This window comes from Thunnus thynnus, chromosome 16, assembly GCF_963924715.1.
Source record: "Thunnus thynnus chromosome 16, fThuThy2.1, whole genome shotgun sequence".
NCBI classification, from domain to species: domain Eukaryota; kingdom Metazoa; phylum Chordata; class Actinopteri; order Scombriformes; family Scombridae; genus Thunnus; species Thunnus thynnus.
In genome coordinates, this window is record NC_089532.1 from 30853840 (window position 1) to 30998018 (window position 144179).

Genomic DNA, 144179 nt, shown 5'->3' on the forward strand with positions numbered 1-144179 from the left:
TGCTGGTGTATGCAAGTCACCACAGTAAATAATCAACACACTGTATATTGGAAGAGAGTTAATGACCTCTTATGAATTCTGTTCAGTCTGCTGAGATTACTGCTGCACTGGCTGGTTCGAGAAATAACGTTATCAGCGAGCGCAGTGAGGCACAGATCTGCTTTTATGTGTCACTATGACAGGCAGGATGTGTGTTTTTCTCACCACATTGCATCTAACATAGCGCTCATGGATGTGCTCAGTGCTAAGCTTTTTTTGGCTAGCACCGTCTGCAGCTGAATAAAGCCTCCTGTCGTCTGCTTCTCTGACAGAGAGAAGAGAGGCAGGGGCACCAGCAGAGCAAGTGCTTTCTGCATTACGCAGCCTCTGAATGTAACATGTTTTTATTAAAACATTTTTAACATGTGAACAGACACACAATGGACTTGAACAGTGGTGGGAAGGGGCGGTGAACTCAGCTGGCACATGGTGGGGGGGGGCGCAGTTGAATGTAGCCCACGCTGATGTGATGCTCCCTTCCGTTGACGGTTGTTTTGGTGCCGCTGACTTTCCCCAAGCATAACCCAGCTTCAGCAGGGGTCTGTCTGTGCTCCTTGCTGCAGCTTGGGCCGCTCTGTGGTCCCAGGTGTGTCGTTACTGTGGTGTCTCCATCGAGGTGGTGTGGGAGGTGGCTGAAGCAGTGGGGGCAGACAGTGCTCTGCCCTGCCTGCGCACTCTCCTCCTTGCCATGGCATTGTGGCAGTGCGCCTTGTCTTCTCTCTGGTTCGAAGAAGGCACAAGTGACAGATGACACCTCAGCTGCACCTTCTCTCCTTCCAGCCTCTTGAAGTGCTGAGTCACAGAGGAGATGGATCTGAGAAGAACATTCGGAGAAATGGGAGCTCTCAGAAGGTCCTCTCTGTCCTTCCTTTGTAGAGCGCTGAGTCCCAGCCACACACGACGTAAGCCTGCTGTGGCAAGCAACATCACTCACCCTGTGGCAGTTGCAACACCCAGAATGAGGTTGTTAATCTGACCGATGGCGCGACCCAGTAATTCAACCTATTCAGCCGTGGAGGAGGCGTGCAGTGATGTATTTGCCACTGCAATGTCCAACACACCCAGATTGTTCACTACCGCACCCAACACTACTTTCTCAGAATATTCTAGCGTGTCTCTGTCCTGCATCAGTGGAGGCTGCAACCTTCTGGCTGCTGCCCAGCCAGCTGAGTGGGGAATCAGGAGGGCTGCAAGGGCCTCTTCCAGGGAGGGCACACTAGGACAGCCTGTCTACATGTGGCCCTGCACTCTCAGGAAGGAAACCAGTCCCACCACTGGTGACTTTGTTTTCAGCAGCTCCTTCCATGATGATTGGGTGCACTGCCAGATGTCCAGGAGAGGAGGCAAAACAAAGGCAGGCTGTTAAATCCTTCATAGAGCTGGCTGACTGGTTTTGGCGGGATTTAGCAAACTGAAGTTGGCGGTCAGTTTCAACTTAATACAGAGAAAATTTAGTTTTTTTTAAAGAAAGGTGGAAGGATACCAATATTTTTGGACACATTTGTATATATTACTCTTGGTGAGAATGATAGGGGGATTTTTATATACTGAAGTGTGTGTGTTTCCTGATGCTTTTACGTACTTCTTGTTTTCTTGTCATCCATGGGGAGTTTTTTGAGGTCATCATGCAGATGATTGAGGTGGGTGCCATCATTAGGGTGCAGGCTTGGGGGGTTGGTGATGGTGGGCTGTGTGGTGGCTTTTTGGTTGATGGGGTCATGTATGAGAGATAGACTGGACAAGTCTTGGAGGTGTTCACCAGCACAGTTGACACACTTGGCTTCTTGCTTTTCCTTTGTGCAGGTTTTGTGGTGGTGATTTTCTCCTGTGAGTAATGTGAGCAGAGCCAATTTGGGTTAAAATACTCATTTTGGGTTTTTTTTTTTTTTATTTTTTTTAGTCACACTTTTTCTGTTGCACCAGTCCTCAGAGGTTGTTGCTGTTGCTTGAAAATTATATTTGAACTTGCTGAAGATGAAGAGAGGCTATAAAAATCCTGTCCAAACATGCCTGTTATACACTGACTTCTCACCATTTATATTGCAAGACAGTAATTCTTACTACTTGTCCCAGAGAAATCCAAGCCCAGCTGTTTAAATGACTATCGCCCAATAGCCCTGACCTCTGTGGTGAAGAAGGGCTGATGAAAGGCTTCATCACCTCCTCCTTATCTTTCACCCTGGACCCTCTGCAATTCACATATCACCCCAACAGATCCACAGAGCCTACATGTTCCCCACAGCCCTAGGCCACTTGGGCACCAGGAGGGATAAATTATGTTAGAATGCTGTTTGTTGATTACGGTTCCGTATTTAACACAATAATCCCCTCCAGACAGGTCACTAAACTGAGAGACCTAGGATTACACTCCTCCCTGTGCAGGTGGGTCTTCAACTTCCTGACCAGCAGACCACAGGTTGAAAAGTGGGCCACCATGTGTCATCTCTTCTCACCCTCAACAACGGATCCCCCGAGGCTACGTGCTGAGCCCCACATAGGACTGTGTAGCCACTTCAGACTCTAACACCATTGTCAAGTTAGCTGACAACACAGCTGTGGTGAGCCTGATCTCCAATAATGATGAGAAGGCCTACCTGATGGAGATTAACCACCTGAATAACTGTGCCAAAAGAATAACCTCATGCTGAATGTCAGTAAAACTGAGGGACTGATACTGAACTTTGGCAGGAAGCAAACTACCACCCACTAAGGATCAACGGAGCTCAGGTGGAGAGGGTGGACAGCTTTAAATATCTTGGTGTCCACATCACACAGGACCTGTTATGGTCCTGCCACATCAACACCCTGATGAAGAAAGCCCGTCAGCATCCCTACCACCTTAGACACCTGAGGGACTTTAAGCTCCCCTCAGGGTGCTTAGGAACTTTCACACTTGAACCACAGAGAACATCCTGTCTCAGAGAGGATGAGGAGGAGCTTCTCAATGAGAACTGTTAGTTTGCATTATTATTTGCACAGTTCTGTGTATAGTACATGTGTGTAAATAGTCTACATTTTTATTCTTATTTTATTTATTTAATTGTAACTTACACATTAAATTTAGTGTATGTCTCAAATTTTAATCACTCTTTTAAATTTTTGTTTTAATCACTCATCTGAGCCAGACACAAGGCATTTCACTGCACATCATATTGTGTATGACTGTATGTGATAAATAAAATTTGAATCGACCATTTATAGCAAATGAGTATACAGTTAAATTTGGTGGAAAACACTATACTGCATGAAGGTGTTGTCAAAAAATCAGAGTAGCAATGTGGATTCTGCTGTTAGAACAACCCCCTAATAAGCACATACAATCCAGACAGTAAGTATTTGGACAGCTACACATTTTTTGTTCTTGAGGCTCTGTGCTTCAGTACGTTCAATTATAAATAAAATATTGTTTACTGCATTGAAGTGCCAAGTCTCAGCTTTATTTTCAGTAGATATAGAAAGGGCTGTGTTGAAGATAGGAGCACTTTTAACACATAGTGCCCAAAGTTTAGGGTTTCAAATGTAGTTGGACAGATACACAACAAAAGAAGACACACAAAATCATTATATTTAATATTTTATGGAAAATCCTTTGCAGTCAATGACTAGCTTAAGTCTTGCTTCACCAGGGAAGATACTGTGTCTGCTGATGTCTATGGCTCAGACATAAGCTTTTGCTTGTAGTTGGCTCTCTCTGTCTCCAGACTGGTCTTCAGCAGGTAGAATGCAGCTCAGTGGGATTGAGATCAGGTGATTGACTCGGCCAGTGGAGGATATTCCACCTCTTCACTCTGAGAAGCTTCTTGGTTGTTTTGGCCATGTGTTCGCGATGGTTGTCCTGCTGAATGATGAAGTGTGCTCCGATGAGTTTTGATGCATTTGTCTGAATGCGAGCACATACAATGCTCCTGTATATTATTGTATATCATCAGTGTGTGCCAGTGTGCCACCTCCATTGGCAGTCATAAATGCCCAAGCCATAACAGGAGCACCACCATGTTTGACAGATGAAGTGCTATGCTTTGGCTCCTGAGCTGTTCATTTTTTTTCCCCATACTTTCCTCTTTCCATCATTTTTTATTTTTTTATTTCCCCAGAGTCCCATCACCATACAGCTGTAAAACATGTATTTTTGAAAAGAAAAAATTTATTTAAAATAAATACAAAATGCAACCATTTAAAATTGTATCTCCCTTCCCTAAGCCAAAACAAAAACACAAGTCCTTTCTCAGTGCTTAAATACTTATTTGACGTGCTTCCCCCGTTTTGCACCATCCCCTCCCTATCATAAATAACAAACAGTCCCATAGGTATTTTTGCTGAGCAGCTCCTCTCCTCCACTGATAGAAACTTTGATGGCCTCAGCATAGCAACCATTGGTTATACACAGATCCACAGCTCCCTCAGAGTTACCGACCAGCAGTGCCTGGCTTATCAAACCATCAGTATCTTCAAAAGAACAAAGTGATAAGCCCTTAATCCAGAAATACACACTACAGTTACATTTGCAATCATGACAAATTCAGTTGGAAGCTACAAAAGTAATGGCTTTTAAAAACATCTTTCTCTCATCTCCAACACAGACGTCTTGAGTCTCGCAACACAGCTTGTTTTAGGGGGAGAAGTGGGGAGAAGAGGGGTCATCACTTCTGCCTGGAGTCAGGTCGGGCGCTCGCCTCCGGAGATGGCCAATCTTGGGCACAACTCCGCGGAGTAAAACCATATGGAAACGTGGCATGGTTTGAGTCAGTGTAGCCAAAAGTGCCAATGGAAAAACCCTATATTTTGGGTTTTTTTGTGATCAAATTTGTATTTTATTACACAATAAAGTACAGAAAGGCATATGCACGTTACAGAATAATTAAAAAAATATACATCATATACCTGTACATACAGCAATATTCAAATACACATGAGTAATCAACTAAAATAAAGTAAAAATAGATAAATAAATAAATGAATTAAATTAATTAAATAAAAAAGTAAATGAATAAATAAAAAAAAAGTATCAAAACCCCAGATATGACCCACCCCCTCCCTGGACCCAGGACTCCATCCCTCAATCGCAAATTACACCTGAAATCCATGGGGGGTAGTTAGAAGTGTATACCAAGCGTTAATGGCCAACTCTTTAGCACCCTGGACTCTAGCTGTTGACAACTCCAGATAAACAATGTCCAGATACATCAAAACCCAAGAAAGTGAGTGTGGAGGTTTCCAGCGTGTGGCCACTAGTTTTTTCCCGGTGGTGAGTCCAGCCAACAGTGCTCTTTTCTTGTCCAGAGACAAACCCAGATCCGACAGATCATTCAAAATAAGTGTAGCAGGCAAGCAGGGCAACCTGATCTTGAACAGCTTGGAAAGGTTAGAAGCAACCATCCTCCAAAATTCAGCCACTGGGGCACACTCCCAAAACATATGAAAAAAACTGCCAATCACTTTGGAAGAGCAAAAAGTACATATAGGGTCATTTATAATCTTCATCAAATGAAGCTTACTAGGGGTTAAGTATACCCTATGTATAAAGTTATAACGTATTTGCTGATGATCAGGATTTCTGGATGCTAAGCGCATAGTAACCCACACTTTATCCCAATCAAATGCGGGCTTCAGATCTGGAACATCTCTCCTCCACATTTCATCAAGTGCCAGGGGTCTGTAAGAGTGCTGCAACAAGAACCAATAGAGTCTTGAGACAAAACCACTTGTGCTTCTAGCAGAGTGAAACAATTTATGAAGTGGGTGTGGTATGAGAGTGCCCTGTAAAGGAACACCATTGTTTTTTAAAGACGATCTCAGCTGTAGGTAAAAGAAAAAGGATGTACGAGGTGTACCATACTTATTACATATGTCCTGCAAAGTGAGTAACCCCCCCTCCCCATAGATATCACTAAGTGTGCAAATGTTTTTTCTTTCCCAGTCAGGAAAACAAGTAGGACAACTGCCAATCCACAATTTATCATTATTAAATATTGGAGAATGTGGGCCTCACCCAGAAGAGCAACCAGCTAATTTCTCCACCCTCCTCCACATGAATAGCAAATATGCAATTATAGGACCGAATCTCAAACTGCATTGGTTGACTGAAGTTAGACTGCAAGATATTAACAAAAGAATATGGGGCTAACGTCCGCTTCTCCATAGCTCGCCATGACACCTGTGCATCAGGTTGAAACCAGGTTAAAAGAGGACTCAGTGTAAAGGCCCAGTTATAAAATTTGAAGTTTGGGAGAGAGCCAGCCTGCCTTTCTCGCTGCATTGTGGTAAGTTTAATACGGGGTCATTTACCACGCCAAAGAAATTTGGTTATTGCTGATTGTAATTTGCACCAATATTAAGGAGGCGGGGGATGAGGGAGCACTGAGCTAACAAAATTGACTCTGTGCAGGATATTCATTTTAATTATAGCTATCCTACCGCAAAGTGAATTTGGGAGGCTAGACCACCTGTCGAGATCTGCCGCAGCTTTGTTGAGTGTATTACAAAATTTTTTTTGTTACTGTCTGTATAGAAGAATAAATATCCCCAGATAAGTAAAGTTTTTAGTGACTGGAATATATGCAGGGATGGAAGCATTACACATGGCCTGATTTAAAGGCGGCAAAGCAGATTTCTGCCAATTTATTTTAAAACCAGCTTGCCATAGTGTTCAAAAGTTGACAGAACGTGGGATACATTGGGCTGGGTTGTTTAAGTACAATAAAACATCATCAGCATATAGCGAGATGTGATGGTGTGTACCGCTGATAGAAATTGGAGAGATTGTAGGTGAGCTGTGAATGGCTTGTGCCAGTGGTTCAAGAGAGAGGGTGAATAACAAAGGGCTGAGAGGACAACCTTGTCTTAAGCCTCTAGAGATAGCGAAGGGAAGTGAGCTAGTTTTGTCTGTGAGCACTACGGCTGTTGGATTATTATACAGCACTTTAATCATATTAATGAACGGCAAGCCGAACCCCATAAAGTCAAGCACTGACCACAAAAAAGGCTACTCCAGGCGGTCAAAGGCCTTCATTGCATCTAGTGAGAGGACGGCAGCAGGGGAACTTAAGATTTGAGCGCCATCTATAACATGCAATAATCTTCTAACATTATCTATAGCCAGTCTAGATTTTATGAACCCTGTCTGGTCACTATGAACCAACTCTGTCATATGACTTTGAAGCCGTCAAGCTAATGGTTTCGAGTAAATCTTTAAATCAGCATTTTATACTGAGAGCGGCCTGGAGCACTCTGTTGGATCCTTTCCTTTCTTAAGAAGTAGTGAGATTAGTGCTGAATTAACATCCCTAGAAAATGAACCCTCCTTGATTGAATATTGGATCATGTCCACTAACAGCGGGCCGATCAAAGGCCAAAATGTGATATAAAATTCGGGTGGTATACCATCTGGCCCTGGAGATTTACACATGTCCTTAACAACTGCCTCACATTCCTGTAATGTGACAGGACCATCTAGTTCTGCGGAGTCATCGCTACTAAGGGAAGATAGTTCAATGCTATTTAAGAAATTATTGCATTTTTTATTGTCATTTTTATCGAAATTACTTTCCGACTCATATAATTCCTGATAAAAGGAGGCAAAGGAAGCATTTACTTTTTTTGGGTCAGACTGTATAATGCCATCTTTGTCTTTAATGCAGAAAATAACAGCAAAATGCTCGTCTGTCCGAAGCTTCATTGCTAGTAGATGACTGGGTTTTGAGGAATTAAAGTAATAAGTTTGCCTTGTTTTCTGCATAAGAAATTCTGAGCGGCGCTTCAGAAGAGAGTTAATCTCTTTTTTAACCAGTTCCTTCTGTAAGGCTGTATGGATGTTAAAGTTATGTTGCAGGATAGCATCAAGGGTTGCATATTTTAATTCTAAAGCTTCTAATTTGGCTGCACGTTCCCTCTTTCGTGTTGAGACGTATAAAGTGGTATTACTTCTTATAAAGAAAGCCCTTCGCTTCCTCCCAAAGTATCCTTGGATCAGAAACAGAGCCAGCATTAAACTCCAAAAACTCTCTGAAATTACTTTCAAACTGAGTCTTGAATATTTCATCTCGTAATAAAGATGAGTTAAACTGCTACCTAGGAGCTCTAGTGGGAGATGGGCGAACAGTGACTGAACAATGTATTGGCTTATGATCAGACCAGGTAACCGGAATATACTGCGCATCTTGAATATTCTGAAATAAATCTTTTGAAGCAAAGATAAAATCTAGTCTCGAAAAGGATTTATGTCTCCCTGAGTAAAATGAAAAATCTTTCAAAGAGGGGTTTAACATATGCCAAATGTCAACCACACCCGTATTAGATGCCCACTGGCGCAGCGCCTCAGATGCAAGACATTGGTCTCTAGATTCAATGCCACCTGTTTTGTCCATGCTGCTATCTCACACTGCGTTGAAGTCCGCCCCTAGAACTAAATGAAATCCTGTTAGATCAAGCAGAGTTTTGGTTAATAAATGGTAGAAAGCAACATAAACGCATTGGGAGCATAAGCAGAAATAAGTGCAATATTTTTCCCATCCATACGGATCTTAGCAATGGCTATCCGACCAGCATCAGCCGACCAAGAGTCAGTAAAGTCAAATTTTAGTTTGCGTTTGCATAGTACCATTACCCCTCTACACTTTCTAGCTGCAGATGAAGTTGCAATGGGATGATAAAGTTTATTGAAGGAATAAATGTGATTCCTGAATCAAAGCAAAATCTATATTTTTCCTGCTCCTGCGTGGCTTTGGAGAAGTCTTGATAGAAGCTTATCTTGTGATTGTGCCAGCGGACAGCCCCGATATCTTTAGCAAGTTGTCTCACCTGCTCCTTCTGCTGGTACCTCAGGAAACGCACGATGAAGGGTCTAGGGGGGGCTCCGGGCTTAGCTGGTAGTAGCGATGAGCATGCTCCAAATCCAGGCCCCCCTGGAAATCAGCCTGGAGGATCTCGGGGAGAGTGGTCCTCAAAAACGATATAGCATCTTTATTTTCAGCAAATTCTGGAAAACCATAAAAGCGTAGATTCACTCACCTTTCCCGGTCCTCGTATTCTGTCAGCTTGGCGTTCAGCTTATCAACCTCAGAAGCCAGAGCCAAGGGCGAGTCACACCGCTGCCTCTTGGCCTCCTCCAGCATGTCCAGACGGACCTCCATGCTGGTCATCCTAGTTAGCATGTCGGCTAGTTTGGCCTCAATCGCTTCAACGGCTATTTTCATTTCAGACACATCCTTACGGATGTCCGCAAAGTGTTTGGCTTGGTCAGTCAAGATTTTCGTCATCTGATAGTTTCTGAAGAAGCACATATATTTTAGCAGTGGGGGTGGGTTCATCCACGGCCTCCTGAGCTGGCAATCCAGGGGAGGCCTGTTTAGCTTGAGGGCTAGTGGTAGCCTTGGTGCCTGGCTGTTGTTTAGGCACATTTGCCTCGTTTTTCCGGGAATTTGGCATATCGGTAGCAGGAGAAACTTACATTCGGCAACTTGTGGAGGAACTGCAAAAAAAATTGCAAATGCCAGTATATTCACGCAAAATGTGAACTGATGGCACTGCAGCCCTCAGCCTAAGCAGCCATCTTGCTCTGCGTCATCATGTGACCCCAAGCCTATATTTTGCTGTATATCAAATGTACACCACACACTTTAAATTTCATGTAAATCAAAGGAACTTTGTCACATAAGGCTTGTTTCCTGTTGCCAGCAGACAGTAGTAGTAGTGAAGGTCGCCTGACATGCATATGCAGTTTGATGAATATCTGATGTTGCACAAAGTAGTTAAATACCACTTCCTGTGTCCACTATGTGATATTAGAGAGCACTAATTATATGTCAATTTGCCTGAGATATCATGTGTAGACCACACCTTGTAAATTCCATGTAGATCAGATGTTGTTTGTTATAACGCTGACTTCCTGTTCTCTGTAGGTGGTGCTATGACTATAACTCGATATTGACATGTAGTCCAGTGGAGTTACAACAATTTCCTGTTTCATGGCAAGACATGCATATTGACCGGCATGCCACATCAGGGGTGTTCCACGAAAACTCGTGATTTTGATAACTTTTCATCATAAGGTCTTAAGATGAAGTAGGTTGGTTGAAATCTCTGGGAGGAGTTCGTTAAAATATAGCGCCTGCAAATGGCAAAAACGGAGCGAAAATTGTAAATGAATTCAAGATGGATGACTTCCTGTTGGAATTAGGATATGGTTCCAAGAGGCTTTTTTTGTGCGTTTGGACATGATTCATGTGTCTGCCAAATTTCAGATGGATCTGTTCATCCTGCTTGGTACAGCTCATAAAAGTACAGAACATGTAACTTCCTGACGCTAGTAGGTGGCGATATGATTATGTCTCAATATTGACACATGGATGTATTAATCCTGTCTGTCTAATAAACTCAAAGAAAACTACTGCTCCACCCACTTGGCACGTTCATTTAAGTCTTAATGCTGAACTCCAGTCTTCCTAAGTTCTTCTCTTATATATTTTCTTTCTTGATCATTAGTACAATCTATGATTGCATGTGTAATAGTCTCCTCAGCCAGGTGGAAAAAAATATGTGTGTATATCGGCATTGGCAATCGGCAAAAATGAGAGTCAAAAAGTAATTGTGTTAAATAATCGTGATCTCAATATTGACCAAAATAATTGTGATTATGATCTTTGCCATAATATCTCATTTTGTGGCCTTATTTATTTTGTGCAGTTTTGATATTTATTTTAGTGTACATGCAGTTGTCATGGTCCTCTTCAGTTTCTTAATAATGTGCTCTGAAATGCACTTTGCACATGTAAATATATGTATTTATGTTTAAAAAAAAAGGTGACATACGTGTGTTTTCAAAGGATATTTTTGAAAAATAAATTTGCTTGCTTTGAATTCTATAAAAGTGGGTTCCGACTTAATGACCATGGGAAAATATGGGTCCCAGAGTGAGACCAGTTGAAACCCCTGGTCTAGATGATACACACAAATTTTGAAGTCAATCTGATTAAATCTGTACAAAATAATAAATAAAAAATAAAAAAATACAAAGCATGCAAATCGCCAAACATGATTGCTTAATTCAAAATGGCCGGCTGTGGCTCAGGAGGTAGAGTGGATCGTCCACTAATCGGAATATCGGTGGCCAGTCCACATGGCGATGTGTCCTTGGGCAAGATACTTAACCCCAAATTGCTCCCGATGGCTGTGCCATCAGTGTGAGAATGTGTGTGAATGATTAGATTTCCTCTGATGGGCAGGTTGGGACCTTGCATGGTAGCCCCTGTACCCATTCAGTGTATGAATGCGTGTGAAAGGGTGAATGTGATTTGTAGTGTAAAAGCGCTGTGAGTGTTCGGAAGACTAGAAAGGCGTTATACAAGTACAGTCCATTTACCATTTACATGTGGTAAATGTGAATTTCATTTTTCTATGTTAATCTGGAAGGCAGGGCTTCAATTTTGAAATTTTCAAGGGGGCGCTGTTGAGCCATTTTGTCACGTCCATGTCAATGACCTATACAGGATTTTAATTGGTGTTACTCCAGACACAACCCAACCGGTCAAAGCAGATGGCCGCCCACCAAGAGCCGGGGTCTGCTTGAGGTTTCTACCCGTTAAAGGGGAGTTTTTCCTTACCGCTGTCGCCAAGTGCTTGCTCATGGGGGAATTGTTGGGTCTCTGTATATTAAAGAGTACGGTCTTGACCTGCTCTATGTGAAAAGTGCCTTGAGATGACTTCTGTTGTGATATGGCGCTATATAAATAAAAATTGATTGATTGATTGATTGATTGATTGACATGTGTGTCATGTTTTGTAACTGTACAACCATCCCTCAAAAACAGCATTGTATTTCATGGCAAAGAATGTTTCGCCATGGCAACGGCGTTTGATTATGGGTCATGACCTGCCGAATGTAGCATCACCAAGGTCTTAGGCAAAGTAAATAGTAATTAGACAAAGTATGATGCATGTTACTTCATGTCGACAGTAGGTGGTGCTATGACTGTCACTAAATATGGGCCTGTACATGTCTTCAGACCGGGACTCTTAACAAGCATATGAAATTTGGAAAAGATCAGACCATGTGGAGTTAAGTTATAAGGCTTTCAAATTTCATGGCGAGACATCAAATTCGCCACGTCGTCATGGCAACACCTTTCAACAAACAGTCAGCAACTTCAGAATATACAATCTCCAAGGTCTTGAGGCTATTCTGAGTAAATTTGAGGTGGATCCAATCACCATGCTACTCACAGGACTTCAAAGTGTAAAACATGTAACTTCCTGTTGCCAGTAGGTGGCGCTATTATTCAGATCCAGTATTGACACATGGATCTGTTCAGGGCGGGACTCTTTACAAGCACAAAAGGTTTGGGTCTCATAGGATCATGTATGCCGGAGTTATGGCCATTTCAATTTTCATGGCGAAGGATCGGAATTCATCGCCCAACCACGCCCCCCTGAGAAGGTCAAAAACTCACCGTTTTGATAACTTTTCATCTCCAAGGTCTGTAGATGATACTGACTGAATTTAAATTTGCTGAGGTGAAATCTCTAGGAGGAGTTTGTTAAAGTATGCAAGCTGGAAATGGCAAAATCAGCGTCAAAATCGCAACTTTGATCCAAAATGGCTGACTTCCTGTTGGACCTAGGGTATAGCTCCAAGAAAGTTTTTGGTGTGTCTGGACATGATACATATGCCCTGTAAATTTCATTTTTCTACGTTAAACTGGAAGGCGGGGCTTCAATTTTGAAATTTTCAAGGGGGCGCTGTTGAGCCATTTTGCCATGCCCAACCCCAAGTCCCATATCAGATATCATATTTTCCTACTTCAGACACATGCCAAGTTTCGTGAGTTTTTAAGCATCTCTAGCCACTTAAAAACAGCTTCCTGTTTCATGGAGAACAATGCATCGCTACGGCAACAGCTTTTGGTGAAAACTCAAGAGCTTCAGGAGTTATCATCTTATATCTTAGCTGAGTCAATTTCAGGTGCATTGGCCAAATTTACTTGGAGTAATTATACAAAGTATGACGCATGTTACTTCATGTCGACAGTAGGTGGCGCTATGACTGTCACTAAATATGGGCCTGTACATATCTTCAGAACAGAACAAGAATAAGAGTTTTGGAAAAAATCGGACCATGTGGAGTCAAGTTATAAGGTTTTGAAATTTCATGGCGAGACATCGACATTCGCCATATCGTCATGGCAACATCTTTCCACATAGAGTCACCAACTTCAGAATCTCCAAGGTCTTGAGGCTATTCTGAGTAAATTTGAGGTGGATCCAATCACCTTGCTACCCACAGGGCGTCAAAGTGTAAAACATGTAACTTCCTGTTGTCAGTAGGTGGCGCTATGACTCAGATCCAGTATTGACACATGGATCTGTTCAGGGCAGGACTCTTTTTAAGCACAAAAGGTTTGGGTCTCTTAGGATCATGTATGCTGGAGTTATGGCCATTTCAATTTTCATGGCGAAGGATCGAAATTCGCCGCCTGGCCTTAAAATATCAAATTTTTAGCCAGAACTGATGTGCCCGTCAACTTTGGTGAGTTTTGGGGTATGTGTGTCTGAGATATAGGCACTCAAAGAGTTGTGATAATTAAAGCTGCAAGCAGTGTTGAACGGGCCGTCGCACCTCCGCGCATGTCGGGCTGCAGCGCAATCGAAAGGCTTCTGTCACGGGCATGTAGATGTCTTCAGACCCGGGCTTCCTAATAAAGGAAAAACTGCAGTACAGAGCTATAAATTTTAGTTTTGATTTTATTTTTCTACAGCACTTTATCACCTGTCACCCTCACTCCATTTTTTCCTTCCCCTCATAGGTCATCGCCACTACTGAATTATACATGTAAGACCTATAATTATTGTAAAATAAATTAGAATAACACCAAACTTCATACAAAGTTTGTATGTAATGTATATCATAATATCAGATCAACTTGTGTGCTGGAGCATTTTGCAATCCTAGTTGAGCCTTTTCCTAGTTGTTCTAGTTGGAATTTCTCTGTGATCATTTTTAGTTTTTTCCTCTTAGTTTTATCCTTCCAGTTCACATTAAAATCACCCATAGGTAATGATTCTTTGTTAAGATTGCACTCTTTCAAGACTTCTGTGATTTGATCATAGAAAGTGTCATCTGCAGAAGGGGGCCTACAGACACCTATGATGTTAAAAGACATTTGTTGGGATAATATTATCTTTATCCCAACATATTCTAACGTGTTACTCACATTATAAACCACACATTGACATTTGATGTTGTCTCTCACATAAAAAAGCACCCCTGCTCCTCTTCCATCAGGTCTGTCTCTTCTGAAACATTGGTATCCGGGCACTGTGAACACACTTGCAGGAGTTGTTTGTTTCAACCATGTTTCAGTCAGACAGAGAAAGTCCAGATTTGAGTCAGACACAAGATGAGAGAGCTGATTGCTCTTTGCAGTAATGCTTCTGATGTTAAAATGTCCATCGAATAGCGCCCTCGGTTTCAGCTTCGGGTCCCATAAGACTTTTGCATGATTGACAGTTTGGAAGGTTTTGAATAACCTCTGCCTCTTCACTGCAGCGTTTCGACACACAGTGGTGTCAGCAGCAGGTTTTGTGAGAGAGACACTGGACCTATCAAGGTTTCCACAGCCCAGTAGCGAAAAGTTATTCATTGAGACATCATGCCTTGTGTTAACAAAGTTTAGTCTGTTAAGGAAGAAGCCCGGCTCAGAAAGTTGCTGCTCATTCGTCACTGGCACCAGAGGAGTCCCAGATACACTCAGGCACAAATCAGCATCGAAGTTCTGCAGCACTCCAGGGGTCACTTGTCCAAGATTTAGCTGAACATCTCCGGAGAGCAGGATCAGCATGAAGAGGAGACCTGCTATTCTCCGAAATGGGGTGGCAGATGACCGGTCCACTGGATCAGTGATTCGCTCTGGTACCTGGGCTCGCCTGTGCCGCAGGACAGAGGAATAGATTGTAAAATATCCCAGTAAGTTATGATGAAAACTCACTTTAGGAGTGTCAGCTGGCCATGAGCCAGCATTTGTCCCAAGCTCAATCACTCATTGTACCAGTTGTTTTCCATCGTGTTGATTGCTCTGGCCAGACAGACACATACAGGAAATACAGCAATGAGTACCAACAGTAGTCCAAAGAGTACACCATGAAACACAGCCCAGGTGTTTTTGCTGATGAAACACTGCTTTGAACTTGACGCAGGTTTTGACAGGCATGCTCTGTGTTATGATGAACTGCCTCAGAGGACAGTCCTATATAGCAATCTCATCCAGGATCCCGGTGGCCAGAGGGTAGAAGCTCCTCTTGAGCCTCTCAGCTCCAGCCCAGAAGATCCATGTGGCCAGGACCGTTTCCTGCGATGTTGAGATGGATGTACAGATGGTCTTACTTGATGTTTAATCTGATGTTTATGTTTGAAAACCTGGACTGGCCTGGTAGCAGAGTCGGCAGGGGGATGAGCTGACCATCTCCCCATCCCGATGAATGACCCCCAGTCATATGCCATCACTTCTTGAGTCCAGGGTGCACAGAGAGGCTCCAGCATGTGTGGATTACATTACCAGAAAGGATCCTTTTGTATAATGTTGTATATGTTTTCATTTCTTCACTACAGTGGTTCCATACATTAACTTTGTTGTGATACAATGAAGTTTTGCATTAGTCCTCATTAATTGTTTTTTGAGCATACATATTCCTCTGCGCATTTGGAAACAAATTAGATCACATTATGACCCATATTTTATGCTTTACCTATCGCTGGAAACCCTACTTTTGCCCCATCTAATCTAGATAATACTTTTAAACTCTGGAAAAAGGCAGGAATCCATACAATAGGAGACTTGTACTGTAACAGCCCTTGGCTTAATTGAGCAAGACACAGAGAGTCCCCAAACTGATGCTTCACGGTTTGTTTTATTTCTCATTATCAGTCATCATCTCATGCACCATGGAAAGCACCTTCGGACTTATAGACTGTATGAATAAGCGGTCAGTTATATGTACATTGAGGGCACCTTTGCTTCTTTTACACAAATACAGAGTAAATACAAATGACCAGGAAGCAACTTCTTTAGATATCTGCAAATAAGAGATTATGTAAGACCACACCTGCAAAATCTTACGACTTTTAGAGGCTACAGTCTCGATGGATGTGTCTGACCTTCATCATTCTCAGAAAAACAAACTATCAGCTCAGTTGATTTTACCTTAATAAAAGCAAAATGGGAGGAAGAAATGAGCATAGAGATCTTGGACACTCTGTGGTAAAGAAGCTTGGAGCACACCCATTGGTGTTCTAATAATGAAAGGTACTGTTTAATCCACTTTAAAATTATACACCATCTTCATTATTCTAAAGAGAGGTCACATAGAATATACCTCAAGATTTCCCCAACATGTGACAGATGCCTTTCAGCAGATGACACACTGCTCCACAGCTTTGCTCTGTGCCCCAGAGTTATGATCAGTATTTTTAATATCTAAGATACTTCAAAACCAGTTAGAACCAGATCCACTCACTATTATTTTAGGAACTTCTGATGACGCTATAAAATCAAGCACCACCCAGCAATGTTTCCTATCCTATAGTCTTATCATTGCAAAGAAGTTGCTTCTCACACATTGGAAAAAGAAAGAAGTGTCCACTACAAAGATGTGGTGTAGCAACCTCACAAACACACTCCATTTAGAAAGAACAAGGTACACTCTTATAGACAAGCTACCACATTTTGACAAGGTTTGGTCACCTCTCACTCATTATCTTTCACCCGTGATGTAAAAATGGCATTCTCCCCTTTACACCAACAAAGTAGTGTACAGATGGAAGGGTAGGGCTGGGGGGCAGGGATAGAGTTTAGGGGACGGCATTCTATTTATTTTCCTTCTCTCTTGTACTTTGTACTTTGTATTTTATTATATAGATATATTGTTTTTTGCTTTTGTTCTTGTTTTCTTTTTTTAAAAAATATCTTCAGCTATCACCATTACTTTACATACATTTGTTCAAAGACAATGAAAAAGAGCAAAGTGTCATCTAATTGCATGTTTATTTGTGCGGATATATGTGCTCATGTATATGTATATATGTCAACATGCTCAAATATAAACATTTCAAATTAAAAAAACAAGATTTCAAGATAGAATTGTGACAGAGATCCCATTGTAACAAGGCCCTTTTCCAGCCAATCCTTCCAACAAAAACAGGATTTATCAATACATAACTTTAGATTCAGCCAAATACTCGAAGAGACATTTAGACACAGATCCAAATCAAACATTCAGGCAACTTAAGTCCACATTAATTTTAGGTGAGCAATTATTGGATGTGCTTTTGCTTCTCTAACCAATTTGATAGACAGACTTTGCAAAGGTGACAATGGGGCAAGAACAGATTGCTTAATACAATACCAGGGAGGGACCCTCTCAGGAGGAAGTGACCAGTGGGCCAGGTGTCTTAGATTAAAAAGCATAGTAGTAAAATGACATCTTGGGTAGTCCCAAACCTCCTCTGTCTGTCCTTTGTAGTTTACTGAAGTGTAATCAGGGTAGTTTACGATTCAAAATAAATGTCTTTGTTATCCTGTCAAACCATCTGAAATATGAAAGGGGAACCTCCAGTGGAAGAGAGTACATGAGGAAATTGAGTTTGGGAATGCACTTCATATTTACAACATTAATCTTCCCAGCCTTAGACAAATTAAGAGCTGCCCATCTATTAACATTTCAAGAGATTTTATGTATCAAAATAACTTTAACCAGGTCTTTAAACTGAGGGGGGAATAGGATGCCTAGGTATCTGTTACTTTGCTTGTGCCACTGAAATGCATCTGGTTGGATAATGCATCCAGAGCTGTATCATCTCTGGGTGTGGCATGGGAGGCCCTTAAGGCCACAGAGGACCAATTAGTCTCTAAATAATCTTTTAGCTCTGTCCACAACCACTCTATATTTATGGTTCCTGTAAAAGAGATTAATTAAGATGCCATCTACAAGAACGTCTTCTTTCACACTGAGGCAACAATCTTAGCACACCTGGGCATGATCTGAAATTATGATATTCCCTTTTAAACATCCCTTAGTGGAGGAAATGAGCGTGAAAGGGACACTCCAGTTTCAGTGGACAATTTTCAGCCGTGCAAGGAATATAAGAACAGTGATATCTGAAGTAGTGTCAGGATATGTACATATTGCTGAAGTGCAGGACCTCCCTTTTGCTAGCATTAACCTTGTGATGGGACATACAGTATATACCTCCAATCCCTGGAAAGACGAGTCTTATGTTGTCTTAGTATGCCTGTGTCTGAATGTCTAAAATCCTTCTGAGTATTTTGGGTTTTAGAGTTTGTGTTGTGGATCTTTCAGGCCAGGATAACAGGATATGCAGATCCAGTGGAAGTAAAGAAAAACGCCTCATTATCCTCCAAAAAAATAGGCTGTAGGCTGCATAAAGCTGATAGCTTATAAAAGCAACATGTTTTACTTAAATTATTGTGATAATTGTATTGATGCTGCATGTGTGCTGTTTTTAAAATAAATAAAGAAAAAATTACTAATGTATGTAAGCATGTGTGTTGTATGATCTCAACATCATGGAGTCAGTCTGAGATTACATGAAGAGACAGAAGCAACTGAGATGCCTAAATCCACAGAAGAACTGTGGCAACTTTTCCAAGATGCTGGAACAACCGACTTGCCAAGTACCTGAAAAACTGTGCAGGTGTACCAAGGAGAACTGCTGCTGTTTTAAAGGCAAAGTGTGCTCACACCAAATGTTGATTAATTTAGGTTTCTCCTCTTTGCTGAACTTTGTTTGAAGTTAATTGAAAATAAAAACTTTTCATGGCATTATTTAGAAAGCATCCTCACTTTATTTTAGTGCTTAAAACTTTTCCACAGTACTGTGTATATACAGTGCGTATGTATATGTGTGTGTGTGTGTGTGTGTGTGTGTGTGTGTATGTATGTATATATCTGATGTTCTTTTACATTTACATACCTGTTACATATACACACACATATATATATATATATATATATATATATATATATATATATATATATATATATATATATATATATATATATATATATATATATATATACACACACACACACACACACACATACATAGGATGTGGTCCTTGTTTTTTGTTTAGATTTGACTTCCTCTATTTATACTTCCTCCTCCTGCTTTCTTCAGCTGGGACAACATACATTTTTGGCAAAGGAGGTGGCCTCATCACATTCAAGTGGCCAGCCAATGAGAGACCAAGCACGAGGACAGACAGGCTGACCGTTGGCTTCAGTACCTCCCTGAAAGATGGTATCCTTGTCAGGATTGACAGTGCTCCTGGTCTGGGGGACTATCTCATGCTGCACATAGTAAGTTGTCACACACATCCTGCTTGTCTCATATATGTTTGGTAGTGTCTCAGCTTTCCTTTGTTTGGTTTTCTTACTACTGTACCTTTACCATATGGTGTGCCTGGTGTGTGCTTCAGGTGAATTGACACAACACAAAGCGGTCAGTGTATGTTAGACTAATAGGAGAAAGTTCCACTGCCAGCCACTCTAAAGTGCAGCAGAAAGACATGGTCAAGAAAGTGGCGAGAAAGAAGCACTTGAAATCCTCGTTTAGGCCAAAAAGGTTGGGGATATACTACTGTCACATTCTTCTGGCATTTATACCATGGTTGGCAGCTATAATTTAAAAAAAAAAAAAAAAAAAACCCATAATATTTATGTTCTCTATCTGTTTTCATCTCAGGGTGCACCTGAATTCTTCGTTTACATGTTACATGTATAAAAATATTAACTTTTTTCATCCTGTTTGAATTTGCAAGGTTTTAGTTGCAGAGGATGCATATGCCCTTGCAGACTGCAGCAATTTAACATATTTAAAGGTTTATATTGTGCTTCTTTATGCTAACCTGTTTGTAGTTCAGCATCCTTAATAACAAGTTTTCCTACAGCATCTTCACTATCTTCCACTGTTTGATTATCAACTGATAGAGATTAAGTCACACATGGTATCTCATTCTTTGCCTGCACCCACATATATTTTGGTGAAACAGAACAATTGTTGGACAAAACATTATCAATATACTTCATAGACATATAGTCACCATTCTGTACCAGTATGTCACTAATTACGACAATACCTCTTCTTTAATGTAGCAAAAAGCTATTTACAGACAAAAAGACTCATGAAAACAAGAATGTTTTCAGTAGTCCTGACTATTGAGCTCAAGTTTGGCCTTTTATGTACACATTGTTATTTTTGTTTTCTTTTTATGTATTTTTATGTGTGCATCTACTGTGTCATAATTAAATGAAAAACATATATTAAGTGACAAATGTTTAACCTTGGTCTTTAATAATTGAATTATTTGTTTTTCACTGTGACATGAATTTTCAGTGCCATATTGAAATCAAATCCCAACACAAACAAAGTGAATAGGAGTATTGCATTTCAGTGTTCAAGAGAGAGCAGCATAGACCTGTCAACACTAAATTATTCACTAAAGTGCTGGGAGCTTTTTCTTTTTTGAGAGGGGGATGCATTGCAATGCCAAAATGAAAAAAGAATACAACTGTTCAGTTACAGCTTTGGGGTCATTACCATGGACCAAGCTTATCGGCATCAGACGAGAGTTGATAGCAGGCATGACAGACAAACTTTCACATTAAAGTGGTTTCCTGTGGGCCAATGCTGGAGGGACACTTCTATTGACTATACATCCACTTACACTTATGATTAACTGTCTGCTGTTTTAATTGACGGATTGTGCCGCAGGAAGTTGTATCGACACTTAGAGGGATCTTCTTGGTACAGTTGTTAGTAAGCGTTATCTAATTAGCTAACCCTAACCCTCACCCCATGAGGTAATGGTGAATGTGAGACTACAGGATGGATGAATTTTGCTGTGCACTGTGTTACTATTACTGATAAAAGCAGAGAGTCTAGAAGGCTAACTTTTAGCAAGTTAAATAAATAACTTACAGCTACAAAAAGGCACTCACAGTGGCCCTCATTTATCAAATGAACGTACAACAGAATAGGGGCGTACGGTCATTTCCATGCAAAGCTCGGCATTTATCAATTTGGACATGAGTGGAGGCTACGATCAAATCTCATGTCAAGTCTCCACTCATGTTTGCAAGTTTTTAAGTCAGCATGGACTTGCAGTGCAGCATAATAAATCTGGCTGTGTCGGATAATGGTTATTAGACCATGCTAGTGCAGTGTCCGTTCAGACAGACAGAGGTTCCCAGATTAGATATTACATCTAAAATGTTAAATTTTATGAATGATATGTATTCTATTATTATTATTATAATTACTATTATTATTGGTATTATTATTATTATTATTATTATTATTATCATCTAACCATATGCGGCCACATATTCATCACTTAAAAATATGTAGCCTATGGCAAAATATTCTATTTTGTAAAGGCATACATTAACTATGTGTCATATGCCATTTTGAGATAACCTACTTGGTAGGCCAGGTTACAGGTGACATAATTACACACAACTAAAATTAATTGACAGCAATGGGTAGCCTAACTGATTTGCATTGTGATAGGTTAGATGCTTATTCACCTACTTAAACAAGAGCCTTGACAGTCATCAAATCTCAGCCATGGCAGATCTGGCTCTGTTATAAGACCTCTACACGCCCATAAGATGCAACAGGGTATTTCGGGACTGCAATGATCTTTTCATGGAGACTAACGAGTGGCCATTAAGTCGCTTTTATCTCCCAAGGCATCTCCTTCTGGAATTATGCCACAATTTGGAACCTCAGTGAAGGAGAGAAACCTGATGTTTGAATGCCATACCTGTGCCAGTGCAGGTGCTCTCCACATTGGGGTTTTTATCCAACAGGACCTTTCAGTGAGAGATCGGGGATAGGTTTGGTATGTCACAGCCCATCATTAGCAGAACAATGCCAGCAGTGTTGGCTGCTATCAAGTCCCTCTCTCGTCAATACATCACATTTCCATACAATGATGCTCAGCAAACCATGATTAAGAGAGGATTTTATGAGATTTCTGGGTTTCCTAATGTGATTGGTGCAATTTATTGTACCCATGTGCATCTGAAGCCACCTTCCATGAATGATTACATATTCATCAATCGTAAAAACTATCACTACATAAATGTTCAGGTCATTTGTGATGCCAGGCTCTCTCTCCTAATCGTGGTAACTTGGTGGCCTGGGGGACACAGGACTCCTTCATTTTTCAAAAGAGCAGCATAGGGACACGGCTACAGGAGGGCACACTGCAGGGCCAGAGTCATCTCCTTGGTGAGTAACTACTGTGTTAAAGTAATATTCTAAAAGTATTTGAATGACTAACATTTTGGTGTGATTTGTGTATTAGATTACAAAGGCTTTCCCCTCATGGAATACCTGGTAACACCACTGGCCAACCCTGCAACAGAACAGGAGCACCGATTCAATAATGAGCAAATACGCACACGGGCCACGGTGGAGTGCTGCATCGGGTTGCTTAAGGGCAGATGGCTCTGTCTAGGATCAGCAGGGGGAACTCTACTGTATATGCCAGAGAAAGTTTATGACATCATTTTGGCCTGTGGGATTCTGCACAATATTGCACAGGATAACAGGATGCCATTTGATGTTCTAATGCAGCCAGATGAGCCTATGCCCAGAGAGCTGTTGCCAGCACAGCCCCATCAGGGGGCTATACGGAGGAGACAGGACCTCATTCATCGCCTCTTAAATGTAAAGTATTAAATACTTATGTTTGCCAAGTAGGTTACTCAATACAACAGAAACTGCACAACATTTAGTCAGACATTTTATTTGTGTGATGCATGTTTAGTCAAACATTTTATGTATGTCATGCATGTTTCAGGTTTCTGTTTATGTCTAAGTTTTGTTGATGGCCAGAAGTGAGCAATTTATCTCCGCCACTGATCGACAAATTTCGGTTTGTTTTCCCAGGACCTCTGCTGTCAGAATCCAGGACCGTGGTGGTGGGCCAGCACGGGGAGCAGAGGACACACGCCCTCTCTCACAGCTGGCGGTTGCCTGGCTCAGTGGGGCTGGCTCCAGACTGGTTTGTGTAGCCTAGGGCTGAACAACTCCACTGGTGCCTGGCTCTGATTGATCTGAAACATCATTAAAATGAGGAAATAAATAAACTCTGCAACTGTGTAATTCTCTTTCTTTCTTTGATATGGACAGAGCAAATTTGAATATAGGCTACAAAAATACTAGTTGCCTAGGCTATTAAATATTTACAATTATCTGGCTCGGACACAGGTGGTGCATCTTTGTCTCCTCTGCCACTTATGCCTGAAATTGAAGCAAATCTGATGAGCGCAGCCACACGCTCCTCAGTCTGCGTCAATGCAAGGATGGGATCTGGCTGGCCTCCTCCTTTCTGCATGGTGCTGCACCCATGGGCAGCAACACTCTTTTTGGTGGCAATTTTGAGGGCTGACCATTTTTTCTTCACCTAAATGTACAGAATTGCGATATAAGCAAATATATATACACATATATACATATAGATACATATACATATACACACATATATATGTGTGTGTCTGTGTATGTGTGTATAAAAAACAAAAATCCCCCTCTCAGTCCATTTCTAACTGCACTCCATGAAAGCCTGGTGAATGATTTCATCCAACTACTGGCCAATAACCTGCCTCTGTACAACATGGAAGCTCCAGTCAGACATCTTAGCAGCTAAGATGAATAGGTACATGGCCCAATACATGAGCAGGGCCCAGAAAGAAATTCGTAGTAATACCAGGGGAGCCAAGCACCAGCTACCAGTCAACAGAGCAGTCACCCAAGACTGCAAGACCAGGCAGACCAACCTGTGCACCTCCTGGATTGAGTGCAGGAAAGCCTACAACTCAATATCACACACATGGATACTGGAATGTTTGGAAATGTACAACATCAACAGGACGCTAAGAGCCTTCATCACGAACTCAATGGGGCTGTGGAAAACAACTCTAAAGGCCAACTCAAAGCCAGTTGCACAAGTTACCATCAAGTGCGGTATATACCAAGGTGATGCATTATCCCCGCTGCTGTTCTGCATAGGCCTGAACCCCCTCAACCAGATCATCTCGAAGAGTGGCTATGAATACCTGTTCTGAAGTGGAACAACCATCAGTCACCTCCTCTACATGGATGACATCAAGCTGTATGCCAGAAATGAGAGAGACATCGACTCACTGATCCACATCACCAGGATTTACAGCAACGACATCAGAATGTCATTCGGACTAGATAAGTGTGGTTGGATGGTATCGAATAGAGGGAAGATGATCAGAACCAAGGGGGTTGAACTACCAGAATGCAGCATTGCAGGTGTTCAGGACAGCTACAAATACCTTGCACAGGCAAATGGGAACCATGAGGTGGCCACAAGGAGGTCAGCCACAGCCAAATACCTACACAGAGTAAGGCAGGTCCTGAAAAGTCGGCTGAATGGGAAGAACAAGATACGAGCCATTAACACGTACGCCCTGCCAGTCATCAGATAACCCACTAGTATAATAAGCTGGCCAAAGGAGGAGATAGAGGCCAATGATATCAAGGCAAGGTAGCTCCCCGCAATGCATGGAGGGTTTCATCCCAAGTCAAGCACCCTGAGACTGTGCACTAAGCAGAACGAGGGAGGCTTAGGACTGGTGAGCATCAGAGCCACTGTCCAGGATGAAACAACCAAGGTCCAGGAATACATCAGGAAGATGGCCCCCAAAGATGAGCTGCTAAGTGAATACCTCAGGCAGCAGAAACCCACTACACGGCATGTACCACCGATAGATAGAAGAAGTGGCTGATATCAAGAAATCCTACCAGTGGCTAGAAAAGGCTGGACTGAAAGACAACACAGAAGCACTAATCATGGAAGCACAAGAACAGGCACTTAATACAAGATCAATAGAGGCAGGGATCTACCACACCAGACAAGACCCTAGGTGCAGGCTGTGCAAAGATGCTCCTGAGACAGTTCAGCACATAATAGCAGGGTGTAAGATGCAGGTAGGAACAGTGTACATGGAATGCCATAACCAAGTGGCTGGCATAGTGTACAGGAACATCTGCACTGAGTATGGGCTGGAAGTCCCAAGGTCAAAATGGAAGACACCTCCTAAGGTGGTTGAGAATGACCAAGGCAAGATCCTGTGGGACTTCCAGATCCAGACTGACAAGCTGGTGATGGCTAACCAAACGGACATCGTGTTGATCGACAAACAGAAGAAGGCAGTGGTGATAGACGTAGCAATCCCAAGCGACAGCAACATCATGAAGAAGGAACACGAGAAGCTCGAAAAATACCAAGGGCTGAAGAGGAGCTAGAAAAGATGTGAAGAGTAAAGGCAACAGTGGTGCCGGTGGTAATGGGAGCACTGGGGGCTGTGACCCACAAACTGGGAGAGTGGCTCCAGCAGATCCCAGTTACAACATCTGAGGTCTCTGTCCAGAAGAGCACAGTCCTAGGAAGTAGAGGACCCAAGCTTGAGGAAGACACACCACCACCACCACCACCACCACCCCCCATGAGAGAGGGGTGAGAGGAGGATTATATATATATATATATATATATATATATATATATATATATATATATATATATATATATATATATATATCACGGATTAATTAATTAGATATTCAAACCTCAGCTGGAGTTCAGTTGTCGATACCAGTGCTATTTCTTTCTATACTGCATTTTTCTGACTTCCTTTGATGCCACTTTTCAGGCTGCAAGATAGAACTAACTTGTTCAGTTGCACTGCAATGTTATGGATTCTATTTCAAGGTCTGAGAAGTTTCTCTTCTTGGCCGTATTCCGCATCTCCATGTCGTAAAATCTAGGGGTGAGGCCTCTAAACTGAGAATATAAAGGGGCTTTAAATTACGATTGTTTTCAGCCGTCACATTTATCAACGCCCGATCATTCTTATACTGTGACTGGCGAGATATGAACCTTTCATGAATCACATGTGAACCCTATTGTAAGATGGTTTCAGTGCTCAGATCTGCACTGGTTTATATGTTAGATTGATAAATTATGTTTCCCCTTAAAGCTATTTTCTGGAATTCAGCACTTTGTTGTGTTGTAAGAGCAAATTACAGTTGTTTCTGCTGTCAGTGTAACTATTTCATATGTCAAGCATACCTGATATGCCACCCCAAATCTATGTTTTTAGTATCTCTTTAGTAAGTGATTTGCTTTGTCACATGTTATCAGATAGAATGCCTCAGTCTGTGATATTTAATCAGTGCAAACATGCAGAAATTTCTGTACCATGAATATTCCTAACTGGGTTATGGCATAACCCTACTTTTGGCTCTTGGGAACCTCTTTGCCAGGATCCTGCTGCAGAGGTCTCTGGCCACCACTGGATCTAGATGCAGACAGGAGCAGGCAAGGATTAGACAACTGGTAGAGAGGACCAAGGAGTCTGACAGGACTGTCTACATTGCTTTTTTGGATTTCAAGGCAGCATTTGACAGCGCATTCAGGGTGCCACCCAGGCCTCCGGAGTCCCACACAAGCAGTGCCAACTCTTCAAGCAGCTTTAGCTTTATGAAAGCCGTGTCCATCTGAGGGACAGAGTTGGACAGATTTTCGTTGTCTCTGGTGTACAACAAATTTGTGTCATAGCCCAAGATCTTTTCAACTGTGTGATATCATGTTACCCCTTGCTGCCAAGGCGGGACCCTTGCTGGGCATGCCCCTGGGTGACAGCACACTCATGGACATGGACTATGTGGACAACATTACTCTTGCAGCCCCTACTGTTAGAGACCTTGCCAAAGTCCTTGAGATCCTGAATATCAAGGCTTGCAAAGATGGTATTAAGATCAGGTGGTCCAAGACCAAGGCCATGCTCATCAGCCCTAGCAACACCATCCCAGAGACTCTGGTCATTCATAGTGAGCCAGCCAAGTTTATCACCGACTTCACCTACCCAGGCTGTATTATCATAGCTGATGACAGGGTTGATGCCGACATCATAGCCAGGATATCCAAAGCAGCTGGACCTATAGAATGTGTTGTAATATGACTTCAGTGATGATTTAAAAAAAACAAGTATGTTTTTACATTTATTTAAATAGTAAATGTAACTACTACTAAAAATTGTCAATTGTCAATGCATGTGCAACATGCTTCACAATTCTGTTTTAATATTTCCCACATTTCCCACACTATTTACATAAATTATGTATACAGTAGGTTATATCATCAGTTTGTGCAAGTAGTTACAGTGTAACAGTTACACATTCTGCTCAATCAATTGCTTTTCTAGAAGAAAGCAGCGGTCAGAAAAAGAAAAAAGCAGAAAAAAGATGCTGATGCTGTGAGATACATTTCCAAATTAATATAAAAAAAATCTAAATCCAACATCATCCCTATTGGAATTGAATTATCAGGCACTGTTAAATATCATTAAAAATGAAGTTTCCATAAGTGCAAACTGGCTCTGTTTTAGATTTGATTGCCAGACGTCATAAAGGAATAGTGTACAATGCTACTATCAGTGCAAACACAGGTAGCCACCACACTGTTCACCCACTTTTATGTTTGGTCAGTCTCCTCTGTATAGGCAGACAGCATGGTATTTCAATATGGTGACTGAAGAGAAGAGGAAGTTCATCTGAGGAAACTGCTGGTGGAGGTCCTGCAGCGTCTGCTTCATTCTATGCAACAAGCTTATTATTCAGGTGCCCCAGGTTTTTGTTTCTGCTGTAGCTGAGAGAGAAGGGGAGAACTTTCTCACAATATCTTTGAACTTGATGGTCACAATTGCTCACTTTTCCAACATCTAGATTTTCCACCCACTTGACTGAAAGAGCATGTTTTATTAAATCATATTTGAAATTATCCGCCAAATTATGTTTTTTAAATTAGCTTTCATCTTTTATGTAGACAGGGCTGGGCTAATTGTACATTAGTGTAGTTATCAGTATTTCAATAAAACTGCTGAATACACCTTCTGTTGATATGCATAGGTCTATGCTTGATTCACATAATTCATTTCTTGAATGCTCAGTATATTTTTACCTGAATATCACTAAATGACTACAAGTTTAAATGGAAATTTAGATTCTTGTTCTGCTTTGAAAAACTGGACACTTGGGATTCATCGTTAGTGAATCCAAACTGACTACAGTTGCTTTTGTTTGAAAAGTAAAAATTTACCTTTACAGCTACCTTTAAATCTAGAGAGACAGACTGATACTAAAAAGATTTTGGAATTTTGAACTATTACTTTTGTTCTTACAACACAACAAAGTGCTGAATTCCAGAAAATTGCTTTAAGGGGAGACATACTGTGAGTGTCCTTTCGCTGTAAGTTATTTATTTAGCTGTCTAAAAGTTAGCCTTCTAGATTCTATGCTTTCATCATTAATAAACATAGCACAAAAAGTAAGGAAATGGGTGTTTGGTAGATTATTTCTTTGTTGTAACAATGTTTCTTGGCAATAAATCTTATACCGTTGGAAAGCCTGTTTATTTCCCTTTTAATGGTGCCACATTTGTAAGGAACATGCATTTATGAGATGAGCAGCAGAGCTGAGCATGTGGCTTGCGCCTATGAAAAATTCACCGAATCTTCTCTGCCAATGCCAAACAGCTTATTCTGCCATTGACATTGTTTGGTGTTTGGTAGATTGGATGATTGAAGTTTGAAGAAACAAGACATATTGGCAATTTAACAATTTATGCATATAACAAACAGGAGCCTCAGTAGCATGTGGAAGAACCATACACAGCCACAACAGCCTGGCACCTCCTCCTCATGCTGGTTACCAGCCTGGTCGCACACTGCTGTGGGATAGCATCCCATTCTTCAACCAGTATTTGTCGCAAGTCAGCCAACGTGGTTGTGTTGGTCACTCTGGCATGACCAGTATGCCCAAGGTGATCCCACAAGTGTTCAATGGGGTTGATGTCAGGACTGCTGGCAGGCCATTCCATCCTCTCCACTTCCAAATTCTGGAGGTAGTCTCTGATAAACCCCGCCCTGTGGGGGCGAGTGGTGTCATCTTGGAGGATAGAGTTCGGTCCCAGACTGTGGAGATATGGAATTGCCAGTGGTTGCAGAATCTCATTTCGATATCTCTCTGCATCGAGATTGCCTCCAATGATGACAAGCCTCGTTTTTCCAGTGAGGGAGATGCCACCCCACAGCATCACACTGCCTCCACCAAAAGATGTTACTCTATTGGTGCAGCAATCAGCATAGCGTTGTCCGTGTCTTCTCCATACTTTGACCCTATGATCCAACTGCCGTAGGCAGAATCTGGACTCATCGCTGAACATAACGTTCCTCCACATATTCAGGTTCCAGTGCACGTTTTGCCGACACCAGGGCAAATGGGCCTAATGGTAAAGGGCATTCATGGCAGGCCTCCTGGCAGCCCTATGCAGCACTTGGGGGTACCAGAAGCTCAAAACAAGAGTTAACAGCAACAGCAAAATAAGCTGTTTTGCATTGGCAGAGAAGATTTGGCAAATTTTTCATGGGCACAAGTCACATACTCAGCTCTGCTGCTCATCCCACAAGTGCATGTTCCTTACAAATGTGGCACCATTTAAAAGGGAAATAAACAGGCTTTCCAGTGGTATAAGATTTATTGCCAAGAAGCATTGTTAGAACAAAGAAATAATCTACCAGACACAAATTTCCTTACTTTTTGTGCTATGTTTAGTAACATTATGCACTGCAAAATTCATCCATCCTATAGTGTCACATTCAGCCCTTCAGGCAACTCTAGATCTCTACCTTGTAGACATCTGTTAGCATTAGCTATTCGTCCTCCAATAAACCAGCCGTTTACTGTAAGCTAATCCTAGCTAACTAACACTAATTAGCTCAGCTGTCAACAATTACCAAGAATTGTGCCAAGATGATCCCTCTAGGTGTCTGTACAACTTCTTGCAGCACAATTCATCAGTTAAAATGGCATACAGTTAATCACAAGTGTAACTGAATGTACCAACAAATCATTCATATTAAACAACCATATAGTTCATTTGCACCATGCACTACAAAATTAGCAGTAATCAGCAGGACAATGTCATTTGTCTGTGCTTTCCAAAACCATTACACATGACTGTTAAACAGAAATGATGTTTTCTGATGTAACAATACTGTGGTTAAGGTTAGGGAAATATCATGGTTTGGGTTCAAATGATCCCTTTTTCAAGATTGGAGAAATATGGTTTCGTCATGGCGAAAGTAAACACCACGGGGTTAAGGTCGTAGATATGGTTTTTAAAAAACTGTCCCGACTCGAGTTTGGAAACGTGACATTTGCGGTTGGACACGGGAAACAAACAACGGTCTCCTGCAGTCCAAAGTCCACTTTTTGCAAGTTAGGCTTAATCTATCCTCTCAACCTGCCACCTCCAAATGAGGAAATTTGTCACCTTATATCAGCGTCATCTGAACTGTACTATTTCTCTGGGTCATAATTACTACAGCTGCTAGATGGCGTCTGTCACTCAAACATAACTGTTGGTCATTTTTGGCTGGCTGATATTACGACTTGTTGTGTCATTCTTGGGAGGACAGGCTTGAATATACAGTCAACAGTAGCATCCCTCCAGCATTGGTCCACAGGAAACTGTTATCATGTGAAAGGTTGTCTGTCATGGCTGCTATCGTCAGTGCCACTAAACTCCGCCCATGGCCCCACCCCCCAAACCTGTGATTGGACATTTGATTGTTTTTTATTTTGGCATGTCCAGTGCTTCTCCAGCTCCCCTCCACCTCCTATTGCAAACTAATGACAGTGTTTTGTATTTAGTGTTGGCAGGTCTGTGCTGCTCTCTGCTGAACACTGAAATGCAGCACCCCTCTTCACTTTGTTTTCTGTGTTGTGATTTGATTTCAATATGGCACAGACAATTCACAATGAAAAACAATCAATTAGGTTATTAAAGACCTAAAACGTTAGATAATTTTCATTTAACATATGCTTTTAATTTAATTATATGAAAGTAAATGTAGACATATTGAAATATGAATAACAATGTGTATTTCTTTCTTTGATTTCTTTTCATTTAGGCATTTAAAATCTTCCATACTTATCACACAGTCTGTGTTCATTAAATATTACATGAAGACATTTATCACTGTAGTTTAAATTTGTGACATATTTTAAAACTTACACTATTTTTATGTACAGGTTTTAGAAGCATCCAAACTCATCCTTTTAGAGCTGCTGGAGTTTAATATGATTGTTTGAAACTGATTTTACTTTGTCTTAAAAAATAAAATGATGAATGTTGTCATAGTCTACAGGTTGAAGCAAAATATTTTCACATATATTGCAAAATTATTGAATTGTCAAGGAGAAGGGCACGTCTTTGTTTTTGACATGTATCAAATATTGACACATCATTCACCAGCCACTTAAAAGGTTCATAAATGTGCATAGAAACATCATTCAAGGTTCAAAGAAATCTTTATTATCCCCAAGGGGCAATTTGTTGTACAGTCAGCAGTACCACACAACCATCACACCAAACAATAAATACAACATAACATACAACATGATAATTACAATGTGTTATTTAAAAGGCCATTAGCAGCCTGAACAAAATAATTCTTAAGCCTATTGATCCTGCATGTAGGCAGACTGTATCTGTGGCCAGACGGGAGCAACTTAAACTTACTGGGCAGGGCATGGCTAGATTCAGCCAGGACTGACTGGGCCTTCGTCAAGGTCCTAACCTGATACAATAGAGTCAAATCATTAAGAGTTGTGCCTGCAATTTTGCTGCACACTTTGACTATACCATGCAGCCTGTTTCTGTTTTTTAGGGTAAGTGACCCATAAAAGCTGATGAGAGAATCAAGACAGATTTCATAAAACAAGAATAAAGCTTTTTCATAAAAGTGTTGTCCACCTTAAAACTATGAAGTTATTGATAAAAATACATCCACTGGTGGGCTTTTTTGCGTACAGCATCTACCTGTAGCTCGAAGGTCAGCTCATTATCAAATACAGTGCCAAGATATTTGTACTGCTGCACAAACTCAACAGCCTGATCATTAATTAACAAAGGGAGGATGACGGTAGGATTATTCCTGAAATCTATTGTCATCTTTTTAGTTTTGGACACATTGATGTTTAAGAAGGATGTCCCGCACCAGTCTGTGAATTCTGCCACTACATGGCCATGATCAGGGTCATCACTGCTGAGGAGAGACACGATCACCAAATTATCAGAGAACTTGAGGATATAACGCCTTAAATACTGGCTTTGGCAATTGTTTGTGTACAACACTAATAAAAGAGGTGAAAGGACGCACCCCTGGGGCGATCTAGTGGAGGAAAAAAGAACATCAGATGAAACACTGTTAACTTTCACATGTTGCAACCTCTCAGTTAAAAAGTCCATCAACCAACATATCAGGTCAGGATTAATGCTCTGGATGCTCCTTAACCTTTCTGCTAAAATATGTGGTTGGATACAATTAAAAGCTGTGAGGAAATCAATAAAAACTAGCCATACAAAAGTTTTTGCACCCTCAAGGTGTGACAGAATCATGTTCAGTAGGGTGCTCATGGCATCATCAGCACCCCTGCCAGACCTATAGGCAAACTGAAGCGGATCCAAATTTTCCTGCACTGTGTTTGAGAAGGTCATCCTTCACAATCTTCTCAAGTAATTTCATAATCAAAGATGTCAGCGTCACAGGCCTGTAGTCATTCAGTGACTCTGGAGAATTGTTTTGTGGCGCAGGTACAATAATTGAATACTTCCAAACACAAGGAACCCTATGGAGTTGGAGAGACAACTTAAAAATAAAACAGAATATATCTGCCAACCGTTTGGCACAACTTATAAGAATATGACCTCCAATACCATCAGGGCCAGGACTTTTCCTTTCCTTTACAGCTCAGAAAAGTTTCAGGACCCTACCCCTGTGAAAGAGCACACTGTTCTGCTCGGAAACAGCATTTTGGACATTAAAACGATTATAAAAAATGTCCAGTTCATTTGAAAGGTCACAATTAGGCTTGCCATTAAGGGAGATGAGACACTTCTTGGACTGCATCCCCATCATGGTTTTCACTCCATCCCAAGTAGGGTGTGAATTTCAATTGCTTAGCAACCTCTCTACCTTATCTTTGTAATTATACTCTCGCGATCTTAGGTTCCTTCTTGACAGAAGTTCCCTGTACTGAAACACATCACCCTGGTTAAAACTAATATTCCACTGGATAATTGTGTTTGATAAATGGAAATTGATTTCTGGGGAATGACCAAGCCCTCACAAAAAGTAATATATGAAGACGTAGTCTCTGTCAGTTCATCCAAATCAACAAAAACATTCTTAAACAAGTCCCAGTTGGTATAGCTGTAACAGTCCTAGAGGCATTGATAGACTCCTCAGACCAGACCGGAACTAAACGCCATTCTGGCTTGTTTCTCTTCAGGACCAGTTTGTAGGACAGAACTAAATAAATAACCTTGTGATCTGACATACCGAGTGGAGCTCTACGACGGGATTTGTAAACTCCCTTCACAGATCCATAACAGAGGTCTAAGCATTTCATGAGTCGTGTCGTACAAGTAACATACTGGTAAAAATTCTGGTACTGGTAAAAGGGACGTAGTAACACAGACAAAAATTCAATGTCGGAGGTGCAAAATGTCTTCTTAACAACCACAGTGTTACACCAGTTTTTGTTAACATAGGGACACAAGCCTCCACCAAGTGATTTACTGGTCACTGCGGTGTCTCTGTCAAGGTGAAATGGTACTCCAAAGCCCTCAATTCCCAAATCGGACTGTGAGGCTTGTTCTTTGAGCCATGTTTCTGTTTGCCCGAAGCTCATCAACTTTGTTGCGGAGTAACTGGACATTGGCAAGGATCACTGTGGAAAGGGGTATCCGACAGTGGCCTTGTCTCTTGAGCCTCTGGTGCAAGCCACCACGTCTCTCCCTTTTCCTCACATCCGTCGGCTTGAATGCCCAGCTCCGGTGCCCCACAGCAGGATCCAGCCGGATGATCTCTGTGGGAAGGGCTGCTGAGGGACTTGCGGAGAAGCAGGAGGAACTCAGGGCTATACTGGAGAGGCTCCTGGTTTTCACAAAATCGTCACAAAAAGTGGCATAAAAGAATTAAAATGAGGGGAAAGCCTATCAAACTAAGGTGAGTCATTGTTGCTCCTGTCCCACGCAGATCAGTTAAAAAATAAATTAGTAGTAATGACAAGACAAGTCAAACAAGTTAAAAACCACAGCACACACAGCACACCACACAACTGCTGTTGCATTTTGCCATTACCAGCACCATTACCAGCCACATTGTATAAAATATAGTATGAGAGAAATAAAGAAAACTTGAGAAAAAATGAAAAATATATTACATTGTCTTATGTGAGTCACAACAGCTCTTCATAATAGTTAGAAACTTCCTGATTTTTGTTGATTACACAGATATTACTTCCTTTTTTAAAATAATACTTTTATACGCTACTTATATATGCTTATATACTTTTATATCATTAATACACGTTATCAATCAATCAATCAATCAATCAATTTTTATTCATATAGCGCCATATCACAACAAAAGTAATCTCAAGGCACTTTTCACATAGAGCAGGTCAAGACTGTACTCTTTAATTTACGGAGACCCAACAATTCCCCCATGAGCAAGCACTTGGCGACAGCGGTAAGGAAAAACTCCCCTTTAACGGGTAGAAACCTCAAGCAGAACCCGGCTCTTGGTGGGCGGCCATCTGCTTTGACCGGTTGGGTTGAGAGAGAGAGAGAGAAAGAGAGAGGGAAAGGGAGAGGTGGGACAGAAGAACAACAATCATAACAATAACAATAAGCACATCGTAGTGTAATGTTACAGTTACACTACAGTCTTGCTCACCTACAGAACACACTCATGTTTTAATGTCTTTACTGGCATGATGTACGTTGCAAAAACATCAGAGTTCAACACAGTCAAAATTTGTCCTAATCATAGTTCAATAATAAAGTCATAACACAGTTAAACCAGTGCAAAATTGGACACAAAAAGGCATAGTGTGGTGCACTTGGCTTTCAAGTGCAAACAATAGGGTTCAGTCTAAAAAAGCCACAATGTCATGCATTGTATCAATATTTCATTACAGAATGGGACAAGTCACCGCCACCAAAGAAAACAAATTGTTGTCATGCCATACAGTTAGCGTCTCTGTATGGTTGTCTCTATGAGAGTACAGCTATTATTATAGGTATTATTCCACAAGAACAAAAACCAAACAAACAAATGGCTCAGTGTTTATAATGAATGAAAAATTCTGTTTTCTCATTTCAGCAACAAGGCAAAATTGGAGTGACATTCAACATTGGCACAGTGGATATCAGTGTGCAGGAGAGCAGTATCCCAGTGAATGATGGGAAGTATCATGTGGTCCGCTTCACCAGGAATGGTGGTAATGCTACACTGCAAGTGGATAACTGGTCCATCAATGAACACTTCCCTACAGGTACAACACAAATTAATCAATCGAATCTAAAACTAATTAGTCTTTCAGACAACCGTCTTTATTGTACAGACATGTTGACAATCATAATTGTTAGCAAATCTGACATTATCAGTTATCAATGAACAACTACTGCTCATTGTAAGGAAAAGTATAACAATTAGTATCAACAAGCTGCAATAAGGCAACGGGATTACGTCAATATGACAAAGTTGAAAAGGTCACTGGGCAGCATTTGCTTCCAACAGAAGAGTAGCATTATTAAATCGTCTGCTCAACTCTTGTGTTTGTTCTCACATTCTATATGTGACTATTGCTTTTAAGCTTTTAAACATTCTGCACATACTTTGAGTTAGCTCATGATGGAGTATATCTGTCAGTGCAGTATCAGATTGAGGGAGTAACAAGCCAAAAACCCTGTCAGTACAAGGTATTTACTACTGTTTTCTTGTACTCTTTGTTTTCCTGAGCTATTCTAGTGGCATAGCTCCCCATGACTTTGGTGGTCAAAGCCAACTACCTTATTAGAGCAGAGATCTAAAAAACACACTGATATGTCACGTTCATTGAAATAGCAGCAAATGATTATTAAAATACATAGATAGTTATATTACATGCAGTTCTAATATTAAGGGTGGTTGTTTATCAGTGAGAAAAACAGAGTTATTTCACTTTTGTTCAAGAAGCATGCCTTAAATGCTTGGTGAAACATAAAGCAGGTGCATCTAATAAATACAGGGCTGCCTTAGCTCTAAGCAGACGTTTATTTTGGGAACCCCCCACTTTTAATCTACAATTTAACAATCTTTCACCTTCATCAACAAAAATAAAGCTATTATCTGGTTGCATTAAATATAATGAATAAAATTACAACTGAAGCATAGTAATTAAGATATATCATGTTAACTTTAAGATCATTGTGTCAGATCTGCATGTAAATTCTAAATTTACTCATTTGGAGTGATGAGGTCTGGAATAAACATTTCATCAAACAGCATGTCCTTCAGTTTTGCTGTTTGTAGAAAGTGCCAAGGGTCACTACATACCTAAAACCGCCAACGGGCTACCGCGTTTCTAATGCTAAAAAATGTACTCTGTCGTTATTTTAAAGCGTTCTCTTCACAAAGGAATGTCTAAGGTCAAAAAATGAGTTTGTTTAATCATCAGCTGTGTTTTGGTCCTCTTGTTTTATAATCCAAGTACCTTTAAGAACACTAATTGCTTTGCATGGCCGTCAGTATACCTCAGTCTAAAATGACACTGAAAATGGGTATTAAAAGGAAATATTTGCATATTTGGGTGGTGTGATATTATTATAAAATGACATTCATCACATAATGAGATAACCCATGGTATTTAAATTACCAAGTAGCCTAAATACCCCAAATAGAAAATAATGATCTGTAATAATAACAATAAACAACCTCCACGCTTATAGGTGATTTAAGGTCAAAGTCATTAGTTGACAAAGTCTTTATTTGGCAAAGTGAAGCACACAATTTCACCTAATCAGTTATTAATCTAGGCATTTCAACAATGTGTGAATAAGAGAACATCACCAAGAAAGTTGAGGTAACCATTAGAGCTTTTTTAAATTTATAATATCATAATGCAAATATATATTTTTCTTTTGGTGTTCCATTCATGAAAACAGAGAAAGACAATTGGCAAATTAGGCTATATAGTCTATAAACAATAAGGGATAATGTGGCAAAACAAAAATGAATGAATAATACATTAAGTAAAAATAAGTTTCACACACAATGAACGTTTGTGAGTAGGCTAAATCATCCTCATTTGAACATATCTGATTATACGTGTCCCTCAAACACTCTGAGCAGACATTCAACACCTTGACTCTGCATTTTCCACAAATAGCTTTCCTGCACTTCAGGCACTTGACAAAGGTTTTTCAGCGGGTCATTCTTCTCTGCTCTTTTTATAATTTAATTATGACTTGACATAGTTATTAGATCATACACTCCAACAAATGCCGTTGCTTAGCATTTTAGAATGTTTAAACATAAATCATGTGGAAACAAATGCAATTCATTTATGGGTAATTTTTACCCGGTGGCGGTTATAGGTATAAATGCCTGTGTTTTTAATCATCTTCACTATTTTTAACAATAGGGGGTGCTACACAACTTTATTTTAGGAAATAAATGTCCCCCAAAAACTGGGGGACACGAATATTTTATTAAAAGCATACAATTGGAAAAACACCCCTAGTAAATTTTACCCTGTGGTGGTTCTATTGTTAATAATCCATCAAGTAACCATTGTTAGAACACTTTCAAAAACTAATTAAATAAACAAATAAATGGTTTGTGTACTTATATCTCTATTACCAACCATGCAAAAAGAAAAAACCTCTTTACTGTTTTTGTGAAGATTGCTTGCAGCCATTTTGACATTTTTGACTCTCTAAAACAAACTGTAAAAGCTGCACCAAGAGCTGAACGTATATCTCTATTATTGACCGTGCAAAATTAAAAAACCTCTTTACTGTTTTTGTGAGGATTGCCTGCAGCCATTTTGACATTTTTAATTGTCTAAAACAAACTGCAAAAGCTGCACCAAGAGCCGAACCAGATGGCCAAAATGGCATATTATCATTTTACAGAAAGGCTTGCAGAGGTGTTTCCTTTGTCCAGAATATTTAGAAATCTACTGCAGCACAAAAGCAACCTTCAACTTGTGCTAAAAATGTACATACTTAGTTCAATTTTGCTGTGCAATAGAGACTTTATTTTGTTGTTGTTGTTGCTTGTGTGTTTGTTTTTGACCTGCAGCCTTGGGCTACAAATTTGAATACAACAAACACATGCATAGTTTTTTATGATGGAAAATTAATAAAATGTTGGTCTTATAAATACACATAGTGTCAAGTGACATTACTGCGTGATCAAATAGCCCAGAATGTGAAAAAAAAAAAATCAATTACTTGCGAGTACCTTACAGTCATGAATTTATACAAACATACATAGTAAGAGATCTGAGGCAGCACTAATAAAGTAAAAGGGTCAAGACCTTACAGGGTAATAAAAGCTCTTATTATACCCATGTGCTCAAGACCTCATCACTCCAGATTCTGATGTAATGTTCTCTCTGTTGAGGCACCAGTTTGATCTCCAAGGTAACTGATAGGTGGAGCTCATCTCATTCATACATTTACTCATCTAAAGTAAGCTATCAGATCATTATCAGAGCATTGTGTTATCCAACTAGCCATGTAGGTTACAGTGAAGCATTTTCAAAGAAACAGAAGCGCAAACTTTAATTTATAGGCCACTTATAGGCCAAACTTTAATTTCCTTTGAGAGAGGTTGAAATTCAGATTCAGATATTCCTCTACAACAATTAATGTTAGAAGTTGGTATGCTGAAGATGATGACATACTGGCTGACCAGTGTCCCATGACTGAATCTTGAGTAACAACTTGACAACTGATGTCTGATGTGTTTTGAACATGGGTCCTTAGAGGAAGAGTATGTGTGGGAAAAGGAAAAGGTTTCTGCAAATTGCCTATGAAACACCAGAACTCATCCTTATCAGAAGTAGCATTAAGCACAACTTGTCATTGGATGTCAAACCTGTCCATCTCACTTCATGCCCATATTGCCATTATTAAAATGGATGTATTACTTCATGCTAACTTTTATTCTTAAGTGCTACCTCTGTCTCCAACTTTAGATTATTGGGACAAAGGTCACTCATTGGTCTCAAATTTTATATGGAAGGGGAAGCAAACCTGTACCAAATTTTCAAATATGCAGTATAATAAGGCCTCTCACTACCTAATTTCAAATTATACTATTGGGCTTTCATTTTACAAACACTTTATCTGTGGCTTAATCCAAATACAGCTGCATCCAGCAGGACAATAGAGGAAAAGTTTGCATCTCCTCACAGATTACAGAATTTAATTTACTCTAATTTCTCTGTGGAAAAAAAGTTTGGTTGTGTCCCTATTATTTCCCCTCTCTGTTCTATTTGTTGAGCTGTTGAGAAACACACTCAGGCAAACCTCAAAGGACAATATGCCTTTTACATTCTCACACTGGATGGGTGATTGGGGGATAGTCTGCTCTGATCTTTGGAAATTTAGTAAGAAGTTTTCAGGTCTGACAGCTAGATTGCAGTGGCATAGGCATACATAAACTGAAAGCATTCAAAGTAGTTTGAGATGATGGGTAGAAATGACGAAAATATTTTACTCAAGTAAAAGTACTGTTACTTCAAAGAGATTTTAGTTTACATTAGATAAGCAAGACTTTATTGATCCCCAGAGGAGAAATTTACATGTTACAGCAGTGCAGAAAACAAGATAACAGATAAGTAGTAACTAGGAGTAGTTAACACAACAAAATAAAATGTCAAGTAAATGGAATTCAATCTATATACATTGTAAACATTATTCACATTACAATACTCAGGCTTCATGACCTGACTTGTGGGTTCTAAAAATAGAAAAATTATGCAAAATATGTGCAGAAGTAATTGTGGTAGATGTAGCTATAGATATTCTGTATATGTATATATGTTATATAGGTGAAGTATAGGGGAAATAATGAATACAAAATAAATTAATAAAAGTAATATTAATTCTATTATTAAAAGTAATAGTATTATGTTTTTACAGTATTTATAGTGTGTGTGTGAGAGAGAGAGAGAGAGATAGAGAGAGAGAAAGAGAGAGCATATGTGGTGGCAAACATAATTGGAGGCAAACGATATGTTTTTCAAAAATGTTGATATTGTGTGTGTAAATAGTCACTGATATTTCAGAGAGCTTTTTAATCCTTTTTATGGGTATATTTGAGGCACTCAAAGCTGCAAAGGCAGCAAAATTATTTATATTTGTATTTGAATAAAAGTGCAAAGAGGCTTAAAAATTCTGTTTTTGTTTTTATTGCGCTTTTAATTTTAGAAAATTAAAGTGTTACATTAAATTGTTAAGTGTTCATGAATACATCCCCACAATGGGTCTCAAACTGGAGTCTCCCAGATCATAGACAACTGTGCTGCCTACTGAGCTAAAACTTTACTCATCGCCTCATTGCAGACAGATCTCTACCTATTTATATACCCATAACACAGACAGCACAGAGTGTAATGTGGAACTTCAAAGGCAATTCTAGCTTTGCACTTTTCATTTATTGTCTATTTTTTACAACCTAACTTTGTGAAAAGGAGAAAGGGAACATAAGGTCATGGAGCACTTGGGAGCACTTTGCGTGTGTCAGTAGCTTAGCTTTATTTCTCGGAAACATCCCTAACTCCGGAAATGATGTCTAAATTACGAAATGTGCATCATGTAGCAGGTAGATGTGACTCCCCTCATTGAGACCTGCTGATAGATATGAACAGTGGAGCAGAGGAGAGAGACTGAGATAGCGATGTAACCGACCTGTGTGCTGGTATTTTACACGTTTGTTTTTTTTCTTCACAAAAACAAATAATTTTTAAAATATTTGTATGAAACAAATATTCATTAAAAAAAACAACTATTTGTGCTTTGCCAAATAACATATTTGTATTCGGGCACATCCCTAATGTTGACGTTTAACCCAAACCTCAGTCTTGCCCTAAGGACTGATGCTAGCCACGGTGCTAGACGTGCCTCTGGCGATAGTGGGCTCCCCGAGACCATGCCTGATATGGAGAAGTTTTTGTTCGGCATGGAAGAGTGAATCATTTCCAAACTTTTGGACCAACTCTCTGCTGACCATACCATGAAAGAAGAACATGGCCATGCAATTCAACAAATGGAAACATTGCTTAATGATATGCAAAACAAGCTAATAAATTTGGAATCCACCCATGCCACTCTCACCAGAGATAGCGTGGCAATGTGTCTCTGGTTAGAGTGGCATGGGTGGATTCATAATTTATTAGCTTGGCTTGCATATCGTTAAGCAAACACAACTGAAGACAGATGATTTGGAAAACAGGACGAGGCAGAATAACCTTTGCATAACTGGCATACCCGAGAAAGCTGAAGGTCTGCATCCCACCATAATTACAGAGATATACTTGAAGGTAATCTTGAACACCATGCCCATTCCTCTGGTGGTGGATAGGGCACACAGATGGGCCACCAAAAGATGCAGACAGGGTGACCACACTCATCTGTTCATCACACAAATCCATCACTACTAGAATAAGGAGTGCATCCTGAAGCATGCAAGAGAAGCAGCTCCCCCTCATCTTCCGTGGGTCAGAAATGAAATGTTTCTCCAACACCCCAATAGAGGTGTGCTAGCAGAGAGCTGCATTCTCTGCTGCTAAGTCTCAGATGAGAAACGCCAGATTGTCCTGCCAGATGTTTTTCTCTGCCAAGCTTCACTGACAAGAACAGCCAGAAACAAACCTGTCTTTCTCCATGAGAGGTGTCCTCATGTCTTTAAGACATGGGCCCAAAAAGTAATCTTGGAACTCATTAACAGGTTGCATGGGCCAAACAAATCACCATGAAGTTGGTGAGTACTGCTATTTTCTACTCCTGACGGACCAACCTCTTTTGAGGCACAGTGGCATCTGCATTGTACAGAATTACTCTCCAAAGACCGAAAACATGGTTGCTGTTTGTTTCTTTGTAATGAAGGAACATATCACCTAGTGTGGCTCATTGACAATAATAGTTTCTGGACAACAATTGAGGTCTACTGCACAGAGGAATAAGATATAACAGGTTTTGGATACACACACAATACTTGTTGGTGGATCAGTTCATTGTTGGTTTGGAACATGAGAACATGAGATTTGTTGACAATAAGAAAAATATAGAAAATTGCTAATCATATTCATTAAGATTGTTTAGGCAAGGCAAGACTGCCAGAAATGTATCCTGATGTAGACCACTCATGCCCTCAATGTAAAGGGCAACATGCAGACCATACATAGAACATATGTTTTGGTCCTGCCCTAACCGTGTCATATTCTGGTCTGCTATATTTGATGCTTACACAAGGATATTTCATAGAACAATCCCTCCCAACCCTTTATGTGCTATATTTGGTTAAAATACTGATTAATAATTTATGAGGATCTAGACCTGCTTTATTGTATACTATGAGAGCCTACATAATCCTCTCTTCCTATGTCTTTCAAGATTTGGATGTTTTTCTACCAATTTTTATTATTATCACTATCACATATTTTTTGTCATTTATGTTGTGGTATAGACTACATCTGCTATTATATTACTATGCAACTTTGTGGACTCTTTTGGGATAGCTGATGAGCCAGGTGGTGGGCTTGTTGTTGGAAGGATGGGACAATTACATAGTTCCTAAATTGTTTATTATTATACAGTCTAACCCTAACCCTAACACCCCCTGGTTGAGGAATAATGTATATAATTCACCGAATGGCACAACTGAAGTGGCTGACAAGGGCAAGTAGCTAGCATTTGGTGCATCTATCTGCTTGGAGATAGTTTGACAGAGGCACAGTGATGCAATGTATTTTCTCTCAAAGGGTTGAGGGGTGGGATGAAGGTGAGTCAAGGGGTAGGAGAAATTGGGGTCAAGGGGCGGGATGAAAGAGGGTAGGGATGAAGCAGAGTTGAAGGCTGGGATGAAGGAGGATCAAGGGGTGGGATATAGCAGGATTGAGGGGTGGGATGAAGGAGGGTGAGGGCAAGGGTGAGGGCAAGGGGTCGTGTGGAGGGCAATAAGCAGTGAATGATGAATGGTTCTTCAGAACTAATTTTAGGGTGCTTATTGTAATTGGTGCTATTGGATATGGCATGAACCATGCTTCAAATTTGATTTAATAAAAGGCAGTGGCAAACAGAAAAGTCTTCAGCTGCAATGTAAAAGAACTGAGAGTTGCAGCAGACCTGCAGTTTTCTGGGAGTTTGTTCCAGATATGTGGAGCATAAAAACTGAACGCTGCTTCTCCATATTTAGTTTTGACTCTGGTGACAGAAAGCAGACTTGTCCCAGATGACCTGAGAGGTCTAGATGGTTGTATAACATAGCAGCAGATCAGAAATGTATTTTGGCCCTATACTAGGGTTGCACGATATTATCGGCACGTCATTGGTATTGGCCGTTAAAAGCTCTAAAACAAAATATTGGCATCGGCCAATTCTGCTGATTATGAGAGGCCGATATGTCGCCTTCTCCTCCGCCGCCTGACTGTGCTTCCCTCGACGGACTGTGTCATCCCGACAGTCCCGGTGCTTCCTCCACAGGCTCCACTTCACTCAGCTGCCCATCAGACCCGCTGCTTCTTCCCACTTTAACCTGAATAACAGTGTAGGGAACTGACAACTAGAGTGATGTGATCCACTTAGTGAGGGCTCAAGCAGCAGGATTCTGATTCAGCTGCAACTGTCTGGTCGATTTTTTAGGAAGACCTGTAAAGACACCGTCACAGTAGTTGAGTCTACTGAATATAAATGCATGGACAAGTTTTTCCAAATCCTGCTGAAACAAGTCCTTTAATTCTTGATATAACTAACTCTTCAGGTGATAGTAGGCTGACTTTGTAATTGTCTAATGTGGCTGTTGAAATTCAGGTCTGAGTCCACAAAGATTTCTGGCTTGGTTTGTGGTTTTTAACATTATTGATTGAAGCTGGGCACTGACTTTTAATCATTCTTCCTTGGCTCCAAAAACAATTACTTTAGTTCTATCTTTGTTTGATTGAAGAAAATTTTGGCACATCCAATCATTGATTTGTTCAGTGCACTTAATCAATGCTTGTAATGGTCCATAGTCCCCTGGTGATATGGTTATGTAAATTTGTATGTCGTCTGCATAATTATGGTAACATATTTGTTTGTGGTTTTCCATAATCTGAGCCGGTGGAGGCATGTAGATGTTGAACAGAAGAGGCCTGGGGGAACTCTGCATGTGATTTTTGTCCACTCAGATGTATAATTACCTATAGACACAAAGTAGTCCCTGTCCTTTAAATAGGATTCAAACCAGTTTAGTGCTGTGCCAGAAAGTCCCACCCAGTTTTCCAGTCTGTCTAGTAATATGTTGTGGTCGACCATGTCAAATGCAGCACTGATATCCAGTAATACTATTACTGAAATTTTGACACTGTCTGTATTGTCATTGAAGACCTTAGCAAGAGCAGTCTCAGCTGTGGCGTGGTCGAAATCCTGACTGAAAGACATCAAAACAGTTGTTAAGTGTCAAGTTGAAAAAGCTGTTGAAAACAGCTTTTTCAATTATTTTACTTAAAAATGGGAGGTTTGATATGGGCCTATAATTGTTCATTAGTTGTCTAGATTGTTTTTTTTAAGAGTGGCTTGATGACGGGTGTTTTCAGGGCCTGTGAAAAGACACCTGAGACAAGAGACACGTTGAAAATTTGTGGAAGATCTGAGGCCATGCAATTTGAAACAATTTTGAAAAAGCTTGTTGGAAGAATATCGAGGCAGCAGGAGGAGGATTTCAGATGTTGTATAATGTCCTCCAAGCTTTTATAGTTGTTTGGATAAAATTGTCATACTACTTGAACTGATTTTAAGTGGACACAGAAACAACACATATCCTGTACCTGATATAGAGGCACTTACTGCTTGTCTAATTTTCTGAATTTTGTCAGTAAAGAATAAGGCAAATTCACCCTGGTGGATAGAGGTTAAGGGGCTACTGACACAGGAGGGTTTGTTAGCCTGTCAACAGAGGCAAACAATGCACATGCATTATTATTGTATTTGGTGATGATGTCAGAGAAGAAGGACCACGTTGCATTTCTCAGTTCCAAATTATAAATGCAAAGTCTCTCTTTATAGATGTCGTAATGAACCTGGAGATTTGTTTCTGTTCCTATCAGCGTGGCATTTCTCACGCTGAAAAAGAGAGGGCAGATGTGGAAGAAAAAGCCCAAATCGATATTTAACTAGCGTTTTCAGTGATATACCATTTTGTGATTACTTCTGTTACTTCTCAAAGAGAACACATGAATGATCAGAGAGCAACATCAGTCATCACAACATTAGAAATGTTCAGACCCTTGGAGATGGTTAAGTCCAGAGTGTGCCCTTTGTTGTTGTGTGTGGGCTCCGTCACATGCTGAGTCTGTCCATAGTTATCAAGAACACAACACAGTTCTTTAGTGCTGCTGTCATGGGGGTTGTCAACATGGATGTTAAAAACACCAATAATAACTACACAAAGTCAATACACATTATAGACAGCATCTCAGCAAAATTTGCACAGTATTTATGTGGCCTGTAGATATTTAGAAATATACCTCAAGAAGAGGAATTCAACTGAAGAGCCACATATTCAAAAGAAGCAAAATTTCCACAAGACATCTGCTTGCATTGGAGGGAACCATTAATCAAAATGCCAACTCCACCTTTTTTCTTATGCACTCTAGCTTCACTCATAAAACTGAAGGGATTGACTTGATAGGAACAGCTGCACTGTTATCTTGGTCTAACCAACTTTCAGTTAAAAACATAAAATCAAGATTGTGCTTGACAAGAAAGTCATTGATTAAAAATGTTTTTCCTGCCAAAGACCTGCCTTTTAATAAAGCTAAATATATTGTTAAAAGCATTACCTGCCCATTTTTTTCAGACAGGCTGTGGATGATGAAGAACAGATGCTAAATTTGATAAATATGCAGAACCGGAACCATTCTTTTTCCTATTCTATTAAGACAGGAAATGAGCAAGCTACCTGCACACTAGGCCCCAGCTTTTCCTGGGAAGAGTCATGAGTGCCATCAGCCTTGCAGCCTGGACCCAGCATTTATCAGTTAGAGCTTGCTGTATTTTGTACACAAATAACTAGACGTGCTGTGCTTTTATCAGGCTGGGGAGACAGAGGATGATTCTGAAACCGTCATGGAGGGGGAGGAGGGGCCAGATGCTGTAACTGTGATTAATTTGTCAATAATTTAATCACTGGCTTATCAGATCAGAACCTATGTGCGAGAAAACTGACTAAAAGTAGATTGTTATGTTATGTTATATTGCTTGATGTACTGTCCTCTGATAATCTGGACTATGGCTATGATACTTTTACTCGCAGAATCTACTCTGTGAGGGAAAGATTTAATGTGAGGATACAGACCAAACCTAAAAATAAAAACAATTTATCGTGGTTTAATGAAAATTTCTGGGAACTAATGAAATCTAGAGATGCTGCACTAAGTAAGGCAATTAAAACTAGAAGAGACTCTGACATACTGATTTATAGCTATCCAAGAGCTAAGAGAAGCTAAATCTCATTTTTATCTCAATATGTTGAATGAGGCAAAAGGCAACAGTAAATTGATCTGGAAAATCATCGATAATCTCACAAGGAGGGATCCAAAATCTTTAGGAGAATTTAAACTCAAAGTGCAGGGAAAGTTAATTGAAGATCATCTTACGGTGGCTTCTGTCTTTAATCATTTTTTTCTTGAGTCTCGAGAAAAAAAAATATGAAAAGGAAACTGGATATTGTTCTTACAGGTGCTACAGGACTATAGGAAGACTAATGAGTTACACGTAAACAAAATCATCAGCTCCTTAAAAAGCTCCAAAAGTAGAGGTGCTTTCCAATTTGACACCATGTTTGTCAAATCACACAAAGATATTTTAACTCCCCCCATTGCTCATTTAATTAACTTGTTTTTTAAACTCAGCTCCTTTCCTGATGACTGAAAATGTGCCTTTGTCATGCCTATTTTTAAATATGGAGACTGCCTTGAAGCCAGTAACTACAGACCAATAAATATACTGCCAATACTCTCAAAGGTTGCTGAGAAAGTTATCATTAAACAACTGACAACATTTCTTAATACAAGCAATTTTGGTCTATATTGTATGCAATTTGGCTTTCATTCCACCAAAGCTCCTACCTTGCACTTAATAGAGCAAGTTAAATCAAAACTTGACAAAGGAGGAGTAGTTGGTGCTGTATTTTTAGATCTGCGTAAAGCATTTGATACAGTCAATCATGATGTTTTAATATTGAAACTCTCTAAATTTAACTTCTCATCTAGAGCACTGGCATGGATGTCTTCATATTTATCTAATAGGATACAGTGTGTTAAAGTTGGTGACATATTGTCCAGTAACTTGTGCACAATGGATGTTCCACAAGGGTCAGTGTTAGGTCCCTTATTATTTAGCCTATATATTAATGATCTCCCTCAATAGTGTCATGATGTATAACTACAAATGTATGCAGATGAAACCGCTGTGTACAAACATGCAAAAACATCTGAGTTAGCTGCTGCTAAGCTAATAATTGCATTGGAAAGGATCACACATTGGCTTGATCAATCATGTCTGAGTCTAAATGTAAACAAGACAAAAGGTATGTTTTTCTCTAAAACTATGGTACAACCTCCTAACGCTGATATTTTCATCAAAGTTGAAAAAATTGACATAGTTACTGATTTTAAATATCTTGGTGACACTGGATGCAAATTTGAAGTTTAAGAAACATGTTTAAAAAAACAGTTAAAACCATAAAGTACAACTTAGCAAATTTTAGACATATTAGAAACTATCTCTCTTTGGACGCAGCCAAGATATTTATGCATGCTATGATTCTTTCCCATATGTCTTATTACATCACATGTTGGGTGCAGGCTGGAGAAGCAGCCATAAAACCTCTTGAGTCCTTATACAAACAAACTCTAAAAACTCTGGACAAAAAGCCAATGCATTTCCATCACTGTAGGGTACTAGAGAAATACAATTTACTGAGCTTTGAGAATTTTAGATTATTCTCAAATTTGTGCCTAGTTTATACAATTTTAAATGGTTTGGCCCCTCTTCCACTATGGGACTTTGTGTGCACTTGCTCACAAAGTTCTATTATCCTCTATACAAGATTGTACCATACCATTTCGTCGCACTGCATTTGGGCAGTCAGCTTTCTCTGTGAAAGCCATAACTCAGCGGAGTGCCCTACCTGATGATATGAAGAATTGTAGTTCAATCAATACATTCAAGGCCAAATTAAAAAGTCTACTAAAGACCCATCAGCTGTGTGAGTACTGAGTCTAACCTCCATCTATGGTCTTCCCATTAGCACAGGTAGTCTTGCTTTTAATTTGACAAGTTTACATTATTAATTTCTAATTGAAATTGTGGATGTGCTGTTGTGTGTAGCTTTGTATTTTGTATGGTGTGTTCTGTGTGGGTTTCTTTTGCTTTGTACTGTTTGTTGTTGTGCTGTTTTATGTTTTGATTGTGGGGGACTACGGATGTAAATTAGCTAATTAAATTAGCTAAATAAGCTAATTCCGGTGCAGTGCATCTTAATGTTTAAAACTGCACACTGTCCCAATCAATAAATCAAATCAATCAATCAAAACTGGCAGAAGACTTAAAGCCATTGGTGGATGTGGAGAGAAAATGGGAGTAAGGCAGGTTATAAGTTTGGGCCAAGCAGCAACCAGCTCTTTCATCTGGTCAGTAAACTCCAAGAAGGGTGAGTGGGATTTGGAGGGGGGTGGGGGGGGTGGGGGGGGGGGGGGTGGGGGGGGGGTTAAGGGGGTGAATCCTCAAAGGTGGAAGTTGGTGAGGGGGTTGGAGACTCTTCCTTTTGGCTCTGATGACTGTCATGTTTTGTTATGTCTTCTTATTGTTTTGATTCCTCCTCTCTTGTCCTTGGCAGAGGGAAGTAAAATAGGTATATGCAGTTGAAAGCCATATGTTCAGTGCAAACAATCTGCTGAATCTCTCAGCTCCTCAGGACCACTGATAAACACCTCAGCATTCAGAGAGCTGATTGTGTTAAACAGATTAATAAAGTCTCATTTCAGTACTTCAGACTGTTGTTTCACCACATCATTGGTCCCTATGTGCACTGTGATATTTTTCACAGTTGGATGTACAGCCACAATATGCAGGATCCTTTCAGTCATGTCAGAAACCATATCCTTGGGAAAACAGAATATTTGGGTGTTTTTACTGCACATGCTTTTTAAATCTTTTACAGCATAGTCACCCACAATCAGAGTTTGAGGCCTGGTTGTTAGATTTTCCTGTAGCCTTTATTTTCTGATTTACTCTCAGTTCTTACCCTGCTGTGGGAAGATGAGAGGTTATCCAGATCATCAGACAGAGATCCAGGGTCCTACAACAGTGGAGCAAATCTGTTTTCCAGTTGCACACTTGGTTGCTGGGGAAGCTTGTTGTTCTCCATTTTGCAGCTGTCCACGGCTGTGTCCTACTAAGAACAGGGGTTGATAAGGCGCTCTGCCTGGATGATAATGCAGGCCATCCAGTCGCATCACAAATCCCAGGGCACTGGGCTCTGCCTGTTACTTGTCCTCCCATTTCCCAGGGAAATGATTTACTCTTAGGCTTTGCGCCAAGGAGAACTACTACTTGTAGATTTATTATCTGGTACACAGCCCTCCTGTTTCTTGGTAGTCTTGTTGGTGCTAATTAGCCATGTGTTAGCATGCTCTTGTTCACTGTTTTGAGTCCATGGTAAAGCGCCGTCATTCCCACGTAGTCCATTCACTTCCATGTTCACTTCTAACCTCTGAATTTTGGTTTCCAGCACTGCAGTCTTCTGTAGAAGTTTGTGGTAGTTGTCCACGGAGAAGGGGGGTATCTTGCTGCTAATTAGCTTAGCTAAGTGCCATTTCAAGTCACTGCAGTACAGGCTTGTGCTGTTGGTAGGCCACACTCACATAGTGCTGAGGAGGTCATAAAAATGTTGCAATATGGCAATAGCCTACTATATCTACAAAAATTACAGTCACGGTGATTTATAAGTATCTAGGAGCTGCTGCTCATAATTTATCACAGAAGAAAAACAAGAATATCAGCAGAAAAATGACCTGTTGTTCCCCTTCTCCTTTCCACAAGGCGACTAGGTTGTAAAAAATAGGCAATAAATGAAATGTGCATAGCAAGAATTCCCTTTGAAGTTCCTCCCTACATGCTGTGCTGTCTCTGTGTTATGGGTATATAAATAGGTCGAGGTCTGTCTGCATTGAGGCACTAGGTAAAGTTTTAGCTCAGTAGTCAGCACAGTCATCTATGATCTGGAAGACTCCAGTTCGAGACCCAGTGTGGGGACCTCCTTTGTAAGGTAGTTTATTCATGAACACTTATTGTAACACTTCAATTTTCTAAAATTAAAAGTGTATTAAAAACAAAAACAAAAACAGGATTTTTGAGCCTCTTTCCACTTTTATTGAAATAGAAATACAAATAATTTTGCTGCCTCAACAAATATACAAATACTGGGCTTTTTGCACATTCCTAATATATACAGATGGTTGACAAATTATAGGACAAACCTGAAGAAACAAACAAACATGAAGTGTCTTAGGATGTAGTCAGGCTGCCACAAGCCTCCAGAACAGCTTCAGTGGTCCTTGCCACATCTGTGGAACTCTATTGGAGGGAGGAACACCATTCCTCAATCATATATACAATTTTTATTTAATCAGGTAATCTCATTAAGATCAAAATCTCTTTTGCAAGAGACACCTGAGCGCAGCAGATAGAAAGAAAAACAAACATCCGGACATAACAAAAGGACATACAGCATCAGAGACAATCACAGACATCACAAATAGATTTGAAAATGAAAGTTTATATTATATCATTTGGTCTTATGGAGATGGTGGTGGAGAGCAAATCTTCCATAGGTGTTCAACTGGGTTGAGATCTGGTGACTGTAAAAGCCCTAATTTTATTCACATCATTTTCATACACAGCAAACCATTCAGTGAGCCCTGGTGCACAGACACATCTGCATTTTAAATGTTTTTCCATTCTTTTATTCAGATTTTTCCTTTAATTTGTCCCCCCGGCAAGGTGGCGGCTGTGGCTCAGGAGGTAGAGCAGGTCATGCACTAATTGGGAGATCAGCGGTTCGATTCCCGGCTCCTCCATTCCGCATGTCAAGGGCAAGATACTGAACCCCAAATTGCTCCTGATGGCTGTGCCATCAGTGTGTGCATGATTAGATTCCCTCTGATGGGCAGGTTGGGACCATGCATGGTAGCTCCTGTACCCATTCAGCGTATGAATATGGGTGAATGTGACTCATAGTGTAAAAAGCGCTTTAAGTGGTCAGAGGACTAGAAAGGCATATCATTTACCATTTCTGTATTTGTATATATCGGTCAGCTGATATTATCAGCCGATATTGGCCTATCACAGATATATGGGTATCGGCGTATATGTTGTCCAATATGCACCGATATATTTTTTTATTTTTTATATATATAGTTATATAGGCAGCATTTCATGTATATTTGATTAATTCAAGTTTAGCATATACATATGTTTTTTTGTTCTGTTTTTTTATTTATAGTAATTTATAATTATTATATTCCTAGTGAAGTTTACTGTTTCAGTGCGCTTATGTCATTTTGGGCAATAAAGTTAATGCTAAACTGTAAAATATCCTGCCTCCATTACATATCTTCATCACAAGTGTTTGACATTTGAGGGATCATTGCAAAATATGCATTTTTATGTATATATACGATTGTCGGCCAATATATTGATATCGGAATTTTTTTTACTCCCTAATATTGGTATCAGCCTCAAAAATCCAGTATCAATCCAGCCCTGATATATACTACATATGTGTGCATATATATATATATATATATATATATATATATATATATATAACAAACAAAAACTGGTTCATATTTTCATATTTTAGATTCCTCAAAGTAGCCACCGTCTGCATTGGTGAGAGCTTTGCACACTATTGGCAATGTCTTAACCAGCTTCATGAGGTAGTCACCTGAAATGGTTTTCAGTTAACAGATGTGCCTTGTCAAAAGTTAACTGGTGAAATTTCTTGCCTTCTTAATGCATTTGAGACCATCATTTGTGTCCTGCTGAGGTAGTATTGGTATACAGCAAATAGTCCTATTAAACTACTGTAGTAATCCATATTATGGTGTTGGGCCTTGACTACAAATTTGGCTATCAGCAATAATTAATGATTATCAAAGACAATTACTGAATCAAATCAATAGAAATTATTAATAAGAATTAATAATTTCAATTCAGGAAGGAGATAAACATCACTTCCTTTGTCCACTATTTTGCCCGCTGTTGGGGCTGCTTTACTGAAATTTCGTAGGGGGCACTATTCAGCCAGTTTGCATCACTGATGGAATATTGTCATGTACACATGTTCAGGCCGGGAGTCTTATCAAACATGTAAAGTTTGGTGCAGACTGGAGCATTTACAATAAAGTTCTAGCAACTTCCTCTGTCATGGCAAAACATTAAATCTCAACAGTGTGAGAATGAGAATTTTCTGCAGGGTGGGACATGGCTGCCTTGCTCACACCTGTGTCATCAAAATCATGCAAGTTTTGCGCCCATTCACTTGAATTTCAATTAGTAAATTGAAAACCCTCGATGAGTTTGTGTGTAAAACAAATTAATTTCATCAAGTCTATTTCTAGGAAAGTAAATATTTTTAACTAGGGATGCACAACATTGGATTTTTGCCGATATCCGATATGCTGATATTTCCAACTCATTGTGGCCAATTGCCGATGCCGATATATGCACATATTTTTACCATCTGGCTGAGGAGGCTATTATGCATGCACGCATAGATTATACTATGACCAAGAAAGACAAAATATGAAGGAAGAACCTAGGAAGACTGAAGTTCAGTAGCTCAGCATTAAAACTTCCTGCCAAGTGAGTGGAGCAGTAGAGTTTTCTTTCAGTTTATTAGACAGACAGGATAAATGTGTAGGATTTAATCTCTGGTCCACACTCCGGAGCAGAAGGTGGCGTTAATGCACCTAATACGCTGGTTGCCAACCGCCAGCATAAACCAAAAAGGAGAAGTTTTTTTTTTTTCCAAACAGAGTGGTACATCCTGGCAGCCAAAGTATTCCCTAACTGTGCAGCTGAACACAGCAGCTCGTCCGCGGACTGTTTCACGCCGATGGTCCCGGTGTTTCCTCCGCAGGCTCCACTTCACTCAGCTGCCCGACAGACCCGCTGCTTCTTCCCACTTTAACCTGAATAACTAACTTGGGTTCGGTGCTCCGGTTGGATCCACCTGGAGAGCCAGGGCTAACCTTAGCTGGGAGGCTAGCGGAGCGTTGGCTGCAGCGGGTCTGTCGGCCAGCTGAGTTAAGTGAAACCTGCAGAAGGAACACCGGGACCATCACGGAGAAACAGTCTGTAGAGGAGCTGCTGTGTTCAGCTGCACAGATAGGAAATCCCTCGGCTGACAGGATTTACCATTCTGTTTGGAAACCCATTTTACTCTCCTCTTTTTTGTTTATAGCAGCGGTTGGCAACCAACATATTAGGTGCATTACTGCCACCCTCCGCTTCAGATTAATAACCAATGATTAAATCCTACACATTATTCCTGTCTGTCTAATAAACTACAGAACAAAACTGCTGCTCCACCCTCTTGGCAGGTCCATTAAAGTTTTAATGTTGTGCTCCGGAACTCCAGTCTTCCTGGGTTCTTCCCTCATATAGGCTATAGTCTTTCTTGATCATTAGTACAATATATGATTGCATGTGTAATAGTCTCCTCAGCCAAGTGGGAAAAAATATGTGCATATATCAACATCGGCAACTGGCAAAAATGTCAAAAAGTGATCATGTTAAATAATCATGATCTCAATATTGAACAAAAATAATCGTGATTATGATTTCAGATTTCAGTGTGCTCCTAAAGTTATATGTGTGCTCCTAATTTTTTTCATTTAGGAGCACATGTACTCCTTGAAAAAAAGTAAGGATTAAACACTGCTGTCAGATGTGTAGAAACACTAAGTAACTGGAGTGTGGCGCAGTCCAAGGGCTTCTGTCATGGGCATATAGATGTTTTCAGACCTGGGCTGACAGGTCTTTCTTTACTCATCCCCCCCTCCCATTCTCTCTCTCTCCCTCTCAGTTGGAGAGGAGAATGTCACTCTTCTTGTGAAATATCCTCATAAATCCCATGACTTTGGCCAAATCCTACATTAAAAATCACATTTTTTTGTAGGAAATTTCGTCTCTAATCCATTGATACAGGTTTCAAAGTGGTCGGACTTATATTTTAGACATCAGAACCATTTGTTTGACGCAAAGTCCATGCCTAGAGATTGCCTCTCCATTGGTTTACATTGTAAGGTGTGATGTGGCACTACAACTTTCAGGGCTTATTATACCTAAACCGTTCGAGTTATTACAAAGTTTTTAATAATTTTTGTTCAGCACAGTGTGATAAGTCATGTATCAAAGTTTGAAGCTGATACCATTAACACCCTAGGAGGAGATAGCGTTTCTTGGGGGTCCAAAATAGGCGCAAAGTCGTACTTTAAAGAGCATATTGCGGACTTCCTTGTTGGATTTAGGTCAGGGGTGTCAGTGTATGATTTGTAGGTCTTGATGAGACAAATAATTGAGTTTTGGTTCTATCTCTCTAGAACATTCCTACGGGCCGTGGCAGCCATATTAGATACATAGGTGGCGCTATAGAGCACATTTTGGCACTTTGGGGGATAATTTTTACATTTTATCAGATTTTTCACCAGACCTGATGTGCGTGCCAAATTTGGTAAGTTTTTGAGCATGTTTAGGGGGTCAAATTAAGGGTTGAAGTGGCTTGAGCCCCTTTGAGGCTCAGGCCCTAATTAAAGCTGCAAGCAGCGTTGAACGGGCCCTCGCGCCTTTGCGCACGTTGGGCCGCGGCGCAGTCGAAGGGTTTCTGTCACGGGCATGTAGATGTCTTCAGACCCGGGCTGTTTTCAGACAGTGCAAGAAGGAGATAAACATCACTTCCTTTGTCCACTATCTTACCTGCTGCTGGGGCTGCTTTGCTGCAATTTTGTAGGGGGTGCTATTCAGTCAGTTTGATTGCACTTCTATGTGGCATACGTTTAAATGTACATTGTTACGAGTACTTGCTGGACAAAGACATGTAACTTTAGTTTTTCACTGTTATCTAACATTGCATGAAGGAGTTAAATATCACTTCCTGAGTCCACTATATGGTGCAAGAAAACATCCATTAAGTGAACTTCATGTTGCTGTATAACAACTGTAGAGCACACCTTGAAAATTTCATGTGAATCAGATGATGTTTGTCATATAAGGCTGAGTTGCTCACACCTGTGTCATCAAAACTGTGCAAGTTTTGAGCCCGATCATGTGAATTTCAATTAGTAAATTGAAAAGTCTTGATGAGTTTGTGTGTAAAACAAATTAATTTCCTATATTTCATCGTCTATTTTTAGAAAAGTAAACACTTTTAACCCACAGAGTTTGATTGAAATGTGTACTGTCACTGGGCTCTACAGTGTGAGTATTTCACTCGCATTTGCCCCTAAAAATAGATATGAGTGAAGTGGAGAAATAAGTTACTCGCACACTGTGCGACTACAAATTACAACCATAACACTATATGAAACGCTAGAGGGATTTAAAGTTGAAACAACAGATACAGAAAGTGGTGACGCTCCTAAGGCTATTGGAGCGTAAGCTGCAGCATGTCCGGAAAGAAGCACAACCAGTTAGCCTCCGCTCGGCTCTCAGCTAGCCCCGGCTCTCTGTTTTGATGCAACCGGACCACCGAGCCCCAGTTAGTTATTCAGGTTAAAGTGGGAAAAACCAGCGGGTCTGTCAGCCAGCTGAGTGAAGTGAAACCTGCGGAAGAAACACCGGGACCATCATGGAGAAACAGTCAGTAGAGGAGCTGCTGTGTTAAACTGCACAGATAAGAAATCCCGCAGCTGACAGGTTGTACCACTCTGTTTGGAAAAATATTTTACTCTCCTCTTTTTGGTTTATAACAGCAGTTGGCAATGTTGGGACGGGCAGTAGTGCGTTTGGTTATTAGCAATAATTCATAATTATCATATATAAGATATTGTTAACCTTAATCAATAATTCGGGCACCAACTGTTGGATCTGTGAGGAACACAGTTGATTATTTGCAATAATTATCAATTATCAAAGATAATTAACTAATTATAACAATTAATAGAACTATTAATATGAATTAACAAATACAGGGCACCACCCAGAAACCGGGACCAATAACCAAACAAGTTAGTCTCATAAATGGGAGTTCACCTAGAATGTTAATATCTGAGAGATAAACATTCAAGGGTGAACAAAGGGTTGAACTCGAGCTCTGACTCCTTCAATCAGTCACTTTTCACAATATGTTACACATAATAATGACAAAAGACCTTCTCTTTAATAGATATAACAGTGTTTATTAAACTTAGCAAAATTAACAAAATTAACAAATGCTCCATTCAATAAACAACTTTTCTGAACTCTAATTCTACCAAACAAAACACAACAACTATGTACAGGGTTGGACACATGAAGGGGAATGCAAGTGTGTGTGTGTGTGTGTGTGTGTGTGTGTGTGTGTGTGTGTGTGTGTGTGTGTGTGCGCGCGACAAGATGGCGACTGGGCCTGACATGATGACGTCGTTGGTCTGCGACGTGGACATGACTATGGGAGGAAGTCACGTCACGCTAAACCCAAATGGCAGAAGTACGGCGGTGTCTTGGCTAGACAAAAGCAAGATGGCGCCGCCTGGTGGTCGGCGTCTTGCACTCACCCAGTTCCGTGAAAAACACGTGTCTGATGACGGATAAGGAAAGACAAAGCAAAGCTTTTTCCAACGTTATCTGACCATCAGATGTGCAAAAAGATGTCAGTGCGTGTATCTGTGCGTACGCGCTTGTTTGTGTTAGTTGCAAGAGAGGGAGGAGGGAAAGCGATTGTGAGAGGGAGAGAAGCGGTTCCTTTGTCCACAGAGAGCGCACGTACGGACGGCAGTCTGTGACGCATGTTGTCTGGTTTCTGATCAACAAAGCAGTGTACTTTCTCACTCACTGTGGCACAAACACAGCAGTAGTCCCGAGCCGGACAAACCCAAAACAGTCTAGCGTGCTGAACACAACTAACAGGCAGCAAACTTAAAATACTCCTACGAGTAAGCAGAGAAAAATGGACTTGGCGGTCCGTCAACTCACACAACAAGAACAATAGAATTAAAGCTAAAAAGCTAAATGCTAAACAACAGCAACTGATGCTGAAAAGAACACACAACTAACACTGCCTCTGCCCTGACTTATGCCTCTTACTTGGTCACTTCAGAAACGAGCAGGGTGTGTGTAGTCCATCTTAATGTCCAACTTTGTCCTTGGCTCAGATGCAGACGGTGGCCGTTCTCGCACGGTCGCCGAAAATCACGGCAGCTGGCTCTGAGTGGCGTGGCGGAGAGAACAGCAGAGTCGACTCGGTGAAGACGAGCGGGGCAGAGAAGTTCCACGTTTTCCTGAAGTAACTTTGTTTCTTCCTTCTCGAGGGAATTTGAGGACGCTGGTTGCAGCAGCGGTCTCTCTCGGATCCAGGAATGTGTTCGGGTGCACATGGGCAAAGTCTCGTCTCGTCCAGCGAGGGGAGACTTCGATGAGGGGAAAACATGTGTAACCTCTGTTCCTCTGTGAGTCGGCTTGACTCACAGAGGAACAGAGGTTACCCCTAGCTCAGTGACATGGGAAAGGCGTGTGTTTCAGGGCGTGCTCAGTTTTTAACGGGGCGGTGATGTCATGGCTGCGTCATCAGGACGTTCCGCTGCGCAGGAGCGTCCCCGCCAATGAGGGACTGTATGTTGACTGTTTCCTGCTGAGTGTGAAAATCGCAAAGCATCCTTGGAAATGGAGTTTGCAATGGACTCCCATTGTCTGTAAGCAGCATTTTGGCGCTATTCCTTTGTCTAGGGGGAAACAAAAGAAAAAGCATCTCATGGTCAGGCCTCACAGGTTACATGTAGGCCTTCTCTATGTGACCTCGTGGTTTGAGGCCCAACAGCAACCAGCATATTAGGTGCATTACTGCCACCCTCCGCTTCAGACTAATAACCAATGATTAAATCCTACACATTAATCCTGTCTGTCTAATAAACTAAAAAAAAAAACTGCTCCACCCTCATGGCAGGTCCATTAAAGTTTTAATGCTGAGCTCCGGAACTCAAGTCTTCCTAGGTTCTTCCCTATAAAGGCTAAAGTCTTTCTTGATCCTTAGTACAATATATGATTACATGTGTAATAGTCTCCTCAGCCAAGTGGGAAAAAATATGTGCATATATCAACATCGGCAACTGGCAAAAATGTCAAAAAGTGATTATGTTAAATAATCATGATCTCAATATTGAACAAAAATAATCGTGATTATGATTTCAGATTTCAGTGTGCTCCTAAAGTTATATGTGTGCTCCTAATTTTTTTCATTTAGGAGCACATGTACTCCTTGAAAAAAAAGTAAGGATTGAACACTGCTGTCAGATGTGTAGAAACACTAAGTAACTGGAGTGTGGCGCAGTCCAAGGGCTTCTGTCACAGGCATGTAGATGTCTTCAGACCTGGGCTGACAGGTCTTACTTTACCCACCCCCCCCTCCCATTCTCTCTCTCTCCCTCTCAGCTGGAGAGAAGGATTTCAGAGTACTCTTCTTGTGAAATATCCTCATAAATCCCATGACTTTGGCCAAATCGTACATTAAAAATCACATTTTTTTGTAGGAATTTTCGTCGTGAATCCCTTGATACAGGTTTGAAAGTGGTCGGACTTATAGTTTAGACGTCAGACGCCCCAGTTTGGCACAAAGTCCATGCCCAGAGATTGCCTCCCCATTGGTTTACATTGTAAGGTGTGATGTCGCACTCCAACTTTCAGGGCTTACTAGATCTAAACCATTCCAGTCATTACAAAGTTTTTAATAACTTTTGTTCAGCACCGTGTGATAAGTCATGTATTAAAGTTTGAAGCCGATACCATTAACGCCCTAGGAGGAGATAGCATTTATTTAAGGTCCAAAATTGGCACAAAGTCGTACTTTGATGAGCACACTGCGGACTTCCTGTTGGATTTAGGTCAGGGGTGCCAGCATATGATTTGTAGGTCTTGATGAGACGAATAATTGAGTTTTGGTTCGATCTTTCTACAACATTCTTACAGGCCGTGGCGGCCGTTTTAGATACATAGGTGGCACTCTCAAGCACATTTTGGCACTTTGGGGGTTAATTTTTATGTTTTATCAAATTTTCACCAGCCCTGATGTGTGTGCCAAATTTGGTGAGTTTTTGAGCATGTTTAGGGGGTCAAATTTAGGGTTGAAGTGGCCACACAAGTATGCTGACTGGTTTAACAAGTACAGGAGCCACGAAACAGAGTTAACTTGCCACTAACTCTACACAAAGGACTGGACCTGGGCCCTCTGACCTGCAGACTGGAGCACCAGACCTACATAGCAAATCCTGCATCCTTTCAGCTTTGGAGCCAAACCCTTCACAGCCTTTCTCTTCCACGGATTCACTCGCTAAGAAGCAGCGCACCACAAAGCATCTCTTTCTTCATGGACTGGTAACAACTGGGCAAAGTGTGCAAAGCTAGTTTTAAAACTCTTAACTGTGTAGTTCTCTGTTTAAGGCCAGTTGGTGTAGGCTAAAGGTGCCAGGTTAGGAAGAGGTTAGTTGCATGCAAGGCCTAGTTACTGGATGTAACGTGTGTTAAGCATGCTAACATTAACTTGGCAGTTTGACAATGCAATAACCTGACCATCACAACAAGGACATCACAACAACAGTTCAATGAATAACCTTAGGCAAATCAATACATGTACAGTACATTGATTGAGTTAAATGCTCTTGCTTAGCCATGCTATGCTACACTATATGTTGCTAGGCTATGCCCAGTTGTTACTGAGTCCATGGAGGGAGAGAGATGCTTTGTGGTGTGCTGCTTCTTAGCTGGCGAATCCGTGGATGAGTCAGGCTGATAAGAGTTTGGCTCCAAGACTGAAGGATGCAGGGCTTGCTGGGAGGTTGGTGCTCCAGTTGTGCAGGTCAGAGGGCCCAGGTCACTCCTTTGTCCAGTCCTTACAGACTTAGTGGCAAGCTAACTCTGCTTTGTGGCTCCTGTGCTTGTTAAACCAGCCAGCAGACTTGTGTAGTAGCTGCTGACACTAGATAACTTAGTTACTGAGTCTTAGGCAGGCTCTCACGTCTTCTGCTGTAAAGAAAAGACTTCTGTGTGTGTCTGCTGTGAGCAGACTTAGGTGCGAACAACCACAGACTCTGGAGAGATTGAGTTTCTAGAGGATTGAGTTTCTTGAGGACACCGTTTGTTTCTTAGAGTCTTGAAACATGTGGTCGGCCAGTGAGACCCAATAATGGCAGGAAGTGCTCAGCTAAGTAAACAGAAATGACAGTCCATCATTACTTTAAGACATGAAGGTCAGCTGTTACATACACGTAGTCCAGGTTCATACAGTGAAACTCTTTGGAGTAAAGCAGCCGTCCTCCTGATAAATCCTGAGCTCATTATGTCAAGCAGCGCAGCAAAACTAAAAACTATTTCAACTAGTTATCAACTTGACAAGACACAGGAAACTATCCAGCAACGTTTAGCTTCTGAAATATTTTTTTAGACAAGCAAAAAACTTTGAAGATGAAAAAGGGGTAGGGGAACGGGGAAAACAGGTGGTGCCTGGTCTGCAGGAAAACAGAGGACGTCAGTTTAGTAGGCGGTCCTTCAGTGTGGCCCAGGATGCATTGCGTTTGCACTGCTAAATGAATGTGGCCACATGCGGCCCAGACCACCTCCAAATGTGGTCTGAGTGATCGGATCTCATGTGTCTTGAGTGCATTCACTCCTGTACTTAGAGCTGTCCACTTGTGATCAGATCACTTAAGACAGATGTTAAGACAGGGCCCAAGAATGCAGTTCATTAGAGTTACCAGCCACAGAAATTGCCAATTAACAGCACTGGCAATTTATTCAGAATTCAAGGCGCACTTAACCAATATGGCTACCACAACATCCTGCAGCGACATGCCATCCAATCTGGTTTGTGTTTAGTGGGACCTTCATTTGTTTTTCAACAGGACAATGACCCAAAACATACCTCCAGGTTATGTAAGGGCAATTTGACCAAAAAAGAGAGTGATGGAGTGCTGCATCAGATGGCCTAGCCTCCATAATCACCAGACCTAAACCCAAATGAGGTGGTTTGGGGTGAATTGGACCAAAGAGTGAAGGGAAAGTAGCCAACAAGTGCTCAGCATATGTGGGAACTCATCAAGACTGTTGGAAAACCATTCCAGATGACTACCCCATGAAGCTGGTTGAGACATTGCAAATAGTGTGTAAAGCTGTCATCAAAGTAAAAGGTGGCTACTTTGAGAAATCTAAAATATGAAAGATATTTTGGTTTAACACTTTTTTGTAAACTACATGAGTCTATATGTGTTATTTTATAGATTTGGTACCTTCAGTGAGTGAGTAAGTGAGTAGGTGTGTCCAAACTTTTGACTGGTACTGCATAAACATAGCACAAAAAGTAAGGAAATTTGTGTTTGGTAGATTATTTCTTTGTTGTAACAATGCATCGTGGTAATAAATCTTATACCGTTGAAAAGCCTGTTTATTTTCCTTTTAAATGGTGCCACATTTGTAAGGAACATGCATTTCCTTACAAATGTGGCACCATTTAAAAGGGAAATAAACAGGCTTTCCAACAGTATAAGATTTATTGCCAAGAAGCATTGTTACAACAAAGAAATAATCTACCAAACAAATTCCCTTACTTTTTGTGCTATGTTTATATGTGTGTATATTTTGTATGTGTGTTTTGTTCAAGTACTTCTGAACACAGTTGGTAACATGAAGGTGAACTTTTCACCAAAAAAAAATCACCATTTCCCCTACCATTGCCTCGGAGGGGCAGCCGAACCCCCCAACTGGACTCCCCAGCCCCCTCTGAAAGACAGGATGAGACAATACCATTTGTATCAATTAGTTTGATGTTGCATCAAAATACATAGCCCGTCTTTTCTGTAAAGCCGTGCCAGTGTTTGCATCTCTCCTCTCTTCACACTCTCCGCGCAACCCCACCCCCTCACAACTTCTCCTGTAATAGGAGAGAGACACCTGCCAGTGTCAGACAGCGAGGCTATCAGGTTCAGCGACAACAGTGAATAAAGTGTCAAAACGAATCAGCAGCAACGTGTTAAGCACAAGGCACGAGTTCACATGCGGATAGATAGGTTATGATAAACAGTGGCGTTACTTGTGAATGGAGCCACACTAGCTAACTAGCTTGTAGCCAGCTAGACTGGGTCCGCTCATAAACACCGGCAGCCAAGTCAAACACAGAAAGGTGTTTAACTGTTTTACCAGACTGTTTCTCTTCACACTCACTTCCTGTCTTAAGTATGTAGTATAAGCACAAAACCTGTAAGAGATGTTCTGTCATGGAGTGGAGCAGGTGGACCCAAACACAGAAGATGGCAGGCAGGATCAGAAGTGGAATATTTATTGAATAACACAAGACTGAGACACAGGAACAAGGAACACTGACCAGATACGCAGACGCTTCAACAAAAACTAGAGAACAGGACTTAAATACACAGGGTCTGGTTACAAACTGAACACAGGTGAGTGAAACAAGACACAGGTGAAACACATGAGGCAATCAACAAAAGCAGGCAAACACAGGAAGTAAAGGTAACAAAACACAAGGAGAAAACATATCAAAATAAAACAGGAACTAAAGTAATCAGACAACAAGGAACAGGTGACACAACACAAGGGCAGACTGGGAGCTGATAGAGTGGGGAAGACACTAGGAACAGGAAGGACTAACAAGGGTAATGCCGGGCAGGTGAGAGGAGGAGCACATGAACACAGGAGGAGTGAAGGAACACACAAGGGAAACACAAAGGGTGCATCCACGTTTCCCTCACTTGCGTCTTTTCCTTGCGTCTTAGTTCCTCCCACCATGGATGCAAGGAGAGACACAAGGAAACCAAGCGAGGAGAGAGGAAACGAGGAAATTTGTTTTAAGAGACATGAGACGTCCTCTCCTCTGAAGCGTCATGTGAAGCGACGTCCGTTTCTGATGACGGCGACAGCTGATCACAGCTGGATCAGCTGTCAGTCAGCTTTAACAGCTGTAGAAACCATTTCTACTCGCAGAATGCGTTTATACTATTTATTGATCATTTCCATCTGTATTTTTTGATAACCCTGATAGTGAATTCATCATTCAATAACCCAGAATATGACCAGGGTGTCTTCTGAACACTGGAAAATATGTATTTGGCTAAATGTTTCAGGGCAAATGGAAATGATATAACTCATATCAAACCCGACACTCAGGAATTTTCAGCCTCACATGTGACTGAATGGAAATGACGATAAATGATGTAAAATATAAATGTGTTAAACTGTTATTATGGATAAAGTTAAAGTCAGGAAGAGTCTGTCTGTCAGCAAGAAACAGTTTAATGGAGAAAATAACATCATGAAAAAAAAAATCTTTCTAATAAATGAAGAAAGTTGTTTATGGTTCTTTTGTTGGTCAGACCGACAATTAACAGACTATAGGATGAATATATAAATAAACATAAAACTTGGGAATGATACACTTAAATTTAATCTGTAATTTGTCTCCACTTCGGCATGAAACTGCAGTGATGTGTCAGATCAGTCTGATCAGCTGCAGCGTCCAATCAATAACTGATATCCAATAAGGGGGCGTGTCGGCCAGTAAAAGACTTCTGTGAAGTCTGCTCTCATGTTTCCTCACTCCTTGCCCCTCCGAGCAAAATAAGAGACTTGGGATGCCTGTCAAAATGGCGCATCAGGAACAACTTCCGGTTCAGGCAAGGAGCGAGGAGCCATAAAATAAGAGACTTGAGACGTACCCACAGAAAACCAAATCCCAGAACACACAACACAATCCAACCAAAAATGCAAGAAAGTCCCCCAAAGTAAAATAATATAAATGACCTCAACCAAATGACCAAGCAACTTAAGTGTAACACAGAAAACCCAAAACCCATGTGACATGTACAGAGCTACGTAGGAGGAAATACTTTGTCCAATAAAGAACTGTCTACCTCAGTCGAAAACTTTGTCAAAGCAAGTAGGCCTGTTGTTATTTTTGTTCTGTTTATATTTTAATTGTTAACTACAAAGCTGTATATTTTGTTTAGTAGGAGAGGAGTATCTGTAATTGTACTCTATTTTAATCAATCTGTTGATTGATTAAATTGTTGTTGAAAACAACTGAAGGAGCATTGTCATGCGTCCCACATTTCCAACTGTGAGTCAGGACAGTTTTTTAAAAATTGTTACTATGATCATCCCCTAAACTTAACTGCGTAGTTATTATTCTTGCCATGATGAAGAAGATTGTCTAAGTTTAACCCACACCACATGCTCTAACCTTAACAAAGTGGTCATTTTAACCCAGACCAAGATCTTTCCCTAAACCTTACCAAATGGCTTTTATGCCTAAACCTAACCAGACCTTAACCATAGCATTATCACATCATAAAACATCATTATTTTTTAACAGTGATTTGTAAAATTTTTGAAACAGTGGTCATTGCATACCAGTTTGCTATTATGTGTGAGCTATGAGCCCTCACTGACATCAGCTATATTTACTCTGGAGAATCCTCATTTCAAATCCTGATTTGTACCTCTGTATAGTTTAAAAAGTCAGTTCCATAAATGCACATGCTGCCCATTGAACTTCAAATTATGTTAAGCTATGCCCTTACATGCTGTGACTTATGTGGGACCATGTCCTGTTATGCCTCTGTTATGCCTCTGTCATATTAAAATAACCAAAGCCCAGAAAAATGTAGCTGATAATCCATTGTGATATCATGGAAACTACGGCACAGTAAAAAATGCTATTTTCAATGTATGTTTTTACCATTTTTATAACCTTTCAGTTATGATCAGGGCTCATCCTTTTAATTTTTTTCTGATTTTACCTAGATTTAATTACACCACACTTTCAGGAGGACATTCCCCTCTTCTCATTTCTCAGTTTGTACATCCTTGGTTCCTTTCCTCGCCTCCTCTCCCCGCATTTTAGTCCCTCCTACCTGAGATGCGAGCGGAGGAGGCGAGGAAGAGACACGAGAAGAGAGGAGTCGAAACAACAGGCATTTAACAAAATGAGACATCCTTGCTTCGGAGCCGTCATGTAAAATTAAATATAATGTGCAGCAGAGCTGCATCATCTGTCCATTGTTTTGTTACAGCCTACCGCTGTATTTTATGATCTCTGACAGATGAGCAGAACAGTGTTCAGGGCAACTTATATATTTACTTTTAATTCAAATCACAACGTGATAATATATATATGATATAACAAGAATGTACGGATGACATACATTGTTATATTTTACTTAACGCGTGTACACACACACACACACACACCACACACACACACACACACGCATACATATATATATATCCTAGCACTACAAATGGTTTACAAACCAGCTATGTGTCACGGCTCTTTTATACGTCACGGGTGCCAAAAAGACTTCCGCAAAGGATACACTTGTGTATCCTCGCTCATAGCTCCTCCGGCAAGCATCCTCTCTCCTTGCTCCTCTCTCCTCCAGATGCAGTTTAGGAATTGAGACATCCCTAAACATGACATGCTGAGATCAATTTCCGGGACGGGGGAGAGAGGAGACAAGGAGGCACAAAATAGAGAATTGAGAAGAGCCCATAGTTTACCATTGATTACAGTAAATAAGGTTTATCCATTAACAGAGAGTGTGCATGTGATGTTACCGCATGTGTAGTCACCAGTCACTACCCAGGGGTGGAAAACACTCAGCAATCAGTATCTTCCTTTGTGCATTCACATGGAAATAAACATGAAAACCAAACATTTCAGGCAAATGGCCTAATGGACTGCCAAAGGTTAAACAGAATAGAAGAACTGTGAAAAGATATTTTCTAAAGGAATGTGAAAACCTTAAATTGTTCAAAATGAAAGACCCCCCTCCGCAAATAAAACTGCAACAACAAACAATGAATACATTTGACACAAAACTACACAATTTTAGTTTCAAAATGCATTTCATTGTCCTCATACTGACAGAAAAAAACTGCAGTGGTTTCAGACAACAGAGGACAAATGCATAAAACTCTGTGTAGATGTATGACTACGAGGTCCCAGAGTGGCTGTCATTACACACGGCTGTGGCTCTGTATAGCATCCATCTCATTAATTCATCACATGGACCTGTAAACCATCATCATCAGTGATATTGCATCATCATTTTTAAACATCAGAAATGTAACCAATGATTAACTTATTTCTCCATTTCCACCTTATTATATAACCCATTGCTGGCTCTTGATAAACATGTGTATGGCTGATCTGAAGTATGCATGAGGTGTGCACATTTTCACTGTATATTATGTTTTTATAAATGCCAGTTCATCTATGAGAAATGGCGTGTGCATGGTTTTTGTGCGTACACATCATTTATACATCTGGCCCCTGGAATATTTACACCTGTAATTTGTGCATTAACAATCAAAGAGCAATTGTACTGTGGGTATCTTATATATATGTTTTACATGTGTGTTTTACACATAGTATAACAGCCCCACCAATTATAGCAGCTGTAGGGAGTTTGTTTTGCCACTCAGTGGTGAGCCAGGTAGTATCTCACAAAACGTGATGTCAGTGCATACTCTATACAAAGTGAAAAGGAAAGATCGGCTGAATACACAGACAAGCCCCAAAGATGATGAGCCTCAGATATACTGTAACTAAAACAAGTTTAATAAGAATGTAATCTTCAGCTAAAATAATTTAAACATATTGTAAATGTTAGAGGGAAAGTGATATTTCCTACTGATGACATGATGCTGATAATCAATAAATGTCTTTATAAATGTCTTCTTAAACTTTAAAGGGAACAGTGACATTGAACGCTATCAAATGGCCAATAAGAAAATTCCTTTCAAATACGCCAGACCAGTAGAGGAGTGGCTACAAGAAAAAGGTAATTTCAAACAAACATGTTTCTATGCTTATGTGTGTTCACTATACTGATATAATGTGAAAAGACTCATCTGCATTTCTCTGATGAGAACATGAAATCTATGTGCATGGTCTCTATTTAAAGCTTAAATGGATTGTGTGAGTTTAGAGATTCAAAAACAATGAAAAATGTCATTTGATTTTTTTTTTCAGTGATAGTCAACCCTTAAGGTATTTTAATGCATATCATAATTTCTTTGTTATTAGGCCAAAATGATACTTTCCTATTTCTAACAAAGTACCATTAAACGTAGTGTCAATAGAATGAACATGAATGTAAACCCATGCATGTAGTAATTGTATATGGAATTTCATGTGGGCTAAAAATGATAAATCCATAACTAATTAATTAACTAAATAAATGTAAATAAATGAACCAATAAACTGTAAATAATTCAATATATAGTCAAAATTAATGAGTAATAGTAATGAGTTGAGAAAAAAATCCCAGCTCATTTTTTAAAAATGTTATTACACATATTCACTGAGCAGCTGGCGTGGCTGTAGACTTTCCTGTTTTGATCGTGCAAGTGCAACAACCAGCGCAAAGTGGTAGGGCTTGGGTGCAAAGACTAAGTGCAAAAGGGCTGGGTGTGGTCATTGATAATTAAACTCTCAGCCAGTCACATCCCTGGTCTTATAGCTCTGACACAGCTGAGCCAATCACAGTAAGGCAATATCTCATCAAATGGAGAGATGCTTCCAGGAAATCATACTGTTGGTGGCAGGACGTGAGTGCAGCACCACAAATCTGCAGCCAGAGGCAGATGGTGTGGGTTTTATAACACCTAATCTGTACAAAAACAAGAAAAGTAATGAATTGTACAACAGTTTGTTGAAGCCGTTTATACTGTATGATTGCATCAATCCAACACTATTTCAGTCACAATTCCAATGTATCTCATGTCATAAATGGTCACTGTTACGACTCTCATATTGAGATCATATTGTAACTGATGCGACACAATAGCGTTTGCACTGTAACTCAAGAATAAAGCATGCTGTAAAAGATGTTTAATAATCAGAAATGTGTAATTAAATCTGAAGGTGTAAATTATCAGTTGATAATCGGCAGGGAATAAATCTCTTATCAGGGAGATACAACAAAGCTTGGTAAGGCAGCTAGTAAGAACCGTACAAAGTCTACCAAACAATAGAGAGTGAATTTGGATGACAGAGATAATGCAGGGAAACCTAATTCTGACTCATAATGCTAGATAGGCTGCAGGTTAGATTGTAAAGTTACTGACTCCACCCTTTTTTGCATCCCTATCATTATTATTATTATTATTATTATTATTATTATTATTACATGTTTTTGTCTATCCTTGCAATGGGGAATGCATGGATACAATAACAGCCTACACAAGGTAGCAGGCCAAGTATAATTTTGATTATATGATGTTTATGTTTTTATTTCTCATGTTTATGTTTTTGGGGGTTTTTTGTTTTGTTTTTTGCTTCTAGATGATTTGCTATTCTCAAGGCTGGATATATATGTTGAGCATTTGTAATTCTGCCTAAAGTTATGTGAAAATGAATTCTCAGTTAATTACCATTGCTATTGTTCTTTCAAGCCATGAGTCATTTAAATAGCATTTATTTAAATGTAAATGGAGTCCATAACTGTTTTAAGGTTTTACAACAAAAAAGAAAAGGGAGTTATATCGTTTCTCCAAGAGACACATTTAACACAAGACAAACATAAGGACATTCTCCAGTCATTCTCCTCCTCGTGTCGTTCATCAAGGAGCGCTGTAGCCACGATTATAAATAACTTAAATTCCAAGACAAGGACAAGGAAGGAAGGTATATTATGGTGATGGACAGAGCAAAACATTTTGTTACTCTAATGAATGTTTACTATCCACCAGATGAGAGTGAATTATGAGTGAGTTATGAATAAAATTATTGATCTAATGGTAGCACGTAAGGAACAGTTATTACTAGAGGTAACTGCAATCTTGTTCTCAAACCTAAGTTCGACTCAACAGCAGGAACTATACACAAGGCTGAGAAAACTGCTTTAATTTGAAGAACATGCAAGGGGTTAGGAATAATGGATGTATGGAGAACATTTCACCCAAAAGCCAAAGGCTATACATACTTGTCTTTTTGACAGTCTGCTTATAATAGGTTATATTGTTTTCATATGTTCTACACTACTACTATCTCAACCATTAAAAAAGTACTATTGAGACAATTACTTTGTCAGACCACGCTATGGTTATCCTAGTGGTAAAGTTAAGCTCTAGGAGAGGGAAACGCTTACAGAGGACATCCTTCTTTCTAGATGTAGGTTTAAAGAAACAGCTAAAAAATTGCGTCAGTGACTGATATTTATGATACAGAAGAAATTAACAGTATCATGGTATGGGACAAAGCAAAAGCTGTGTTACGGGGAGACGTAATAGCCAGTTCATGAGGAAAAAGATAGTGGGAACAGACTAAAAACCAGCTTGAGCTACACATCAAAGAACTAGTAGATAAACATAAAATAACATGTAATATGGATGTAACTACACAACTCAAAAATAAATGTGCAGGCCTTTTCACAGAAGAGGGTGAGAAATTTCTAATATTTACAAAACCAAAATATTAGGAAGAAGGACCAAAATCTATTTAACTCCTAGTGGACAGGCTTAAGCACCAAAGAAGGTAAGTCTTATGTCACCAAGCTAAAAGATGACATGAGAACAAAATCATGACAGAAAAGTTGACATTGCAGAAAGAATCATTTGTAAAATATTGTGTGAAATTATGTAAGAATGAAATGGAGAGTAGAGACAGAAGAAATTGAAACATACCTTGAGAAACTTGAGAAAATGCTCATTACAACTATAACAATAGAGGATTTCAATTAAATTAAGTAAAAAAAAATGTCTGTGAAGATTCTCAGTCATCCAGGTCATGGTATATTCAGAAGGGATGATTGATCCAAAGTTTTAAAAAGTTAAAAAAAAAAAAAAACCCTGGAAGACAATGGGTGCACTAATGAATTCTATAAGTTCCAAGAAGGTCTGATACCTCTTTTACAAAAACTTTACAACTATACTTTAGAGTCAGGTGCTTGGGCATCCACATGGAATTCATCCATAGTTACAGGCATTTATGAGGATGGAAAAGATGCAACAGAATGTTCCTCTGATAGACCAATATCGTTATTGAATACAACTGAAAAAATCCTACCAGTTGTCATGACAAACAAGCTCAAGGAAATCTTTCCAGACATAAGAGATAGGGATTAGTGTGGATTCACTCCGAACAGCCTTATGTTTAACAACATCAGACATACTTCAAACATAATTGAGTTTTCTCAAAAAATTAAGAAAAAATAAACCACATCAAATGTAAATCCACATGTAGAGCTAACCAATTTACAGATTATTTTAAAGGGAATTTTATATTTAAATGATAAAAAACAGAGTAAAATAAAATATTTAGAATCACAATCCACAATGACCTAAAAATCTGTGATCTCAATTATCAAAATCCAGAAAACAAAATCAAACAAGACCTGAACGGTTCAAAACTGAGACCTGATTCTATATTGGATTGGAGTGAATACAATTATAATAATATTCAGTTTACCAATCCCAATCCATCCAGCAAGCTTCAAGATGGAATAGAATGGTAACAAATTTCATCTTGAATAACAACAGGAAAAAAGTAAAATTGAAAACATTAGTAAAATCTAAAGATTGAAGTTGATTGGCACTACCAGACCTGCAGAATTATTTTAACTTCACAGGTCAGCACAATAATGAAATGGTCCAGTGGCAAAACTGAAGCTAAGGGCTTCTTTATAGTAAAAGAATGGATCAATAACATCTTACATAACTGGCCAAAAAAATGTTGTAAAGTCAGGTCAATTTTTGTCAATTGTATTTTATTTGTATAGACCAATATCACAATATCACAAATTAGCCTCAGGGGGATTCACAATCTGTATAGCAATATAACATCCTCTGTCCTTAGGCCCTTGATTTGAGTAAGGAAAAACCCCTGAAAAAAGTAACTATCCAAGATAAATGGCATGGGACCAAACCTAACAATGGATAACGCATAATGTATCCATAAAGGTCTGGGTTCCAAAACTATTACAAATATACAAATATATATAATATTAAAGATATACTCACAAATGTTAACTAAAATGTTATGAATTCTTTTGAAGCCATATCAATCAAATATAACCCTGTAGAGTTGGACTTCTATAAATATCTACAAGTGAGAAATTATCTTCAAAATGCCGAAAAAAGAGAGGGGGTTTCAGAGTACCATTATGTTTGCATTATGTATGATACTATACTATAATATGAACACTAACAACCTCCTCTTGAACATAAACAGAATTTTAGAAAAGCACACCAAAACACAGGACACAATTAAGCTACAATGGAACTCGGAACAAGAGGGTCCGTTATAAATGAGAGTGATTAGGAGAATGTACATAAAGAAATAAATAAAACAACAAACTCAAAAATACTTTCTCATTCTCAGTTTTCATGGAAAATGTACATTATATTCTTTATACTACTAAATTAAGAATAAGGATTAAGTCCCTGTGTTTTGGTGAAAAGAATGCAAACCACTCATATTTTCTGCATTACTAGAAATGTATTGGCAATCAGTTATAACTGTAGTTATATATTATTTTTAATTAAACCATAATGTATTATTTTAGGTATAACACCATCTGAACTAAGTCTAAATATGTGTATGAAACAATGCGAACAATGTAAAATGTAATCAGAAATTTGCGATCAATTGCAATAGAGTAAAAACAGAAGAACAACAAAACATAAAACCGCTACTGATAATCTGACTTTGCTCACGATACTGTTAAAATGTGTGTAGAGTGCATGTGGTTATTTTGTTGCAGCCGTGTTGGTGGCTGCAGATTTATCAACATACCTGTCTTGCTGCCTTCAGATGCTGCAGGGATTTAATGAACTGAATGAGAAGTTTTTCATACAGTATAAAGCAGCTGTGGACAACAGAGACTGTAAGAATCACCCCCTTTTCGTTCATAGATAAATGCAAACTGCCTTAACCACATTAAAAGTAATTTTTTTATGTTGATTTGAATGCATCTACTGGGTGAAGAATGATAAATTAAAACAGTTTATTTTAAAAATATAATTTTAAGCATCATTCCATTATTGCTGCGCATTTGCCGCACAAAAGGGCACAACAAACTTCAAGGTCAGCATAATACTGTTGAAGCACTGCTTGCACTGGTCGTTGCTCCACCACGACAATAGGGCCCTTAATCTTAAATCATGCAGCTATAAAAAGGTATATGAAAAGGTGCTTTTCTTTGTTGAAAATATCTTACATCTGGATGTCTCCTCTAGGACGGCAGCTAACAATTTTCAACACTCAAGCAACAGTTGCAATTGGTGGTAGTGATCGAGGCCGGCCATTTCAGGGTCAACTATCTGGTCTTTATTACAATGGCCTCAAGGTGTTGAACATGGCCGCTGAGGGCAACCCTAACATCAAGATTAACGGCAGTGTGAGATTGGTAGGTGATGTGCCCAGTGTGGCAGGCTCAGCCAGGACCACGGCCATGCCTCCAGAGATGTCCACTACCTTCATTGAGACTACTACCATGATGTCCACCACCACCACACGGAAACACAGATCCTCCTCAACTGTACAGGTTTGGACAGACTTCCATAATAACACATTAAAACATGTAAACAAAGAAACAATATACTGTGCGTGGGACATGTAGTACATACATAATAGTCAGAAAACTGTGGGATGGTTTGAGCTCCTTCTTATTAGTGTTACAGAAAATCAAATATCTTATTGGGAAATTGAAGCTGGCCTGCTTGAAGTTGACGCATTAAACTAAGCAACCAATCAGATCAATGATGCAATCATGCATGCAGTCTATATGAGTGGATCATGGTGCCTGTCGACATGGTCCTTTGGTCAGTGCATAAAAATTGCATTCCCCTGCACCACATGTTATTTTGCTCGGAAATACTGTCAGCTGTTTTGCTGAGTATATTGTTGTGACCAGGAAAGTCTGGCCTCATTAAAGCCTCATTCATATGAATATAATCTGGTCTATTGACAGCCAAACATTTTTGTTTGATGGCCAGTTTCAATTAAGATGAACACAGATTTTGTGTTTTTTTTGTATTTACCTGGATTATTTTTTTTATAAAATACATAATTTGCAATACAAAAAAATGACAAGTAAAGCAAAACCTTAATTAAAGTTGATGTTGCCTGCCTTCCAGGCTTATACCAAATGAAGTGAAAATGGACATTTGAACTGCGTGATATTCCAATTTGGTTATTTTATTATATGTATTAATATTTGTATTAAATTCCTGTTCATACTTCCAGGTACCAGTCTTCTTATTGTTTGATGATTGCTCTCACAGCTGTATTGTAGTTATGTTTGAGCTGCATTGATTGCAATGCAAACTGAACTTTTCCTTCTGTTGTTTTACATTAAAAAGTGTCCACCAGTGAACCAATTGGAAGCCTATAATTAAACACTGAAATTAAATGCAACATGTTTGACATTGAGTCAGTGGAGTTTTGGTATTTGTTGACAAAAAAAACTTGATTCAATGTGCAATTACTAGTGTTTCCTTGAACTTTCAACCCAGTCTCACAGTCTTCGTCAGACACCTGTATTAAGGTGTGGGCTGACAGAAGCATAAAGGAAACCCACTCACACAAACCAATATCTCAGTTTGAACTCTAACCACCTCTAACTTACAGCACAAAAGGTCAGTAGTGAGGATTTTATCAGTGAGGAGGAGGACAGAGAGAGGATGGTGCCACAAGGGGGCATTCAGGGCCAAGAGGAACAATGAGTGGATGATAAGAATCCCAATTTAAGACAAGGACTGGACACTGCTAAATCAGGGTGGGACTCCCTTACATGGCTAGACTGTCAGAGTTCACTTTTCTTCTTTATCATGTTAACTATCTCTGACAAAAATAAACTTAAACCTAAAATCTTCTGCCCCCTTATCCCCAATCTCTTAGACTTGAACAACAGAGCTCTCACATGCCTTACACTCATAATAGCAAATGACAGTGATAACCACCTAAATCCACACTTCACACTGCTGCCCTCTGGTAACAGATACAGGACTTCAAAATGGAGAGGAGCTCAGAGTTTTTTCCCTTCTACCACAGCAGCCCTGAACAAACTGCCTGTTTGATATTGTTGTATAGATTTAGACTCATCTGTGTGAGTGTATACATGTCTATGTCAGTATGAGTTGGGATACAGACAGGGGCATGAATGTATGTGTGTAGATGTGAACAAGTGTGTATTTCATCTATTGTGTCTATCAGTATGTTATTGTGTAGATGTGTATCTGTATGTGTGGAATATGTAGAAGCTGTCAAAACAAATCTCTCTCTGGGACAAAAAAGACTATCCATGACAACGAAGCAAACTCTCATCAGCTAAGGGAGACTGTGAGACGCAGTTGAAAAGCTTTGAAAAAAGCTGGCAAGTGAACCTTAAGATCTTTTTGTCAAGCTACTGTTGCCAAGGTCAATAATGAACTTGTTCATGTTCACCTTCTAACTTGTTTTGTATGTTTTCACTTGTCTTTGTGTATCTTTGTTTTTTTTCTGGTGGGTCTGTGTTTGGGTGTCTTCGCTCTGGCTGATGACCAACGCTCTGCCCATGAAGCATACGCCAGATGACATGGGCTCATCTGCAGAGTGTTCGAGTGATGACGAAGACCTGGAGGAGTGTGAAACTAGTCATGCAGGTGGGCTAGGTTAGTTTGAATTTGCTTGCTTTCTTTGTGCTTTCACTCATCTGTACCAGCGGATCAAGGTATCCTCAAAGCATCATACCCCATGGTTAGACAAAGTGTAACTTCATAAAACAGTCAACATAGTAACAATACATAGCAAGCTGCACTACACATGACCCAATCCAAGGACAGCTGGATTGTTAAATGCAAAGATCAATTTCAATTGAATATTCCTGAACAGTACAACAGTAATACAGAAAGTTAATTTATTATGTTGCCAGTTGATAACAGTAACACAGAAGGCCATTAATGTCATGAGCTACACTTACACATGGGGTCATCCAAAGTGGTTAACATGGTCACCAATATACTCGCAAATTTTGACTGGTGAGAGGAAAAATAAGAGTTAGTACATATCATCACAAAATTTGTATGATGAATGGTGAACCATCATCAACCAATGATGCTGCAGTATGTATTGCATTGTGTTTAAGTCACTGCTACCGCCATTCACTGCTCTGATTTTCATTGTGAAACAATACATTTTGACTGTTTTTGTTTTTAGTAGTACAGTGATGTTTTCTACTTTTTGTTTTTATTTGTGTTTCTCCATATTTAGAGGCTTGCATTGTTGGTTCATATAATAGAGAACAGATATCATTGAATTTCTGTGTATAAGTTTTCCTTTTTTTGGGTCATACTTTTGCTTCTAGGTGTACTTGTTATTCTGTCTTTTTTGTATCTAAATATTAAAAAATCTAAAACAATAAAGCATTGTTATAACATAGAGAATCAGTTTGAAAGAATTTGGGAATTTCCATATTTTAGCAAAGTTAACTTTTGTAGGAAACAACAAATAGCCATTTTGTGACTTTCATACTAAAGAATCAAACTGCTGACAGATTCTCTTTCTGAAGGATTACAGTTTTATATTGTACATGCCATGCCCTCTAACAGGCTTTGGTATTGGTTTAACCCATCGAGGCTCAGCCTCAGCACCTTGAGACAGATCTTTGCACTCACTGCCCAATCAGGAGGTAGCAACCACAAACTTTAAAGCGCCAGTACATCCATTGTTCATCTCCCTTTTTCTCTCAGCCACCTTGAATTCAGTACATAGCATTCAGCAAAGGCTTCTTCATCATCCAGTGTCGCTGAGATAAACTGTAAAACTAGATTATAAACTAGATTAGAGGCACCCCACCTAGGGTGGTGTTGCTTCCTCTCCTATCTCAGGCAAGGTGATTGAGGAGTTGTCAGTGTCAGATTCTTGCATGTCTCCCCTAGACTCTATCTCCCTTCCCCACATACTTCTCTTCACCAGTAAAGAGCAACCTATGCACCTCCACATTTCTAGACTGTTTCAGATGCATTTCATGTTGGTAAGAGGCACCCCGCCGGGGATCAGGTTGCTTCTATCTCCCTCACTTAGGTAAGATGAATAAAGGGAAGGCGATGAACCAAATCCACAAAGGGATTGCAATTTTACAGCTGCTAAACCTGTGCAAATGAGACAAAAAGATGGCATGTAATTCAAAGCATCTGCAAATAGTTTCATAGTGTGTCTGTGCCATTTTGCATGTATGCAAATTAGGTAATGTTCATGCATTCAGTGCAAAATTGGCCCCTTTCTATGCAAATAAGCCTTGTTGCGAAAACAGTCTAATTCACAAAGACCAGCGCTAATTGCCACACATAATAAGGGTGGAGTTATTAGCATCTTCAGATAGTTGGTGTCAACTGCGCGCACACTCACTCCTCATTCACTCTCTCTCTCTGTCTCTCTCTCTTCAAATCTTCAAGGTTGTGAGGCAATGAATGATATTGAATTGATACTGATTGATATCAAGGGCAAAATCCTCAGTCAGACATTGGGGGGATCAAGTGGGTATGGGGTGGTAAGCTTATCTTGGACTTTCATCTACTTAAAAATAAAAATGTCCTGACAGACAATTCCATCATATAAACCTGGAATCTGTGTGTAACAGCTGACCTGTATAGATATGTTGCAGAACACAGAACATTAATTACAGTCAGATCGTGACCGATCTGGTGTTAATGAAGTTGCCGCTGCTGTGCAGCGTGCATAAATGCACTTAGCGTCTTTCTCAGTTTGGAGTTGCACTTATCATTTTAGCTGCTGTGTGATGCTGCAGCCAGCTGTGACACACAGCTAGCTGTGGGCAACAAATAACATCAGTACTGATGTTTCTGCGAAATCCCGCATACACTAAATGACACCTAAATGACATTATTGTAAGATTCAGACAATCATCTAACACATATGAGACCTGCCTGAGTCACATTAATAGCTGTATTTTGCCATTTGACATTTCAGTAATTATGTTATAGAACATCTAGTGAAATACTAGAGAAACCAACAAGTTGGTTTGTGATTGTGGAGAGCTCTGTGTGTGAACCTCTGCTAATTAAAGACACAGAATTTGAGGATTTTGTGCTCAGCATTTTTCATTATAGACGAGTCTGTGTCATGAAATGTGAAGAAAAGCCTAAAACACTGGAAACTGCTCACTCAAACTGCTCAACAAAACAAATCATTAGCGCAAAATCTTTTGTGAATAGAAGCTTAAAATGGGGCAGATTGTGGGTGCAATGCAAATGTGGAATTCACAGTGCTATTAGCTGACACTATAAATTCGTGGACTTGGACCAATGTCCCCCCCACCCCCCCAAGACCACCACCAGAAAAATCTCTTGTTTTTTTTCTTTGTTGGCAGGTAAGGAGCAGGCTGATCCTCCTCCTGTACATGTTTTGCATTAATCTGACAGTGTTTTGGGTCGGCCTACAGCCAACCTGTACAGCTACCTCCTAATTGGGCGGTGAGTGCAGAGATTTGTCTCAAGGTGCTGAGACGTGGCCTTGATGGGGTAAACCAATAACGAAGCCCATTAGAAGGCTATGCACCTACTCATAGAACTGGAGTTACATCCAGGAAACTGCTATTTTTAACATGTTCATAACATTTTTTAGTTTCTATAGCCCATTTTGAAAAATACAACATAAAATTTCAAAATAATGCTTATTTTAATACCACAATACGTAATTCAATTAACAATATCCACCCAGACATTAAACAGAATGCCTTCAAAGTGCTGCTATTTCTTCAATATTTTGTTCATGTTGGGGATGAAGACAAGCTGTCAAATTCCAGTAAAAAACATTCCTGCTATAGTAAATCCACATTCTCTGACACTTAAAAACTATAAAACTATATTTTCCGAATGAGGCCACATTCACCATACAACCAGACTTTAAGCATGTGAATATTTGTATCTAAAATGATGATGAAGTATTCTGCAAATAAAAAGCGGTATATATATACTGCTATACTGCTGTTCTGGTGACCATCAGTTGGTTCTCCCTTTGGAAGGTCATTCCCAAATTTTTTCAGAGTATGCAAGATGTCATGGTGTAAATGGGTTTAAAGGTGTGCTTTGTATTCTGAGATTCATTAGGATTTGTGAAGAAAGACAAAGACAGGGCTCCAGTCATCCAATCATGCGTTTACACAGAAATTCACACCATTCTAACACTGACATCACTTTGATATTGACAGCGGCATGCTCTGTTGAGTTGAAATTTCCTTTGTTGTATTATTTTAGGAGTCAATGGTATTTCCAGTTTCATTTAGTCTGTTCTAAATTTTATAATCGAGCCGTCATTTCCATCTACCAGCCAATTATCCAAAAACATATTCTTGTATTTTGGCCTCATCATGTGTGGCATGGCATTTTGGTGCGTGTTCTTTGTTTCCACATAATCTCTGGAGCATTTGTGCCACACAACTTTTAATGAAAACATCCCCTTTTTTCTACGCAAAAAGAAGGCAAAAACAAAATCTCATCATCAACATTTTTGTTCTGAACAGGGAAAGTGCCTTATGTAACTGATGACAGTTGTATTTGAAAACCTTGCACTCTCCTAATTCTTCAGTCTTCTGGGCCCTGTACATCCCCTACCAATTTCCGCCCTAATGCATTTTAATATTAATTTAAAAAAAATAATATTTTTGCATAGATGGCATGAAAAGATCTTTTTGCCAAAAATTAAATTTTTTCCACTTAATTTCCTCTTAAGCAATCATTGGTACCATGATTTAGCAAACTATTTAAATCGTTGTCCTCAGGGTGATGTTTGATCGTTTCTTTGCATGCTTTTTGATTGGTGTGATTTTTGATCTTTGACTCCATGCCCCTGCATTTAGACTAACTTGATTGCTTTGTCTGCATTCATGTATAATTTGGAAACCATTTTTGCGGTCGCAGCGAGATCGAATGTCATCTATCTTACCCCGCACTGTCTTTATTTTGTCAGTGTGGCTGTTGTCTGTCTGGTTTGTCTGAAAAATTTGTCAAGTGATTCTGTTCTCTGTCGTAAGTCTGTCGTGTCTTCTTTTCAATTAATTTCATAAGATGGCAATCAAGAAGGGTTCTTAAATAGTTAATACCATTAGATATCTGATGAGCAAGTAATCAGGTTCTCTAATTTTTCTTGGAGACCATACAATACATACAGAAACCATAACAAGGCATACAATACAGTGCAAAATCAAAGGTCAGCAATCTTAAAAGTTAGTCAACAGGTGACAGGAAAGTGAAAAACAGGAAGATCAAACTCTGGCTTAGACTTTTTCCACACTAAATGAGCTAAATGTGAAAAGCACATCCACATTTAATTTTTAAGGTTGTTTTCATGCCAAATGTACCTGAAAAAAAAAGTCCAAAAAAAGTAATAGCCATGTTGGTCCACAGCACAAAACATCTTAGTTTCACAATAACGGCTCTAAAATTGTGAGATGTCTACATTTTTTTGTGGCCTATTCTTTTTTATTGGCCTGCGTCCACATCAAGTGACTGTCAAGTTTCTGTCACACAAACAAAATGGCTGACATTTGTAAAGATACTTTCAGCAATGCGTTTAGATATCATTTCTAGCGAGAAATGTGTATTTTACTTTTATAATCTTCATTCAGTGAAAGTACATGATGTTTAATTTGTTAGTTATTACAAAGATTCTTTCACGTCCCGCCAAAAATTGTTTGTTATGGTGGTTGCTACGGACACAATCGCTGAAAATACATAGCTTGCATGTTGTTTGAAAAAATGTGTAGTTATCTCAGCTATTATTTCATTTGTGTTATTTTATGTAACTATTTGATGATGTTCTTTCAATAAAAAAAAAAAACATAGATTTTAGACTGCCCCAGGGATGATGTATTTCTTCTTTGGATTTCTGACAGAAAGCATCAATCTGGTGGGTGGACCGGAGGACCCGCTGCCAGGAAGTAGCCTATTTTCGATAGCCCACCGTCAATTTTAATGATATCCTCAACATTTCTCGACACTAAAAGACTAAAGTGCCCTTGATAACTCAACAATATGTTACATTAATGTTAAGGACATCCATTTTAACTATTTCACCTTCGATTCTCAGAAATCAAGTTTTTTGTCAGTCTTTGATAGCTTCATCACCTATGAGCTTCAGATGAAGCAGTCTGCTTTGCATTACAAAATTTTTACTTACTATTATATCTTGTATTTACTTTTAAATACTGGATTTATTCCAAACTGATTAAGATTTTTGTGTGCAACTGGTTCAGTCTCCCCCGATTCACACACACACACACACACACACACACACACAACGTTGGCTGAACAAACATTTTGAATCCAGAACAAAGAAGCTCCTTAAACACAATTTGAAGCGCTGCATAACTCCCAGAGACACTGAATACCAACTCAAAACCACATTTCTAGAATACTAGCTAGAATATCTGAAATAAACCAACACTTACTTTTTCTTAACATAGATCATCTAGATGCAGTCTAATTACTTGTTCAGCTGCACTAGATATTTGATATATACAGTAGATATATATTTTTACGACCAACTCTACTCTGCAAACTATAAAGTTTGCAAACTTTGTAGTTTACTTTGCAAACTAAAAAGTTTGCAAAGAAATGCAACTGTGGTGCTGATTTGTATCAAGCTGCATGGCACAACTCTAGGAAATTGTAGTTTTTAAAAAATGGAAGTTGTAAATACTGAGTTGAGAGTACACTGAGGAGTTTTGGGGGTAGTAAACACATAAATCAGATTTTAAATATCTAATTGTTAAATGGGTGTAAATTATTTTTAACCATATTTTACCCATATTTGACAGCACCCTTAGTTTTTGACTATACTCACATGATAGCTGAGGTCAAGCCCTCTCTGTAACAGTTGGTCCTTCAAACATGCAACAAGGTCAAGGTTCAAAGGTTAGTATTTCAGAGCAGGAGCCATGTAGAATCTTCATACTGATATATGTTACTCTCAAGGTCGAGACTTTTCCAACAATGTATTCAGTTTAGTTCTACGACAAAGTCTTAATTTTTTCATTGCATGGACACAAGTAATCCCGGGCCTAGTTTCAGAGAGCACTTTGAAAGCCCAATGTATAAAATTAAGCTTTTTCTTCGTCTGTTGTTTTTTCTTTTTAGTGGAAATAGTGACCAAAATGAGTCATCTTCAGAGATTTCAATACTGCTGACAATCTAGGGCATTACTACAGGCTTGTGGGAAGGCCTGAAGTGCTTGGGTTATAGTTAGGTTATATTAAAATTAAATTGAAATTTTAAAATCTATTTACAGAACGGAATAGTAGTAATTTATATCCATTTTGAAATGGGATATTAAACCTGAAATGAAATATTCACTGTACAAAGGAAAAATGGACTGTGCGGACAAAGAAATAAAGTTGATGAAATATATGAAGGTGACAAGCAAAAATTACATGTGACATGTGTATAAATAATTAAATTATGTCATAGACAGTTGAATGCAATGCACAATCTAAAGTCCAGTTTGATGAAATATATGAAAGTGACAAGTGCACACTGTAAAAATGGCTGTGAAATCCACAATAATACTGTGTGTCTACAGAGTTAATTACCGTGAACTGTGAATATTTTACAGTATAGAACTGCATATTGGCCTAAAAACACAGTAATCAACATGATCACAGCAGTGAGCACACTACTGTAGAAAATCACAGTAATAATCCCACTACTGTAGAAAATCACAGTAAACATTATACTACTGTAGAATATCACAGTAACCATAATTTTACTGTAGAAAATGACAGTAACCATTATATTACTGTAGAAAATCACAGTAATATCCATACTACTGTAGAAAATCCTCAAATTCATGGTGCAAATTAAAGAATTCAAACATTAGTTAGAAATAATTATTTTTTTCATATGAATTCAAATACTCCAAGATGGCCTTGTATCTTCACACTTCTGTAGGCTGTTACTTTTCAGTTTTTAAATTTGTCTTAATGTTTATCAGGTCATGACAGGCTGTCTGTGAAGTTGTGAGCTGATTGGTTGAGCCAAAGAAATGCGTCACGTGATCTCAAATTTGAATACCATTACTGTCAGTCTAGGCACCAAAGTTCTTCACTGCAGCCGGTTTGGGAATTTTTGGATTAACTAGATTTTCTTTTTTTTTTTTTACCTTAAAGGATTTTCTTTTAAGAGTACTCATGTTCTTGTCTGTTTTTGTTCAGTGTTAAGTTGTCAGACGGTATCATAGATGGATTATATGGACTTTCTGACATCCTACAGCTTGCTACCTGTAACATTTGACTACAGAATACTCTGAAAGGACGCAACAAACTTGGAATATTCATAAATGAGCGCTAGAAGATATGGAAGACCACAACTCCCCAAGAGCCTGAGACATCTGCTCAACAGATACTTGAATACTTGAATATATATTTTGCCTTGTGGATGGTGCACTTCTTGCAGTGGTGATTGTGGTGAGGAGTAACGTTAGCAGTCAGTCTGGAACAGCAACAGGAGTCACCGACATCAGCAGCTGATTAGTAAGTGTCCTCAACATTAAAACACTCGGTCCTGACTTACACCAGACATTACACTAAGCTAGTTTTTGTAGTTAAATTATTGACATCAATCTCTAGCTGCTCAGAATTGTGCTGTGCTAACATTATTTTGTTAGCTAGTGCTAACAGAAATCCATAGTTAACCTGACTGTGCTTTATGTTAAACTCAAACAGCTTCATATTACAAATCTAACTTGTCAATATGCCTTAATATGCCTTACAGATGTTAGCTTTGTATCTTCTGCGTTCAAAGGGCATGTGAGAGCCCCAGGAAAGGACAGTTAATTAAAAAGTAATCACTCTCAGTAAAAATAATGTTTTCTAAAGTCATGCATGGCTCTTAATCCTGATTACTTTCTTCATCTTATTTCTTCTCCTCACAGGTGGTGACCACTCCTGCCGATGCCTGAGCCCAGTCTCTCCCCATCATCACAGGTCTAACTGTGCAAGGTAAGATTTAAAATCCACAGACAAAGCCAATTTAGTCAGCACTTGTGGCAGGTGTGCTTGTTATATTATGCACCTGTTTTCAGACAATTCATATTTATATTTTATATTTATTTTGGCTTAGACACAAGCACCTCAGCAGTCATCTGCTTAGATCTGTTCTTGTGTACTAACTCAAACAAGCAATGCTTTCTCTGTTGTGTAAATTTCTTAGTTTTCACAGAGGAAACAGTACTTTAAGGTAACAGAATTGTTGTAAATTCAGTGTTTGATCATTACTATTCAGGAGAACCTGAACCTGAGATCCTGTATGCCGCCACCTTGGCTGTCCTCTTCACATTTTACTATATGTTCACAGTTGAATATCAGAAGGAAACAATGACATTGCGGGAGTCTGTTCAAAAGGTACTGCTCATCAACATTTTTACATCATATCCTATTTCCTTTACATTCTGTATATGTTTTCCCTGTGATTGATAAGCTTGCCATTAAGATGTCTTTAAAAGTTTGTTACAATAGGTAATTCAAATCTTGTTATGTATAACCTATTCTACAAAATCTTACTTCTGTGTTTGACTGTCTTAAAAACTTTTTTCTTTGATCATAGCTTGGCTATTACACGTAGTAATGGTAAAGTTTTTCTGTCATCAACAGTGGCTGTCATTCAATTTGCTGAAGAACACAAAGCAGCAGTGGAGGATCATAGTGAAATCACCCACTCCTGACCTGCAAGGATCCAAAGCCTTTTGAACCAGCGGACTTGTGTTGCAAAGTGGACTGAGGTGGGCTTTTGGACTCTTTACAGACCAGTACGCATCCACAAACACCATTTTGAAGACTCTAAGAACACCTGTCTACCTGGTGACTTGACATCTCCCACAGTATCCATGTTTAGATTACCCAAGAGTGTTTTGTTTCAAGGCAATTGCAGTGTCTAGTATATTGTCAAGTTCAGTGATTCAACTTTTTTTTTACTTGTAATGGGCTCAAGAAATGACATTGGTTTTTTTTTCATGAGGATTTGTATTACTGTGGCTACAGATTTTCCATTGGCGCAAGCCACATACTCAGCTCTGCTTCTCATCCCACAAATGCATGTTCCTTACAAATGTGGCACCATTTAAAAGGGAAATAAACAGGCTTTCCAATGGTATAAGATTTATTGCCAAGATGCATTGTTACAACAAAGAAGTAATCTACCAAACACAAATTTCCTTACTTTTTGTGCTATGTCTATTAATTTTACTGCTTTTCAGTGTATGCGCATTAGCAAAAAATACATTATGACAGACTTATATGGTCCTGGAGGCTTTTTTGTATAGCACATTGGGCTGGACTTGTGTGTCAAATTTCAGGTCAATTGGACTTATGGTGTGAGGGGTATGGTCTTTCCAAAATTTAATTTTTGGGCCTTAATTACAACCCCACAGTCTGGCCAATTGGGCTCATATTAAAGAGTATGGTCAAGACCTGCTCTATGTGAAAAGTGCTCTGAGATAACTTTTGTTATGATTTGGCGTTATACAAATAAAAATTGAAACTGAAATATTTCTTGCACATGCATATCATTTCCAGTTATTGTGCCAAGGTTTTAGCTTGTTCCAGCTCACAGCAATTTGAGCCACAGCAACCCCTTTGGGGTTTGAAATCCTAATAATAAACCTGGACAAACTTAGAAGGGTTCTAACCCTTCGGGGTTTGAACCCTAACAAAAGTTTTGCTCATGGGTGATGTAGCCAATGGGTGATGTAGATGTCAGCCATCAACTGACAAAAAAAACTTGATTTCTCAGGATTGAAGGTGAAATAATTAAAACTGATGGCCTTAACATTAACTTGTCATATTGTTACGTTATCAAGGACACTTTTGTGTTTTAATGTTGAGAAATGTTGAGGATATCATTAAAATCGACAATGAGGAAAATGGGCTACTTCCTGGCAGCTGGTCCTCTGGTCCACTCACCGGACTGATATGGTCTCTCAGAAATCCAAAGAAGAAGAAATACATCATCCCTGGGGCAGTCTAAAATCTATGTTTTTTATTGAAAGAACATCATCAACAATTACAAAAAATAACACAAATAACATAACAGCTCACCACACAACACAAAGACAATGGCTACATTTACATAGACCCTAATATTCCACCAAAAATCAAAACAATGGTAATAAATAATCAGAATAAAAATACCTCATGTAACCACCTGAATTGGAAGAGACTGGTCTGATCCGGCCTGATTGGAAGGAATTTTCAATCGTTTTGAGAGGGGTCGTGTAAACCTTTGATAATCTGTTCAACAGGAAAATATTAGCGCCCAATTACCATGTAAATGCATAATCCGATCACTTCTCTCTGGTTGGAATAAATATATTCTTTCTGTCCATGTTTGCACAGTTTGGGGTATCATTAGGTGATGTAACAGTAGAGAAAGAGAGAGAGAGTGTGGAGTATGAAGTTAACACACCAAAGTTAGCATGCCAATAGAACAGAATAGGCCAAAAAAATGTAGATTTTTGTGGACCAATGTAGCTATTACACATTTTGATGTGAGACTGGGTTGTTAACAGAAATAAAACAAAATTAAATCAAGTAACAACAGTGCCTCTCTATTCAATAACACTTTTTTAAAAAATGTATTTAAACCTTCATTTATTCAGGTAATTTCACTGAGAGCAATGCTCTCTTTCTCAGGAAAGCCCTGATCACATACACACTTACACATTCACACCTGATAGCTGCTCAGTACAAACACGATGTGATCTGCCAGCTACTGAGGGGCTCCACTGGAGCAGTTGGGGTTAAGGGCCTTGCTCAAGGGCACCTCAGTGGTAATGAGGTAGGGGCAAGCGCTGCTTCTTCACTTTCCCCACCCAGATCCTGCCAGTCTGGGGGACTGAACTGGCAACCCTCCGGTCACAAGCTTGCTTCTCTAACCTTTAGGCCACCGCTGCCACAATGGGGAACTCTCCTCTTGCAGACAACTGGTGTGTTTCAGTAATTTGGTATACCCAGGAACAGAACCTTGAAGACCATATATGGGAACTGCAATGAACTACAAATCACACAGTTCTATTGAGCATTTTCTAAAGCATACCATAAGTTAGGCAAACATTGGTCTCCTTTCATTTCCACTAGAGCATAGAAAGACAAGTGCCATCTTATGCAATTCCTCTCTGATTATATTTTTACCTACATGTGCAGTCCACATGGTTCATGTGGGATGCATTAGACAAAATATTGAATCATGTGTCAAAAGAGGATTAAAGCTGATATCCATAATGTTTTTCAGTCAATACATGTTTATATATATCCTTCTGAGTGGTGGAGATATCATAAAACATACAGACCACAGCTGTGGTTTGACTGTGGCACTGTTTTTACACTAGGATTGTTTGTTTGAGTCTAAACCTGAGTCTGACTGCCAGTCTTCCCCTGGGATAGCTGCTGCCATCACACTGGTTAATTGGTGTTCTGAAGGTACATTTGGATAGTGTTTTCTTTGTCAAAGTGCAGATGTTAACTACCATTGCTAAGAAACAAAATTGGTGTCTGTTTCGGCATATGTATAGTATGTGGGCAAAGCAATGTGAGCACACTTGAGGGAGGTGCAATTACCCCATGGTCCAAAGACTTGTAAAGCAAGTGCCCCTTTTTCATTACCTGTCCAGGTAAAAAATATTATGTGGCATCAAATTGGACTTCAGTTTTACATCAATGAGGGATTTTATTTATCTTCCTCTAGTGGTAATATGGTGTTCTGACAACACACAAGCCATATCGCAGTTCAAGTGGAACCAGTCACAGCCTATGTTTTTTGGTCTGCACCCTGAATTTGAAAAGGTATTTCTATGGGGCAGACCTCTAATGATTTGAACCTAAACATTACTGTGAAAACACCACTGGACCCACTATAAACTGCTGCTGAGAAATATAGTAAGTTAAAGTAAGTTTTGTTTTGGCAGGTTCAGTCATACCTTGTCATGGTTGTCATGGTGCCAACAAGTGAGACGTTAAATATAAAATGCTTGTATTTTCATGCAATTCAAATTCAACGCATAAGTCCATCAGTATCTAATTTCATCAGTTGGAGTAAGTTTTCCTTTGGCAGGTTCAGACAAACTGCAGCCTCCATTCAACTGTTATCTTTGGAGCACACCTTGGAGCACCTGCAACACAGGGCAACAATATGCACAATGTTATAGATATCAGCTTTAAGCTTGTGATTTGACTCTTTATCATACTTGAGTCCTGAATCAATTGCATTTCACATATAGAACTTGACACAATATTGCAAACATACGTTTCGTGTTTTTTTGTTATTGTTGTTGTTGTTGTTCTTTTTCCCCACTGCTATTAGTTAAATTTGACCTGTGTCCCAATTGCATACTATACAATAATTCTTATTAAACCAGTTGTTGTTGTTGTGTGTGTGTGTGTGTGTGTGTGTGTGTGTGTGTGTGTGTGTGTGTGTTTGTAATTAAGTACACACACACACATACTGAGTATACATGTATACTCAGTTTGCATGCTGAATTGACTTGATATTGTCGTGACATTGATACTATTGTGTCACAATGTGATGCTCAACAGCACTAGAAGATAGCTGGCTGTAGCCTTCTAAAGTTGCAGTCTGATTGATGTCCTTCTGTACACATGTTGTATCATGAGTATCACATGTTCTTTCTTGCCGTTACAATCCGTTACATTAAATTCATTAAATATTAGTTTATAGTAAGGGATTGGGACACAGCGTCTGCCATTTTGGTCAGTCTTACCTGCCCCCAGTTTTCTGTGTTGTTTCTTTTCTACTCTACCTAAATGCAACTTACTTTAAGCATGCATGAACATCCTGCAGTACAACTAAAATAAAACCAAAAAATAATAATGATAACCCATTCTCAGCCAGTACCGTCTTTCTCTGATGTACACCCAGACTGCACGGCCGGTCCATGTCTAAAGATTAACATTACAGATAGATTTGTCATCAAGAAACACATGAGAGAGGAGCCCGTCCTCCAGTCGAGTGCCTCTCTCAACAGTATCTGTTTTCTATTGTGTGCATCTGGTTGTAGTGTGTGCAAAATTTTAAATGGCTTTGTTCTTTCATCTTCACATTTATTATTTGATAGTTTTAACAGGTCATATTTTTGTATTAATCCAATTAATCAATGACATTTTGGTTCTTATTATGGTTTTTGGCTTATAAGATATGTTTGGTTTTATTTGTTTAGTTTTTTGTTTTTGTTTTTGTCAATCAGATAATACTTAAATCACAGTGTGAAACATTTTTTGATATAATTTGACATTTTTGGATTTGGAACTACTTCAGTAACTAACTTGTGTGTTTGTTTGTTTTTTTTTCTTACTATATACTTTCTTGATAAATATTGAATTTAAAAAGTAAACATTTAAAACAACAACAGTTGCACATCAGCTTTATTTTAGGAATTTTATAAGCATATGCCCAAGCCCACAAATTAGTAGGTGAAGCAGTTCCAGATCCACTTCTTACATATCTTCTATTTTCCTATTTTGACAAAACAAATAAATCTTTACTGAATAATATTTTGACTGTAAGACAAAAAAACAAATGAACTGCATGGCTAAGAAGTTGCAGTTTAGGGCTTGTCAGACTTGTCAGTGTTAGAGTTCTTCTGTTCTTTTCTGTAGATGGGCATGTATATGCTCATTGTTTGTATATCCCCATCCCTTCCTTACAGCCAAAAGCTCTAATGCCGCCCGACCGCTTCGTACTGCCTTTACATGGACATGGCAACTGACTTACACTGTCACCTTCATCACCCTCATTTCCTGTGTAGTATGTTCATAGGTCCCACCCCTACTTCACCTTCTCCCTTGTCTTTAGAAATATTAAAATATAAATTCATCCATCCATTCTACACTAAAGAACAAATAACAATTTAAGCAAAAACTATAACATGAATAGATTTTAGATACTATTGAAGTCTATTGCAATGAAAAAAATGTAGATACACATTTTTTGTAAAAACAAACAAACAAACAAACATACAAAAAACAGGGAAAAAAACATAAAAAAACAGAGTTATGGTGTTTATTTTTTATGTTATGTGGTGTGGATGTATGTGTTGTTGCCTCCCTGTACCGTCATGTTTAAAGATAGAACACACTCTCCAATGGATAAAAATGATCTTTAACGGTACCAAGCAGCTCTCCAACATTGTTATACAACTTTTCCTTTGTAAATTCTTTTCTTCCTGCCTAAATCATGCGGGCAATATGTTGATGTAAGTTGACAATATATGTATGTTTTCATTCTCTTTGAAACGGTTCTTAAAGATGCAGTTTGTAAATTGTGAGAAGTGGATCTCAAAAATTGTATTCTTGGTGTGTCTCACTGTAAAAGCAAGGAAGCTAATGAACATGGTAGGTGTTACATGTAGCAATTTTAGCTATGTCACATCACTGAATTGTTACTGCATCATTGATTCAGACAATATTAAGATATAAATAAATGTGGTCACAAGTAAACCCTGTATATCTTTATGCTTCAAAGCCATAGGTAACACCACCAATTCAACAGTTGTAAACTGTTGCATTACAGGTGGAGAGTTTCCTAATATGAATTGCTGCTCCGGCTGCTCCTCCCTGGACTTTTGAAGCATTTAGATTTCTGCATATTGAACTTTTTAGTGGGGCAGCTAAGTGCAAAATCATTCAGATGGTGATACAAGCATGAAATTTTACATGTGGCTCACCTTCAAGGTGCTTATTAAAAAATTAATATTAGCCAAATAAAAATCCAATATGGCCACCATTTGTCAAGATGGCCACCAAATTATGGTTACTGGATGCAATTATCGTCATATAATCAAAACAAACTGTCCAAAATTAATATTTGAGGGGTCATGGAGAATCTGTTTCCCAACATCTGGGTTTGTAGGATGGATTTGTTCATACTTTTTGGAAGGTTTAAGACATTTTATGTTGTTAAGTTGCCTAATATTTTACTTGATGATTCTGTTTTCATGGTAAGTAGACATCTGGATGTATTATAGTGTATTTATTGAACTTTAGAACTGGCACACACAGCTACAAAATGCAGTACAGCTCAGGCCAGACCAGTAGCATTTGCATCTTCCATGGCATTCATCTTACATCTGCATTTCCTCAGCTATTGGCAACACCTTGCCATAGGTTAGAGACTCATCCAGCAAACCTTCCATCATCACCATGCTTTTGTCCAACCCTATTCACTGGGATTTAGGTACTGTGGCCTACATGGAGTACTTCTCTGAAGTCTGCATATCAGTGTCATCAATGACTGGTGGATGTTGGCTAGGTTTCGAGAAGACAAGTGTGGCCTGATCATACCCATTCCAAGTGTTTCAAGCAGACGTATTTCCTTTGCCTCATAATGCCGACACCACATCACAACCACTAAAGGCAGAACAGAATTCCTCTCCCAAGTACGGAGCAGATCTCATGAATGGCTTCATTTCAGGCTTCATCCTTGACCAAAGGCATTCAGCAGTTTTGCAAGACCCAGCTCTTTCAAGGATGGAAGACACAATACTGCTATTACAGTCACATTGTGTCATTGGCTTTAATCATCAATACCCTGTTACCACTTAGGACTGAATCTTTTGCATACACAAACATTTATTTATCTGCCTCTTCATGAGTACAAGGAGATACATTGTTCAGACACATTGCTTGATTGGACTGTGCATTGCCCACTTTGGTCACAATGATTGTATTTATTATTTGGATGCCAACAATTGTGTCTGCTAGAAAATGAAAGAGCTCTGATTTGTTTGTGTTGTCTTGCAAAAAGTTGAGCCAATTAATGGGTGTTTTGGTGAGGTCTGTCACCCTCCTTCTCATTCCCTTCCCTTGCTTTGTTCTTGCCTCAGCCCTCAGACTAGATGCAACGTAAACATCAAAAACTGTATCTGAGTGCTTGTACTTTGTCACATAAGCCTCTACTGCAGGAATACCATTTTGCATGGCATACTGACGTAAAGATTTTGTTGCTAGGGTTGCCAGGATATTCACCGATGTTGAGCCATCGATGACAGTAGCATCTGCCACTAGTTCAAGATCTGGCATCTCGATTTTGGATTCAAAGATCTCTTGGTTACATGTAGCTGTCCATTGTCACTCAGAGAGACAGGGAATGGAGTGTTTTCATGCTGAAAGAATTGTATTACGTCATATGCCCTTCTTTGACAAGAAATGAAAAGTTGAGAGAAAAGATGGAAGTCCTATTTCAGTAGTTTCACAGAGTTTCACAGCAGTGATGTCACCAGTGTACCCTTCACTCATTACCATCACAGGTGGATTTTCAAGTGGCTTTATATCAACTAACCCTTGATTTGGTGCTTGTATCACAAAATGTTCAATTCTAGCAAAATTTGCACTTAGCTGCCCCACTAATTCTCTTTACTCTTCAGCCACAGATGCTACAGTTGCTCAACACAAAGCACCTCACAAATGTTCTGGCTGTACCATAGGATTAAATTGGATCAAGGGAAACCCTGCTGATTGTTGGGAATATTTTTAAACTGAATATAAGCTGACTCACTATTTAGTATTTAATAATACTCTACATGAACACAGATTGCTACATGTAGTACCTTTAAGAAATACTGACTACATCAGCAACACTATGATCATAATATCATCTGTTTGAAGCAGCATTTTCTAAAAGCTTGCAAACTGCATCTCTGATCAAGCTGTGGACATTGACAACTGAATAAGTCTTCAGTTCAATTATAGAATAAAATGGCATTTGTTTGATCTAACAATTTGTGTGCTTGTGAATGTATATGTTGGTGTTTGTGGTAACGTGTGAGTCGCAGAATATAACTTGGACTATGCGTCAAATATTCAGTATGGGCATGCACAGTGGATGTTTTTCATGTCAATGGCAGTTTGAATGTTCACACCATTAATACCTCCCTGAGATTACATTTCCATGATAAGGAAAACCAACTTTTTTGAACTTCACCTTAAAATCAGTTGTAGCATCTGTCAACCCTTGTCACCAGAAGGTTTACAGTGCCATATTGTTATGTGCAGTCTTTAAAAAAGCTAGTCATAACTGTTGCTCTTGTTTTTTGGGTTGTTTTTTTTTTTTTTTGCTTTAATGTGCTGTTTTACTGAACAAGAACAATTTTAAAAGCTGTTCAATTGCATATTATAATTTGTTCTTTCACACTTCATTCAGAATCTACAAAGACTGAAGAGATACAGATGGAGTTTGTAGATGGAGGGGAATATAGAGCAACATACTTTAGTTACATTGCTCAAAAGGTTGTGGTTTGAAGCTGTTTGTTATTATTAAACTGTAGTGTTGGGTAAAAGTTACTCAACCCAGCTCAATCAAAACCCATTCAGCCACTTCCCCACATTACATAGCCTGTACCAAATGCAGGAAAAAAACAATGAGACCTCATAGCTTAACAAGCAGCTAGTGCAGAGGTTGACAGTATTGACTTATCACCAACAGTTAGCTTAGCTATAATAATGGTATGGATGTGTTCCAACAGATAAGCCACAGGATTCATACACCTTCCAACTCTAAACAAAACCTAGGACATCCCCAGATGTACCTGTAGCTAAGAAGACACACCATTTAAATAAGACAAATGTAGTTACCTGAAATTGCAACCCCTAGCTGGTTCCCACGCCCCACCTCCAGCCCCTGCACAGAGCTAACAAGTCCCAGACCAGTCTGCCCACTGAAGACACATGGGTATTGCTCCTCCCATCCAACTCCTGGTAACAGAGCCAACAGACCAACCCTGATTAGTGTAATGCAATTACTGAATTTAAAATTTTGAGTGCAGTCAATAACTGGTAAACTATTTAAGAATCCACTGTACATGTTACAGTAATGTGTATAATATGTTACACCTGACAGTGTTGAATGATTTGCTAAATGTTGGTTATAAGGAATTACCAACAGCAATTTTACTAACTGTAATAAGTAATTTTACCAAGACCCATGTTTAAATTGTTTAAATTGTTGGAAAGATAGATGTCTGTTGTTCTGTAGTCATACCAAGATGGTCAAATGGAACAAAATTTTATTTCAAGTTTATGATGTGGACAAAAACTCATCTATAACAGGCCTAGCAAAAAGTGATGTGGTAAACTTATAGCACAGCAGACTGTAGTAGCTTTCTATGGTGGCAAATACATCACAGAGATTCGATTATTTGCAGTTTGAAAGAACTGTTCTTATGTTATCTTTTTTTTTCTTTTTTTCTTTTTTTTTTTACCTTTTTAACCGTGGTTAAAAAGAAAAATTGTTTTAAACTGTGTAGTAGGAGCATGTATGTAAGTGGATTTGTTAGGAAACCTGATCTGGTGAGCAAGGGCTTAGAAATTTGACTCTAGAAGGGCTAGCAAAATGAAGCTGTTAAACACACATTGGGATAAAGAATGTCCTTCATGACATCTTTCACACAAACCAATATTTCACAAAGGGTGAGCATTCAGGTGACTTTGCTCTGCCATTAACATTGTGTCAACTTAAAATCAAAGTTATAGTTAAACAGCTTTTTTCTCGGTTACGGAGCTGATCATACGGCAGAATCATTGTCCCTTGTTGAGTAAAAACTGAACAGGCATTTTTTTCTAATTGCCAAGAAACAGTACGGTGAAAAAAAAGAGGACTCCAGACTATACCTTTTTCCAGAGATGATTTGCACATGATAATTAGAACTGCTGTTTTTACATAGAATTATTTGGATGTTTAATCACTCTAATGACAAATTACCTGGCATTCACATCCAATTTCATGTCAGCCCTGATTCACCAAGATTTTCTTTTGGGTTTAAAGAAAACAGTAATTTGCATCCTAATTATTTTATAGAGGGTTTTCTCATTTTTCCTCTTACTCAGTTTTTAAAAATAGTTCCATCTTCACTATTCAAGGTGGTAGCCAACTTGTGCCAAAACAAACTGGATGTTTGTCTCCTCTCACTGACGTTAACTTTAAGATTGAGATCACTTTTACCTCCAGAACAGCTCTGCATCTGAGAAATGTTTGTAAAACTATAACTACATTTTTTGGTGTTATCATAAAAAAGCAAGAGGTTTAAGATGATCAGAGAGCCAGTAAGAAGTAACACACACATCAATCATTTCTATTATCATAGCAATCTGTATTTTGGATAATAAGTTTAATTTTATCTAAATTAATGTTACTGAATGTGCTGCGAAATAGAAAGAAGTTTGTTACATATTAGGAGTTTATTCAAAGTTTTCCTTCCTACTCAATAATGGGATAATTTGTATTTAGCACATAAAGTTTATTAGTTTACATTTGAAGATTTTACTCTCCTTTAAAAGTTTCTTAAATGATGTTGAGAGAGAATGAAATATACCTAACTAAAGTGACCACTTTGATATAAAAAAAATATATGCATATCAAAAAAAAAAACCTTTGATCTCTCTGGCTCACCCTTGCACACCTCTTAAGCCTTTTGACAATTATATCAGATTATATCAGAAATTAAATCTGTGACATACCTATTTTTTCAAATTGCTTAAATCTTGATTTCTTAAATTGATATGCCAAGTTTATTTTCATGGATTTGGATTAAGTCATTGCCTGTTTCGTTTTTCTGTCCATATATATATATATATATATATATAATTAATTATATTTCATAAAACCCCTATGCTGCCCTCTAACATTACTACCTGTCTTTCTCCAACCCCAGGAGCTGAATTAGTCATCTCAGTACTTGAGGATCCATTAGCGCACCCCCCTGTAGCTCCTCGTGCACCCTTCATTCACACTCCCTCAACACACCACCCACTCCTCACCATTATTGAGACCACCAAAGAGTCCCTGTCCAAGGCCACTGAGGCGGGGGTACCTTGCTTGTCGGACCGAGGCAGCGATGATTGTGATGATGATGGCTTGGTGATATCGGGGTATGGCTCTGGGGAAGCGTTCAAGTCTAACCTGCCCCCTACCGATGATGAAGATTTTTACACGACCTTCTCCTTGATAACAGATAAGACCTTGTCCACGTCGGGCTTTGAAGGTGGCTACAAAGCTCACGCGCCCAAGACTTTTAGACAAAACAAACATTCAGTCTCCAGACGCGGTAGGACTACCACTACCGCCATACCACTTACCGCCGACCAGAGCCGCACCACCGCCACCTCTGCCTTCACTGCCACCCTCCACAATGCTCCCGCCAAACAGCTGGCTGGCAAAATGAATAACCGCGAGCTAAAACCCCAGCCCGACCTAGTGTTGCTTCCATTGCCCACATCCTTTGAGGTAGACAGCACCAAGCTGAGGGGCCCATTAATAACCTCCCCCATGTTCCGTAATATACCCACAGCACTCCCCACAGAACCGGGCGTCAGGCGTGTTCCAGGGCCCTCAGAAGTGGTTCGTGAATCTAGCAGCACCACCGGGATGGTCATCGGAATAGTGGCAGCCGCTGCCCTGTGCATCCTCATCCTTCTTTATGCCATGTATAAGTACAGGAACAGGGATGAAGGGTCCTACCAGGTGGACGAGAGCAGGAACTACATCACCAACTCAGCTGTGCAGAGCAATGGCGCTGTCATGAAGGACAAACAGCAGAGCTTGAAAGGCAGCAACAAAAAACAGAAAAATAAGGATAAGGAATATTATGTGTGACTGTGAGACTTATGTCAACATGAGACATTAAAGAAAGAAAGCACTAAGAGAACATTTACTTTCCGCAAGGAGCTATGACAAATGATGGTATAACATGGATGCGCTGAGTAGTTGAACTGATGACATGTACTGTAATATAAAGCACACTTACTATTGTAAGCATAACGAGAAGGCTAAATAGCAACTTTAGAGACCTTCCTCTTCTATCTGGTCAGAGACGTTATCAGTATAGAAATATTTCACAGCTACATCATTCTCCTAAGTGACTTTTAGAGCAATGTGATCCTTGGCATTAAACAAAAAACTTTTTTGTAAAATCACAAAAGGCTCATAATCTTGACCATTTTCAGCATGTAAACGACATGTAGTGCTTAACAAGAGGGTGTCAGACACACGATCGTTGTCAAAGTAAAAAAGGACTCTTGTATCAGAATACGACAAAATTTGTATGGTTTATACATAAAAGTGTGGTATCTTACTTATTTTTGCTTTCAGCAAATGAAAAAAAAACCAAAAAGAACAGCAAGAAATTTTCTGTGTATAAAATGAAAGCAAGTGAGCAAATTGCCATGGGCAGATCTAATTGAATCTGTTCATTCTGGGATCTGATGTACCACAGTTATTCTCATTGTCTGACAGACAGTGACTCACTTTGTGGAAACATGTGGTGGTTGTCTTGGTAAAAACCAACTGATTGTAAAATGCATGCCATCCTAATTTTACAGTAAAGTACAGTACAGTAAAAGTCCAGTATACAGTGTTACACTTGGACCATGTTCTATCTAATGCCAAGACAGTTCATCATCTGATCAGAACTTAGCCCCTCCCCTCTTTTTGAAGCCCTCAAAGATATTAATCATGGAAAAAAATGATTCTCTTAAAGAAAAAGTCTATTAATGATGCACAGCAAGTGGTGGTCTTATCTTTTTGCAAAACTGTATGTTGGTTCATTGCCTATCATTCCGTTTTTCTATGGAGGTGTCAGGAGAGAGACAAATGCAGTACTACAACATTGTTAACAAATGTGTATACAGAAATAAATCAAATGGTGAAAGTGTGAGTTCTATCTGCTGTCACAGTCGACTGTGTCAAAAACAAGAAATTTGTTTACATATTTTATTACATGCTAGCTGTTGTAATTTGTAGGTAGGATATTGTACATATACCATGACAGTTGTAATTTTTTAGTACCTCTATTGTACAGACTGGACATATGGTTTATCAGCATATTTCATGACAAAATCTATTAACTGTTAATTTACATGGAGAAAAACTTTAGTCAGAATGTGGAGAATCATATTGATATTTCATATAAAATAAAAATGTATTGTTAGCCTAGAGATCTAACCAGAGATGTTTCTAAAGTTGCATGAATATTTAACTACTTGCAGTTGTCCAACAAATACAAGGTGCCCTTCCTTCTGTATCATGGCTTTCTTGTTCTGGGTTACACTAGTGTTATTTCTTTTTGGAAGAGAATAAAGTCAGAGTTATGACAGAGAGAAAAATCAAAAAGGCTGTAATGGTTGGGGGTTCACAGTTAAGAAGAGCTGAAATTGTGGTATTTTTGTTGTTGTTTGTTGTTTTCTTTGTTTTTTTTAATCGGACTGGTCACTTCAAATCATTGTCTTGTCATCTTTCTTATCATTAGTTAACATCTTGTTTTGACAATATTTTACTGTCCAATTATGTTCCCATTCTCTGCCATTGTCATTTAATACTTTGTTATTTAATGATGTGGAGGTGAAGTCTTTTTCTTGCCTGAAATTCAGATTTTTGTGTTATAATTGGTACTTTTCATAACCTTTTTTCATTACTTTGATAACAAATAAAACAAATTCTAAAATATCTTTTTATTTTTCTCTGAAAGTACACTGTAGTCCTTGGACTACAATCGAAATCCAATTATGCATTTACTTATGGAAATACAACACCGCTTTAACATTTTCCCTCTTTCTCAGCATGGAGTCATTCAGATTCAACAGGAAAGAACAAATGAGGCAGCTTTATGCCCCTGAAAGCTTGTTTTTTCTCCCCAACTCAATATACCTAATTACCAGAGATCAAATTTCAAGTTTTGTTTTAAAAAAAATGGTTTGACAGTCAAGAACACCAATCTGCTTTAGATTTTGTTTCAAATGTTGCTAAATTCTGATTGGTGCAGTAAGGCTACTTGTTAGGGTGATACCATGCTCAATGATGGAGATGCATTATGATGTAAAATAATGCACTTAGTCAATGTTTTTGCTATTTACTTTTAACTGTCACGGCCTGACTATGAAGTCAAGACAAAAGAGAGGGGGACACAGGCTGAGGGCAAATAATGAGACATTTATTTAACTAAGAAGTACAACAGTAAACACAAAACTGACTAAGAATATAATGGGATGTGGTCATCAGTAGTGAGGGTGCGTGTATGCATGAATGCAAAGTGTCATGTGAGGAAAAGATGTTGAATGGCTGAAAACAAAATAACAATGCACCGGGAGGAGGAGAACCTTGCAGCTAGAAAGCCAGGGTCTTATGGGATGAGAGTACCGGGTCCAGGTGCTTCCAACTACCTTGATCAGCTCTCCACCCTCTGGGTGCCTGCTGCATTATAGAAACAGAATATAAGCACAAGCGGGTGGACCGTCACATTACTCACTGGCAATAATGGACACTGGAACATTTTATGGTCTAAAGGGGTAAAAGGAACCTGATGGAGTAGGGTTTTTCTTAATGATGCTGAGGACCAGGAAGTGAGGAACACCGGAGTCCACAATCTGGTCTGAGAGGCAGTTATGTAAGTTTCACTGCTCCAGAGCAAACACACAAAAAACACATATTCTTGCTCCTTAAACAATTAGACATTTCTTCAACAAGTGAACTATAGCATGAACAGCATTTTGAGAAATGTAGGGTTGAATGGGGTGGATGCAAGAAACAGGAGAGAGTAACATGAAGTCCTGCAAATATACTGTGTTAACTATAAAAGCAGAGTTCATAAATGTTAGACCCATCTCTGTTTCACAACCAAGGCTTCACACAGAGTGAGACACCAGAAAATTAAGATGGATGTCTATAAAATTTAATTGAAAAAATACTTATTATTGCATACAGTTAAAGAAATGCAGGTGATAATAAGTATGAATGTTCTCATACTTCCTTAATGCATGTGTTCATATATTTTCCCCCAAGGCCAACAAAGGAATTTAGCTGACTAATATGTGAAGTTGCGACAGCTACAACAGCTCAGTTTGATTTATCTTTGGTAAGCCATGAAAATACAGCATGTCCTCTGCTGCTGGGTAAAACTTCTTCCAGACGTCTAACTGTTGTTACTGCTTTAGCTATGTATTGTTGTATAGGATCCAATAAGATTTTAATGTGGGTGTTGTTGTTACTAAGTATTTGTACCTTTGTTTGATATGCCTCTCGATCCAATAGGACCCTTCCTTTGTCCGCCTATAGAATGGTGAGCTCTGTCACAGTTCTCTGTTCTTTTGGCAGAATGTTTGATTTGGGGTGACATTGTTCTACTTAAAATCCTGCCTACATTTCCTGGTAAAAAAGGTCAGCTTTGTTCTTGCTTTTAATCTGTTGGCATGCAATCTCGTAGTGGCTATGATTTGGCGTGACTGCATCCAGTGGACGTCGGAGAGACCAAGGTCATTCTCATGACCTTCACCCCAGCCACCTTCTCCAGTTCCTTCTGGGGGATTCCATGGACTTCTCAGGTGGCTCTGGAAGAAAAGGTCCACAGGGAAGCACCCAAAAAAACTGGGCTCATTCAGCACAAAAGCTCTGTCTTTACCATGACAGTCTGGTACAATCACATAATTGTCATTATGCACTAATCTCTTTGTTGAGGTTAAACCCTATTTCACTCCATCCACTGGGAAGCTTAAAGTCACAGTCCAATAAAGGCAGCAGAACTACATCATCTGCTAAAAGCAGAGATCATCTCTCAGCTACAACACAATGCATCAGTTTTAAGGTTCAGGAATGTTCACATAACCAGTAGCCCAGTATGATATAAGTATGATAGGAATGTTCCCTCAGTGTGAGCGATCATACCATGAGAGATATGAGATGATCATTTATTGATCAGTGTCAGTGTGAATAATTTCTTATTTAAACAGTAATGTGCTATAAACGTTTCATTGCTGGGGACTGTTCTGAAAACCTTTTATGATGTGACAATGTTTGGTTAGGTCTAGGCACAAAAACAACTTGTATGGGTTTAGGGAAAGATCATGATTTAGGTCAAAATAAGTACTTTGTTTTAAATTTAGGGTTAAGTTACGGCAATAACAGCATGGTTAAGGTTAAACACAATGTTAACCCATGTCTTCTGTATTAAAGTCTGATAGTTTGTTTACCCATCGATCCACGCCAACCTCTTCTGTACATGGACTTTGTCACCCTATAATAATGTCACCTGATTTCCTCCTTTGTTCCGATCATAATTACTGCTGCCGCTAGAGGGCTTTTCTTCTTCAAATTTTTCTCCCAACTCATAATGCAGTGACTGCTTGGTAATGTGATAACTTGTCAAAACCAGCGACAAACTTTTGTGTATTCCTTCCTCTAACAATATCCTTATTGTTAGAGGATATTGTTTGTATATGTAGAAAGCTACATATACAAACACTTCATGTTTGTATATGTAGTTATGAAGAAAGCTAAAACTGTCCCATAAAGGACCCAAGACAGGATCAGGTTCAAAACTGTAAGTCTCATATAACATCAAAATATCTTGATACAACTGAAATAGCAAGCATGACATGACTAACATGGTAGCATGACAGCAGGAAAAGTAAGGCAAATAAGTCTGAATAATCATCACAAAATAATTCTTAATTATACTGGCATTTGACATGTTAACAGTATACAAACAAATAAACTTACACACACACATATACATATATATATATATATATATGTGTGTGTGTGTGTGTGTGTGTGTGTGTGTGTGTGTGTGTGTGTGTGTATATATATATATATATATATATATATATATATTAGATATACATATTAGATATACATATGTGGAAATGGCGGAAAAAAGAAACAGAATGTTAGTCAACAGGCACAGCTATACATCAAAAAATAAATATATATATGTTAAAGCCCATATATACCAAGGTCCAATATTTCATGAAGTTGGGATATACTGAACAAACCTGGTGGCATTGTATGTTACTTGAAATCGTAAGTCTTCTAAAGGAAATCAAGGAAAATCAAAGAAATAAAAAGGAAAACTAAAGCGAGAAAATGGTGTCTCCTTCCCTCCACTGACCCCCAACAGAGAGTAACAATTAAATTCAGGTTCCAATTAAAGCTGCAAGCAGTGTTGAACGGGACTTCACACCCTTGCGCACGTCGGGGCACGGTGCAGTCCAAGGGCTTCTGTCACGGGCATGTAGATGTCTCCAGACCTGGGCTGACAGGTCTGACTTTACAAACATGTGAAGTTTGGTGCAGAGTGGAGCATGTACAATAAAGTTATAGCAATTTCCTCTGTCATGGCAAAACATCAAATCTCAACGGTGTGAGGATGACAATTTTCTGCAGGGTGTGACATGTCTGTCTTGCTCATCCCTGTGTCATCAAAATTATGCAAGTTTTGGGCCCATTCACTTTAATTTCAATAACTAAATTAAAATTTTATGAGTTTGTGTGTAAAAGAAATTCACTTCCTAATTTTCATCGTCTATTTTTAGAAAAGGAAAGACTTTTAACGCACATGACCTGGTCAAAGTTTGATTGAAATGTGTACTGTCAGGTGTGTAGAGACAATAAGTAACTGCAGTTGGACACAGAAAAATATTCATATATTTGAATGGAGAGTGTGAGCGAACCCACACCTTTTTGAACATTTACTGTTCCCACATAGTTTTAGATACAAACTTCATTTGAACTTTAAATGAGTCACAAGACTTTGACATATAAATCTTGAATTTACATGTGGTTTCTATCCTTTGCTGTTCGGGGCGTGGCACAGTCCAAGGGATTCTGTCACAAGCATGTAGATGTAGTTTGTATTTTGTGTTTTTCACCTTGTTGTATGACAATTGATGTAGCTTTTCAGTTTTACTACTTATTAAAATCCACAAGATTCATTTGGTACACTTACTCTGGAGGGACAGAGGAGAAGCTGCTGGCTTCCCATAATTCATCTTTTATTCAGCTCATTAAATAAAAACGAGCAATGTTAAAATGGCAGTTTTAAAAAAATATACATATATATAAATAGAGAAGAGATTTCATTAAAATAGGAATATACAAGAGGTGTAAGTCAAAATAAGTGCTAAAATTGTTTAAAACACATACACACAAAAGAGAACACACCATGGGTTAGTATTAAAAAATAATTTTAAGTACTAGGAATAAATATTTAGTTATTTCAAACCACATTTAATACTGTAGTGGATTAGTAAATTCATACCATGGGGAGGGGAATTATTTACATGGGAGATAAACTGCTCTTAAAACATTTGCTCTGAGATAATTATGATTTGTTTATTTGAAAGAAGTACTTTCAGCAGGTGAGTATCCTTATTAATAGAGTAATTCATTTAAAAAGAGGGGATGTGTATATAAGATATGTGTACGCCAACCCTTTAAGGTGCCAAGTTTATGCAGGTTATAACTGTCTGGTTTTATAAGTGCTATAAAAAAGTGTGTGCAATAGAGGAATTAAGTGCAATTCATAAAATGTAAATACAATAAAATATAATAAAATCAAACAACTATTCACTCAAATAAGATAACATACATTCAAGTAATCATAACATATAAGATATTTTTAAAGGGGATGTATTATGCTTTTCCTTGTTTTCAGACATATATATATAATATCACAATGTCAGATGTTCATGTTAAAAATGGCCGATGTGTCAAAAAACGAGGTAAATGTATGTAGCAGTAATCCCTGGGAGCAAAATGCAGCAGCTTCAGACTGCTCTGAACACTCAGTTTCCAACGGTTTTTTCTACTTTTGGCCCAAGCTGACGTCAGTTTGTGACGGATTTCTTTATATGGACACGTGCACAGCGCGTGAGTTCGCTGCTCTGCTCCGGGAGTAGTTACGCCAAGCCATGACGCCAGCAAAGTAAAATGAGTAGTTTGTTGGAGGTGTTCAGTTTGTGTGCTGGTTGTCTGCAGCTCTTCATTAAACATCTCACTGTGCCTCTTTCTGCTTGTACTCTTCCTCCCTGTGTTATTTCTAACTGATCCTCTGAACAAATAACTCCAAATAGCTCCATATAAGTCTATTATTTCTTACAATTAGTGATTTTGGATAATTCTGGTTCGGATCTGATGAAAAACCACTAATTTCAGCTCAATGACATGGGAAGTACCTTTTCTGCTGTTATCTTGGCAAAACACTCTTCTTTGATGCACAGTGAGTGATTTTGGATGATTCTGGTTGAGATCTAATAGAAAACCACTCATCTCTGCACCATGACATGGGAAGTGCCTTTTCTGCTGTTATCCTCGCAAAACACTGCTTTTGGAGGCCCAGCACGTGGGAAAATGCCAGAAATGACAGATCCAGATACTATGCTGTGTATGATGAACCTGCTCATACAATTAGTGATTTTGGATGATTCTGGTTCAGATCTGATAAAAAAAAAACACTCATTTCTGCACCATGACATGGGAAGTACCTTTTCTGCCGGTGTTCTTGCAAAACACTCTTTTTTTTATATAGAATGAGTGATTTTGTATGATTCTGGTTCATATATGATGAAAAACCAGTAGATTCTGGACAATGACATGGGAAGTACCTTTTCTGCTGTTATCCTGGCAAAACACTGTTCTTTGATTCAGAATAAATGGACAAAAGCCAAAGGAGAGATTATGAATTATTATTCTGTGTAAGGTGAAAGTAGTTATTTTGGATGATTCTGGTTCAGATCTGATAAAAAAAAAAAACACTCATTTCTGCACCATGACATGGGAAGTGCCTTTTCTGCTGTTATCCTGGCAAAACAATCTTTTTTGATGCACAATGAGTGATTTTGGATGATGTGGCTCACATATGATGAAAAACCACTCATTTCTCCACTATGAAATGGGAAGTGCCTTTTCTGCTGTTATCCTTGCAAAACACTGCTTTTGGAGGCCCAGCACGTGGGAAAAGGCCAGAAATGACAGATCCAGATACCATTCTGTGTATGATGAAACTGCTCATACAATTAGTGATTTTGGATGATTCTGGTTCAGATCTGATAAAAAAAAAAACCCACTCATTTCTGCACCATGATATGGGAAGTACCTTTTCTGCTGGTGTCCTTGCAAAACACTCTTTTTTTATATATAAAATGAGTGATTTTGTACGATTCTGGTTCATATATGATGAAAAACCAGTAGATTCTGGACAATGACATGGGAATTACCTTTTCTGTTGTTATCCTGGCAAAACACTCTTTTTTGATGCAGAATAAATGGACAAAAGCCAAAAAAGAGATTATGAACTATTATTCTGTGTAAGGTGAAAATGCTCATGAAAGTAGTGACTTTGGATGATTCTGGTTCAGATCTGATGAAAAACCCCTATTTTCTGCTCAATGACATGGGAAGTACCTTTTCTGCTGTTATCCTGGCAAAACACTCTTCTTTGTTGCAAAATGAGTGATTTTGGATGATCTGGCTGACATATGATGAAATACCACTCATTTCTGCATCATGACATGGGAAGTGCTTTTTCTGCTGTTATCCTCGCAAAGCACTGCATTTGGATCCCCAATTCGTGGGAAAAGGCCAGAAATGACAGTTCCAGATACCATTCTGTGTATGATGAAACTGCTCATACAATTAGTGATTTTGGATGATTCTGGTTCAGATCTGATAAACAAAACACTCATTTCTGCACCATGACATGGGAAGTACCTTTTCTGCTGGTGTACTTGCGAAACACTCTTTTTTTGATATAGAATGAGTGATTTTGTATGATTCTGGTTCATATATGATGAAAAACCACTATTTTCTACTCAGTGACATGTGAATTACCTTTTCTGCTGTTATCCTGGCAAAACACTCTTCTTTGATGCACAGTGAGTGATTTTGGATGATTCTGGTTCAGATCTGATAAAAAAAAACCCACTCATTTCTACACCATGACATGGGAAGTAACTTTTCTGCTCGTGTCCTTGCAAAACACTCTTTTTTTGATATAGAATGAGTGATTTTGTATGATTCTGGTTCATGTATGATGAAAAACCACGATTTTCTGCTCAGTGACATGGGAAGTACCTTTTCTGCTGTTGTCCTTGCAAAACACTGCTTTTGGAGGCCCAGCACGTGGGAAAAGGCCAGAAATGACAGATCCAGATACCATTGTGTGTATGATGAAACTGCTCATACAATTAGTGATTTTGTATGATTCTGGTTCATATATGATGAAAAACCAGTAGATTCTGGACAATGACATGTGAATTACCTTTTCTGCTGTTATCCTGGCAAAACACTCTTTTTTGATGCAGAATAAATGGACAAAAGCCAAAAGAGAGATTATGAACTATTATTCTGTGTAAGGTGAAAATGCTCATGAAAGTAGTGATTTTGGATGATTCTGGTTCAGATCTGATGAAAAACCCCTATTTTCTGCTCAATGACATGGGAAGTACCTTTTCTGCTGTTATCCTGGCAAAACACTCTTCTTTGTTGCAAAATGAGTGATTTTGGATGATCTGGCTGACATATGATGAAATACCACTCATTTCTGCATCATGACATGGGAAGTGCTTTTTCTGCTGTTATCCTCGCAAAGCACTGCATTTGGATCCCCAATTCGTGGGAAAAGGCCAGAAATGACAGTTCCAGATACCATTCTGTGTATGATGAAACTGCTCATACAATTAGTGATTTTGGATGATTCTGGTTCAGATCTGATAAACAAAACACTCATTTCTGCACCATGACATGGGAAGTACCTTTTCTGCTGGTGTACTTGCGAAACACTCTTTTTTTGATATAGAATGAGTGATTTTGTATGATTCTGGTTCATATATGATGAAAAATCACTATTTTCTACTCAGTGACATGTGAATTACCTTTTCTGCTGTTATCCTGGCAAAACACTCTTCTTTGATGCACAGTGAGTGATTTTGGATGATTCTGGTTCAGATCTGATAAAAAAAAACCCACTCATTTCTACACCATGACATGGGAAGTAACTTTTCTGCTCGTGTCCTTGCAAAACATTCTTTTTTTGATATAGAATGAGTGATTTTGTATGATTCTGGTTCATGTATGATGAAAAACCACGATTTTCTGCTCAGTGACATGGGAAGTACCTTTTCTGCTGTTGTCCTTGCAAAACACTGCTTTTGGAGGCCCAGCACGTGGGAAAAGGCCAGAAATGACAGATCCAGATACCATTGTGTGTATGATGAAACTGCTCATACAATTAGTGATTTTGTATGATTCTGGTTCATATATGATGAAAAACCAGTAGATTCTGGACAATGACATGTGAATTACCTTTTCTGCTGTTATCCTGGCAAAACACTCTTTTTTGATGCAGAATAAATGGACAAAAGCCAAAAGAGAGATTATGAACTATTATTCTGTGTAAGGTGAAAATGCTCATGAAAGTAGTGATTTTGGATGATTCTGGTTCAGATCTGATGAAAAACCCCTATTTTCTGCTCAATGACATGGGAAGTACCTTTTCTGCTGTTATCCTGGCAAAACACTCTTCTTTGTTGCAAAATGAGTGATTTTGGATGATCTGGCTGACATATGATGAAATACCACTCATTTCTGCATCATGACATGGGAAGTGCTTTTTCTGCTGTTATCCTCGCAAAGCACTGCATTTGGATCCCCAATTCGTGGGAAAAGGCCAGAAATGACAGTTCCAGATACCATTCTGTGTATGATGAAACTGCTCATACAATTAGTGATTTTGGATGATTCTGGTTCAGATCTGATAAACAAAACACTCATTTCTGCACCATGACATGGGAAGTACCTTTTCTGCTGGTGTCCTTGCGAAACACTCTTTTTTTGATATAGAATGAGTGATTTTGTATGATTCTGGTTCATATATGATGAAAAACCACTATTTTCTACTCAGTGACATGTGAATTACCTTTTCTGCTGTTATCCTGGCAAAACACTGTTCTTTGATGCAGAATAAATGGACAAAAGCCAAAGGAGAGATTATGAACTATTATTCTGTGTAAGGTGAAAGTAGTTATTTTGGATGATTCTGGTTCAGATCTGATAAAAAAAAACACTCATTTCTCCACTATGACATGGGAAGTACCTTTTCTGCTGTTATCCTGGCAAAACAATCTTTTTTGATGCACAATGAGTGATTTTGGATGATATGTCTCACATATGATGAAAAACCACTCATTTCTCCACTATGAAATGGGAAGTGCCTTTTCTGCTGTTATCCTTGCAAAACACTGCTTTTGGAGGCCCAGCAAGTGGGAAAAGGCCAGAAATGACAGATCCAGATACCATTCTGTGTATGATGAAACTGCTCATACAATTAGTGATTTTGGATGATTCTGGTTCAGATCTGATAAAAAAAAACCCCACTCATTTCTGCACCATGATATGGGAAGTACCTTTTCTGTTGTTATCCTTGCAAAACACTCTTTTTTTATGTATAAAATGAGTGATTTTGTATGATTCTGGTTTAAATATGATGAAAAACCAGTAGATTCTGGACAATGACATGGGAATTACCTTTTCTGCTGTTATCCTGGCAAAACACTCTTTTTTGATGCAGAATAAATGGACAAAAGCCAAAAAAGAGATTATGAACTATTATTCTGTGTAAGGTGAAAATGCTCATGAAAGTAGTGATTTTGGATGATTCTGGTTCAGATCTGATAAAAAAAAACCCCACTCATTTCTGCATCATGACATGGGAAGTGCTTTTTCTGCTGTTATCCTCGCAAAGCACTGCATCTGGAGCCCCAATTCGTGGGAAAAGGCCAGAAATGACAGATCCAGATACCATTCTGTGTATGATGAAACTGCTCATACAATTAGTGATTTTGGATGATGTGGCTCACATATGATGAAAAACCACTCATTTCTCCACTATGAAATGGGAAGTGCATTTTCTGCTGTTATCCTTGCAAAACACTGCTTTTGCAGGCCCAGCACGTGGGAAAAGGCCAGAAATGACAGATCCAGATACCATTCTGTGTATGATGAAACTGCTCATACAATTAGTGATTTTGGATGATTCTGGTTCAGATCTGATAAAAAAAAACCCCACTCATTTCTGCATCATGACATGGGAAGTGCTTTTCTGTTGTTATCCTCGCAAAGCACTGCATCTGGAGCCCCAATTCGTGGGAAAAGGCCAGAAATGACAGATCCAGATACCATTCTGTGTATGATGAAACTGCTCATACAATTAGTGATTTTGGTTGATTCTGGTTCAGATCTGATAAACAAAACACTCATTTCTGCACCATGACATGGGAAGTACCTTTTCTGCTGGTGTCCTTGCGAAACACTCTTTTTTTGATATAGAATGAGTGATTTTGTATGATTCTGGTTAATATATGATGAAAAACCACTATTTTCTACTCAGTGACATGTGAATTACCTTTTCTGCTGTTATCCTGGCAAAACACTGTTCTTTGATGCAGAATAAATGGACAACAGCCAAAGGAGAGATTATGAACTATTATTCTGTGTAAGGTGAAAGTAGTTATTTTGGATAATTCTGGTTCAGATCTGATAAAAAAAAAAACCCACTCATTTCTGCACCATGACATGGGAAGTGCCCTTTCTGCTGTTATCCTCGGAAAACAATCTTTTTTGATGAAGAATGACTGATTTTGGATGATCTGGCTCACATATGATGAAAAACCACTCATTTCTCAATTATGACATGGGAAGTGCCTTTTCTGCTGTTATCCTTGCAAAACACTGCTTTTGGAGGCCCAGCACGTGGGAAAAGGCCAGAAATGACAGATCCAGATACCATTCTGTGTATGATGAAACTGCTCATACAATTAGTGATTTTGGATGATTCTGGTTCATATATGATGAAAAACCACTAATTTCTGCTCAATGACATGGGAATTACCTTTTCTGCTGTTATCCTGGCAAAACACTCTTCTTTGATGCAAAATGAGTGATTTTGGATGTTCTGGCTCACATATAATGAAAAACCACTCATTTCTGCACCATGACATGGAAAGTGCTTTTTCTGCTGTTATCCTCGCAAAGCACTGCTGTTGGAGCCCCAATATGTGGGAAAAGGCCAGAGAAGACAGATCCAGATACCATTCTGTGTATGATGAAACTGCTCATACAATTAGTGATTTTGGATGATTCCGGTTCAGATCTGATAAAAAAAAAACAGTCATTTCTGCACCATGACATGGGAATTACCTTTTCTGCTGGTGTCCTTGCAAAACCCTCTTTTTTTGATATAGAATGAGTGATTTTGTATGATTCTGGTTCAGATCTGATGAAAAACCATTATTTTCTGCTCAATGACATGAGAAGTACCTTTTCTGCTGTTATCCTGGCAAAACACTCTTCTTTGATGCACAGTGAGTGATTTTGGATGATTCTGGTTCAGATCTGATAAAAAAAAACCCACTCATTTCTACACCATGACATGGGAAGTAACTTTTCTGCTCGTGTCCTTGCAAAACACTCTTTTTTTGATATAGAATGAGTGATTTTGTATGATTCTGGTTCATGTATGATGAAAAACCACGATTTTCTGCTCAGTGACATGGGAAGTACCTTTTCTGCTGTTGTCCTTGCAAAACACTGCTTTTGGAGGCCCAGCACGTGGGAAAAGGCCAGAAATGACAGATCCAGATACCATTCTGTGTATGATGAAACTGCTCATACAATTAGTGATTTTGTATGATTCTGGTTCATATATGATGAAAAACCAGTAGATTCTGGACAATGACATGTGAATTACCTTTTCTGCTGTTATCCTGGCAAAACACTCTTTTTTGATGCAGAATAAATGGACAAAAGCCAAAAGAGAGATTATGAACTATTATTCTGTGTAAGGTGAAAGTAGTGATTTTGGATGATTCTGGTTCAGATCTGATGAAAAACCATTCATTTCTGCACCATGACATGGGAAGTGCCTTTTCTTCTGTTATCCTTGCAAAACAATCTTTTTTGATGCAGAATGAGTGATTTTGGATGAGCTGGCTCACATATGATGACAAACCACTCATTTCTCCACTATGACATGGGAAGTGCCTTTTCTGCTGGTGTCCTTGCAAAACATTCTTTTTTTGATATAGAATGAGTGATTTTGTATGATTCTGGTTCATGTATGATGAAAAACCACAATTTTCTGCTCAGTGACATGGGAAGTACCTTTTCTGCTGTTGTCCTTGCAAAACACTGCTTTTGGAGGCCCAGCACGTGGGAAAAGGCCAGAAATGACAGATCCAGATACCATTCTGTGTATGATGAAACTGCTCATACAATTAGTGATTTTGGATGATTCTGGTTCATATATGATGAAAAACCACTCATCTCTGCACCATGATATGGGAAGTGCCATTTCTGCTGTTATCCTGGCAAAACAATCTTTTTTGATGCAGAATGAGTGATTTTGGATGATCTGGCTCACATATGATGACAAACCACTCATTTCTCCACTATGACATGGGAAGTGCCTTTTCTGCTGGTGTCCTTGCAAAACATTCTTTTTTTGATATAGAATGAGTGATTTTGTATGATTCTGGTTCATGTATGATGAAAAACCACAATTTTCTGCTCAGTGACATGGGAAGTACCTTTTCTGCTGTTGTCCTTGCAAAACACTGCTTTTGGAGGCCCAGCACGTGGGAAAAGGCCAGAAATGACAGATCCAGATACCATTCTGTGTATGATGAAACTGCTCATACAATTAGTGATTTTGGATGATTCTGGCTCACATATGATGAAATACCACTCATTTCTGCATCATGACATGGAAAGTGCTTTTTCTGCTGTTATCCTCGCAAAGCACTGCTTTCCCAATACGTGGGAAAAGGCCGGAAATGACAGATCCAGATACCATTCTGTGTATGATGAAACTGCTCATACAATTAGTGATTTTGGATGATTCTGGTTCAGATCTGATAAATAAAATCCACTAATTTCTGCACCATGACATGGGAAGTATCTTTTCTGCTGGTGTCCTTGCAAAACACTCTTTTTTTTATTTTTATATTTTTGATATACAATGAGTGATTTTGTATGATTCTGGTTCATATATGATGAAAAACCAGTAGATTCTGGACAATGACATGGGAATTACCTTTTCTGCTGTTATCCTGGCAAAACACTCTTTTTTGATGCAGAATTAATGGACAACAGCCAAAAGAGAGATTATGAACTATTATTCTGTGTAAGGTGAAAGTAGTGATTTTGGATGATTCTGGTTCAGATCTGATGAAAAACCACTATTTTCTGCTCAGTGACAAGGGAAGTACCTTTTCTGCTGTTATCCTGGCAAAACATTCTTTTTTGATGCAGACTAAATGGACAACAGTCAAAAGAGAAATTATGAACTACTATTCTGTGTAAGTTGAAAGTGCTGATAAAAGTAGTGATTTTGGATGATACGGGCTCAGATCTGATATAAACAAAACACCCACTCATTTCTGCACCGTGACATGGGAAGTACCTTTTCTGCTGGTGTCCTTGCAAAACACTCTTTTTTGATATAGAATGAGTGATTTTGTATTATTCTGGTTCAGATTTGATGAAAAACCATGATTTTCTGCTCAATGACATGGGAAGTACCTTTTCTGCTGTTATCCTGGCAAAACACTCTTCTTTGATGCACAGTGACTGATTTTGGATGATTCTGGTTCAGATCTGATGAAAAACCATTCATTTCTGCTCAGTGACATGGGGAGGACCTCTTCTGCTGTTATCCTGGCAAAACACTGCATTTGGAGGCCGAGCACGTGGGAAAAGGCCAGAAATGACAGATCCAGATATCATTCTATGTATGATAAAACTGCTCATACAATTAGTGATTTTGGATGATTCTGGTTCAGATCTGAAAAAAAAAAAATTCATTTCTGCACCATGACAGGGAAAGTGCCTTTTCTGCTGTTATCCTCGGAAAACAATCTTTTTTGATGAAGAATGAGTGATTTTGGATGATCTGGCTCACATATGATGAAAAACCACTCATTTCTCAACTATGACATGGGAAGTGCTTTTTCTGCTGTTATCCTTGAAAAACACTGCTTTTGGAGGCCCAGCTTGTGGGAAAAGGCCAGAAATGACAGATCCAGATACCATTCTGTGTATGATGAAACAGCTCATACAATTACTGATTTTGGATGATTCTGGTTCAGATCTGATGGAAAAAAAACCCCACTCATTTCTGCAACATGACATGGGAAGAACCTTTTCTGCTGTTATCCTGCCAAAACACTCTTCTTTGACGCGGAATGAGTGATTTTGTACAATTCTGGTCATTTTGGATGATCTGGCTCACATATGATGAAAAACCACTCATTTCTCAATTATGACATGGGAAGTGCCTTTTCTGCTGTTATCCTTGCAAAACACTGCTTTTGGAGGCCCAGCACGTGGGAAAAGGCCAGAAATGACAGATCCAGATACCATTCTGTGTATGATGAAACTGCTCATACAATTAGTGATTTTGGATGATTCTGGTTCAGATCTGATGAAAAACCACTCATTTCTGCTCAATGACATGGGAAGTACCTTTTCTGCTGTTATCCTGGCAAAACACTCTTTTTTGACGCGGAATGAGTGATTTTGTACGATTCTGGTTCATATATGATGAAAAACCACTCATTTCTGCACCATGATATGGGAAGTGCCATTTCTGCTGTTATCCTGGCAAAACACTCTTTCTTGATGCAGAATGAGTGATTTTCAATGATCTGGCTCACATATGATGAAAAACCATTCATTTCTGCACCATGATATGGGAAGTGCCATCTCTGCTGTTATCCTTGCAAAACACTCTTTTTTGATGCAGAATGAGTGATTTCGAATGATCTGGCTCACATATGATGAAAAACCACTCATTTCTGCACCATGACATGGAAAGTGCTTTTTCTGTTGTTATCCTCGCAAAGCACTTCTTTTGGAGCCCCAATACATGGGAAAAGGCCAGAAATGACAGATCCAGATACCATTCTGTGTATGATGAAACTGCTCATACAATTAGTGATTTTGGATGATTCAGGTTCAGATCTGATAAAAAAAAAAAAACACTCATTTCTGCACCATGACATGGGAAGTACCTTTTCTGCTGGTGTCCTTGCAAAACACTCTTTTTTTGAGATAGAATGAGTGATTTTGTATGATTCTGGTTCATGTATGATGAAAAACCACGATTTTCTGCTCAGTGACATGGGAAGTACCTTTTCTGCTGTTGTCCTTGCAAAACACTGCTTTTGGAGGCCCAGCACGTGGGAAAAGGCCAGAAATGAAAGATCCAGATACCATTCTGTGTATGATGAAACTGCTCATACAATTAGTGATTTTGGATGATCCTGATTCAGATCTGATGAAAAACCATTATTTTCTGCTCAATGACATGGGAAGTACCTTTTCTGCTGTTATCCTGGCAAAACACTCTTTTTTGATGCAGAATGAGTGATTTTGTATGAATCTGGTTCATATATGATGAAAAACCACTAATTTCTGCACCATGATATGGGAAGTGCCATTTCTGCTGTTATCCTGGCAAAACACTCTTTTTTGATGCAGAATGAGTGATTTTGAATGATCTGGCTCACATATGATGAAAAACCACTCATTTCTGCACCATGATATGGGAAGTGCCATCTCTGCTGTTATCCTGGCAAAACAATCTTTTTTGATGCACAATGAGTGATTTCGGATGATGTGGCTCACATATGATGAAAAACCACTCATTTCTCCAGAAAAAAAAACATTCATTTCTGCACCATGAAATGGGAAGTGCCCTTTCTGCTGTTATCCTCGGAAAACAACCTTTTTTGATGAAGAATGAGTGATTTTGGATGATCTGGCTCACATATGATGAAAAACCACTCATTTCTCAATTATGACATGGGAAGTGCCTTTTCTGCTGTTATCCTTGCAAAACACTGCTTTTGGAGGCCCAGCACGTGGGAAGAGGCCAGAAATGACAGATCCAGATACCATTCTGTGTATGATGAAACTGCTCATACAATTAGTGATTTTGGATGATTCTGGTTCATATATGATGAAACACCACTAATTTCTGCTCAATGACATGGGAAGTACCTTTTCTGCTGTTAACCTGGCAAAACACTCTTTTCTGATGCAGAATAAATGGACAAAAGCCAAAAGAGAGATTATGAACTATTATTCTGTGTAAGGTGAAAGTAGTGATTTTGGATGATTCTGGTTCAGATCTCATGAAAAACCATTCATTTCTGCACCATGACATGGGAAGTGCCTTTTCTTCTGTTATCCTTGCAAAACAATCTTTTTGATGCACAATGAGTGATTTTGGATGATGTTGCTCACATATGATGAAAAACCACTCATTTCTCCACTATGACATGGGAAGTGCCTTTTCTGCTGTTATCCTTGCAAAACACTGCTTTTGGAGCTCAAATACGTGGGAAAAGGCCAGATATGACAGATCCAGATACCATTCTGTGTATAATGAAACTGCTCATACAGTTAGTGATTTTGAATTATTCTGTTTCAGATCTGATAAAAAAAAAAAACCCACTCATTTCTGCACCATGACATGGGAAGTACCTTTTCTGCTGGTGTCCTTGCAAAACACTCTATTTTTTGATATACAATGAGTGATTTTGTATGATTCTGGTTCATATATGATGAAAAACCAGTAGATTCTGGACAATAACATGGGGAGTGACTTTTCTGCTGTTATCCTGGCAAAACACTCTTCTTTGATGCAGAATAAATGGACAAAATCCAAAAGAAAAATTATGAACTATTATTCTGTGTAAGTTGAAAGTGCTCATGAAAGTAGTGATTTTTTGGATGGTACTGGTTCACATCTGATGAAAAACCACTCATTTCTACACCATGACATGGGAAATGCCTTTTTTGCTGTCATCCTCGCAAAACAATCTTTTTTGATGCAGAATGAGTGATTTTGGATGATGTGGCTCACATATGATGAAAAACCACTCATTTCTCCACTATGACATGGGAAGTTCCTTTTCTGCTGTTATCCTTGTAAAACACTGCTTTTGGAGGCCCAGCACGTGGGAAAAGGCCAGAAATGACAGATCCAGATACCATTCTGTGTATAATGAAACTGCTCATACAATTTGTGATTTTGGATGATTCTGGTTCTGATGTGATGAAAAACCCCTATTTTCTGCTCAATGACATGGGAAGTACCTTTTCTGCTGTTATCCTGGCAAAACACTCTTTTTTGATGCAAAATGAGTGAGTTTGGATGTTCTGGCTCACATATAATGAAAAACCACTCATTTCTGCACCATGACATGGAAAGTGCTTTTTCTGCTGTTATCCTCGCAAAGCACTGCTGTAGGAGCCCCAATACGTGGGAAAAGGCCAGAGAAGACAGATCCAGATACCATTCTGTGTATGATGAAACTGCTCATACAATTAGTGATTTTGGATGATTCCGGTTCAGATCTAATAAAAAAAAAAAACAGTCATTTCTGCACCATGACATGGGAAGTACCTTTTCTGCTGGTGTCCTTGCAAAACATTCTTTTTTTTGATATAGAATGAGTGATTTTGTATGATTCTGGTTCATATATGATGAAAAACCACTATTTTCTGCTCAGTGACATGGGAATTACCTTTTCTGCTGTTATCCTGGCAAAACACTCTTCTTCGATGCAGAATAAATGGACAAAAGCCAAAAGAGAGATTATGAACTATTATTCTGTGTAAGGTGAAAGTAGTGATTTTGGATGATTCTGGTTCAGATCTGATGAAAAACCATTATTTTCTGCTCAATGACATGGGAAGTATCTTTTCTGCTGTTATCCTGGCAAAACACCCTTGTTTGATGCACAGTGAGTGATTTTGGATGATTCTGTTTCAGATCTGATGAAAAACCACTCATTTCTGCTCAATGACATGGGGAGTACCTCTTCTGCTGTTATCCTGGCAAAACATTCTTTTTTGATGAAGAATGAGTGAATTTGGATGATCTGGCTCAGATATGATGAAAAACCACTCATTTCTGCATCATGATATGGGAAGTGCCATTTCTGCTGTTATCCTGGCAAAACACTCTCTTTTGATGCAGAATAAATGGACAACAGCCAAAAGAGAAATTATGAACTACTATTCTGTGTAAGTTGAAAGTGCTCATGAAAGTAGTGATTTTTGATGATACTGGTTCACATCTGATGAAAAACCACTCATTTCTACACCATGACATGGGAAATGCCTTTTTTGCTGTCATCCTCGCAAAACAATCTTTTTTGATGCAGAATGAGTGATTTTGGATGATCTGGCTGACATATGACGAAAAACCACTCATTTCTGCACCATTACATGGGAAGTGCCTTTTCTTCTGTTATCCTTGCAAAACAATCTTTTTTGATGCAGAATGAGTGATTTTGGATGATTTGGCTCACAGATGATGAAAAACCACTCATTTCTCCACTATGACATGGGAAGTTCCTTTTCTGCTGTTATCCTTGTAAAACACTGCTTTTGGAGGCCCAGCACGTGGGAAAAGGCCAGAAATGACAGATCCAGATACCATTCTGTGTATAATGAAACTGCTCATACAATTTGTGATTTTGGATGATTCTGGTTCTGATGTGATGAAAAACCACTAATTTCTGCTCAATGACATGGGAAGTACCTTTTCTGCTGTTATCCTGGCAAAACACTCTTTTTTGATGCAAAATGAGTGATTTTGGATGTTCTGGCTCACATATAATGAAAAACCACTCATTTCTGCACCATGACATGGAAAGTGCTTTTTCTGCTGTTATCCTCGCAAAGCACTGCTGTAGGAGCCCCAATACGTGGGAAAAGGCCAGAGAAGACAGATCCAGATACCATTCTGTGTATGATGAAACTGCTCATACAATTAGTGATTTTGGATGATTCCGGTTCAGATCTAATAAAAAAAAAAAACAGTCATTTCTGCACCATGACATGGGAAGTACCTTTTCTGCTGGTGTCCTTGCAAAACACTCTTTTTTTTGATATAGAATGAGTGATTTTGTATGATTCTGGTTCATATATGATGAAAAACCACTATTTTCTGCTCAGTGACATGGGAATTACCTTTTCTGCTGTTATCCTGGCAAAACACTGTTCTTCGATGCAGAATAAATGGACAAAAGCCAAAAGAGAGATTATGAACTATTATTCTGTGTAAGGTGAAAGTAGTGATTTTGGATGATTCTGGTTCAGATCTGATGAAAAACCATTATTTTCTGCTCAATGACATGGGAAGTATCTTTTCTGCTGTTATCCTGGCAAAACACCCTTGTTTGATGCACAGTGAGTGATTTTGGATGATTCTGTTTCAGATCTGATGAAAAACCACTCATTTCTGCTCAATGACATGGGGAGTACCTCTTCTGCTGTTATCCTGGCAAAACATTCTTTTTTGATGAAGAATGAGTGAATTTGGATGATCTGGCTCAGATATGATGAAAAACCACTCATTTCTGCATCATGATATGGGAAGTGCCATTTCTGCTGTTATCCTGGCAAAACACTCTCTTTTGATGCAGAATAAATGGACAACAGCCAAAAGAGAAATTATGAACTACTATTCTGTGTAAGTTGAAAGTGCTCATGAAAGTAGTGATTTTGGATGATACTGGTTCAGATCTGATGAAAAACCACTCATTTCTACACTATGACATGGGAAGTGACTTTTCTGCTGTTATCCTGGCAAAAGACTCTTCTTTGATGCAGAATAAATGGACAAAATCCAAGGCCAGAAATGACAGATCCAGATACCATTCTGTGTATGATGAAACTGCTCATACAATTAGTGATTTTGTATGATTCTGGTTCATATATGATGAAAAACCAGTAGATTCTGGACAATGACATGTGAATTACCTTTTCTGCTGTTATCCTGGCAAAACACTCTTTTTTGATGCAGAATAAATGGACAAAAGCCAAAAGAGAGATTATGAACTATTATTCTGTGTAAGGTGAAAATGCTCATGAAAGTAGTGATTTTGGATGATTCTGGTTCAGATCTGATGAAAAACCCCTATTTTCTGCTCAATGACATGGGAAGTACCTTTTCTGCTGTTATCCTGGCAAAACACTCTTCTTTGTTGCAAAATGAGTGATTTTGGATGATCTGGCTGACATATGATGAAATACCACTCATTTCTCCACTATGACATGGGAAGTTCCTTTTCTGCTGTTATCCTTGTAAAACACTGCTTTTGGAGGCCCAGCACGTGGGAAAAGGCCAGAAATGACAGATCCAGATACCATTCTGTGTATAATGAAACTGCTCATACAATTTGTGATTTTGGATGATTCTGGTTCTGATCTGATGAAAAACCACTAATTTCTGCTCAATGACATGGGAAGTACCTTTTCTGCTTTTATCCTGGCAAAACACTCTTCTTTGATGCAAAATGAGTGATTTTGGATGATCTGGCTCACATATAATGAAAAACCACTCATTTCTGCACCATGACATGGAAAGTGCTTTTTCTGCTGTTATCCTCGCAAAGCACTGCTTTTGGAGCCCCAATACGTGGGAAAAGGCCAGAGATGACAGATCCAGATACCATTCTGTGTATAACGAAACTGCTCATACAATTAGAAAGTGGAAAGACTGGAGGCGGACGTGAAATGTAAAAACGTCAAAATAAAATCCAGGTTAGGATAGAATGGCCATTCTATTAAAAATGTTACACCCAACATCATGCAAGCACAGGACCCAATAAAATAAATAAATAGGCCTACATATGCTATTCATATGAAATACTTGTGTGGTGTGAATTAATAGCCTAATTAATTACATGTGTGGAAATAGCCTGTGTCGTCCTTCCCAAACAGTCACAGAAGTGACAAGCGGAAGTGCCCACGTGTTACCAAACTGTTGTTACCATTTCACATACAGATGTCACTCATTTCAATGCCACGTCCACATTAAAAGGGGTGAAATAATTTATCCAGGAGTAGCTGCAGTGCGCAACAATAAGCACCAGATGACACATGTGAGCAGTTGAGATGCAGCGTCTGTCTGTCTCTCACCATGCTCAGCAAGCAGACGCGGCGGAGGAACAGAGAAACCCTGTGAAACTGTTCGAGAATTAGCAGCACTGTTATATTTTCTGCCGGACCTGTACAGTATACTAACACGTTACACAGTCTTAATTTCATAAAGGACATTTATATTATGATATATAAACTAACCATCCGTCAACACAGTTTAGACCTCAATATATGAAACATGGAAATATGTCCCCCCCAATAACTGTAACTGACTGAACATCAGATCAATCAGATCACCCCAGAAGCCGAAAGAAAGCTGATTTGTTCATCTCGATATTCAGAGTTAAACTGACTCCAAAACGCTCTGAATGTGTATATTTCACAGAAAACCTGTAGCGTCTCGTTTGTGTTCATATTCAGCAACAGTGAAAAGCCAGTCTGTCCCATAGCTTCTGTGAATTAGTCATGAAATTTAATTTATTTTTATATGTATTCGTATAGACGGACACGATTTTTTCCATATTTTCCACGACACTCTGCACGACTTTCAAACTATTGTATTTCAGTTGGAAGTAGTTTCGCGCCTGCAGCAGTTTTTCTCATTTGTTATTCATTTTTAACTATAACCGCTACGTCACTCAACATTTACTCACAAGATGTTATCCTTGTTTTTATTTCTTTATTTTAATTTTACCAGTCCGGTGGGTGGACCGAAGAGGATACATATGAGTATTTTCCTCACTGTCGATTTTATGGAAATTCGTTTTAATTATTTCACCTTCGATTCTGAGAAATCAAGTATTTTGTCAGTTTTGTACGATAGCGGAAGCGGCTACATTAGCCTACCCATGATCCTCAGCGACCGTTGCTATGGTGAAGACGCCAGCGACAGCCGCGCGTGTGTCAACATATAGTCAGTATAACATTATGTAGTACTGCAGATTATTGGTCATGATCGGGATCAACGTACTGTACTGTACATTGAATTGTAAGGAAAATAACGTGTGTATGTATAGTAAACTCGATCAGCCATAAACTGTGCAGTAAACAGAATTTGAAGCTCTGCGATTGGTTGACCGGAATACCTGCCGGCCGGAAGTGTTTTCAGTTTATTTCATTATTTTTATTATTATGATAAAGATTATTATTATTATTATCATTATAAATGTATATGATGTTTAGTTTGTCAGTTATTACGGAGATTCTTGCAGGTTTTCTATCGCTATGCTATGGTGGTTGCTATGAACGCTGCTATCATAAAACCACGTAGTTGTAACTGATTGATGATGTTCTTTCAATGAAAAAAACAGGTTTTAGGCGCCCCAGGGATGAAGTGAATTTGAAATCCCAAGCTTTTTTGTTTATAAGTGGGAAAAGGCCACAGCCTCACCTGCTGTCATCAAAAAAACACTAATTTCTGCTCCATTACATGGGAAGTACCTTTTCTCGGAAAACAGTCTTTTTTGAGGCAAAATAAGTGGGAAACAGCCAGGGGTGAAACATAAACTACCATCTCTGTGTGTGCTGAAACTGCTCATGAAATGTAGGGCTTAAATGAGGAATGTGAAATGTAAAGTTCAGTTTTATAACCACGTCTTCATCCCGTTTACACACACGTGCGGCTGTCGCTGGCGTCTTCACCATAGCAACGGTCGCTGAGGATCATGGGTAGGCTAATGTAGTCGCTGTCTTAATGTCCGCAGACCTGTTCGATACTCAATCCAAAAAGGAATAACGATAAAACGAATCGGCAAAACCAAAAACGGGCCGGATTTGATTGGTTTTTCGTTATTCGATTCTGACACCAAAAACGTTTTTTGTTTTTTGTTTTGAAACAAATAACAGATTTACCGCTTGTTTAGTTTTTGAATCACAAATGAATTATGAATTATCCGATGATACCCGGACCCTGTAGCCCCACTGCAGCATCATTTGAAATATTTCACAGTTGATTGGCTCTCTGTCTGATAGATAGCCAATCAGATAGCTCTCTGTCTGACAGATAGCCATTCAAACTGTGAAATATTTCAAATGATGCTGCACAGGAGCTACAGCGCGGGCTTGGAATTTACAGTCGGCAAAAGAGGGGAGACTTTCTTAGCTAACACCAGCTAACTTGGAAAAAATAAAGTGGATTTCATACTGGAGCACACGTTCTAAACCCTTTATTTGGAGGAGAAACTGGACTTAAAGCGGCTCGGAGCCCACCAGCCACGGAATACTGTCATCATTCAAACTGCTGGTAAAATTAACCGCGGGTTGAACGTGGTGAAATTTGCCCAGAGGAAAAAACGCCATGCTGTCCTTTTCTGAGCCGTCAGCTGGTGAGTGAAAGCATATTTTATCATCCTGCCTTGGTGGTTCTGGTCCGCGCATTGGCCATATTGTTGTGCTTGATCGATTGATATAGATGGTGACGAGTGTCAGTGTGTCCATGCTTATCTATTGAGGTTGTTGTCATAAAGTTGTCACAGAATGGGCTAGTATCCTTAAAAAGTTGTCTGTGCACTTCGTTGTGGTGTTGAGCTCTTTGATGTTCGCTTATGGCCCTGTAGGCTCATTTGTTCTGAGCTTTGTTGTGTCGGCTTATGACGATAGAATATCACATTCTTAATTAAACAATATTACAGAGAGGGTGTGCTTCAGTGATGCAGTCCAGCGCCCAACTTGGGCTAATGCTTTCTAGTAATCATGGCGTTTCCCAAACTGAATAAATACCTCACATATAAACACAAAGCTGCTTTGCTAGCTCAATCGTGTTGTAACTAAGACATCCGTTGATTTGATCCATTAATTTTTCCACGGACAGACTTAGCTACTACGTCCGCAAACTTCACATATATTTTTACGCTAGCTGCGCCGTGTCACCGGCACCGCTGATGGAGAATGCCGGAGTGGGAGCTGAGATATGATCTCAACTGAAGGTTGGTTAAGTTTTGCTGTGTATGGGTGTGCCGGGTAACGATAAAGAGTGGAGAAGGGTTTTTTAGTGTGTGTGAGGGTGTAACCCCTGGGACACACTGGATGCATGATCCTCAGCAGTGCGTGTGCGTCGCTGAACTGCTGCGTCTCTCACGCTTGTAGCGTCCACACTGGAAGCGTGTCTGCTGCGGCGCTTCTGCCACTGGCAGCCCTATCTTTCTATCATGTTCCCTGTCTGTTTCTGCTGAGAACAGCGGTCACGCGGCGAAAATAGGCGAGACCTCGAATCTCTAGATGAAGCGACGCAGCAGCCACGCGCATCTCAAGCTTCATTTATACTCCCGGGCAGACGCACACACGTACAGCACTATGTTCCTGCCTATTTTCTGCCTGCTCAGTATTAAAAAGTCTTAAGAAACCAATACTCTAATATGACAGGGGCATCACAGGGTATCATAATTCTGAGTTTTATTCATTTTTACGGGAGCATTCTTTTCTTATTGACCTTGACTTATTGTCTTATTGACTCACACACACTCTTTCTCTCTCACTCACACACTCACACACACACTCTCTATTTCGCTCACTCACTCATGCACGCACTCACTCACACACACAATTTCTCTCTCTTCCTCTGTAGATGTGTACAAGGCCTGCTAGAAGCAGACACTTTGTTGTTAAAAGTGTTATTTGGAGCCATGCACGGAACATTTTTTTTAAAAAAACACTTAAATACTTATACTTATCCTGGTATGTAGCCTATCTATTGAAGTAGTTGGTGCCCCACCAATTTTTTACATATAGAAAGGCCACTGATGACACTATGAGGACACTGTTCATAGAGTCAGTGATTTTGGATGATTTTCACTCAGAGGTTGTGAAAATCCACTCATATTTTATTAATGACAGTGGAGAGGCTTTCAAAGCATTAATTCTGCAAAACATCGATTTTTGAGAAACGGACAGAAATGACACAATAACATATTCTCTGTAGGATGAATATGGTCATAAAATTACTGATTTGGGATGATTTTGGCTCAAATCTAATGAAAAATTACTACTTTGTGTGGAACAGCAGTGAAATTGCTTTTCCTGCAACTGTTGTGTATGCCAGGACTCTGCAAGTAGAATTGAGCGTTTGGGATGAGTCTGCATCGATTCTGATGACAACTGACTAGTTTGTTTCAAATAACATTGAAATTGATAGAAACATATAAAAAAACCATATGCTGTGTGTGCCTTGACTCTGCTAGCAGAACCAAGCATTAGGTGTGAGTCTGGATCGAATATGATGAAAAGTGACTAGTTTGTGTGGCATAACAGCGAAATTGACAGAAACACATGAAAAGACAAATGTTGCTGTGTGCCATGACTCTGCTGGTACAATCAAGCGTTTCGGATGCGTCTGCATTGATTCTGATGAAAAGTGACTAGTTTGTGTCTGATAACACTGAAATTGATAGAAACATCTGAAAAGGCAGGTACTTTCTGTGCCGTGACTCTGCTAGCAGAATCATTCATCTGGTGTGAGTCTGGATCTAATATGATGAAAAGTGACTAGTTTGTGTCCAATAACACTGAAATTGATAGAAATATATGAAAATGCATCTCCTGTGTGTGCCGCGACTCTGCTACTACAACAGAGCGTTTTGGACGAGTCTGCATGGATTCTGATGAAAAGTGCCTAGTTTGTGTCTGATAACACTGAAATTGATAGAAACATATGAAAATGTATATACTGTGTGTGCCATGACTCTGCTAGGAGAATCATGCATTCAGTGTGAGTCTGGATCTAATATGATGAAAAGTGACTAGTTTGTGTCCGATAACACTGAAACTGATAGAAACATATGAAAATGCATATAATGTGTGTGCCGTGACTCTGCTACTACAACAGAGTGTTTTGGACGAGTCTGCATGGATTCTGATGAAAAGTGACTAGTTTGTTTCGAATAACATTGAAATTGATAGAAACATATAAAAAAGCATATGCTGTATGTGCCTTGACTCTGCTAGCAGAATCATGCATTCAGTATGAGTCTGGATGTAATATGATGAAAGGTGACTAGTTTGGGCCCAGTGACACTGAAATTGACCGAAACACATGAAAATGCATGTACGGTGTGTGCCGTGACTCTGCTACTACAACAGAGCGTTTTGGACGAGTCTGCATCGATTTCAAGAAAAAGTGACTAGTTTATGTCCGATAACACTGAAATTGATAGAAAAATATGAAAATGCATACAGTGTGTGTGCGGTGACTCTGCTACTACAACAGAGCGTTTTGGACGAGTCTGCATGGATTCTGATGAAAAGTGACTAGTTTGTGTCCGATAACACTGAAATTGATAGAAACACATGAAAATGCATATACTGTGTGTGCCGTGACTCTGCTAGCAGAACCAAGCATTAGGTGTGAGTCTGGATCGAATATAATGAAAAGTGACTAGTTTGTGTCCGATAACACTGAAATTGATAGAAACACATGAAAATGCATGTACGGAGTGCGCCGTGACTCTGCCAGTGCAGCCGAGCGTTTTGGACGAGTCTGCATCGATTCTGATGAAAAGCGAGTAGCCTGGGCCCAATAACACTGGAATTGACAGAAACAAAGGAAAATGCATATACTCTGTGTATCTTCACTCTGCTAGCAGAAACAAGCATTAGGTGTGAGTCTAGATCGAATATGATGAAAAGTGACTAGTTTGTGTCTGATAACACTGAAATTGATAGAAACACATGAAAATGTATATACTGTGTGTGTCTTCACTTTGCTAGCAGAACCGAGCATTAGGTGTGAGTCTGCACCAATTCTGATGAAAAGTGACTACTTTGTGTCATATAACACTGAAATTGATAGAAACACATGAAAATGCATATACTATGTGTTCCTTCACTCTACTAGCAGAACCAAGCATTTTGCGTGAATCTGGATCGAATATGATGAAAAGTGACTAGTTGGTGTCATATAACACTGAAATTGACAGAAACACATGAAAATGCATATTCTGTGTGTGCCGCGACTCTTCTACTACAACAGAGCGTTTTGGACGAGTTTGCATCAATTCTGAAGAAAAGTAACTTTTTTGTGTCGTATAACACTGAAATTGACAAAAACACATGAAAAGGCATGTTCGATGTGTGCCGTGATTCTGCCAGTGCAGCAGAGCGCTTTGGGTGAGTCTGCATCAATTCTGATGAAAAGTAACTATTTTGTGTTGTATAACACTGAAATTGATAGAAACACAGGAAAATGCATATACTGTGTGTATCTTCACTCTGCTAGAAGAAACAAGCATTAGGTGTGAGTCTGGATCGAATATGATGAAAAGTGACTAGTTTCTGTCCGATAACACTGCAATTGATAGAAACACATGAAAATGCATATTTTGTGTGTGCCTTCACTCTGCTAGCAGAACCGAGCATTAGGTGTGAGTCTGGATCGAATATGATGAAAAGTGACTAGTTTGGGCCCAATAACGCTGAAATTGACAAAAACATATTAAAATGCATGTTCGGTGTGTGCCGTGATTCTGAAAGTGCAGCAGAGCGTTCTGAGTGAGTCTGGATCGATTCTGATGAAAAGTGACTAGTTTGTGTCATATAACACTGAAATATATAAAAACACATGAAAATGCATATACTGTGTGTTCCTTCACTCTACTAGCAGAACCAAGCATTCGGTGTGAGTTTGGATCGAATATGATGAAAAGTGACTAGTTGGTGTCATATAACACTGAAATTGACTGAAACACATGAAAATGCATATTCTGTGTGTGCCGCGACTCTTCTACTACAACAGAGCGTTTTGGACGAGTTTGCATCAATTCTGAAGAAAAGTAACTATTTTGTGTCGTATAACACTGAAATTGATAGAAACACATCAAAATCGATATACTGTGTGTACCTTCACTCTGCTAGCAGAACCAAGCATTCGGTGTGAGTCTGGATCGATTCTGATGAAAAGTGACTACTTTGGGCCCAATAACGCTGAAATTGACAAAAACACATGAAAAGGCATGTTCGGTGTGTGCCGTGATTGTGCCACTGCAGTAGAGCGTTTTGGGTGAGTCTGCATCAATTCTGATGAAAAGTAAGTATTTTGTGTCGTATAACACTTAAATTCATAGAAACACATGAAAATGCATATTCTGTGTGTGCCTTCACTCTGCTAGCAGAACCAAGCATTCGGTGTGAGTCTGGATCGATTCTGATGAAAAGTGACTAGTTTGGGCCAAATAACGCTGAAATTGACAAAAACACATGAAAAGGCATGTTCGATGTGTGCCGTGATTCTGCCAGTGCAGCAGAGCGATTTGGGTGAGTCTGCATCAATTCTGATGAAAAGTAACTATTTTGTGTCGTATAACACTGAAATTGACAGAAACACATCAAAATCTATATACTGTGTGAACCTTCACTCTGCTAGCAGAACCAAGCATTCGGTGTGAGTCTGGATCGATTCTGATGAAAAGTGACTAGTTTGTTTCATATAACACTGAAATTGACTGAAACACATGGAAATGCATATTCTGTGTGTGCCGCGACTCTTCTACTACAAGAGAGCGTTTTGGGTGAGTCTTTATCAATTCTGATGAAAAGTAACTATTTTGTGTCTTATAACACTGAAATTGATAGGAACACATCAAAATGCATATACTGTGTGTACCTTAATTCTGCTAGCAGAACCAAGCATTCGGTGTGAGTCTGGATCGATTCTGATGAAAAGTGACTACTTTGGGCCCAATAACGCTGAAATTGACAAAAACACATGAAAAGGCATGTTCGGTGTGTGCCGTGATTGTGCCACTGCAGTAGAGCGTTTTGGGTGAGGCTGCATCAATTCTGATGAAAAGTAAGTATTTTGTGTCGTATAACACTTAAATTCATAGAAACACATGAAAATGCATATTCTGTGTGTGCCTTCACTCTGCTAGCAAAACCAAGCATTCGGTGTGAGTCTGGATCGAATATGATGAAAAGTGACTAGTTTGTTTCATATAACACTGAAATTGACTGAAACACATGGAAATGCATATTCTGTGTGTGCCTTCAGTCTGCTAGCAGAACCGAGCATTAGGTGTGAGTCTGGAACAAATATGATGAAAAGGAACTTTGGGCCCAATAACGCTGAAATTGACAAAAACACATGAAAAGGCATGTTCGGTGTGTGCCGTGATTCTGCCTCTGCAGCAGAGCGTTTTGGGTGAGTCTGCATCAATTCTGATGAAAAGTAACTATTTTGTGTCGTATAACACTGAAATTGATAGAAACACATCAAAATGCATATACTGTGTGTACCTTCACTCTGCTAGCAGAACCAAGCATTCGGTGTGAGTCTGGATCGAATATGATGAAAAGTGACTAGTTTGTTTCATATAACACTGAAATTGACTGAAACACATGGAAATGCATATTCTGTGTGTGCCGCGACTCTTCTACTACAAGAGAACGTTTTGGGTGAGTCTTTATCAATTCTGATGAAAAGTAACTATTTTGTGTCTTATAACACTGAAATTGATAGAAACGCATCAAAATGCATATACTGTGTGTTCATTCACTCTACTAGCAGAACCAAGCATTCGGTGTGAGTTTGGATCGAATATGATGAAAAGTGACTAGTTGGTGTCATATAACACTGAAATTGACTGAAACACATGAAAATGCATATTCTGTGTGTGCCGCGACTCTTCTACTACAACAGAGCGTTTTGGACGAGTTTGCATCAATTCTGAAGAAAAGTAACTATTTTGTGTCGTATAACACTGAAATTGATAGAAACACATCAAAATCGATATACTGTGTGTACCTTCACTCTGCTAGCAGAACCAAGCATTCGGTGTGAGTCTGGATCGATTCTGATGAAAAGTGACTACTTTGGGCCCAATAACGCTGAAATTGACAAAAACACATGAAAAGGCATGTTCGGTGTGTGCCGTGATTGTGCCACTGCAGTAGAGCGTTTTGGGTGAGTCTGCATCAATTCTGATGAAAAGTAAGTATTTTGTGTCGTATAACACTTAAATTCATAGAAACACATGAAAATGCATATTCTGTGTGTGCCTTCACTCTGCTAGCAGAACCAAGCATTCGGTGTGAGTCTGGATCGATTCTGATGAAAAGTGACTAGTTTGGGCCAAATAACGCTGAAATTGACAAAAACACATGAAAAGGCATGTTCGATGTGTGCCGTGATTCTGCCAGTGCAGCAGAGCGATTTGGGTGAGTCTGCATCAATTCTGATGAAAAGTAACTATTTTGTGTCGTATAACACTGAAATTGACAGAAACACATCAAAATCTATATACTGTGTGAACCTTCACTCTGCTAGCAGAACCAAGCATTCGGTGTGAGTCTGGATCGATTCTGATGAAAAGTGACTAGTTTGTTTCATATAACACTGAAATTGACTGAAACACATGGAAATGCATATTCTGTGTGTGCCGCGACTCTTCTACTACAAGAGAGCGTTTTGGGTGAGTCTTTATCAATTCTGATGAAAAGTAACTATTTTGTGTCTTATAACACTGAAATTGATAGGAACACATCAAAATGCATATACTGTGTGTACCTTAATTCTGCTAGCAGAACCAAGCATTCGGTGTGAGTCTGGATCGATTCTGATGAAAAGTGACTACTTTGGGCCCAATAACGCTGAAATTGACAAAAACACATGAAAAGGCATGTTCGGTGTGTGCCGTGATTGTGCCACTGCAGTAGAGCGTTTTGGGTGAGGCTGCATCAATTCTGATGAAAAGTAAGTATTTTGTGTCGTATAACACTTAAATTCATAGAAACACATGAAAATGCATATTCTGTGTGTGCCTTCACTCTGCTAGCAGAACCAAGCATTCGGTGTGAGTCTGGATCGAATATGATAAAAAGTGACTAGTTTGTTTCATATAACACTGAAATTGACTGAAACACATGGAAATGCATATTCTGTGTGTGCCGTGACTCTTCCACTAAAATAGAGCGTTTTGGACGAGTCTGCTTCAATTCTGATGAAAAGTAACTAGTTTGTGTCGTATAACACTGAAATTGATAGAAACACATGAAAATGCATGTACGGAGTGCGCCGTGACTCTGCCAGTGCAGCCGAGCGTTTTGGACGAGTCTGCATCGATTCTGATGAAAAGCGACTAGCCTGGGCCCAATAACACTGGAATTTACAAAACAAAGGAAAATGCATATACTCTGTGTGTATTCACTCTGCTAGCAGAAACAAGTATTAGGTGTGAGTCTGGATCGAATATGATGAAAAGTGACTAGCTTGTGTCCGATAACACTGAAATTGATAAAAACACATGAAAATGCATGTACGGAGTGCGCCATGACTCTGCCAGTGCAGCCGAGCATTTTGGACGAGTCTGCATCGATTATGATGAAAAGTGACTAGTTTGGGCCCAATAACGCTGAAATTGACAAAAACACATTAAAATGCATGTTCGGTGTGTGCCGTGATTCTGAAAGTGCAGCAGAGCGCTTTGGGTGAGTCTGCATCAATTCTGATGAAAAGTAACTATTTTGTGTCGTATAACACTGAAATTGATAGAAACACATGAAAATGCATATACTGTGTGTATCTTCTCTCTGCTAGAAGAAACAAGCATTAGGTGTGAGTCTGGATCGAATATGATGAAAAGTGACTAGTTTCTGTCCGATAACACTGAAATTGATAGAAACACATGAAAATGCATATTTTGTGTGTGCCTTCACTCTGCTAGCAGAACCGAGCATTAGGTGTGAGTCTGGATCGAATATGATGAAAAGTGACTAGTTTGGGCCCAATAACGCTGAAATTGACAAAAACATATTAAAATGCATGTTCGGTGTGTGCCGTGATTCTGAAAGTGCAGCAGAGCGTTCTGAGTGAGTCTGGATCGATTCTGATGAAAAGTGACTAGTTTGTGTCATATAACACTGAAATATGTAAAAACACATGAAAATGCATATACTGTGTGTTCCTTCACTCTACTAGCAGAACCAAGCATTCGGTGTGAGTCTGGATCGAATATGATGAAAAGTGACTAGTTTGTGTCCGATAACACTGAAATTGACAGAAACACATGAAAATGCATATTCTGTGTGTGCCTTCAGTCTGCTAGCAGAACCGAGCATTAGGTGTGAGTCTGGAACAAATATGATGAAAAGTGACTAGTTTGGGCCCAATAACGCTGAAATTGATAGAAACACATGAAAAAGTATATAATGTGTGTGTCTTCACTTTGCTAGCAGAACCGAGCATTAGGTGTGAATCTGGATCGATTATGATAAAAAGTGACTAGATTGGGCCCAATAACGCTGAAATTGACAAAAACACATTAAAATGCATGTTCGGTGTGTGCCGTGATTCTGAAAGTGCAGCAGAGCGCTTTGGGTGAGTCTGCATCAATTCTGATGAAAAGTGACTAGTTTGTTTCATATAACACTGAAATTGACTGAAACACATGGAAATGCATATTCTGTGTGTGCCGCGACTCTTCTACTACAAGAGAACGTTTTGGGTGAGTCTTTATCAATTCTGATGAAAAGTAACTATTTTGTGTCTTATAACACTGAAATTGATAGAAACGCATCAAAATGCATATACTGTGTGTTCATTCACTCTACTAGCAGAACCAAGCATTCGGTGTGAGTTTGGATCGAATATGATGAAAAGTGACTAGGTGGTGTCATATAACACTGAAATTGACTGAAACACATGAAAATGCATATACTGTGTGTATCTTCTCTCTGCTAGAAGAAACAAGCATTAGGTGTGAGTCTGGATCGAATATGATGAAAAGTGACTAGTTTCTGTCCGATAACACTGAAATTGATAGAAACACATGAAAATGCATATTTTGTGTGTGCCTTCACTCTGCTAGCAGAACCGAGCATTAGGTGTGAGTCTGGATCGAATATGATGAAAAGTGACTAGTTTGGGCCCAATAACGCTGAAATTGACAAAAACATATTAAAATGCATGTTCGGTGTGTGCCGTGATTCTGAAAGTGCAGCAGAGCGTTCTGAGTGAGTCTGGATCGATTCTGATGAAAAGTGACTAGTTTGTGTCATATAACACTGAAATATGTAAAAACACATGAAAATGCATATACTGTGTGTTCCTTCACTCTACTAGCAGAACCAAGCATTCGGTGTGAGTCTGGATCGAATATGATGAAAAGTGACTAGTTTGTGTCCGATAACACTGAAATTGACAGAAACACATGAAAATGCATATTCTGTGTGTGCCTTCAGTCTCCTAGCAGAACCGAGCATTAGGTGTGAGTCTGGAACAAATATGATGAAAAGTGACTAGTTTGGGCCCAATAACGCTGAAATTGATAGAAACACATGAAAAAGTATATAATGTGTGTGTCTTCACTTTGCTAGCAGAACCGAGCATTAGGTGTGAATCTGGATCGATTATGATAAAAAGTGACTAGATTGGGCCCAATAACGCTGAAATTGACAAAAACACATTAAAATGCATGTTCGGTGTGTGCCGTGATTCTGAAAGTGCAGCAGAGCGCTTTGGGTGAGTCTGCATCAATTCTGATGAAAAGTGACTAGTTTGTTTCATATAACACTGAAATTGACTGAAACACATGGAAATGCATATTCTGTGTGTGCCGCGACTCTTCTACTACAAGAGAACGTTTTGGGTGAGTCTTTATCAATTCTGATGAAAAGTAACTATTTTGTGTCTTATAACACTGAAATTGATAGAAACGCATCAAAATGCATATACTGTGTGTTCATTCACTCTACTAGCAGAACCAAGCATTCGGTGTGAGTTTGGATCGAATATGATGAAAAGTGACTAGTTGGTGTCATATAACACTGAAATTGACTGAAACACATGGAAATGCATATTCTGTGTGTGCCGCGACTCTTCTACTACAACAGAGCGTTTTGGACGAGTTTGCATCAATTCTGAAGAAAAGTAACTATTTTGTGTCTTATAACACTGAAATTGATAGAAACGCATCAAAATGCATATTCTGTGTGTGCCGCGACTCTTCTACTACAACAGAGCGTTTTGGACGAGTTTGCATCAATTCTGAAGAAAAGTAACTATTTTGTGTCGTATAACACTGAAATTGATAGAAACACATCAAAATCGATATACTGTGTGTACCTTCACTCTGCTAGCAGAACCAAGCATTCGGTGTGAGTCTGGATCGATTCTGATGAAAAGTAACTAGTTTGTGTCGTATAACACTGAAATTGATAGAAACACATGAAAATGCATGTACGGAGTGCGCCGTGACTCTGCCAGTGCAGCCGAGCGTTTTGGACGACTCTGCATCGATTCTGATGAAAAGCGACTAGCCTGGGCCCAATAACACTGGAATTTACAAAACAAAGGAAAATGCATATACTCTGTGTGTATTCACTCTGCTAGCAGAAACAAGTATTAGGTGTGAGTCTGGATCGAATATGATGAAAAGTGACTAGCTTGTGTCCGATAACACTGAAATTGATAAAAACACATGAAAATGCATGTACGGAGTGGGCCATGACTCTGCCAGTGCAGCCGAGCATTTTGGACGAGTCTGCATCGATTATGATGAAAAGTGACTAGTTTGGGCCCAATAACGCTGAAATTGATAGAAACACATGAAAAAGTATATAATGTGTGTGTGTTCACTTTGCTAGCAGAACCGAGAATTAGGTGTGAATCTGGATCGATTATGATAAAAAGTGACTAGTTTGGGCCCAATAACGCTGAAATTGACAAAAACACATTAAAATGCATGTTCGGTGTGTGCCGTGATTCTGAAAGTGCAGCAGAGCGCTTTGGGTGAGTCTGCATCAATTCTGATGAAAAGTAACTATTTTGTGTCGTATAACACTGAAATTGATAGAAACACATGAAAATGCATATACTGTGTGTATCTTCACTCTGCTAGAAGAAATAAGCATTAGGTGTGAGTCTGGATCGAATATGATGAAAAGTGACTAGTTTCTGTCCGATAACACTGAAATTGATAGAAACACATGAAAATGCATATTTTGTGTGTGCCTTCACTCTGCTAGCAGAACCGAGCATTAGGTGTGAGTCTGGATCGAATATGATGAAAAGTGACTAGTTTGGGCCCAATAACGCTGAAATTGACAAAAACATTTCAAAAAAATGTTCGGTGTGTGCCGTGATTCTGAAAGTGCAGCAGAGCGTTCTGAGTGAGTCTGGATCGATTCTGATGAAAAGTGACTAGTTTGTGTCATATAACACTGAAATATATAAAAACACATGAAAATGCATATACTGTGTGTTCCTTCACTCTACTAGCAGAACCAAGCATTCGGTGTGAGTCTGGATCGAATATGATGAAAAGTGACTAGTTTGTTTCATATAACACTGAAATTGACTGAAACACATGGAAATGCATATTCTGTGTGTGCCGCGACTCTTCTACTACAAGAAAGCGTTTTGGGTGAGTCTTTATCAATTCTGATGAAAAGTTACTATTTTGTGTCTTATAACACTGAAATTGATAGGAACACATCAAAATGCATATACTGTGTGTACCTTAATTCTGCTAGCAGAACCAAGCATTCGGTGTCAGTCTGGATCGATTCTGATGAAAAGTGACTAGTTTGGGCCAAATAACGCTGAAATTGACAAAAACACATGAAAAGGCATGTTCGGTTTGTGCCGTGATTCTGCCAGTGCAGCAGAGCGTTTTGGGTGAGTCTGCATCAATTCTGAAGAAAAGTAACTATTTTGTGTCATATAACACTGAAATTGACTGAAACACATGGAAATGCATATTCTGTGTGGGCCGCGACTCTTCTACTTCAACAGAGCGTTTTGGACGAGTTTGCATCAATTCTGAAGAAAAGTAACTATTTTGTGTCGTATAACACTGAAATTCATAGAAACACAGGAAAATGCATATACTGTGTGTTCCTTCACTCTACTAGCAGAACCAAGCATTCGGTGTGAGTCTGGATCGATTCTGATGAAAAGTGACTAGTTTGTTTCATATAACACTGAAATATATAGAAACACATGAAAATGCATATACTATGTGTTCCTTCACTCTACTAGCAGAATCAAGCATTAGGTGTGAGTCTGGATCGAATATGATGAAAAGTGACTAGTTTGTTTCATATAACACTGAAATTGACTGAAACACATGGAAATGCATATTCTGTGTGTGCCGCGACTCTTCTACTACAAGAGAGCGTTTTGGGTGAGTCTTTATCAATTCTGATGAAAAGTAACTATTTTGTGTCTTATAACACTGAAATTGATAGGAACACATCAAAATGCATATACTGTGTGTACCTTAATTCTGCTAGCAGAACCAAGCATTCGGTGTGAGTCTGGATCGATTCTGATGAAAAGTGACTAATTTGGGCCAAATAACGCTGAAATTGACAAAAACACATGAAAAGGCATGTTCGGTTTGTGCCGTGATTCTGCCAGTGCAGCAGAGCGTTTTGTGTGAGTCTGCATCAATTCTGAAGAAAAGTAACTATTTTGTGTCGTATAACACTGAAACTGATAGAAACACATGAAAATGCATATACTGTGTATTCCTTCACTCTGCTAGCAGAACCGAGCATTAGGTGTGAGTCTGGATGGAATATGATGAAAAGTGACTAGTTTGGCCCCAATAACGCTGAAATTGACTGAAACACATGAAAATGCATATTCTGTGTGTGCCGCGACTCTTCTACTACAACAGAGCGTTTTGGACGAGTTTGCATCAATTCTGAAGAAAAGTAACTATTTTGTGTCGTATAACACTGAAATTGACAGAAACACATGAAAATGCATGTACGGAGTGCGCCGTGACTCTGCCAGTGCAGCCGAGCGTTTTGGACGAGTCTGCATCGATTCTGATGAAAAGCGACTAGCCTGGGCCCAATAACACTGGAATTTACAAAACAAAGGAAAATGCATATACTCTGTGTGTATTCACTCTGCTAGCAGAAACAAGTATTAGGTGTGAGTCTGGATCGAATATGATGAAAAGTGACTAGCTTGTGTCCGATAACACTGAAATTGATAAAAACACATGAAAATGTATGTACGGAGTGCGCCATGACTCTGCCAGTGTAGACGAGCATTTTGGACGAGTCTGCATCGATTATGATGAAAAGTAACTAGTTTGGGCCCAATAACGCTGAAATTGATAGAAACACATGAAAAAGTATATAATGTGTGTGTGTTCACTTTGCTAGCAGAACCGAGCATTAGGTGTGAATCTGGATCGATTATGATAAAAAGTGACTAGTTTTGGCCCAATAACGCTGAAATTGACAAAAAAACATTAAAATGCATGTTCGGTGTGTGCCGTGATTCTGAAAGTGCAGCAGAGCCTTTTGAGTGAGTCTGCATCAATTCTGATGAAAAGTAACTATTTTGTGTCGTATAACACTGAAATTGATAGAAACACATGAAAATGCATATACTGTGTGTATCTTCACTCTGCTAGCAGAACCAAGCATTAGGTGTGAGTCTGGATCGAATATGATGAAAAGTGAATAGTTTGTGTCCAATAACACTGAAATTGATAGAAACACATGAAAATGCATATTCTGTGTGTGCCTTCACTCTGCTAGCAGAACCGAGCATTAGGTGTGAGTCTGGATCGAATATGATGAAAAGTGACTAGTTTGGGCCCAATAACGCTGAAATTGACAAAAACGTATTAAAATGCATGTTCGGTGTGTGCCGTGATTCTGAAAGTGCAGCAGAGCGTTCTGAGTGAGTCTGGATCGATTCTGATGAAAAGTGACTAGTTTGTGTCATATAACACTGAAATATGTAAAAACACATGAAGATGCATATACTGTGTGTTCCTTCACTCTACTAGCAGAACCAAGCATTCGGTGTGAGTCTGGATCGAATATGATGAAAAGTGACTAGTTTGTGTCCGATAACACTGAAATTGACAGAAACACATGAAAATGCATATTCTGTGTGTGCCTTCAGTCTGCTAGCAGAACCGAGCATTAGGTGTGAGTCTGGAACAAATATGATGAAAAGTGACTAGTTTGGGCCCAATAACGCTGAAATTGATAGAAACACATGAAAAAGTATATAATGTGTGTGTCTTCACTTTGCTAGCAGAACCGAGCATTAGGTGTGAATCTGGATCGATTATGATAAAAAGTGACTAGTTTGGGCCCAATAACGCTGAAATTGACAAAAACACATTAAAATGCATGTTCGGTGTGTGCCGTGATTCTGAAAGTGCAGCAGAGCGCTTTGGGTGAGTCTGCATCAATTCTGATGAAAAGTAACTATTTTGTGTCGTATAACACTGAAATTGATAGAAACACATGAAAATGCATATACTCTGTGTATCTTCACTCTGCTAGAAGAAACAAGCATTAGGTGTGAGTCTGGATCGAATATGATGAAAAGTGACTAGTTTCTGTCCGATAACACTGAAATTGATAGAAACACATGAAAATGCATATTTTGTGTGTGCCTTCACTCTGCTAGCAGAACCGAGCATTCGGTGTGAGTCTGGATCGAATATGATGAAAAGTGACTAGTTTGGGCCCAATAACGCTGAAATTGACAAAAACATATTAAAATGCATGTTCGGTTTGTGCCGTGATTCTGCCAGTGCAGCAGAGCGTTTTGGGTGAGTCTGCATCAATTCTGAAGAAAAGTAACTATTTTGTGTCATATAACACTGAAATTGACTGAAACACATGGAAATGCATATTCTGTGTGTGCCGCGACTCTTCTACTACAACAGAGCGTTTTGGACGAGTTTGCATCAATTCTGAAGAAAAGTAACTATTTTGTGTCTTATAACACTGAAATTGATAGAAACGCATCAAAATGCATATTCTGTGTGTGCCGCGACTCTTCTACTACAACAGAGCGTTTTGGACGAGTTTGCATCAATTCTGAAGAAAAGTAACTATTTTGTGTCGTATAACACTGAAATTGATAGAAACACAGGAAAATGCATATACTGTGTGTATCTTCACTCTGCTAGCAGAAACAAGCATTAGGTGTGAGTCTGGATCGATTCTGATGAAAAGTGACTAGTTTGGGCCCAATAACGCTGTAATTGACAAAAACACATGAAAAGGCATGTTCGATGTGTGCCGTGATTTTGCCAGTGCAGCAGAGCGTTTTGGGTGAATCTGCATCAATTCTGATGAAAAGTAACTATTTTGTGTCATATAACACTGAAATTGACTGAAATACATGGAAATGCATATTCTGTGTGTGCCGCGACTCATCTACTACAACAGAGCGTTTTGGACGAGTTTGCATCAATTCTGAAGAAAAGTAACTAGTTTGTGTCGTATAACACTGAAATTGATAGAAACAAATGAAAATGCATGTACGGAGTGCGCCGTGACTCTGCCAGTGCAGCCGAGCGTTTTGGACGAGTCTGCATCGATTCTGATGAAAAGCGACTAGCCTGGGCCCAATAACACTGGAATTTACAAAACAAAGGAAAATGCATATACTCTGTGTGTCTTCACTCTGCTAGCAGAAACAAGTATTAGGTGTGAGTCTGGATCGAATATGATGAAAAGTGACTAGCTTGTGTCCGATAACACTGAAATTGACAAAAACACATTAAAATGCATGTTCGGTGTGTGCCGTGATTCTGAAAGTGCAGCAGAGCGTTTTGAGTGAGTCTGCATCAATTCTGATCAAAAGTAACTATTTTGTGTCGTATAACACTGATATTGATAGAAACACATGAAAATGCATATACTGCGTGTATCTTCACTCTGCTAGCAGAAATAAGCATTAGGTGTGAGTCTGGATCGAATATGATGAAAAGTGACTAGTTTGGGCCCAATAACGCTGAAATTGACAAAAACACATGAAAAGGCATGTTCGGTGTGTGTCGTGATTCTGCCAGTGCAGCAGAGCGCTTTGGGTGAGTCTGCATCAATTCTGATGAAAAGTAACTATTTTGTGTCATATAACATTGAAATTGATAGAAACACATCAAAATCTATATACTGTGTGTACCTTCACTCTGCTAGCAGAACCAAGCATTCGGTGTGAGTCTGGATCGAATATTATGAAAAGTGACTAGTTGGTGTCATATAACAGTGAAATTGACTGAAACACATGAAAATGCATATTCTGTGTGTGCCGCGACTCTTCTTCTACAACAGAGCGTTTTGGACGAGTTTGCATCAATTCTGAAGAAAAGTAACTATTTTGTGTTGTATAACACTGAAATTGATAGAAACACAGGAAAATGCATATACTGTGTGTATCTTCACTCTGCTAGCAGAAACAAGCATTAGGTGTGAGTCTGCATCGAATTTGATGAAAAGTGACTAGTTTGGGCCCAATAACGCTGAAATTGACAAAAACACATGAAAAGGCATGTTCGGTGTGTGCCGTAATTCTGCCAGTTCAGCAGAGCGTTTTGGGTGAGTCTTTATCAATTCTGATGAAAAGTAACTATTTTGTGTCGTATAACACTGAAATTCATAGAAACACAGGAAAATGCATATACTGTGTGTTCCTTCACTCTACTAGCAGAACCAAGCATTCGGTGTGAGTCTGGATCGAGTCTGATGAAAAGTGACTAGTTTGTTTCATATAACACTGAAATATATAGAAACACATGAAAATGCATATACTATGTGTTCCTTCACTCTACTAGCAGAATCAAGCATTAGGTGTGAGTCTGGATCGAATATGATGAAAAGTGACTAGTTTGTTTCATATAACACTGAAATTGACTGAAACACATGGAAATGCATATTCTGTGTGTGCCGCGACTCTTCTACTACAAGAGAGCGTTTTGGGTGAGTCTTTATCAATTCTGATGAAAAGTGACTAGTTGGTGTCATATAACACTGAAATTGACTGAAACACATGAAAATGCATATACTGTGTGTATCTTCACTCTGCTAGCAGAAACAAGCATTAGGTGTGGGTCTGGATCGAATTTGATGAAAAGTGACTAGTTTGGGCCCAATAACGCTGAAATTGACAGAAACACATGAAAATGCATATTCTGTGTGTGCCTTCACTCTGCTAGCAGAACCGAGCATTAGGTGTGAGTCTGCATCGACTCTGATGAAAAGTGACTAGTTTGGGCCCAATAACACTGAAATTGACATAAACACATGAAAATGCATATTCTCTGTGTGTCTTCAGTCTGCTAGCAGCACCAAGAATTGATGCAGACTCGTGCAAAAATTCTCTGTTGTAGTAGCAGACTTACAGCACACACAGTACAAGCATTTTCATATGTTTCCATCAATTTCAGTGCTATCAGACACAAACTAGTCACTTATCATCATATCTGATCCAGACTCACACCTAATGCTTGGTTCTGCTAGCAGAGTGAGGGTACACACAGTATATGCATTTTCATATGTTTTTATCAATTTCAGTGTTATCGGACACATACCAGTCACTTTTCGATATATTCGATCCATACTCACACCTAATGCTTCGTTCTGCAAGCAGAGTGAAGTCACACACAGTATACGCATTTTCATGTGTTCCTATCAATTTCAGTGTTATCAGACACAAACTAGTCACTTTTCATCATATCCGATCCACACAAACTCCTAATGCTTGGTTCTGCTAGCAGAGTGAGGGTACACACAGTATATGCATTTTCATATGTTTTTATCAATATCAGTGTTATCGGACACAAAATAGTCACTTTTCGTCATATCCGATCCAGACTCACACCTAATGCTTGGTTCTGCTAGCAGAGTGAGGGTACACACAGTATATGCATTTTCATAAGTTTTTATCAATTTCAGTGTTATCGGACACATACCATTAGGTGTGAGTCTGGATCGAATATGATGAAAAGTGACTAGTTTGGGCCCAATAACGCTGAAATTGACAAAAACGTATTAAAATGCATGTTCGGTGTGTGCCGTGATTCTGAAAGTGCAGCAGAGCGTTCTGAGTGAGTCTGGATCGATTCTGATGAAAAGTGACTAGTTTGTGTCATATAACACTGAAATATGTAAAAACACATGAAAATGCATATACTGTGTGTTCCTTCACTCTACTAGCAGAACCAAGCATTCGGTGTGAGTCTGGATCGAATATTATGAAAAGTGACTAGTTGGTGTCATATAACAGTGAAATTGACTGAAACACATGAAAATGCATATTCTGTGTGTGCCGCGACTCTTCTTCTACAACAGAGCGTTTTGGACGAGTTTGCATCAATTCTGAAGAAAAGTAACTATTTTGTGTTGTATAACACTGAAATTGATAGAAACACAGGAAAATGCATATACTGTGTGTATCTTCACTCTGCTAGCAGAAACAAGCATTAGGTGTGAGTCTGCATCGAATTTGATGAAAAGTGACTAGTTTGGGCCCAATAACGCTGAAATTGACAAAAACACATGAAAAGGCATGTTCGGTGTGTGCCGTAATTCTGCCAGTTCAGCAGAGCGTTTTGGGTGAGTCTTTATCAATTCTGATGAAAAGTAACTATTTTGTGTCGTATAACACTGAAATTCATAGAAACACAGGAAAATGCATATACTGTGTGTTCCTTCACTCTACTAGCAGAACCAAGCATTCGGTGTGAGTCTGGATCGAGTCTGATGAAAAGTGACTAGTTTGTTTCATATAACACTGAAATATATAGAAACACATGAAAATGCATATACTATGTGTTCCTTCACTCTACTAGCAGAATCAAGCATTAGGTGTGAGTCTGGATCGAATATGATGAAAAGTGACTAGTTTGTTTCATATAACACTGAAATTGACTGAAACACATGGAAATGCATATTCTGTGTGTGCCGCGACTCTTCTACTACAAGAGAGCGTTTTGGGTGAGTCTTTATCAATTCTGATGAAAAGTGACTAGTTGGTGTCATATAACACTGAAATTGACTGAAACACATGAAAATGCATATACTGTGTGTATCTTCACTCTGCTAGCAGAAACAAGCATTAGGTGTGGGTCTGGATCGAATTTGATGAAAAGTGACTAGTTTGGGCCCAATAACGCTGAAATTGACAGAAACACATGAAAATGCATATTCTGTGTGTGCCTTCACTCTGCTAGCAGAACCGAGCATTAGGTGTGAGTCTGCATCGACTCTGATGAAAAGTGACTAGTTTGGGCCCAATAACACTGAAATTGACATAAACACATGAAAATGCATATTCTCTGTGTGTCTTCAGTCTGCTAGCAGCACCAAGAATTGATGCAGACTCGTGCAAAAATTCTCTGTTGTAGTAGCAGACTTACAGCACACACAGTACAAGCATTTTCATATGTTTCCATCAATTTCAGTGCTATCAGACACAAACTAGTCACTTATCATCATATCTGATCCAGACTCACACCTAATGCTTGGTTCTGCTAGCAGAGTGAGGGTACACACAGTATATGCATTTTCATATGTTTTTATCAATTTCAGTGTTATCGGACACATACCAGTCACTTTTCGATATATTCGATCCATACTCACACCTAATGCTTCGTTCTGCAAGCAGAGTGAAGTCACACACAGTATACGCATTTTCATGTGTTCCTATCAATTTCAGTGTTATCAGACACAAACTAGTCACTTTTCATCATATCCGATCCACACAAACTCCTAATGCTTGGTTCTGCTAGCAGAGTGAGGGTACACACAGTATATGCATTTTCATATGTTTTTATCAATATCAGTGTTATCGGACACAAAATAGTCACTTTTCGTCATATCCGATCCAGACTCACACCTAATGCTTGGTTCTGCTAGCAGAGTGAGGGTACACACAGTATATGCATTTTCATAAGTTTTTATCAATTTCAGTGTTATCGGACACATACCAGTCACTTTTCGACATATTCGATCCATACTCACACCTAATGCTTCGTTCTGCAAGCAGAGTGAAGTCACACACAGTATACGCATTTTCATGTGTTCCTATCAATTTCAGTATTATCAGACACAAACTAGTCACTTTTCATCATATCCGATCCAGACTCACACCTAATGCTTGGTTCTGGTAGCAGAGTGAAGGCACACACAGTATATGTATTTTCATGTGTTTCTGTCAATTTCAATGTTATTGAGCTCAAATTAGTTACTTTTCATCAGAATCGATGCAGACTTGTGCAAAATTCTCTGTTGTAGTAGCAGACTTACAACACACACAGTACAAGCATTTTCATATGTTTTTATCAATGTCAGTGTTATCGGACACATACCAGTCACTTTTCGTCATATTCGATCCATACTCACACCTAATGCTTGGTTCTGCTAGCAGAGTGAAGGTACACACAGTATATGCATTTTCATGTGTTTCTATCAATTTCAGTGTTATGGGACACAAAATAGTCACTTTTCATCAGAATCGATGCAGACTCCTCCACAACGCTCTGTTGTAGAAGCAGAGTTACAGCACACACAGTACATGCATTTTCATATGTGTCTGTCAATTTCAATGTTTTCGGACTTATACCAGTCACTTTTCGTCATATTCAATCCATACTCACACCTAATGCTTGGTGTTGCTAGCAGAGTGAAGGCACACACCGTATATGCATTTTCATGTGTTTCTATCAATTTCAGTGTTATTAGACGCAAACTAGTCACTTTTCATCATATCCGATCCAGACTCACACCTAATGTTTGGTTCTGCTAGCACAGTGAAGGCACACACAGTATATGCATTTTCATATGTTTCCATCAATTTCAGTGTTATCGGACACATATACCAGTCACTTTTTGTCATATTCGATCCATACTCACACCTAATGCTTGGTTCTGCAAGCAGAGTGAAGTCACACACAGTATACGCATTTTCATGTGTTCCTATCAATTTCAGTGTTATCAGACACAAACTAGTCACTTTTCATCATATCCGATCCAGACTCACACCTAATGCTTGGTTCTGGTAGCAGAGTGAAGGCACACACAGTATATGTATTTTCATGTGTTTCTGTCAATTTCAGTGTTATTGAGCTCAAATTAGTTACTTTTCATCAGAATCGATGCAGACTTGTGCAAAATTCTCTGTTGTAGTAGCAGACTTACAACACACACAGTACAAGCATTTTCATATGTTTTTATCAATGTCAGTGTTATCGGACACATACCAGTCACTTTTCGTCATATTCGATCAATACTCACACCTAATGCTTGGTTCTGCTAGCAGAGTCACGGCACACACAGTATATGCATTTTCATATGTTTACATCAATTTCAGTGTTTTCGGACATATACCAGTCCCTTTTCATCATATCCGATCCAGACAAACACCTAATCCTTGGTTCTGCTAGCAGAGTGAGGGTACACACAGTATATGCATTTTCATATGTTTTTATCAATATCAGTGTTATCGGACACAAAATAGTCACTTTTCGTCATATCCGATCCAGACTCACACCTAATGCTTGGTTCTGCTAGCAGAGTGAGGGTACACACAGTATATGCATTTTCATAAGTTTTTATCAATTTCAGTGTTATCGGACACATACCAGTCACTTTTCGACATATTCGATCCATACTCACACCTAATGCTTCGTTCTGCAAGCAGAGTGAAGTCACACACAGTATACGCATTTTCATGTGTTCCTATCAATTTCAGTGTTATCAGACACAAACTAGTCACTTTTCATCATATCCGATCCAGACTCACACCTAATGCTTGGTTCTGGTAGCAGAGTGAAGGCACACACAGTATATGTATTTTCATGTGTTTCTGTCAATTTCAGTGTTATTGAGCTCAAATTAGTTACTTTTCATCAGAATCGATGCAGACTTGTGCAAAATTCTCTGTTGTAGTAGCAGACTTACAACACACACAGTACAAGCATTTTCATATGTTTTTATCAATGTCAGTGTTATCAGACACATACCAGTCACTTTTCGTCATATTCGATCCATACTCACACCTAATGCTTGGTTCTGCTAGCAGAGTCACGACACACACAGTATATGCATTTTCATATGTTTACATCAATTTCAGTGTTTTCGGACATATACCAGTCACTTTTCATCATATCCGATCCAGAC

The 144179-nt window shown here is 39.1% G+C and overlaps 2 protein-coding genes and 1 long non-coding RNA gene across 3 annotated transcripts; all 3 read left to right on the top strand.

Moving 5' to 3' along the window:
- Positions 1–14868: 14868 nt before the first annotated feature.
- LOC137199221 (neurexin-3a-beta-like) lies at positions 14869–89811 on the top strand. Its single transcript, XM_067613352.1, has 7 exons — positions 14869–14941; positions 19223–19404; positions 35383–35554; positions 67271–67360; positions 72759–73066; positions 75083–75173; positions 89233–89811. The coding sequence occupies exons 1-7, from the start codon at positions 14869–14871 to the stop codon at positions 89340–89342; spliced, it is 1026 nt and encodes a 341-aa protein (XP_067469453.1). The 3' UTR covers positions 89343–89811.
- Positions 21752–23187, top strand: LOC137200092 (uncharacterized). Its single transcript, XR_010931910.1, has 3 exons — positions 21752–22342; positions 22419–22783; positions 23006–23187. It is a non-coding gene; the product is annotated as an uncharacterized lncRNA (long non-coding RNA).
- Positions 89812–95186: 5375 nt separating the features above from the next.
- LOC137199223 (neurexin-3-beta-like) lies at positions 95187–98064 on the top strand. The gene has a single exon (XM_067613353.1). The coding sequence runs from the start codon at positions 95187–95189 to the stop codon at positions 96168–96170; it is 984 nt and encodes a 327-aa protein (XP_067469454.1). The 3' UTR covers positions 96171–98064.
- Positions 98065–144179: the final 46115 nt, after the last annotated feature.

What these genes read in the sequence shown, in the direction of transcription:
- LOC137199221 (XM_067613352.1), top strand. Translation starts at nt 14,869, where the DNA reads ATGAAGAGGAGACCTGCTATTCTCCGAAATGGGGTGGCAGATGACCGG. An exon ending in ACTATCTCATGCTGCACATA is followed by an intron (nt 19,405 to 35,382) that starts GTAAGTTGTCAC and finishes TTCTCATTTCAG; the next exon opens with CAACAAGGCAAAATTGGAGT. An exon ending in CAATGAACACTTCCCTACAG is followed by an intron (nt 35,555 to 67,270) that starts GTACAACACAAA and finishes TAAACTTTAAAG; the next exon opens with GGAACAGTGACATTGAACGC.
- LOC137199223 (XM_067613353.1), top strand. Translation starts at nt 95,187, where the DNA reads ATGCTGCCCTCTAACATTACTACCTGTCTTTCTCCAACCCCAGGAGCT.